Here is a 144,179-nt window from a genome sequence, read left to right as displayed (position 1 = left end):
TAGTTGTAGTGTGCATACATAATAGCTTTTAAATCAACGTCCGCTTCTACTCATAAATACTTTTTAAGCAGTTCCCATGGTGAAAAATATTGAACAATATTCATTAGAGTACAAATGGTCATTATGTTAATGATTTCGCAGACTTTTTAAAACAGCAATTATGTAATTTAAAAAAAGTGCCCTTTTTCTATCATGAATGCCCATATCAGGTTGTCTATAAAAATAACATCATAAGTAACGTTCGAATCAAAGAAAATAAAAAGGCCAAATAAACTTGCGATGTTTAAGAACATTGACGACACCAAATTCCTACAGGTTAGAACACCCACATGCAAGGTTATCAATTCTTGGGTTAAGAATCCTTATTATTTCGATATTTTTGTAGGCTTCAGTGAATTCATATTTAATATTTAAAACAAAGGTATTTCTTGTCAACTCAAAAGTGCTGACAACTTCTATATTTTCCGATACGTTTGTTGTTTAAGTTTGTGTTATTTCACATTGTTACTTCCAAAACATATATTCTTTTTAGAGATTAACTTAATTATTATATGGCCACCTGCTGTTATTGCGAAGGTATAACGATAGTTTCTATATTACCGTTTCTTTCTTTGTACTTCTTAAATCGATCGGTTTACATTAAAATATCACTTTGTTATGTCACATTTGTCAACTTATAAGCTTTGAGCAAAATAAGAGCAGACACGTGTCTTCCGTCGATTTCTTCTTTGAGATGTTTTAATTAGTACCTGTTGTTTTATGATTCTATCGTTTGAAAACATATCTTGGATATTTTTGTTTTGAGGACAAAAGAAAGTAATAAATGTCCACTAAATGCTTTGAGCAAGTATTGGAAATAAGATAATAACCTTCCTTCTAACCATCAAATCTCCATAAAACAGAAAATTGTTAGACTATTATATAAATTTATGTTCATATGAAGTATATTGATATGTTTTATATACCATTTATATTAAGATAGCAGCACTATGAGAGGGTATAGGAATTTAAAACGTTTCTGACAATGGTTGAAGGACTTCATTTGATTTTGCCTTTTTTTAATTCTTTTTTTCTTTGTCTTCAAGGTCAAATAACGTATCTCTTACAAACAAAAGTCGTTTTATAACAAGCTAATGCTTCTTTTTTCTAGTTTTATTTGGATATGAAATCTTTTACCAAACCATGTTTTTGTTTTGGATGCGCTTATTGAAACTGAATATGTGTATGTGCACCATAACACTTTAACAAAATTTAAATCTACAAACAAAACACAATCTTTATGTATAATTACATTTTAATGGGTTTTTTTCATTGTTAAATCTTCGTTATATATTGTTGTAACTTTGTCATGGAGAGAGTGTGCATTCATGGATGTTGGTTCTTATTGGGAAATAAAACATACTTTTAAAACACAACATGATTGTTCTTTTATTACATCAAAATGACGAAGTTCTTATAAAACAACTATGAAAAGTAATTATCAATCTACAAAGAAACATCGTGCTTTTCTGTGCAGTAAAATGTGTCTGAGGTTTGCATTTCGATTGTTTATTTTATAGATGTTTACAATTAAACATTTCAGATATCGCCACAATTAATTGTAAGCTGTTTAAAAATCCAAACTAAAATACTGGTAGTTCTCTTTAGAATACTTGCCATTGTTCTTTATCAGAATGTTTGTCATGACGGCAACGAATGCAAATTTCATACTGGAATAAATGGGTTTGACAACATCTCGTGTTTTGAAGACCATGGTTTCATCTTCCCTGGTAATATGTTAATAACAGATGTAAACTCTGTTGAGATACATGGTCTAACTCGTCTGGAGTTCATTAGATTTTGACTGTTCTCAGTTCCATATTTGTTTTTCTTTGCACCTGAACGTATGGTATTAAACTGATTTTGATGTACTAATTTTAAACTTTAAAAGTATAGTTAAATAGAACAACTTCAGCCACGAAAGAACCAAAAATGATCAACTCCGTTCTTCTTCATTGGTCAACCTAAAGGTTCTCTGGGATTGAGTACTCAGATAACGACCTTAACTAGAGGTGTGTTTGGTCGGTTTTTCTTTCGCATCTGAGTTTTGATTGTTCTTTGGTATCCTCCACCTCATTTGAATATATACGCAGCTTTTTTGAGTGAACTAGTTTGATCAGTTGCTGTCTAAAATACGTTTGCGATTAATATCCTTTTTTGTTTTGCTGTTTTCGGTGAAAAAAATATATAGATTTAGACACAACCTGAACGAAAAAATACGGCACGTCATATGATTTTGATTATACTCATATATTTTACACACCTTCTTTTATTGATTAAGTTCTGTTTTTCATTTATTTATAGATTTTTTTATTTTCATACTTATTCGATCGTCGTACTATCAAAAAACAAACATTAAACAGAAACATATTACGATACCTTCGGAGGTTTAACTGAACAAGTGTAAACAAGGCCAAATCAGAACTAAATGTCTTTTGTTTTTAGCATATAGATGTATTTCATGTACAAGCAAATATAAATCGATATCATGACGATGGCAATATTTTTTATATTGTATGAGCAGAAAGATTTGTGTATGATAGAGCGGTAAGTAATTGACAAGGAACATCCGTTGTTTACACTGAAGTAACAATATAAGACCCTTTAGCAAACATTACAGCATATGTTAAACCATTCTTCCGTTCAACATCAAACGGAAGGATGATACTATATTTCCAAGGCTAAATTATCTTATTTTATAGAAATTTCTACTTCATTTATTCAATTTTATGCTCATTTGGTCTCTAATTACACAATCATGTTTGACATTTACTTTTTTGATAATCTGCTCATAAGACTTTTATTTCCTAAATGAAATAAGCCTTTTCAAAAAGGATTTCTACACTTCAATGTTCTTTAATTGCAATTGCATAGTCATATAAAAAGCTTTCTTTCAAAATCACAAAAAGCCATTCGCAATCGGAAATATCCATGTGAGGAAAGTATGAAAGCCCAGGTATTTTCCTTGTCAGGCATAGCTTAAAGTATTCATGATAACATTCATCATATATACCAGACCTGAAATTTTGAACACTATACTAGCGTTGTAACTTATCCTCTTTTTTTTTAAATGTAAACTGAAAAAAATGTTGTCAATTGAGTCGTTACTTTTTTAGTATGAGGTGTAAAACCATCAAACAATATTACGCCACATCCAGTTGCATACGAAAAAGGGTCGAAAAAAATAATTCCTTGAATTTGACAGTTTATTTGGTGTTTCTTAAGAATATTTTGGAAACTTGAGCCTTCAGTGTTACTAAAGCTTATACACAGGGAAAAAAGGGTGAACATTTGATTTGTTTACTCTAGTAATGGTTATTATCCGATATGCAAATTTCGTATATCAAATAACGTATAATTTTCTTTCCAAGTTTTCCGTCTGTGTTGGTTCAAAAGACATCATTAACTCGTATATTTTTTTCAAATGCTAATTTTGTGTTCTTTTTATGACATTGATGATGAATTTTAAGCACTTCAGTATGATTATCTGCAATTTTATTTTCGTTATAGGAATATCTGTCAAGAAAAAAGCGCGTTTCGTCTATTATCTATTTGTTTGTCTGTTTATCAAATAATTTGTAAAAATTTAGCGTTTTATCACATATGTTTTCTAAATGTCATGTAGCGCAAAAAGTAATTACATAATCCAATAAGATATTTTCTAAAATCAAATTTATTTAAGTAAAAAGAAATCTTTCATTTTCCCTTTAAGTGATAATCTCCAAATGTGCAAGTCTGTCTAAACCCTACAAAGCAGCAAAAATGCATCACATAACAGTGACATTACTTAAATAATTATAGATATTATTCAAATCAAAACACTACAATGACAATACCTCAACACATCCGATTGTCCAAAAAACTCATAAAAAGTTCCAGGATTATGATTCTGTACTTCAGATGCCCTTTTCTACTACAAAAAAGTCATCAATCACGCTCGAATCCAATAAGTCAAAAGCCCAAATAAAGTACTAAGTAAAGAAGGAGGGTGTAAAATGTGATGCTCTGTAAGTGAACATATACATCCTGTCATAGTGATGCAGACATATTATGCCAATCACGGCGTAGAGATTAAATGAACTAAGTAACCAACGTAAGTTTGCTTCTTCAATTCTCTTCAACTTCGTACCTTATTTGACTTCTTTAACACTTTTGATTCGAGCGTTACTGGGTTATTTTATATGGATATGAAACTCTTGTCAGAGTTATACAAGATTAATCCTGCTATATGAGATGAGTTTATTTACTTTCAAATAGGTGAATAAGCTTCAATTTACGTTTTTAAAGCTAACCATGTGTTGTGATAAACAGAACAGTTGAAGACGTTGGTAAGTATTCCAATGAAGACAATATTAAAGTTGTTGCAGACCAGTGTCATTACACTCATCTTAAAACGTAGCAAAAATCTTAATAAACGATTTCATTTCGTTTAAACTATCAGATTGATTTAATCATTTGTCAAGTATTTGCCAATACCTCTTGTCCGTTTCTGTAAACACAATTTGATGAAATGAATCAGACTTCATTGTCTAAATGGTATAAAACAGTCCCTTAGAGAGACAATTCCGACTAAACAATATTCCAAATTGTCAATTTACCAGCATGTTACCACAAACACATACATGATTTGTTAGTATTTGGTCCTCAACGCTCTTCAACGTCGTATTTTATTTGGCCTTTTCGGTGTCCTGTTGCAATGAAAATATTTTGTCTTTTTTCAATGGACTGTTATTTTCATTTTGCAGCCTTAATTGAGGTTTCAACCAGGTCGATACGGGCTGCAGAATAAAAAGAAGGTACAAAAGCCAAAACCTATCAATGCATGTGGTAAGATCTAAGTTGTAGTAATTATTGAAATAATTTTTTACACATTTTGCCTCCATTGACACAGTCAATGGTAGTGGAAGAAGTTAAAAATTTCTTAAAAAGTCTTATTTCAAATTGTTATTGCCCTTTAACGTGAAGGGGTAACACCACTATTGACTTTCCCCTAAAAGTTTTCAAAAAATAGAAAGATGCACAAAATTGTTCTTTGTTTAAGATAAAGAAACACATGGCAGGAGTGAAGTTTTATCATGTCCAGTATTATATACATAATAACAAATAGCATTTCACTGCATATAAGAAAATAACATAACTGGAAGTTAACCAATCAAATGTTATCCCCTTCTTTTTTATGTGTAAAAGCTTGAGTAACCTCAAATGTTTAAAATGTTCTATATAAACACCAAATGAAAATAATGATGCTTTAAACAACCAAGATATATGTTTATGACTTAGATTTTGTTAACTACGATGAAATGTAGGATTAATTTCCTTCAACTGTCAAATTCAAGGGAATACATTTTTTTCGACGCTTTTTCGTAAGCAACCGGATGTGACGCACTATGATTTTGTGGTATTACACCTGAAGGCACTTTCATTATGACGCCTCATCTATAGACATTTAATTTTATATCAACCTCTTAACTATCAATTTGTAATTATTCTTCAGTATAAAACCAATTTCGTTATTTGGTCATCATATCTTTTTATAGATTTCATAATGTTTAAATTGAACGACTATTTTTATTTTTAATTTCAGTTTGTATCTTCATTAGTTTGCCTGTTAATATTGTGTGCCGTCAATTGATTGGTGCTCCAATGGGGACTTGTTATTCAAAACTTGCCCACATATTGTCTTCTTTATTATGAATTTCAGTCGTCTATGGTTATCGTCATAATGAAAAAATAAAATGAAACTTGGATTTTGGAATATCTGCAGATTTTACATATCATGTTGTTGAAATAATCAATATCAAAATAAAGACAATACAAAAATACTACTAATGTTCTTCCCTTGAATTCCTCCCTATAGATCCAACATTCAAAAAGCAGATGTCTTTTTCGACCTTGGTTTAATAATCTTCATACCAAAGTTCACGACAAACCAGACTACTTTTAATATCGTTTTTATAGTTTTCATTTAAAATGTATAAATTGGAATATTTCATTTGATTGTTACGGAGCATTTTTTCATCAGTTCAAACGACCTGATTCTTTGAATGGATATCTAAAATATAAGATTGATCTGTCATCTTAGTCTGTGAAAGTGGGATGACGGTTGCTATTCTTTGATAACATCCAACTCAATGTGTTTATATATATATATATATATATATATATATATATATGTCTATGTTCTTCAATGATTATTCATTTGGATATGTTTATTTTTGTAAAAGCGTGAACATCTTAATTAATATCTTATGGCGTCTGCGTGTTTACCGCTAATTTCTACCATTATCCGTTCTTTCCCTCAAATGTCCATCCTTATTCATACCACGCATCTGTTGCGCAAAATATTTCATATGAATAATTACACGTAGTACCATAGAAGCATTTGCGAACTGTCTTCTGGGAAGCCTTGTAAACACCTGCAGCGAAATCTTCAGTTGTCAGAGCCACATATGGTGTTGACATTTTAATTGTAATTTTGGCGGATATCGTTTAAGGAAAATGAAATTATTTTTATCTAAAATACACATGCTACAATCTGCTATAACAGTCGCTACAGTGTACTCTTATTTAAAAACAAATTGCTTTAGTGACCAAATTTGGCTGTTTGTCTTTCAACATTTGCCTATTTCTATATCAATTAATAAATTACGATCATGCATGTTCAATAACATAACCTGCACAAATTTTGGTGCAACAGATTCCCATTTCGTCAATCAACGTCTCGTCAGTGATGTTCGATGGAAAGTATTTGAATATCCAAAGCTTATCAAAAACAAAATGACTATAAACCAAAGAGGTAAAACAGTATATCCAAAGTCGGGAAAGGAATCAAGTAATTTTCAAAAGAAAGATATATTTTTTAATTTCCAAACCACGTGTTGATTTCACTGGCGAATGATGCATGATAACAGAGACGCTTGCCATATCTCTGCATCCTGTCTCACTACTATTTGAGTTCATGACATTAATTTATCCCTTCTAAATCAAACAAAAATGTATAAGAAAATAGGTAAATTACTGTCGCTCTCTATCAATTCTTTTACCACTACGAATTCACATCGTAGTCCTTGCATGTAACTGGTAAAAAGTATTGCTGTAAAATTTTATCACTTTGACTTTGTCTGTTGTTGAGATAGATAAATAGACATATTTCGTTTAAGACCCCTAGAAAAACCAGAATCTAGTTTGGAATGTTTACCAATGTATTCAAAATACCGCTTACTATCCTGTTTCGTCGTTGATTGTTAAAAAAGGCTAATTCTAAGTTGCAGTTCATGTAATATTAAGTTGATATACGTTACCAGGTTACATCCTGGTGCAAAAGATAGTTACAAAGTGCACATGACTTTTGTTTTCCTGCTTTTGATGTGTTTTTTTTTAAACATTGGTATTATTCAAAGCATTTCAACCATGAATAAGTGACAAAATATCTGATAAATCGTCATTATTATGGACATAATGGTAATGAATTTCCGAATAACATTGCTTTCAAGAACACAAAAATCCAAGGTAATGATTTACATAACTTTAAAAAAAAAATTGAAAAAAACGTTCAGATAATAACAAATCTGTAACAAACATAAAGATACTTAAATTTATATTTCTCTATCCTTAAATACTTAAGTGAGAGCAGATAATTAGGAAAATCAAAAGATGGTTCAATATATTTACAAAAAGAAACTTTCATAGTGTAACATAAATAGAAAAAATCAACAAATAGATATTGTTTGTATAAATTATAAATGTCAACATCTTATGAAATTTCGGTTGTATCTGTGCATCCTTAGCAGGAACAGTCCATTATTTTACTTGTTAAAGTGTGTATGTACTGTAATATCTCCGCTACAGAGATCAATCTTTGGTGCAAATATACATGTCTTCGTGTTCTGAAGGTATTTGACGAGTAATTTGATTTTCTATCATATTATGCGATAGTGTTTGTAGTAAATTGATGTTTGCCATAACAGATTTCCGTAACATTAACAAAATATCGACAGAATCTTAATCATTTGTTATTATAGATGGTTCAATACTTCAGTAGCAACGTTATCGTTATTGGGTTTACTATGCATAATCATCCCATTTGAAATCATCACATAAACTTTCTTTACAAACTTTCACACCAAAACATCAAAGCAAACATTCTTATTTAGAACATAAAAAGTTGATATATTTTTCTTTTGTCCTGTCGCTAACAATGAGCAAAAGCTAATACAGATGTCCGGCAATAATCTATAATTCTCAAATATGAAAAACATTAGCTCTTCTCTGACTATTGTACACATTCAGCGTGTCTGACTTTGCCCGAAATAGGTATACCATGAATCATTTTAAGAGCTGTAAAACATATCGCTAGTACTTGCAGAATACGTTCTTGTTGATACCATTTATAATTCAACCTAAAAGTTCTCTGAAACTGGCATATTGATGCATCATTTCTCGATTGGCAACATTTTTGTTTATAAAATAAGGCATTGCTGGAGAAGTATAAGAAATTGAAATGAATTAGTGGTGATGACTATAACATGTACGTACTGTCAAATCGAGCGTTCTTTCTCATAAGGCTGTAGGCAAATAATGTGTGTTGAAACCACACACGCCTAGCGTTTCAATTGAGGTACAATTGGGAAAAGGTCATGTAAAGTTACGAATATTTTTCGACTTTTATCAAAAAGTACAAAAATATGCAGCATTTCATTTATACTCAATGTAGTTTAGATGACTGGCAATACTTATGCGTTAATTCGGAGAAATATAAAGTTCACACGTGCACAACTTAAATCATTACGTTATTCTTAGATCTTTGAAGTCGTCAATCTGTGTCCAATCCATTTCAAAATTGACTGGCTTATTTTTGATTCATTGATTTACTGTATTCAAATTATAAGTATTTACATTTTTAAAGTAAAATAACAAAAATACCAAACTCCTTGGGAAATTCAAAATGGAATGCCCGTAGTTCATTAGTGTTCATGACTTAGTATACAAAGAATTACAAGATTCCTAAAAACATATTGAACAGCACATGGTACAGGCACTGAATGTTGTGTTAGTAAACCATAAGTGTAAAAAAAACCTCCTCTTTGTCTATCTGGCTGCATTTTAATTACTCGGATGGTTAAATACCGCTATGAAGTTTTAGAAGGCGTAAATGCTTTATCAGCAGATTTAATATCTAAGATGTTGATACATTTTCTTGACGGTTTTGCTTATCCTTTTTTCTGTTTACATTCTGTTGTTCAGCTGATCGTTTGAGGTAAATAAAAAGGAGAGTTGAATACCAAAACGAAATCAATCCATTTTTTTTTTAGACTGTTGAAATTCAATGACATCTTCTGTCTCGTTTTATCCTCTTTTATTAGCTAGAGTAAAGTAAAGTAGTAGAGACTCTAGGATTTGAAACCTCAATAAATGTAGTCTCATTATATTATTAAACCTGGTTTAAGCTAGTTAAATCTTTTACTAGTGCGACAGTCGTATAAAATTCCTTTATATTGATAACGATGTGTAAACAAACAGTCATATTAGTTAAAGATGTCAAACAATAGAGACACAGTACTCAACATTGTGATATTATCCTTATCACAAAGAAATTAAACAATAGCAATCAAAATGCAAATGCTATTTGTGATAATTAGCTTAGTAAACTTGACCCTTCTTGTCTTCCTAGTCATGTTTTAATATTTCCTTATTTGACATTTAAGGATATTTGAAAAATCTATTCAATGTATAAACGCATTTTCCATTGAAATATTTATTACAATAAGAAAACTATATAAACCTTTTAAAGTTTAAACTGACTATAAATTGATATTTAGGATATACAGTAGTCGTTTCATACAAAACTTTGATGAAAAGATCAAAAGAATAAAAAAAACTTAACCTATCGAAACCTTTTAAAACAAAGATAGTTAGATATTAAACACAAATCAGAATTAATACACAACATCTGTTCTATACTGACTTTTTGTAGGCTTTGAAATTAATTTAAAATTTGATTTACAACATCAAATATTACAAGTTTTCGTTATATGAATGAAGTGTCAAACTGTTTTTTGGGAACCACTGATACAATGTTCTAAAGTGAGATACCAATATTTTTTTACAACAGTTTATTTCAAATAGATGTGTTCTTAGATCCCCCAATTAACATATGAGATCAAGGATGTTCTTTTTCCTACCTATTATTCTGTCATGACTCATGAGTGAACACCAGAGTTTCAAAACGGCAATATTGTGTTTCGACATTTAATTAAAGGAATTGAATGTACATTTAATTTCAGCTATTGCTGTTCCAAACTTCTCCTCTCCTAATGCAAAAATCCATTCAAATTTATTTGTGTTCGTCTTTCGTTAATTCGCCAAAACAACACTTAACGGTGACTGTTGGCTATCTGTTAGATATGTATGCGCCTGTTGAATTTTTTTAATGTTGTACTACTGTATATTTTCATTTTTGTTTGTAATAAACCGATAAATCGTTGTATTTTGATACTAACAAGCATTTTCTTCTGCCAAAGTTATCTTTGAAGACATTTGATTACTACCCTATTGTGTAATGCCTTTCAAGTATTAGAAATATTATTAGGAAATAAAGTATAGTGCTTGTCTTTGTTCTTTTGGTTTCTTAGTTGTTTTTTAAATCTCAAAAGTCACACCGCATATAAACAAAATCTTAAATATCTTCTATGACGTCAACTAATTTTTTTTAAATGATATACTGAGATTCAATGTGGTGAGGTTAGTACGGGAAACACATAAATACATGCAACATCTGGTTATGGTGTTCGATTATTTTAAATTAACGTTATTAATTGAAAAACATGTACTATTGGATTTTACAGGACAATTTATTATCAATTATACAAGAACGAACAAACCCATGACCGGCGTATCTGCATATAAATACATGGTACGTGTCGAACAGTCAAACTTCCATACTGTTGTAAGGAAGAAGTATTGGTTACCATATAAATAATGGATAACCTTTTAGAGCACAATGTAAATTTCAATGCGTAATTAACATTGCCTACCATTTAAAATTAAATCACTTAATAAAGAACAAGTTTAACTTTTTTTCAAAGATATGACTGTGAGCTCTTTGTCTAAATCAGTTGTAAATTGTAAATACATCTATATTATTACATAAAAAGACCTCATCTTGTGTGTCTGTTGTTTTCATAAAAAAAACAATCATCACTCCTCTGTATTCTGTAGTACCATGCACAATCGGATTTGTCATCCTCGCTTATGATTATCCTTGTAGGGTTATTATGGGAGGAAAACGCCTTTTAAGTAAAATATGTTTTTTAGAGTACAAATCGCATTGTGACGTCGTGGACTTTAAGTGGTTGTAGTTTATGGAGTATTTTATCATGGATCTATTCATATGACGTAATAATGGAATTCGTTCTGAGTTAATGAAATTGAAAATGTTTACAAATCAAGTATTTTGTGTTCTGAACAACGAATTAAGATGCATGGTGGCAAAGGAACTCGCCTTCTAAAACGTGTGCGTTTATGTATTACTACAAATAGTTGACCTTTGAGTTTACATTCTTTAGATTTACATCCAATATTTTGAACTGGTGAAAAATTCAAATTGTTGTATTGGCATCCGTTCATGTTTATAAAGACAATTTTGATACCTTTCCTGAAACTCTCAATTCATAAGATCTTTTATAAAAATTCATCCTACAACAGTTTATACATACTTTCAACCACGCTCTAAATGCCCGCGGGTGTGTTCTAATTATTTTTTATATAGAATTGAACGTTGACAAGGAATAACGTAAATACATTCATGTTCGACAGTTGTATCTCATCTAGATGTTACAGCACAATATAAGAATAAAATATAAAAATCTGCTAGAAAATAATACTCATTCGATCAGCACAAAACACACAAAAAAACTAGAAACATACGAACAAGAAACTTCGAATGAGATGACATTTCGATATCATTAGTAAAAGAAGAATGATCTATTTCTTATACCCTTTTCGACAAATATGATATTTATTAGAATTAATTAGTGCTGTGAATCTATAAATCTACACCAACTATTTCGAAGAAAGTCTTTTCCATTTATTAACATTTAATCTAATAGCAGACACAGTTGATCTTCATTTTAACTTTGACAAAGTATTTGTTTAACTAACACAAATGATGAGCCTGTGGAGAATTCTTGTAAGATCCTCTCAACTATTTATCTTAACTTAGCTAATCCAAACTATTCGACAGAATGAGATATATGTAAAGTTATATTTTCATTTACTAGCACTTTGGAGATACCTTTGCTACAGGACTGTTAGTTTTCTCAAGTGTATAACTAGCCACTTATACCAGCTTTCCTTAATTTTCCATTGACACATTAAGAGAGATACGGTTTATAGCAAAGGGATATTAAATCTCACAAGTCACACCACGGTATGACAACACTTGACAAACAAGAATGTGTCCAAAGTACACGGATGCCCCACTCGCACTATCATTTTCCATGTTCAATGGACCATGAAGTTGGATAAAAAATAAAATTAGGCATTAAAATTAGAAAGATGATATCATAGGGAACATGTGTACTAAGTTTCAAGTTGATTGGACTTCAACTTCATCAAAAACTACCTTGACCAAAAACTTTAACCTGAAACATGGACTTTTATTTTCTATGTTCAGTGGACCGTGAAATTGGGGTCAAAAGTTTAATTTGGCTTTAAAATTGGAAAGATCATATCATAAGGAACATGTGTACTAAGTTTCAAGTTGATTGGACTTCAACTTCATCAAAAACTACCTTGACCAAAAACTGTAACCTGAAGCGGGACAGACAGACAGACGGACGGATGGACGAACGAACAGACAGACGAACGGACGCACAGACCAGAAAACATAATGCCCCTCTACTATCGTAGGTGGGGCATAAAACAAGATTATAAAACAAACAATAGTATATACAGTAAAACGTAGAAAACAATAGACCGAGTAAAACAAAACCAAACAAAACATGGAATAGTAAGCAGGTCCTCCTCCACATATACCACCAAGCTTGTCATATTTGTGGTAATAAGTCTACTTGGTGAAGTGGCATTCAAGGACAAGGGGACGAGATTGTGGTAATCACAACTCTTATATTTTTATTTACCTTTTTCTTTATGGTACAGATAACATAACCGCTATAACGGTCAAACAACTCGTAATGACGTCCGAAAATTTTCGCCACTTGTCATCCTTGATTTTCAAAAAATTTCCTGAAAAGACAAACCCTCTATCAATTAAATTCTGGGAAAACTCAAGCTCTGGAATATCGCATCAATTTGGAGATATATCTGCATACCAAAATATCGAGGTCAAATTTGTCAGCCGTCATGGGGTACAAACGACAAATCAAAGAATTCACCTTTATATATAGCTAATATAGGACAATGGTGTTCATTAAAAATTACACCACTCCAGACCCTTGTGTTTTCCACATAGTTAATATTGCCAATATTATCAAGTTTCGGGTCGAATCCCAATACCAAAAGTATATTCACCTGTTACCTTTTACCTTATCTGTACGTTCCGCATGTGACAGGCGCACCGCCAAACGATGTATTTAAGATTTTGATATATACACGTGTCATAATCACAGGGTTGACACTACTAAATTCCAACATTGTCACATTGTTCCCTAATGCAGTAATTCAATCAGTATGACTTTCTAAGATGACAATACGAATACTAAAAATCTAGACTTAAAATAAGGCGTATAGGTACAGTTTTCAATTTGCAAGCCAGCATGACGTAAAACAGCGAATCAAAGAATTCAACTTTATCTATAACTAATACAGGATAATGCCGCTGATTAAAAAATACCCATTCCAGGCCCTTTTGTATTCCAATAGTTAACATTAACAAGAATTGATAAGTTAAAGGTCGACGGGTTCTAACATAATGATTTTGAAAGCAGAGAAAACTATGCATCTTATAATCCGCATGACTTCATCAGATGACAATACCATTATCAAAAAAGGCTTACGTATAGTTATATACGTGATATCACGGGTGTGTTCTAGTATTATATAAATAGGCGCTGTTGGATCGTTGCTACATATAGTAATACAAAGTTCACAATCATTTTTTTGTTGAAAAGTGAATCCAATGTTATTTTCTAGCTGTAAGTCAAGATATTATGCAGACTAAACGCTATATATTGTATCCTTTATTTCAATTTTGATGGTAATAAACTCGTAACTGATGGAAAAGAATCATTCAACAAAGTCATTAAGTTTTCGATTATTTAAAGAGGACATACATTTCTATTGACAAACGAAAAAATAATGATAATGCCAACTTCTATCTATTTCTCTATTTTTCAATAGACACTGTTGTATGACGTCTTCCTCCATCATGTGAATAAAGGAATAGGTCGGCTTTGATCGATGATAAAATTCATATTTATAGCTTAAAAATAGGTTCTGTGTAGCACTTGGCACATCCAACATTTGAAACGTTGTACGAAATGGTACTCATGTAATTCAACCATCCAATGAAGTGAAGAAAATTTTTTTCTCGTCTTCGGCTAAAGTTTATGAGGACCATAAATTATTCATGATTTACTCTTTTCTTAGTGTTGTGGGTATATCTTGAGTTTGTAAAGGAATTTTTAATACCTAATTCCTTCATCGAACATTTCTCATTTATATTCGCAATTTTATAAGGATATGCAATGTGATGTACATGGTGTTCTTTAGAGCTGCTTCATCTTCGGGGACAAAATATTTTTGCCGTCAAGCAATTGGATGAAATACATTTTTGTTTCATTATTTCACTATTATTTCATACAATTCTTATACAAAATTTGAAACTGTTGTATATGGACAGTTTAAAACGATATTCATATCATCTTATTTGTAACAATTGGGTTTTCTCCTAATACATTGTATCATTTTATATTGTCTTTCTAACGTTAAAAAATAAACGTACGTGGTATAATGGACACAGAAACGGGTCCTGTGGGCAGTAAATGGTTTTGTGCGGTTTTTTTATTTGAATGAAAAACTTAGCATTTTCAAGAACTTGTAATAAATAATGTGTCAAGGCTTGGAGAAAGGGAATATCGTAAGACTAAACTTGTCAAAAATCTTAAGCTTACACTTTTTTAAGCCTAGAAATGACCCATCAATGGCAATTGAGTCAGAAAAATTAAAACACCGAAAATATACACCTGGAAAAAAGTATTGCAACACCAAATCAAAATTCAAATTAAGAAAATACTTTTTATTTTTTTGTTAAATAATTTGTTGAAATAGAACTAGTTAAACATTATTTAAATATCACCTGAGTTTAATCAATAAATATCGACTCTATTAATTCTTATCTGCACATGCAGCTACTGTACTCGTAAAAACTAAAACAGATGTTTTAATCCTCATTGTTTTCAACACTTAAAATAACCAAGTTTATAAATTTATGTTATTGACACCTTGTAATTGGTCATCCACAACTCATAACTGCAGCAAGATGGCAGATATCCAGCACGAGGGACGCAGGTATGTCGCTGTGATAATTGCACGTATTGTTGGTCATCTCCATTCCACTATAAGTCGTTTTGAGAATAAATATCAGGCAAGAAACGATTTTAAAGACAATCCGAGGTCAAGAAGATCCCCTATAACATCTGCTAGGGAAAATTAAGCATAATGAAGGTTGGTCAGAAGGAAACCCACTGATAAAACCTTTTTTTTCATACCTTTTTTGTTCGTTTTAAAGCCAATGTTATCATTAACTACGTTTCAATATTATTTTACAAATACTTTATCATATTCCATCCAAAATAAGAGACTGATTTTTCAAGTTTTAAAAAATCAAGGTGTTGTAATACTTTTTTCCATGTGTATATGTTCGAACTAGGAGAGGATTAAGGACCCAATACTCAAATCGTTTTTTTTACAAATACACCAGAGGCAATTTTTCCTACGATAAAAAAATCTTAGTATTTCGAACAATTCAAAGTTTTGTAAACAGCTAATTTTGAATATTACCTTATCAAAAATAATTCATCTCTAGACAGAATTACTAAATGTATATTCACAGCTACACAAAAAATAATTATAAAACTATAACAAAAATACCGAGCTCCAAGGTAAATTGGAAAAGGGAAAGTCCATTATTGAAAAATTCTAACGTGATCAACCAATGGAATGAACGAAAAATAACCGTTATATTCTTAATTTGTATAGGCATCCTGCAACGAAAATTGAAGGCTTATAGCTCCTTATCCAACCAAACATCTTCATATGACATTAAGCCTACACATTATCATTTCATGTATGTATAGGTGCAAAAAGGACAGCTGGTTTTATAACCTTTTAGAGGCTATGAATAAATTGTATTAGCTAAACCATAAGTAACATTACGAGATGGTTTAACTAACTTACCGTCCGTTATTCAGCAGATATATGTTCTAAAAGAACATAAGCAGCAGTTTTGATCGCGGAATTGGATAGTTTGTTATCAAAAATAAATTCGGAGTCTCGGCTAATATATAAAGAACATTTTGTCAACATTTTGCACGTAATAAATGCAAAACGTTTGTATAAAGATGATATTTGGACCAAGAATTGAAAAAAATAGTTATATGCATTTTACGGCTTTCGACAATGTTCAAAATAAGGTGGGTGTTTTTGTAGATTGTAGTTTTTATTGTGCTATAATTGTCTTATGTTGTTTATCTTGATTGTTATTTTCTAAAAATATTTTTCGTTTATGTAACCTCTTTCATCTGATACATTATTCCCGGGCTTGTGTTTCTTGTCATGATTTTCTTGATTTGATAAAAAACTGCTATTAAACCAAGTGTTCCAAATGGTGAAGTTGAAATCATCCCTTCGCAAATTTTATGGACGCCATCACGAGTTGGTTAACCGTTATTGAACAACCGTTTCACAGATGATATCGGATATGTTCCTTATGTCGTAACTACAATACCCTTCCCGTAACACGAATGTGACCTACCGAATTAGACAATTAAGGCTATTTACCGGATTTGAAATAACATAAGCAACACAACGGGTGTCACATATGGAGCACGATCTGCTCACCCTTCCGGAACACCTGCGATCCCTCAAGTTTTTGGTGGGGTTCGTGTTGCTTAGTTTTTAGTTTTCTGTGTTATGTCTTCTGTATTATTTGTCTGGTTTTTTTTTAATTTTTAGCCATAGAGTTGTCAGTTTATTTTCAATATATGAGTTTGACTGTCCCTCTTGGTATCTTTCGTCACTCCTTTGGACATATCTCAGAATACTATCGTAAACTAGGCCCCAGTGCCGTTTCCCCTGATATCATTTTGCCTTATAATCATGTATTAGAAATAAACAGACGTGAGAAAATGCTAACAGAAACAGGTGCCAAGGGCATGAATTATTTTGTGAATCCTAACTAAGCATTTGTAAGGAAATGTTGCTAAAAGGCATTTTTAATGAATGGTATTCGTGGCTAATATGTTGTGTTATTTAACTGGTTTGTTTGAATGCTACAACACAAGAAAACCAAGCTCTTTTGATGTGCAGTTTACCAAAAACTTCTTCAAAACTTTATTTCGGGTTCGTGAAGTACGTGACTATAATGTCACTCGTTGCACGCTCAATTTCCGATATAGTGATATTATTAAGGTCACAATTAATGTCCATGTTTCCTTTTTTTTTATTAAAGGAATTCGTGCAATTAAATTCTTTTACTTCTACTTTAAATTTAATTTTAAGTGCATCTATTCTTTCAAATCTGGCATTTAAGATTTTCAATGACATTAATGTTTTTCATTTCGCTTGATAACCTTCATGTTTTGATAATTATTTCATGTAATTTTTTGAAACTAATTTAAAAAGAATTATTTGAGATGGAGGTAATGGGATGTTATATAATACCTTAAAATCTACTTACCAGCTTCTAACATAGCTTTGATTTCATTATTCGAATCATTTGCCTAATATGATAAATTCTTCACAAAGTATCATTATTTACATGGTCGATAGCCCGATAGGTGTGGTGTTACTCTCTGAGAGTATTATAAAGCCTGAAAATATTTCGTTGGATTTTAATGCATTATTCGTATCATTTGCTTAATGAAAATTCTTCACAAAGTATCATTAATTGGTCGATTGACTGATAGGTGTGATGTTACTCTCTGAGAGTATCTCAAAGCCTTAAAATATGGATAGTTTGTTACAATTGTAAAGTATGCAACGGGGATATTTATTTCGAAAATAATATTTCGCTTTGATTTCAATGCATTATTCGTATCATTTACTTAATATAATCAATTGAGTTGATGTTTTCATCACAAACTATTATTCGTGTTTCAATCCCTTTATAGGTGTGGTGTTGCTTTCTCGTGGTAACCAAATCCAAAAAATACGGAATTTATTTAATTTTAAAAGATTTATTTCGAAAGTTATAATTCAGTTTGATTCTAATGCATTATGCGAATTATTTGCTTAATCTAATTTATTGAGTTTTCTTCAAATAGTATCAATATTTGGTCTATAGACGTATAGATGTGTTGTTACTTTCTAATAGTAACTCAAAGCCTGAAATAATATTGTATTACAATTTTAAAGTACATGTATGATATGGAGATATTTATTTCGAAAATAAAATCATCTTCTTCATTAATGGCTTTGATTCCTGTATATGAGACAACAGTATTTCAAAACGAAACTTTCAACTTGTTTGGCTCTATAAATATTTTGATATGAGCGTCACTGATGAGTCTTATGTAGACGAAACGAGCTAAAAGCTCATAAATTCATTTGGAATAGCCAAACCTCAAGCCAAACAAAAAATTGACTCTTAGCATTGCGATCCTGGATGCGTTTACAGAGTAACAGAGGTGCAAAAAGTAAAATCACAAAAATACTAAACTTAGAGTGTTTTTTTTTAAACTAAGGATTTTCTCATCCAAGGCATAGATTACCTTGGACGTATTTGGTACAACTTGTTGGAATATTTGGAAACTTTCAACTTGTTTGGCTCTATAAATATTTTGATATGAGCGTCACTGATGAGTCTTATGTAGACGAAACGCGCGTCTGGCGTACTAAATTATAATCCTGGTACCTTTGATAACTATTTAACACTACTGGGTCGATGCCACTGCTGGTGGACATTTCGTCCCCGAGGGTATCACCAGCCAAGTAGTCAACATTTCGGTGTTGACATGAATATCAATAATGTGTTCATTTTTTACAAATTTCACGTTTAAAAAAAATTGAACAATTAAAAAAACTAAGGATTTTCTTCTCCAAGGCATAGATAACCTTAGCCGTATTTGGCACAACATTTTAGAAATGTTGGACCCTCAATGCTCTTCAACTTTTAACTTGTTTGGCTTTCTACATATTTTGATCTGAGCGTCACTGATGAGTCTTATGTAGACGAAACGCGCGACTGGCGTACTAAATTATAATCCAGATACCTTTGATAACTATTAGAGGAAAATCAATTCGGAAAGTCCGTAATCACATGGCAGAATCAAATAACAAAAGACCTCCAAAAGATATCAGAGGGATATTCAAACGCATGTGTCGAAAATTTAAAGACTACGCCATGGCTAAAAAAAAGAAAAAAAGTCCAATTGACAAACAATAGTAGACAAAACACAACTTAGAAAATTAAAGACTTTAAAACAACACGAACCCCACCAAAACAGTCGGGATTTTTTTACTTTTAATATATTTTTTTCAGCTCTTTCATGTTAATTTCAATTTTCTAATTCCAAATTATCAATAGATTTATTATCTTGTAATTGGGCTAAAAAGTGTGTAAGCTTTACTAGTACTAAAACTAAAGTTTAGCGATCGTAACATCATTATCGTGTTGTGTAACTATTTTAAAGACATTTATTCACAACATCAATACAAATTGATCAGTTAGCAGGTGTTAATAACTCATAAAAAGTGAACTGGTTGTAAGAAAGTGTTTCATAAACTAGAATTAGGGCAATGTATCCTAGATATCTAATATATAATACATCTGACTTATAAGTTAAAGTAAAGAAACCTTAACAGAATGACAAGCATATTAAGATCAATGAAGATATAATTTACTTTGAAATGCATTAGTAGTTTCATAACCATCGAACAGTTTGACATGTATGCAATATATAGTTACTTAAATCATATAACTTATTATATTTAAAATTTTATTGAAATATGATGATCTTCAATTTGAATTTGAGCTATCATGTGTATAACATATTAGTTATTGAGTTGTTCGCTATAGATCTAAACTGTATCTGGCTCTAATTGCGACCAAATACTTTCAAGTTAAGTTTTTTAATCTTTATTGTTCCATTTTTGACTACAATTTGTACAGAATGCTAGTTCGTGAAGATCAAAGATATCCTGATTATATTAATTTTGTCTCATATCAAAAATCGAAAGAAAAGATTAATGTATTAGTTTAAATATCGTATAATGTGGATAAGATCTTCAAACGATTAGCTATTTTTTCAAAAGTTTGTGACATTTAATTCGATAGGAGAATAAACGAGCTTTTAACTGCAGCTGTAATCTTTCGTGCATTTGCAAGAAACGTCAGTTTATAACGTTTTGATTTTATCTTTCTTCGAGTAAATCTGAAAGTTTCTGAAACGATTGAAGTTTTTTAAATGACATTTACGGCTTTTTGTTGCTAAAAAGAGCGGATTTGATGCATAATTCTTATCTTTAATCTTCCTCATTTCCTCATGCATGACTCAAACTAACAAGTTTATATTTGAATTCATCATCAGCCACATAATGAGTAATTCTGATGGACCAGCAAACTATTACTCTCTCGTAGTTCATCACTCTGGTTTTGGTAGTGTCAGCGTTGGACCAGGAAACTATATATAACTCTCCCATGGTTCATCACTCTGGTTTTGGTAGTGTCAGTGTTGGACCAGGAAACTATAACTCTCCCATAGTTCATCACTCTGGTTTTTGTAGTGTCAGTGTTGGACCAGGAAACTATTACTCTCCCATAGTTCATCACTCTGGTTTTTGAAGTGTCAGTGTTGGACCAGGAAACTGTAACTCTCCCATAGTTCATCACTCTGGTTTTTGTAGTGTCAGTGTTGGACCAGGAAACTATAACTCTCCCATAGTTCATCACTCTGTTTTTTGTAGTGTCAGTGTTGGACCAGGAAACTGTAACTCTCCCATAGTTCATCACTCTGGTTTTTGTAGTGTCAGTGTTGGACCAGGAAACTATTACTCTCCCATAGTTCATCACTCTGGTTTTTGAAGTGTCAGTGTTGGACCAGGAAACTATAACTCTCCCATGGTTCATCACTCTGGTTTTGGAAGTGTCAGTGTTGGACCAGGAAACTGTAACTCTCCCATGGTTCATCACTCTGGTTTTTGTAGTGTCAGTGTTGGACCAGGAAACTATTACTCTCCCATAGTTCATCACTCTGGTTTTTGAAGTGTCAGTGTAGGACCAGGAAACTGTAACTCTCCCATAGTTCATAACTCTGGTTTTTGTAGTGTCAGTGTTGGACCAGGAAACTATAACTCTCCCATAGTTCATCACTCTGGTTTTTGTAGTGTCAGTGTTGGACCAGGAAACTATAACTCTCCCATGGTTCATCACTCTGGTTTTGGAAGTGTCAGTGTTGGACCAGGAAACTATAACTCTCCCATGGTTCATTACTCTGGTTTTGGTAGTGTCAGTGTTGGACCAGGAAACTATAACTCTTCCATGGTTCATCACTCTGGTTTTGGTAGTGTCAGTGTTGGACCAGGAAACTATAACTCTCCCATAGTTCATCACTCTGGTTTTGGTAGTGTCAGTGTTGGACCAGGAAACTATTACTCTCCTATAGTTCATCACTCTGTTTTTGTAGTGTCAGTGTTGGACCAGGAAACTATAAGTCTCCTATAGTTCATCACTCTGTTTTTGTAGTGTCAGTGTTGGACCAGGAAACTATAACTCTCCCATAGTTCATCACTCTGTTTTTGTAGTGTCAGTGTTGGACCAGGAAACTATTACTCCCCCATAGTGCATCACTCTGGTTTTTGAAGTGTCAGTGTTGGACGAGGAAACTATTACTCTCCCATAGTTCATCACTCTGGTTTTTGTAGTGTCAGTGTAGGACCAGGAAACTATAACTCTCCCATAATTCATCACTCTGTTTTTGTAGTGTCAGTGTTGGACCAGGAAACTATTACTCCCCCATAGTGCATCACTCTGGTTTTTGAAGTGTCAGTGTTGGACGAGGAAACTATAACTCTCCCATAGTTCATCACTCTGTTTTTGTAGTGTCAGTGTTGGACCAGGAAACTATAACTCTCCCATAGTTCATCACTCTGGTTTTTGTAGTGTCAGTGTTGGACCAGGAAACTATAACTCTCCCATAATTCATCACTCTGTTTTTGTAGTGTCAGTGTTGGACCAGGAAACTATAACTCTTCCATAGTTCATCACTCTGTTTTTGTAGTGTCAGTGTTGGACCAGGAAACTATAACTCTCCCATAGTTCATCACTCTGTTTTTGTAGTTTCAGTGTTGGACCAGGAAACTATAACTCTTCCATAGTTCATCACTCTGTTTTTGTAGTGTCAGTGTTGCTCAATCTGATAATTTTCTTTGTATATTTCTTATTAATGTTTGGTTTTCTGTCCTTTAACTGAGATTTTTTGTTTGTGGTCTCTTGTCATCTTATCATTTTAAAATATCCACTCAAAGGAAGAAGCTGTCTCTTTTTATAGCAATACTAGCGTTCCATCGAAAGGCTGTCTGTTCGTATGTAGATTGCTTCTTTTAAAATATTTATGGTAATTTATTTATAGCACTTTTAAAATAAGGGATCATGGCATAAATTGGATAATAATTTAGTCACTGTAGAAGACAACTTGATCGACCTTGGCCGGCGTTATTGGGATTGACATATGACGTATGATCGGCTTTTATGATTTTAGACTGCATTTTGAACCCTACATTCTATGATTTGTTAATGGGCGGCTGTTTTATATTAGCTTTTGGTCACATATGTTTCATATATATGTTACAAATGTTGGTTCTACATTTTTGTTACAAATTCTGCAAATACAAATGCTAAAATACACATATATCAATGAAGGTATTATTTCTAAACACAACTTAATATACACAAAATAAAAATGCTGGTATTTATACGGGAAATTATAAACAAACAGGGTTTTTTATTAGGGGGGAATGAGGTCTGTTATTTAAAGTGTTGATACAAGAAATATTTAAGTTTTTTAAACGTTGGTATATGAATATCTTATAAAGAGATTGTTAGAAAAGACTGAAAATGTGCGTGTCTGTTGCTACAGCATCTTTCTAATCCTGTATGTTGACTTCATTTTTATTCTTCAATATTATTGAGCAATACTCTGACATTTTTTTTTATCTTTGAGATTATCACGTGACCACAAACTAATTAGTTATAACAGTATCAAAACGTTACACTCAATGGTAAAATTATAAACAATGTGACTAACTTGCTGGGAAGTCATGATGCCACGGAAGTCAGATCAGACATTTAAGTTAACTCAATCTACTATCTTTACACTAAAATGTGAAATTAAAATTTCCTGCTTTTAACGGATTTTGAGCTGTCTGTGTTACTGTCGTTTACGAAAAGATAAGGAAGCAGCCCACTGGGATTTCCGCGTCATTTCATTACTTTCTTGTGCCATAATAAAGCTTATACATTGAAAGTCTTCACAAGTAACAAATGAAATGAGTAGGAAAGGGTGACGAAAAGTATGTCATAAACGAAACATTGTTAATTGAGAGTAAAATTTTATAGAGCAGTTTCATAGACAAACAGTTTATGAAAATATGTCACGTACCATAAAGTTTCACAGAGTGTTTTAAAATCTTAAATATGGATTCTAAAACTCGTCGCCATAAATGGTTTAGGGTTTAATAACAAGAATAGCTAAGCCTTGTGTTAAAAAAAATCCTTTTTGTAAAAGATTTTAAAGACCACATTTGAACTAGTTTGCTTTGCAGGTAACATAAAGTGTAACCAATGCGGTTGAAGAATTTCTCAATACATTTCTACAACTGATGGATACTTCTACAACAAACTCTTTTAATTGACAAAAAAAGGATTTGACGATTTTATTGCGTTGAAATTCTTGTTTTAATAGCTTCCAATTATAAAATATTATGTCTATTAAAATAAAGATGATGTTAAACAGCGGTATACTACTGTTGCCTTTATTAGCAGCAAACACAGATTAAATATGAATCCCATACGAAGGAGAGATGTGATCATCTCAATGTGTCTTTGTCCTGAAGAAATATGTTGCTGATCGCGTGAAATAAAGTGAGGTTGATATCAGATTTTTTATATCCTCTGTCAAATTATTAACAGAATTGTATACTCTTATCTCGCAGGTTATGAGCTTCACATAATGAACAGACAACTGTCTATCGTTTAAATGCCTGTCTCGACCTCTTTATTGTTATATCCCATGTATGTTTTCTGGTCTGTGCGTCAGTCTGTTCGTTCGTCCGTCAGTCTGTCCCGCTTCAGGTTAAAGTTTTTTGTCGAGGTAGTTTTTGATGAAGTTAAATTCCAATCAACTTGAAACTAAGTATACATGTTCCCTATAACATGTTCTTTCTAGTTAAATACCAAATTAGAGCTTTCCCCTATTTTCACGGTCCACTGAACATAGAAAATGAAAGTGCGGATTAGGCATCCGTGTACTGGGGACACATTCTAGTTCTTTTTCTTTTTTTTTTGTTATTTTCATATTTTGGTCTCTGTTATTGCCGTTGAAAGCACATCCGTCTTTAACAGTGGATTAATCGAAAACATCATTAAACGAAATGTAATCTTCTAGAAATGTCACTAAAGATACATTAATTGTGAACTGCGCATCTGGTGCAGTAATTTATTACCATTAATTTTACATATATTATGTAATATATATACAACAGTTGATTAGAAATAAACATGATTAATGAAATAGATAAAAATCATTAATCTCATATTTTAATCTGTTTACAATATAATTGATGTTAGACTATATGACGCAAACGATTATCTACCTACAAAACTGTATAGTGGTCTTTAAAGTCTTGTTTCCTAATGGGGATGATGTTGTTATGTCGATGTCTCGTTTACCCTATTGTTCTTATTATCCGTATGAAACTTTACTCATGCCAAATATTTTTTTTATAATTGAAACAAAGACAAATTATACGCAATATTTTTTTAAAAGACCCAATTTAACAAAGACTAATAGGGGAAAAAATGATATTTCTCATAAAAAGTCAAACAACAGTCATGACGGTGCCTTTAGTTCTCTTTAGTGCAACAACCCTGTATCAAGGAAATTATTAAAGAAAAAACTCTGGAACATTGTATCAAAAGGGAGATATACGGCATTGTCCATTATACATGTGTACAGGCGCTGTTTAAATGTTGGTACATTGGAATTAACAAATGGAAAGCTGAAAGCATTCCTTTATCGTAAAGTTTTGTTCTCATCATAACCTCATTGTCATTTAATAACAACTGTCATATTTCTGTCTTTGTATTGGTGTTTTCTTATGTAGAAAAGGGTGGTTTTAACCTCATTTTATAGCTTGCTAATCTTCTCACTTGTACGACAGTCGCATAAAATTCTATTGTATTGACTACGATGTGTGAACAAATCAAACAGACAAAAAAGCTAAAAATGTCAAATATAGGGGTGCAGCAGTCAACATTTTGTTATAATCCCAGTTACTATAAAAAAAAAAAATAAAAAAAAAGTCCAACAAAGAAAAATAAAAAAGCCGAAATACTATCCCTTTATCGAGCTTTCTGGAACAAAATTTGCTGGCTCGACAAAAAACTATATATACAGCAAAATATTAAAACATACAAAAGTAAAGTAAAAGACGGTTCAAGCTCAATATAATCGTTGACAATCAATTAATCGTATTTGGAACAACTTTTTGGAATTTTGGATCCTCGATGCTCTTCAATTTTGTACTTGTTTGGCTTTATTTATTTTGATATTAGCGTCACTGATGAGTCTTATGTAGACGAAACACGCGTCTGGCGTACTAAATTATAATCCTGGTACCTTTGATAGCTATTTACACCACTGGGTCGATGCCACTGCTGGTGGACGTTTCGTCTCCGAGGGTATCACCAGCCCAGTAGTCAACACTTCGGTGTTGACATAAATATCAATAATTTGGTCATTTTAATAAATTTCCTGTTTACAAAACTTTGATTTTTTCGTAAAAAACTAAGGATTTTCTTATCCAAGGCATGGATAACCTTAGTCGTATTTAGCACACCTTTTTAAATTTTGGATCCTCAATGCTCTTCAACTTTTAATTTGTTTGGCTTTATAAATATTTTGATATGAGCGTCACTGAAGAGGCTTGTGTAGACGAAACACGCGTCTTGGCGTACTAAATTATAATCCTGGTACCTTAGATAACTATTTAGTTCTCTATGAAATATTTCCCTTTGCTTTTGTTTCACTTCGAAAGATGATGAAACCGTGAAAAAAAAGAATATCAAAATAGGTAAATAATGAATAAGACATTCAACGTGTCCATACATATTCATAAAAGAAAGTTGTAATCGCCGCGATGCATATCTGTTGACAACAAATTTAAAAAAAAAAACATTGATAAAAATTAAATAACATGTTTTCGTAAATAAATAATGAAATATTGCCAAAATCTTTACAACCGGATCAAGTCTGTTCTCTAAGTAAACATACATGTTGGGGTTTTTTTGTGTTTTAATTTCCCAAATTTTCCCTAAAGTAAACCAATTCACCTGCTTATTCGTGTATGTCTTTTAATTAAATCCTGCTTTATCTTCCTCTTCTGCGTTTTAAATTTTACAAATCTGATATACGTCTGGGTATTTAAAAAGTAATATTTATGATAAAAATCAAAATTTAATCATCTCAGGTTGAAAAAATAAAATCAGTACAAATTCTATGACATGCATGGTTCATTAAGATCTGACCATTTAAATTATTATCTTAACAACTTTTAAAGTGTGGGGTCATTTGTCCTATGTATATCCTCCAGTAAAGTAAATGTTATCGTTGTACATGACAAGAAACAGTTACTGATTCGTATTCTATCCGTGTTTATTATCCTGGATACATCATGAACTCATGAGGAGACATCAGGTAAGTCATTCTAAAATATTTTTTTACATTCTTATATTCTTATATGTATTTAGATAATGTCATACGGAGAGGAGAGCACATAGGTTACTTCATTTGGAACATAATCATATTCATACAAATTTTATTTTTATTTATGGTTCTTTTAACTTCATCTTGATTATGTGTGCCTCTCGTTTCTTATTGTTGGTTTCTACTCCCAGCCTACCTTCAAAGCCATCGTAATTCCTCAAATTGATGTGTTAAGAACTTGATCATCTCTTTCTTGTGTCATATTTTCAATAAATGTGATCCTCTGACAGACGTCTGACAGATGCTTTATTCAATTTATTCAAATCTTTTTTAATGGGAACTGAGTCATTGGAGTGTGTTGATTTTTTTTTTGGGGGGGGGGGGAACAAGTCGAAAACAATTTTTTTCTTTCAATTTTAGCATTACATATAGTGGCAGCTGAGGGTGAAACAAACAATTTTTTTTTCTCAGAATCAAAAACAAATTATTTTCATCTCCAAAAACTGGAAACAAACTTTTTTTTCCAAAAAAAACCATAGCCCCCCCCCCCCCCCCCCCCCCCCCCCAGAAAATCAAATGGTTGCTGCCTAAGTGAGTACTTTTGGCTTACTCTAAGTAAATGTGAGATTTCTCTATTTTATGGTTGATTTCGTTTGGCTTTAGATTTACTTGTATCTGTCTTTTATTATCTCTAATTTATAACAAATAAGGTATCATAGAGTTCATGGCTTTTTCTTAACAGTTCCTTTGCGGAACATATTGTTTATCTAGTTGTAGAGATTAAAATTAAAAGGGTTGAGTACTAGAAAATGTATCCAGCCATATGTAATGGTTTACTTTTATAAATTGTTATTTGGATGGACAGTTTGTCTAATTGGCACTCACACCAGATCATCCTGTATCTATATATGCGCGTTTTACTGTTCTTAATAATAAATCTCGTCATGAGTGACACTTGGTGTTGTTCTTTAGGGAATTATCTGTTCAAGTGAAGTCGGTTTTTGAATCTAAAATACAAAAAATAGAAAGGAACATTGTGCAGCTTATCTAGTACAAGAAAAATAGCAAACAGTCTAGCCTCAAAGTTCTAATGTTCTGTATATAAAATAGCGAACAGTCTAGCCTCAAAGTTCTAATGGTCTGTATTTATAAATTGCGAACAGTCTAGCCTCAAAGTTCTAATGTTCTGTATATAAAATAGCGAACAGTCTAGCCTCAAAGGTCTAATGTTCTGTATATAAAATAGAGAATATTCTACCCCCAAAGGTCTAATGTTCTGTATATAAAATAGCAAACAGTCTAGCCTCAAAGTTATAATGTTCTGTATATAAACAGTCTAGCCTCAAAGTTCTAATTTCTGTATATAAGTCACAAAATCATTGACGATTAGATTCAGTTGCAAATGAAATTCACTACTTTCTGGACTAGGAGAGGTTTGGACCTTGACCTGTTTAGAAAGATTGGAAGTAGGAATGTTCAATTTGTGATCGTTGGATATTGATGCATACCTCGCGTCTGCTTTTATTGAGTTGCTTTCAATTATGATAAAGAATTGGAAGTTATTTAACTTTTCTTCTTTCTTTCACCACAAATATGCGAAAACATGATCATGACTTTAAGTTTTACTTTACATATGTAGAAATAACAATTGTATACAAAACTCACATGATTATGTACAAATCTAGCTCTCGAATTATTATCGTAAAAAAGACAGTTTGGTGGAGGATTTTTTTAAGAAAAGAATATTTTAATATTGATTTGATTAGTTATTCATTGCGTCAAGATAAAATCGTTAAGTAACTGACACAAACTATCAAGTTTTATTTGAAAAACTGTTTTAGTTTATGTCAGGGCAATTCAGTTGCTTCCTTTAACCTTTCTATCTAATTTAAAGTTTGAAGATTTTAATTCCTATTAACCAAGTACTCTTAAAAATGCTCATTATTTTTATTCTGATTATGAATTTCAGAATTTTATTTTAAATTATAGGTTCTTCGATCATATAAAAATCAATGTATAGTAAATATTTTGGATCTAACAGTGCATACATTTGTGACATATAGAACATCCACACTTCAAGGCTAAACTGTTTTAATATTAGAGGGACTACCTACGGGGCGCCGAATGGGACTCTTGTGGTTTTGTACAAAATTCAATTCTGTCACAACAAAATCATTTTTGTCTTACAAAACTATGTGATACAGACTTCTTTTATGAGAACTTTAATTTTGTGATGACAAAATTCATTTTTGTAGACAAAATTCATTTTTGTAGACAAAATTTATTTTTGTCATGACAAAAGTCAACTTTGTCAAAAAGGTATGCAAATATAAACTTATTTGCATACAAAATTGACTTTTGATACCTGATATGGAAATAAAAACACAAAAGTCAATTCTGTGAGACAAAATTGACTGTTGTGAGACAAAATTGACTTTTGTGAGACAAAATTGACTTTTGTGAGACAAAATTGACTTTTGTGAGACAAAATTGACTTTTGTGAGACAAAATTGACTTTTGTGAGACAAATTTCAATTTTGTCAATTTTGTCTTTACAAAATCGACTTTTGTGAGACAAAATACATTTTTGTGAAACAAAATTCAATTTTGTCAATTTTGTCTCACAAAAGTCGATTTTGTAAAGACAAACTTAATTTTGTGAGACAAAATTCATTTTTGTGAAGAAAAAACACAAAATTGACTTTTGTAACACAAAATTGACTTTTGTAACACAAAATTGACTTTGTAACACAAAATTGACTTTGTAATACAAAATTGACTTTTGTAATACAAAATTGACAAAATTGAATTTTGTCTTAATTTTGTGAGACAAAACTGAATATTTGTCAATTTTGTCTCACAAAAGTCAATTTTGTCTCACAAAAGTCAATTTTGTCTCACAAAAGTCGATTTTATATGCATATCAGTGCACAGAATCCAAACTAAACTTATTTGCATACAAAAAAATCCAATTTTCAAATTAGGTTACAAAAGTCAAGTCTGTGTAACAAAAATGAATTTTGTCATGACGAAAGTGACTTTTGTCCACTGAAAGGTAATTTTGTATGACAACATTTTAAATTTTAGTATGCTACAAATTTTGTTAAACTGAACTCATTTTTGTTGAACAAAAGTCACTTTTGTCTGTACAAAATTGAATTTTGTGTACAAAACCACAAGAGTCCCATTCGGCGCCCCGTACTACCATTGTTTCTAACTAATTTACGGCATTTAACAGTGCAGTTTTTAAATCTCTATAAGCTTGAAATATATATTTTTTCTATTAGATTTTATAAATAACCGTTGGACTGAATTTGCCTGAGCTTTAAAGGTCAAGATATAGTCGAGTAAAATGAAAGCTTTTTAATAACAACAAAAAAATAACGTTAACTTAACTCACTGTTTTCCTGTTTAAATTGTTTCACACTAGTCATTTTGAGTCTGCTTATAGCTTGATGTTTGGTGTGAGTCAAGGCTCCGTGTTGAAGGCTGTAACTGTATTATTTTTATACGTTGTGACTTGGATGAAGACTTGTCTTATTTGCACTTATACCACACCTTCCTATTGATATATTTTGAAAAACCGTGTCTTCTTTATAACTGGAATAACAAAAAGATAACCAAAAGAAATTATAGAAATGTAGTATGGCAAGTGATTCTTTGCAGAAAAATACAATATAACCTACGGAGAATATATTATACATTGCATCACAATTACTTCATTTCTCAAGAGAACCTCGGGTTACCGTAACTTCCCTCAGATAGAAGTTTATGTCACATAAACAGCTCAGTCCAGGTATTATATAGCCAACTCTGACATCCGCTTTATATAAAGTTTGTTTCCACTAATTGGTTCAATGTCATCGATGAGATGCTTGGTGCTTTAAGTTCTTGTACATGGTTCAATTAAAATTTCTCATTGTTTGTATAGAACATTTTTGTTTGTTAAAACACATTGCATGTTCTTTGTAAGCTTCAAAACTCGTGTAGTGGCCTAAATGTTTTAATTCAACCCTCTAGTTCACTATTTTCGCTAGCCATGGACTTTTCGTAAGTCTTGGCTAGCGAAGATGGTATTTCAAACACACTTGTTTTATGTTGTCTTTCTGTTAAATTGGGGTATTCCCCACATATTAAGGCAAGTTTGTAGTACGTTAAAGGGACATTAAATCAATTTCTCACGTTCACTATACTCTGGAATCTTTTCACTTTAAAAACCTTATAAATATTTTTGTTCATAATTCGGAAAAATGACTTTTAATATCAAAATTGAATTTCTCAATCTCATTAAACAAACTAATAACCGATAGTAAAAAGACTTAATCATCTACATATTTAGTTTTGCTAAGTTCATAAATCAGTTTACATCACTGGGTAGAACTTATATGATCCATGACCCGTACTTCTATAACGAAATAAAGTAATCTGTAACATTTGAATTTAATATATATGATAGCCTCTTTGTTTGAAAGTGAAACTTAGTATCTGCAAATGTATTCAAAAACTACGAAGTTAATATAAAAGTCTTAAGAATTCAAAGTTATGTTGTGTTAAATAGGTATGATATTTGATTGTAAGCTACCCGTTGGCTTAATAATATTTGATTCACAGTAATTTGTCAGTCTTTGGTTGACATGATACAAATATAAATATTATTATTTCAATGAGAGGATTATTCTCAAACTTTTAATAGATTTTTTTTGTATGATATTACTTTAATTGTATACAATTTATATCTTGACATATTAAATTATATCCTATGTAATCGTCATGTATGTTATGTGTTCTGAAAGAAGTTGCCAGCTTTAGTCTATTGTTTATATTTATGTTCTGAACCTGTTGCTCTCAACTGTTCATTCTATTATAGATATATGTAATACATCTTACATGAACCGTGTATACATACCATATACATGTAGGCCATAGATCATGAAGATCAATCTATGACGTAACTATTGATGACATAAAGATAACTTAAAATTGAAAAAGGAAATGGGGAAGGTGTCAAAGCGACAACAACCCGACCATAGAGCAGATAACAGCCGAAGGCCACCAATTGTTCTTCAATGTAGCGAGAATTCCCGCACCCGTATGTGTCCTTCAGCTGGCCCCTAAAAATATGTATACTAGTACAGTGATAAAGGACGTCATACTAATCTTACCCCAGTTGAACGTAGTTTTTCTTTTCTTCCTTCATTGACAAGAATCTTTATCATTTTAATTCACACAATTTTATTTGACACTAGTTTTCCCATGGATTCCTATTTATGATAAATATTCTAGCAGAAAAGTTGATCAAGTCAGTATTGGAAGCAAAGAATTATCAGTTTCGCGTGGAACGATATGTTTGCTTTCCTTAAACTGGTGTCATTATATCTGAAAACTGCGCGGGTACAAATGTATTTTCTTATGAACAGCTTCTCGTGTGCGTTAAGGTATTAAAAGCAATGCCATAACTGCCTCCCCCTTTTAGCATAAAAAGGGAGCAGTTTTCACAATATTAATGCCTAATGAAATTATATGTATTGATCTGACGTTACTTATTTATCAATTTTTGATGAAGTTGAATTCTTTATCCACGTTGGCTTTCAAGATAACACCAGCAGGCCCAAGACCACAATTAATGATCCCGCTTTTCGTTGTTATAGTTCCCCTTAATTATAGTGTATTTTTTCTTTATCTTTTTTCTTTCCCTTTCTCATTCATTTCTTAGCTTTTCTGGGGTGGAAATGAAAGAAGAGAGCTGAAATAAACTTTTGGATGTTTTATTTTAACTGATTTTAACAAGGAAAGAGTGATTAGGCCAGGTGCAAAAAGGTTATATTTACACTTTTCGGAACATCTCTTGACTTGCCTATAGGGGTATGGATGTGTATTGGCTAAATTTGTATGTTGGGTGAAAGCAATCTTTCTGAATTTTGGATATATTTTTGGACTAGTACTATATATGACACACACAAAAAAATGGACAAAAAGAATCGGTGCAATTTTTTTAATGAGACAAAAAGTTATAAAGAACTAATAGAGGAATTAATTGTGGTCTGTGGCCAGCATCTGATAGTTCGTAACACTCATCATCTAAGGGAAATAACTTATATGAATTGACACGTAGGATTAATAGGTTCTGAGATTTGTTAGAATAATTTGCATATATGATCATTTTTCTTGCGACAAACAATGCCAAATAGCAAGGGGAGATAAAAAGGTTACATGGATCCGACAATCGTAACTACTCGGCCATTCTCGCTACGCAGTACAATAGCCTCGTATGCACTACGGAGAAATTCTTCTTAAATTGTTGGCCGGAATTGTAGTGATCTTCGACACAAAGAAGTTCTATCCTCCAGGTGGCGCTATAATTTGGTTACATATCACAGTAATCAAGAACTTTAACTCTGCCAAATATTTTGGCGCGAAAGAAGGAGCAAAGTAAATAAGTAATGGTAAAAAAATTGTACCATTCCAGTCGAAAAAATATAAAATTGAATCGGATCGGAAAATTTTCCGGACAGGAGCAAGTTAAATCAGTAGTGGTAAAAAAAATGTACCAGTCCAGTCGAAAAAATATAATTTTGAATCGAATCGGAAAATTTTCCGGACAATGATTCCTCCGCCTAATGCATACGAGGTTATTTCTTCGTGCAACCAGAAAGGCCGAGTTGTTCCGATTGATGGATCCGATTGCATAGAAAATACTTCCGGTCCACCTCTGAACTCTCTCAAGCAAAGTGCCTTTACCATTAAGTACACTTCTAAATAATATAATACTTTATTTGGACTTTTTGATTCGAGCGTCACTGATCAGTCTTTTCTAAAGGAATTGCACGTCTGTCGTACCACCAAGTTTTACGATTATTTCTAATGATTTATATATTCCGTAGCGTTCATTTTGAAGGTAGAGATGGACATCAGAAACACGATATTGTCACTTTGTTTCTTATTTAGCCATGGCGTTGTCAATTTATTTTTGACTTATGATTTTAAAAGTACATGTACCTCTGGTATCTTACGCATCACTTTTGATTTAAATTGCAGTGTTGTGTTGACTTCATAGTTGATAATTAATTATTGGTATCATTTAAGATATGTATCTTAACATATTAGATAGACTTATTGACGTATGGTGTAAATATTACACAGTAAACATTTACATAACGTGTAGATAACACACTGACGATCGTGCAATGTGTAAATGTTAAACTTTTTAGATGAAATAAAATGTGCATGCAGATGCATTTTAAAAAATAAATAAAACAAGGTTTTAAAATCTACATTCTACATCAATGCATCGTTAGGGTAATATCATGTCTTCTTCCTCTTTGACTTTTCTTCCATTTAAAACAACCGTTTCATGACTGATATGTTCTGTAAACATATCTTTAATCCTTTGAAGCAGACTTTAGCACTTATAGTATTTCAAGAAAAAGGTCTGCACGATTTCAGGAAAGGGAATATAACGATACCAGCTGCATTACGTAATCTTCTTAAGAGTATATATTTCAAAGAAAATGAGATTTTCTCGTTCATCTTTAAAAACAAATCACTTTGTATCATTTGCTTTATGGTTGTTTATTTCATTTAAAAAAAAGACTGTTGCCATTTTGTTTCTCTTAGATGCTGCAACTGATAGCCAATAGCATATATATATGAATCGTTTTGCATTCTGTTATGTCGGGGCTTTTATTGTGGTGTGGATCTTGTTCATTGTTGAAGTGACCTTTAGTTGATTACTTCTACTCCATTTGGTCTGTGGTGGATAGTGTTCCCATTTGTGATCATACTTAACCAATTTTCCTTATTCTATATAAATTATAAGCATCACACGTTAGTCGAAACTTTTTCATTACATAAATAAGGGATATTTTAGTGAAAGTAAAACGGTTTGTATAATTGATCTGGAATTTTTTTATATATATAATTCTAACAGAACAGAAACCCATTAATAACATTACTCGTTTTTCAAGTGTTAACATATTCCTATGGACATGTTTTTTTTATCTGACTGTTAAACTAAATCAATGTTGGATGTTTCCTAATTGATATTTTAGTCTGAGACATATAATTTTTAGGGGCCTCGTTTGCCGAGTGGTCCAAGTATTTTAATTCTGTAATCACTAACCAGTCTACACGAAGGTTGTGAGTTCGAACCAAATCGTTCGGTGGCACTCGAATCGAATCTTAATTGATTATGCCCACGTCACACTGTCTCGATTTTTATATACGATGGACACCCGAATGCGAAAATTGTAAGTTCGCACGAAGTTGGTCCCGATCTCTTTAAAATACCAAAGAGTGACCGAAGCAAGTACGATGAATAACTAAGTCTATACGATGGTGCCGAAATTATATACGATAGCGAATTATATACGATAGCAAAAGATGAACATACGAAGGTTAACCAAAGACTGGTATTTAAGCTTCCTATCTCAGCCGAAGCCTACACGATGGATCACGCAGGCTACACGATGGATTACGAAGGCTACACGATGGATTACGATGATGGCGCGATGGCCATACGATGTCTAAAAGACGTCATGTACAGCTTACGATGCATTTAAATTATATACAATAAAATACAAGTATACAAACGATCTAAAATGCGTTCTACCTGTTTTGAACTTTTTTATGATACGAACAGAATTTCGAGAACATATCGTTTCTGTACAAGTCTGACATGCATGGCGGGAAATCGATCTTTTCGTCTAATTCTTATAAAACTTAGTTTATTTTCCCCTAGCCTACTACATGCAAGTTGCGTGTAGATAAAATTGTTATGGACACTCTAGAACCAAAATGTTCAAAACTTGGTATGGTGTTACTTGTTAAGAATATCTTAAGCGCTATTGACTTTAAAGTTCAAAGTTCAAGATCACATGCAGTGGCAGTTGTAATACAAGGCAATATCACCGTTTTGGACACTCTGAAACCAATATGCTTCAATATGTTTTAACCACATTTGGTATATTGTTTTTCCTTGTAATTATCTTGTAATTACGTTCAAGGCCAAAGGTCAAGGTCACGCAGATGGACATGTTTTTTTCTCATTGAAATAGCATAATACTCAGGAATTTGGTTGCTCATTTTTTTACCTGCTGGTTATAAAGACAATATTAAAGGTATTTCCAGCTACTGAATATTTTGGTTGATTTCTAAAAAAAAAGTTTATGTATCGAATATGCATATTCAATTTATCATTTTCTGCATGTGTCATATACAAATATAGTGTCCATATTTGTCCCCAATGTGTTACATACGAGGGGATGCCACGCTCGGCATTGCCTTGTTTGAACTGTAAAATGGGTGCACTATAGTCTGAATAATCACCCATAATTATGCCCATGTTTACTGATCTATCTTAAAGGTTAGGTAATGGGTTCGTTGATCCCTTTTATTCAAAAAGAGCTCTTTCAAGGAGAATATCATAATAATATAGACAAAAGGAAGGATGTGGCGAAAGCAACAAATGCGGCAAAATATGACATATAGAAAACAAAATGGTTATGGAGTAAACATTCGTGAGACAACAACTCAGACGATACATAAAAAATCAGAATAATGAAAAAAAAGTTGGTTTCCCTATATGCGTGTACCTGCAGTGTTGGTGTACGAGGCGCGTTTATAATTTTCATTATGTTGATATGAAAAAATTGACAAAAATAATATTTTACTTGTAAAAGTAAATCCCGAGCCTGTAATAGCTGCTCTTCTTGTTCCATTTGAATCAATTGAAACAACGCTGTTGCCTTTCTTGTTCTCATAGAATCATATGATATGAGCTCCATGTTTTGTGAACGTCTTACTTTACTGTCGCATTAGACTGACCAGTGAATATCGCGCATTGCACTTTAAATACATTTTAGCGCGAAAACTTCCATTTAGCTGAATGTATTGCCGTCGTAGTTCCATCTTGTCGCCTTCGTACCTTTAATCGATGGCAACACGACGGGATTACGAGGTCTTCACGAAGTCGTGTTGCCATCTTAAGACCTTCGGGTAGCTTCGTGATTCATTCGTGTAGACATCGTAATGTCAAAACTGCCCGATGGAAACGATGGAAACACGAATGCAATACGATGTTCACAGATGCATTCCCGGTGACATTACGATGATGAGGATGGTGATACGAAATCAATACGAACCCTCAACATCGGACGCACCTTCGGTGATATTTTAACATGTTAAAAAATTTAGAACCATTCCCGAAGTTGTCTCCAAAGGCTAAAAAAAGTGGCAGATGGTTCTTCGATGGTTAACGATGGCACTACGAACAGCCCGATCTGGGTACGATCAGTCCCGATTTTGAAAATTTCCATAATCGTGTTGCAATCGGCGTAAAAATCGGGACAGTGTGACGCGGGCATTAGGATTGTCAGATTTTCTTACCAAAGGCCGGTCGTTTTTCCCCGGGTACTCCAGATGGCTCCACCAATAAAAAAAGGACTGACCACCACGGTTAGCACAATAGTGATGAATGTGGCGTAAAACACTAATCAATCAATTTATTAAGCACTTTTGTTATTAATTATTATTTGCTTTCAATGAGAAGGCAATAAATGTGAGTAATCTCAAATCTGTACCTTTTGCTGTTTTAATGAATGTATAAATACCCTGACACGTTCGGTTTGTGTTTTTGTGTAAAGTTTTCTTATTTGTATCAATCTGATAATAGAAATACAAAGGATATGGGTATCCACCCATGACACAAGACCAATACATGCACATCAACAACAACAAACATACAAGATATAAGTTCAACCTATTTGATCTGGTCTTTATTGTTATGTTGGTATGTTGTATTCCTACACCTCAGTCCAGGATTAGAGATTTGAATTTGTCATGCCTATAATTGCTTACATCCACTTCTTTTCAAAAGTGGTGGATAGTTGTGTCATTGGCAATCATATCACATCTTATTTCATTAAAAAAATATTTCTGTTCCCTCCTGATCCATATGATCTTATTGTTTACTTGGATTTGCGCTCTCCAATTGATAGCAAACATATTTTTGTTGTTTCTGCGAATGTGAACAGCAAGACGTCTTTATTTTCGTGCGTATGCACTTTTATTTATTTTGTGTGTGTAAGTTGGTGATCTTTTGGTGATTTTGTTTTGTTTTCTCTAGTTTTTTTGTTGTTGTTGTTTGTATTTGTGTGTATTTCTAATTTTACTTCTTTATTCTGTTCATTGTATAATGTTTATTACCTTTGTGTGTCTGTGCCCATGTTTATTCAAATTTGTTTTCATGTGAGAATATAACAAACAAAAATGGAAAATCCCCTTTGGATATTATGTATAGTTCGACGTCCTTTCCATAATGTTTTCTTCTGTGATCTTTTTATTGCAAATTTGTAATAGTTTGAAAAGCGTTATTTTAATATTACTCGGTTTAACTTTAATTTAAGCTTTTAATATGTTCCAAAGATATCATCGTTTCTACGTTTATACTTTATTAACGGAAATTTTGTTTGCAAGATTAAGTAGACTGTATATTGATGATACTGATAACATTAACTAGTTAAAACATCATTTCTTTTTTAATTTTTGACATTTATGAAGAGCAAATATTTTTCAATCAATTTGAAAAAAATGTTGTTTACTGATCAAAAACTCATTGCAAAATATAATTTAACCATGGGAAAAGACGCAAACATGTTTTGTATGTATTATCTGGAACAGTAAGGTTTAAAGAATATTCCATGCATTTAAATGCAAGAGCAACTTAGAAATCAATCTTAACGTAAGGTTGAATGCGATGATGGGCGGACTGTCACTGCAAAAATTGTGCGTTAATAGGGGAAGAATTTAAGTCATGCAATTTGAAAACCGCCAAAAAAAATGTATGTGCTCCTTTATGTACAGAAAAAAATCACCATAATACTTCACTAACTTACTCTTTTCGTTTATCGTTAGTTCTTTAGTTTCTGTGAAGTGTTGTTTTCATGTTTTGGCTATCTGTCAGGTATTATTGGCATGATTCTACATTATAAGTCTGCACGTTGCGTTTTTCTGGGTATGGATAATAACAGATAATGTTTCATCCCTAAGAGAGTCAGTGTCCCTTAAAGACGAAAAATGGGAAAAATTTGTGTGTTTATAATCTAGTTCATCTTCTCGTCAGATCAATCATTTCAAATGTATATAGATATACGTACCTTTTGAGCCTTGCAAAAAGAGACGCGTTATCTAAAATTATATCAAAAGTAATGTATATTATAATTAGATATAAGTTTTCATATACATACATAAGATGATTTACTTTTTTATGTTTTTATGAGTAATGTCTTGATTTTAAAAAAAATGTTGATATATATATGGTATAGCCATTTAATGGTTATTATTAACTCAACAAGGTTGTCTTCTTTTGAAGGAATGGCTTAATCACGACTGTAAAACAAAATCACGATTCATGTTTACAGAACATGTATATTGCTGATATAATAAAAGTTCAAAACATGATCGAAGTGACAGAATGTGAGCGGACCTGTTAGAGATTTATAATTAGGAAAATAAGTAACTAATGATCTTCTATCAACACATGCAAATATAAATATTATTTGTAAACAAACGTGTCGTTTCTATTGGAGATGAAAAACATGGTCGCACTTTCGCACAACCAACATTAACATAAACAGAACTAGAAAATGAAACATCGATATTTTCCATTGAGGAATTAGAGATAAAATAATACAATGGTAAAATGTAAGATACGATATACGAAAAAATAAGTTAACATGGGGCAGATAAATCTTGAAATTTTAAAAATATTGTTAGATTTAAAATCATGGTTTTTTTTTGCATTCTGTCGCCTTCCAAATGCAGGCTACATAATTGATGGTTTTAAGGGGATATTTTTGATAATAGAAATGAACCTGCGGATCATATATGATTGATTTCTATATTCCAAATACTTCACACAAACATTGTATTTAGGTCGCGAATAGGTTCAACGAAAACCAAGACTCCACAGCGTGTTACTTACCACTGGACGAGAACAGTGCGGCTGATCAAAATTTTTAATGTTTTTAATAATTTAAATGCACATGTATTTAGGGACAGATTTTATGAACCAGAAATAAGTATTGTAATACCGACACACACCAAACATAAGTGAGTTAGTGTCATCCCATGTATGAATTCCGCGCGGGGAAAAAGCCATTACGCTGCAAGTTGTTTTGTCTGAAGATGATACATGTATGTGTTTATACGTTCTGGAGCGCTCACAGCATACGGAAGTTGATTTAGTAAAACTTTACGATCTGCACCGAATGACATTCTTGTCCGTAACCACTATCAATATCTGGGTTGAATAAGGGTGAGCTACATGTAGCATATGTTATTCATTGATTATCCCCATATACTCAAATATCACTAATGTATACTGCCTTTATATATGAAATTATGCTGTAATATCGTTCCATAGATATATCTAAGTGTTTTATTATGATATTTAAAAAAAATGTTTTTCATTTTTGCTACATAAAGAACATCATGCATGCAACCATTTAAAATACATCGATTTAATATCTTACGCAGTATTTACGTTGAAATGTAATAGCTATACGGATATGATTACTGATTTTCATATATAACACATGATATGGGCAACACATCAAAACAGTTGTAAGTTTCCCAGTGGCAAACACATCGTGAGTAAATTAATTCAGAAAAAAATATAGAAGTTACATCTCTATATATTTTATTTCTAAGACTTATCTTAATTGATAGTAATTTGCTGAGAATATCTTTATATTAACAATATTTTATTAATTGGTATGTTTTGGCATTTTGTGGAAAGCGAGTAAGGACATATGATTTGGACTGAAACTTTTAACTAAGGTCGCGGGAAGAATGACAGAATTTTACCTTTATATCAGGTTATTTGCAGGTCGCTCTAAATACTTACTGTGAATGTGGGAGACACTATCGGACGTGGTACAGTATATATACGTCCGGGGGGAAAGGACACTTCTCTGATCGAAATTGTTGCTGCTCACTGTAATAAATTCAGATGGCAATCAATATATATTCCAGTCACTCTTGTGCCTCTTCAACTATGAATAAACTCATCATAGATTCCAGTATTAAAATTGTGTACGTCAGACGCATGCTTCGCCTACAGAAGTCTCTTCAGTGACGCTCGATTTAAAAACTTATAAAACCAACAAATATAATGGAGCTGTAACAGATAAGCTAATTTTAAATCGAAATTGATGAATCCTCAACTGTATTAAATCTCAATTATTAGATATGGAACATTTCTTGTATTTAATCGTAACTGTTAAGAATAATTAATTCTTTACATTTTAACTCTCTCTATTCATTCGATTTAAATGTCATTACGTATGTAAAAGATGCATGTCATTTAAGAATTGAATGCTTCTTTTTGTAAATTTATTGGGTGGTAAAAGCGTTGACCGAAGTACATTTTGTATGAAGCGCGGAAGCGCATCATTCTAAAAATGTACGCACGGTCAACGCTTTTACAACCCTATAAAGTTTCAAAAACAAGCATTCAATACTTATAATTACATTTTTCAGCTAGGATCATGAAAACACGAATTTTATTCAGTTTTATTTAAATTCACCTGTGCACTTTATTGTGGGACCTCGTGTCATCATGCATGATAAATGTTAATATTGTCTGATGCAATTGTTTACGGAATAACATGTGATGTGCAGTTAGCCAATCATAATAACGTATTATAATGAAACTTACATCCAATGTAATTATTTACTTATACTGTTTGATATACATTTAAATATTGTGAATTATAAAAGAGCTATAGTATCACAATAATTTGAAGGTTAGCAATAGGACTATATGAGACCATACATGTAAGTCAAATAATTACTGAATCTGATCATCATTGCTGTTTCCCCGGAATAATACAAATAATTTCAAACATCGCAACAATTCTAAACCTTTTTATTGCATGTATGAATCAAATTTAATTCATCATCGCTTCACCAATTGATAATATTCAAAGTAGGTCGGTACTATATATTATATATTTAATGAACGATAGACTTTTTTATTTATTGTTTTTTAGTGCAGGGAGTTCAATTACTCTCGGTATAATAACAGACGAAATAAGCGCAGACACATTATTATTTCTGTTTCAACACGAAAACAATTTTCTGTAGTTAGTTGATAATTAAGTTGACCGTCTAGCTACTAAACGACATGTATTTATCCATTTACGTTGAATAAACAGATTTTATACAGATATACTGATCGTGACAAGCTAAAAACTTAAAAGCTATTCAACTGTCTGTATGATGAAAGCTCGAACATATTAAAACGTTCCATATGAACGAAACATCTAAATACAATATCGCAAATGGTCTTAATTCGCATGTATGCATGCAGTTTAGTAAAATCGAAAAAAAAAATCTTTAAATGTACAGTACTGGTCAATTAATTTTAAAAAAATATTAGTTTTTATATGTTATTATATATTGTAACTCTGTCTTTTGTTACTGTATATCACAATTGTTTTTGTTTTGAATATTAATCAAAACCATTATATGTTTTTTCATCTGAATAAGATTTTTTTTATCATTTCTTGACCCTTTAAAGATTTATGTACGCGGTATGGGTTTTACTCTTTGTTGAAGGCTGTAGTGTGGCCTATAGAACAATACCGAAAAGAAAGGCTTAGGTCTGAGGTTTTTCAGATTATACATGTAGAAATAAATACCAACTGGTATTCCAAAGTTAAAATTTAATGTTAAAAAATAACATCTCAAATGGTGTTTTTATTTAAGTTGTAAAATTAGCCTTAAACTATTACATACTACATGCTGTATCAATGATTATGCAGATTTGTCGTATGATGAAGGGGTGTTACACTTTTTACATACCTTTTTCACCTTTGTGCTATTTTTGTAACTTGTTGGGTTAATTCTTGTATTCTATGGTGCAGTAATTTTTGAATATGACATAGTAATGAATAGATTCCATTCACTGATTAGTTTTTGTCGAATACCTGACTTGATCTCAATGATCTTGATAGACTGGTACATTTATATGATTGTATACATTCACTATATACTGCATGGTATATAAGCGATAGAAATAGTTTTGGGATAAGCTGTTGGCCTTTTTGTGCTTATTTATAAATATACTGACATTTAGTGTTCTTTGCCCTATTAATACTCAACAAGAATTCTTTATAAATAACTCTTTTTTTTAAACTGAATAGTTGAAAGCATTTCAGTTAACTCATAAAAGTTCAATAAAAGATACCAAAGGGACATTCAAACTTGTTGGTCGACAACAAACTGACAACGCCATGGCAAAACACTTATAACGACAAAAAGACAAACAACAGTGTACAAAACACCACACAGAAAACCAAAGACAGAGCAACAGGAACACACCCAAAACACTGGGGTGATCTCATGTGCTACGGGAGGATAGTTAGATCCTGCTTCACACGAGTTGCCCATTCAAGTACAAACCCAGCGAAGCGTATAATTTAGTTGGTCGCATAGTTTGGTTACAACCTATAATTTTTATTTCAATTTTAGTTTTTGAAGCGGGGTTGTGATTGTTCATAGTTGACTAAATTAGCTGATTCATGTTGCTATGATAGAGATAAGATATCAAGTGTAGTCAAATAAATCTGTTTACTTTTATCGTAATGATGTTTGTTCTCATCTGATTTGATTGTGGAAACAGTAAATTACTATTTTTGAAATTAATAATATGTGACGTTGTAAACATATTTTGCCACGTAATTTAGATAAACAACTGAAATCTATCTGACGACTACAATTTTTATTTACACATAAGGTATTTGTCAGTGAATTAATGAAGTGCGAGACATTTTAAATTACTAGTAATCTTTGTAATTTTTAGCTTGTCGGATTTATCAAATATGATAGATTTTGTTAGAAGCTTCGTTTATTTTGATATTTTGTATTTTGATACAGACGGAACACCCAAAAAAAAAATTGATAGGAAATTTGTGACGACTGTTAGAAAATTCAAAGCATTCAGGCATTTATGAGAATGAGGAATGACAAATTCACTATATGGTTTTCCAAGGTTAGATACATTTTGTACATGTACATGATGTATTGTAATGAAAGCGACTTCGAGGTACAAGTTGACATGTGTTTAAAAGGGGTTTGTCTTGATTTCCCTTTATAGTTTTCAGAGTTGTACTGATTTAATTTTGAATATGTCTATTTCGATAAGCATTGACTTTGTTTATTAGCCTTTGTTCAGCATGTAAACTTCTTTTTGCATTTCAAAGTTTAACATTTGGTCAAGTTTAGAGGTAAAGCATTTACAGTTATTCAATCAGTGTGTTTGGCAATTTTACAATATAGTATTACATAATATGGACTTATAAAACCAGGAGAACACTGACAGAAAAGGTTCAACTAGTGAAGCAGAAATTGTTGACAGCCCAGGTAACATGAGGAAACCTTTGATTTTTTTGCATGTCTTTTCCCTGTTGTTTCTCTAGTTTTTACTGTTTTTGATCGACTTATGTTATTTTGGTTGCCCTTTCAACCTCTTATTGCCGTTTTATATAATAACTTTCTGTAATTTTGGTCTAAATTTTTGTTTGATCGTTTTATTCTTTTCTTTTTATGATGGACGTGTAGTTTATCTTTGGTCAAATTAAATGTATGACGTTAAGTTTCATTTCGTCCTCTAGAACATGCACATCTACTTTTAAAATCATTACTTGTCATGGTTAACAACAACAACAACTGTTCAAAGTCATTACGTATAAGTTAAAAATAAAACGTGAAGGAAAATTATGTTCAAATTAATTCACAAAAACTGAATACAATAACAATATAAAGCCGATACCATAATTAAAGAAAAAAACTCGTCCATGCATACTTGTTTGGGGAATTTAAAACAGATTACAATACTAGAGCACAAACATAGAACTCTGATTAGCCTTATCGTATTAATGCAAATTCGTCTTGTTCTTTAGAGTGTTAACTCGAGTATTACGTGTTTCTATGTTTCTTGTTGGTTATTGGGAATCTATATTCTTACATTCTTTAAACCTGTACAAATCTTATCTAATTGTAAAATATTTATTAAGGTCATATTACAATAACAAAGCTACATTTTAAGTCACAAATGTTGCTTTAATTTAGCATACTACTTTGGCTCGTTGAATAAACATAAAATCGAAAAAAAATGCACACGTCGTAATAAATAAAAGTTTAACTACGATTGCAGCATAGATAATAGTATGTTTGAACTATGTTTGGTATTACACACCACTTTTTGTGTCCAGTACTTAGCTCACAGCATCAATGCTTGAATATCTTGTTCAATCATTCAATCAAATAATTAATTATTCCATTATTAGCTGTGTTTCCCTGTCCTTGTGATAAACTTGACGTATATGGCTGTTTAGGGTACGATGATACTTTCCAGTCCTATGTTGTTAATTTCATGCAATTAACTAGCAATGGTTTACTTTTATAAATGGGACTTGGATGGAGAGTTGTCTCTTTGGCACTCATATCACATCTTCTTATATCTATGATTGTTTTTTTCGTAAATTGTTTTGTTGTTATAAGATAAACCGTTAGTTTTTTCGTTTTATTTGTTTCACACCCTTTGTATCGGAGCCTTTTAATTATAACCGACTATATGTTAAGGTTTTACACATTGTTGAAGGCCGAACGTACAATTGGCTGTAGTTGCTTACTACCACCTTATTTACTCTGATGGCTAGTTGACTCATTAGCCATCGCACCACATCTTCTCATTTATACTTGAATATATATAAGATTTATAACGTTGTTCACCCTTTCATAGTTTAACCAGAAGCTGAATATTATTCCAATATAATAAAAGAAAAAATGTTGTTATGTTAACAATGGGAGTATTATATTTACTTCCATGGATTAACAGATAATTTAGGTGAGAAGCATACAAAGACGAGTGAAAAAAGCGTTGGGAGACTTGTTTTTACCCAAACCACAAATGCCATGTCATAAGTATCGTCGACCTTAACAATACTACAACATAACAATAATTATTTCTGAATGTCTGACTGTTGTGGTAACAATACCAATTTACAACATTAAACACTAATTTCGCATATTACTTACATGCATTGCTTTCTTTAACTTCGTACTTATTTGGATTTATAAATATTTTGATATGAGCGTTACTGGTATATTTTATGAAGACGAAACGCGCGTATGGTGTACTAAATTATAATCCTGGTACCTTTGATAACTATTTATCAATGAGTCGTGTGTCAAATGGTAGGCGGATGTCTATAATAGGAATGGCTAAGATTCGTATTATAATTCTGTAAGTTAGTGGAAAAGTTTAACTTAAAAGTTATGTTGAAAGAAAATATATTACATTAGTCACTTAATTATTTAATCAAAATATTATTTTTCAAAATGCTCAAATTGCTTTTCCTTGTCATGAAATTTCAATACCAGTTTTGTTGTTTTACTTGACAAATATTTCCATAAAGAAAAGAAAAATGCACGATACCTATCAGAAAGGTGATTTCGTAACTTAATGCACGATAAATATTTTATTTGTTTTCTCCTAAAGACTTCTCTCGAGATTTGCTTTTGTGTTCTTATCCAATGTCTGATATGCGCATACAATACGTAGATTTTTAAAGCTTGATTGCGTAATTATATCTCCGTGGTTTCTTTCGGTTTGCACTATCTTAAAGAAAGCTTGTATAATCTTTTGGAATAGTTGTACTTGGTATACAATGACAGAATGTTATCTATACTTTTATGGAAAGGTCGAATTATTTGCTTCAACTGGCATTTTTGAGTGATATTTTCTAGTTAATTATTGCTATATCGTATTTATTCAGGCATACTACTTTTTTCATAAGTGGAACATATCTCAAAGGTGCGTATATCAGTTTTTGTTTATTTTTCCATTCGCAATGGCGCCGCGATGCAACTGAAAAAAGCTGTTATGGTACATGCATCATTACATAGGCTTATCAAATTTGATTATTAATGGATTTCTTAAAAACCAGTGGTCAATTTGTCATTCATTTACATCATACATCGTTGACAATGTAATGGAATTTGATGCGACTGTCATACAAGTGAGAGGTTTAGCTAGCTATAAAACCAGGTTCAATCCACCATTTTCTACATTAGAAAATGCCTGTACCAAGTCAGGAATATGACAGTTGTTATCCATTCGTTTGATGTGTTTAGACTTTTGATTTTGCCTTTTGTTTTTGGATTTTCCTTTTTGAATTTTCCTCGGAGTTCGGTATTTTTGTGTTTTTACTTTTTACCAAAATAAGAACGGCAATCTAACATATATAAAATAGTCGGTTTAATGGGAATGAAAAGGGAAAATAGTGACTGTCACTCAAAATCACGCAAAACACGTGCAAGAGTGTTGCTCACTTCACAACTCGTACTGAGCAAGTCCCTGTTCTCGTCAGATGTTAATGCTTCATCATTCATCATAGTTTTTCACGTAATAAGATGTCTCTTGTCATTACAGTCATTCTTTAATAACTGTGACAATTAAGTCATGCTAGAAGTCGTATAGAAAGAGTATAGCCATAAGTACGGCTGTATTGTTAATTGACTATACGTTAGTTACTCTATTCTTCGCAAGTTCTTTAGAAATGCTTCATGTACAACAAGATTGCCTGTTTGGTTTTATTATAAGCAACTAACAAGAGCAAATTATAGGTAATTATCAGTCCAGTGGCTATGCAGGTATTTTTTATGACTACTACCAAAACTTGTAACACTAACTCATATCAATAAACACAAGTATAATATTTGATAAGACATATAAATTGTTTTGTCAGACTAGTCTTTTATGGGATAAATTAAGGCAACTATATTTTACAGTTCAAATCACATGAATCGATTCAGAAGATTAGAAAGTGGGATATAGGTATGACATATGAAAATTATGTTTTTTCTGATTAAGTATGATCTTTCATTTGCTTATACCCTCAAGTTATGAGTTATTCAATAATGTGTAAGTGTTTGTAAACGAGTCACAGTCACACGTGTTCTCCGTTTGGTGTTTAAAATGATACAGAAATACGAAAAACCAAGCCCTAATATCTTATTTCTCACAACTTTTGTCGTATTTTTTTCGTAAAAGTACTGTATAAAATATGTTATCATTAAACCTTGAATTCGTCCTTAAGACATGTTTTATCTGAATTTGACTATATTGTAATTCAAGATAGAAAAGATCTTGTAAAAGATAAAATGGTTTCAGATATTAGTCCTTTTAAAGTATTGCATTGAATGTGCTGATACCTTTAATGCTTTTTTTTTTTATGTTATATTACCTGTTAAGCATTTATTGTAATATTACCTGTTAAGCATTTACTGTAATATTATTATACCTGAACAATTATGTGATACTCATACCATTACCACTTCTGTCTATCGACTAACGATGGAATGATGAAGATGTACTTCTCTCAAATCTAGATGAGAACTCGTGTGTTAACTCAGATGACAGTTCGGATCACACGATTCGGTGAAGATCACGACAGCTAGGAACTACCTTTAAGTAGGAGTAATTATTGTATGTTTTCTTCTGTCGTATAACAAATGCCATATACCTCATATGACGAGGATAGAAAACAGAAAAGTTTTCACCAATCAATATGTTGATAGGCATTAATAGTTTCTCATTCATAAACTAGATAGCTTCTGTAAGGTAAGACATCATTTTACATGGGTAAAATATTTAATATTTGTTTTAATACTTTTTCTGGTTTGACATCGTATAAAATCGTTAATCTTGAGATATCAAATTTTTGACATCGTGTCATATGGGTAATCTTGAGACATCTGTCTATATTTTGTATATATAAAGCAAACGTAATGGTCTTTTTCCATAGATTTTGAAAATATTTTTTTTTACGGAAACTTCATATTGGGTATTGGCTGAATAACAAAGAACTATTCCGTCTTCGGGGTACATAGGGAAGTAAATATTCATTTATATACTGTGGATTCACTATTATTCGTTAGATACAAATTTTCGTGGGTTTCGTTGGTGAACAACGAATTCAACTGTTCAACGAATTTCAGATTTTATGTAGAGAGTGACAAAACCACGAAATCTAATACCCACGAAAATGCAAGTTTTCGTCAATCTACGAAAATTTATACCGACGAAATAAATGAATACACAGTCATATGCGGTTTTATTGCTGAGCTTCATCTTCGTGTGTTTTCACATAGAAAAGGTACCCAGCGTGGTATATATACATACATTTTCTGAAATGACATAACAGATTGAAATATTAAAGTCGGAAAAGATTAGAGTATTTTCTGAACATTTATAAAGTTGCACTCAATCTGTTCAATACTATTCTAAATGTTGTAAATTCTAACTTTAACGGTATGTTCCTGTAAGTTCAAAATAAACTACTCTGCTTGAAGATAAAAGTTCCTCAATAAATAGAAAATTAATAATAGCATTGAAATACTTGGAAACTTTGTGTAAAAGATGCCCTTTAATACATATAACATGATTGACATTTTTCTCTGTGTGATGACCACAGACCATTATTAATTCTGTAGCGTTGAGATGTAAACGTAGTATCTGTACTAATTGATGAAGGAAATCATCTCATTGTTAACTAAATCTGATGAAATTCTATAATCCAACGTAGTAATATTTAATGATACTCGACGGAACCATCAATGTCAACTCAAATCTGAAGCTTTCTCAAATTTTCAATTTATTGATGACTTTTAATCATGTTTACCATGATATTCCATGAGATAACATAGAATAGATTAATTCAATTTAATTATTGGTTTTAAATAGAATTCATTTGTTAATTTGTGTTTTGCTTTTCACATATTTACAGAAAATAAACGAGGCATAGTTAGGTATTGATATTCATGCTGGGTTTGTAATTCGCTTCTCATGGTTTATTATGGCTAGTCTGTAAGCCAGAAAATAGTTTAGCAACAAGTAATAGAGAAGTTATTTGATTACTGATCTAGAGCAAAACTCATCAAGCGCTGCTTAGGCTTACTTTTTGACAATGTTTTTTTATAATGTTTTCTCGATATCCTAGATAATTGATCATTACATTTTTATTGATAGCAAATACAAAGATTTAAATTCTGTTTTTCAGACTGATTCTCAAGAAGTTTAGAAATTTCTCGAATAAAAAAAGAATTTAAATAATTCAAACGGAAATAGTCATGTGATGGAATCAATGAAAGAAGTAAAGGAGTGGTTCCTACAAAAATGTCGTCTGCTACAAAATGGTAACAACAACGAAAACATGCCAAATCCAAGTGAAAGTGTATTCCCTGGAGGAATGACTCCTAAAACAATTCCGGATTTCGTAATTCCAGGCTCTGGAGAAAGCTCAAGGAGACCGAGTTCAGAGCTTGGTTTGTTTGAAGATGACATATCATGCAGGTCAAGCTCACAACGAAGTAGTATTGCCTCGTGCAGATCCAGCCCAAGAACCTCTATAAACGGTTCTATACCTGGACTTTCAGTGCCTAAAAATACTGATTTATGTCGGTCCGCCCCAGTTTCTCCAAAACATGAATCTAAACCTATTATAGCGTACAACGACAATTCACAATCAATGGGATATTTAGAAAATATATCTTCGGAAACAAATGCTGATCCATTATCAATAGCTGCCATGTCTCTACCACATTTTCGTGCGAAAACTTCATTTGGGTTTACTACATTATCACAGAGTCCACATACTCGTCGAAAGGAATCATTATTTCACACTGGAAGTGAAGGATTGCTATCTCAAGGTGACAGGAATAGATTATCAGTGTTGGAAGCATTAAAAGTACGATGCAAGTCAGAAGTTCTAAACGATTTTGAAAAACTGGATTTTGAAGCCTTTCAAAAATCAAAAATGTCGGGTACGCCTTCAGTAGTGGTCACACCTTCTTCAAACGTGAATCGACCGAAATATGAACGTTTATACGTCAGTCATCTTTCACCTTCACCAAGGTCAAATTGTCTGCAAGTACGTACTGGCCGAAAAGAGAAATATTTCAGACGTCGTTCGTCTTTAGTTGGATTAGAAGACTCGCCGGTGTCATCAGAAGAATCCATTCCAGAAAACGTTTCTTTTACCGACGACAATGGTCTACCGACGTCGTGCCTTCAGCCTGCAAAAGTATCGGGTTCCCCTTCTACAAAACGCCATTCTTCTCCTCAGCTACTGGAGGATGAACCACCTACAGATATGGAGCAAAAACCGAGATCTAGTTCATGTGGATCCTTGACAAAAAATCAAATTCCTAGAACTCAGTTTATTGCAGAATATGGGGAATTAAAGTTTGCATTTCATTTCTTAGCAGCTTCAAGGTTGTTCAAAGTTACAATAATCAAAGCTGAAAATCTGGGTGGTGTGGCGAAAACAGAGTATAATATAAATTCATACTGTAAGGTATACCTGATGCCTGGGAAGATTCAAAAGCAGACAACAGACATGATAAAACATACAAAAAATCCAATATTCAGCCATGAGTTGACCTTTCATTCACTTACACTTGAGCAATTACATTCCATGGTGTTAAGGATAAAAATATTACACAAAGCACATAACTTGAAACTCCCAGAATTTCTTGGTCATGTAGACGTAAGTTTGGATAACTTTGATTTGATGACAGAAAATAGGATGTGGAAAGATATTGATGGAAAAAAAGAGAGAGAGGTACTGTATATCATTAATTTCTTTTTCAGAGATAAAGGACATGTACGTTATCCTTCTTTGAAACAGTAGTCCAATTTCACAATAACAAAAAACATGCGATTAGTTCAATTTGTTGTTACAAAAAAATACTAGCATTATGAATGCTTAATTTAGATTGATCCTCTTAATCAACTTTGAAATACCTTCTCATTCGAGCTTCAACCACGATAGCAATAGTTCAATGTATTTAATTTGTTAATCCGGAAGTATAGTACCACCAATGCTGTCATTCCATTAATCGGTAATTCCGAAAATGACTATTTTTAATATACATGTTTCTATTTTAAAGCTAAGAGAAAAGTTTTGGTTTAAAGTGTCTCATTTGAGTTACATATCGACATTCGTTCCATTTTGAGTTATCGTTTTTAACGACATAACGACCTTTGTAGATTTCATAGAAATAACACTTAACATTAGCTTTATTTTTTTTTTTTCGTTTGATTTTTGATAATTGATTTTTGAATCATCAGTGTACTGGCGACTAACGGATAAAGTAACACTTCGTTTTATATCAACTCTTGTTCTTGAATGATGGAGTATTCTATCATTCTGAAAGTGGAGGTATTAGTGTCGGGACTACACATCAAGTTTCTGGGTGGTTTTTTTTTTTTTATATTTTCATGAATTTGGGATGCAGTGTGCTGTGTCCCTGTGTTTGTGCTGTACACCATTATATTTTCAATAATTTATATGAGTTTAAAAAATAAATAGGTTTTATAGCTAGTGTAACAGTATGCAGGTGTTCAAAGGTCATAAATCGATTGAAAGAAAACAAATACGTGATATAAAGTAAAACCAAGGGATACATGTCAACTTTGAGGAAACCAAAGGAACCACAGGAACACCGACGTGCAACAAAACAAACACCAACACACATAGAAACGACCTATTTGATAACAACTGCTACATTCCTGACTTTGCACAGGACATTTTAAGAAAACAATTGTGGATTGAACCTAGTTTAATGACTAGTCAAACCTCCCGCTTCATGACAATGTTAAAAAAAATATCGCTTAAATGACAACACTACGTGATAGTTAACGATGTGATAACTATATTTTGGGCCATATCTTTAAAACGAGTGCATTGATGTTTTTAATCAAGTTCTCATGGGTATTTGCAGCTGTTTAAAGATAAAATGTTACTTCACTTCAGAAATACAAAACAGCCTCAAATTAATTTTTTTTAATGTTTAAATACTTTTTTATGTATTTTTTTTTTCATCGATTTTATAAAAATTAGTGCATTCAAAAGTCATGTATGTCTTGTTGTTCACATTTGACTTGTTTCTGAGTTGGAATTTCGATTGTAATATTAATAATTTCTGCTGGTCTTTGAAGACATTCTTTTTATTATTTCTGGCAAAAGAAAGAACATTAATTTCAGGATTTAATCACGACTTTTGTCTGATTTGCCTGCTAATATTCTGATGTTACAATTGTACGCCATATGAAGTATGATTATCGATTTTATTTCGTTTAGAGAAAACATACAAAAATCTTATTTTATAAAGGTTTATCCCATTACCAACAAAAAATCTTCGTTGAAAAAACCAAATCAATATCTGTCCTTTTATGACAAAGATTGTAATATGGAATAATAGGTTACACTTGTAGATGTCGAATAACTGATGACTTCTTCGTTTATAGAAATAAATCATAAATTATTTAAATTGAAGTGTGATTACTTATAGTTTACTATTAAATATACCAAGCAAGGGGGTCTTCAAAGCCAAGCTTTATAAGAAAATTTCTGTAAATATCATTTAAACCTTTAAAGTTTTATATGCTTGAAATATGATTATATACGATAAAATTGCATTGATATATTTCATAGCTTATTGTAAAAGGAGTAAATGATTTATACTTGCACAAAATGCAATATGCTATAGATGTTTTTGTATGATAAAACATTAGTAAAAAACGTAACCTTTAAGTATTGGTGGCTTACTTGGATTTTATTAAGTTTTCTGTTGAATTAGTATTTGAACAAATGCATCAGCTTAAAAAAGATGAAAAAGATGAAAATAAAAAAAAGATGGTTGCAATAAATGCATTTACTACTGGGTTTTTTTAGTATTGAATGACATTCTTTTAAAATTCAAAAAAACTGAACACTGAACCTTGTAATTTTTTCCTTAAAAAAGTAGCTATACCAGTGTTCAAACAATGAAATACAATGCGTCACTAAAAAAAGAAAATACAAAAGATGGTGTTCAGCTTCAAGTAAAAACACACATCATGAACTTTAATGGTATTTTTTAATATTCATAGGGTTTGTATTTGTATTTATAGGATATTGGAAGTTTGGAAGTTTCACTGATTTTTTTGCCACGTGAAGGTAATTTAATAGTTGGAGTGAAGCAAGCTAAAGGTCTCCCTCATCACCAGATAACAGGACCACCAGGTAGGTACATTAATGTCATCTGGATCCCATACATGAATATCGCGCATGCCTGGATCACAATGAAGTTTCAGAAATAGTTTTGGTGGTGGAAGTTTCGTCTCCGTGGGTATCACCAGCCCAGTAGTCAGCACTTCGATGTTGACATGAATATCAATTATAGGGTTGTTTATATAATTTCCTGTTACCAAACTTATTTTTTTTTCGCAAAACTAAGGATTTTCTTATCCCATGAATAGATTTACCTGAGTCGTATTTGGCACAAGTTTTTGGAATTTTGGGTCCTCAATGCTCTTTAACTTTGTACTTGTTTGGCAAGTAAACTATTTTGATCTGAGCGTCGACGAAACGCGCGTTTGGCGTACTAAATTATAATCATGGTACCTTTGATAACTATAACTAAACTATTCGGGAAGTCGTTCTAAAACAAATGGAAAAAAGTATAATTGACCAATCCGGTTAAAGTATTTGTATACATGTCAATCAAATAAAAAGTATACATATCATAGTAGGCAATCAATGATGAATTCGATCATAAAGCTACAGTGCAGGTATTTTTATTCAATTTTATAGTCTTGTGAATCTATTGATGTGTGTTCTTTGAAGACAATATATTAAACTCGTTATAATTTTTATTGAATTTCAAACTGAATATAAAGAGTTGTCAAGCGTTTATTAGAAGCACCAATATTACACATCCATCAAATTACTAGAACCGTCATCACCCAGTAGTCTTTCATAGACGGGCTGTATTTCTAAACCACGTGATTCGCTCTTAAAAGGTTATTCTGAAAATTTTTAATACCTCTACTTAGTTATCCTGTCTTGTTAACAAAATATGCGTATGTTGATGATATTGATTGAAAAAGAGTGAGGAGTGGAGGAACATGATGAGAAACATTTGAAGTATTTGGATATACGAAATAAATCTATAGGTGTTCTTCACATTTTAATGATGTCTATGTTGTTGTTTTTATTAGTCGGATTATTACTTCCACCCTGTAGATTTGGAAGTAAGGGACACTACAGATATCGTCGTTTTTGTGAGTGGATAAAAGCATGCAAACGTTTTAGTGAGTTATACGCAATAGTAATTGAACTTATCTAACACAAATATATACTTTTGTTAACATGGGAATAGTATTTTTTTAGTACTTTCTATTACTAAAAACTTGTATGAATGGTGGAATTGGGTAAAAGCTTTGAAATATATTAACCCCTTCCTTATTTTAAAGCAATGGCATACCTTAAATTATAATACTTAAATTCATATCTTAAGTACATTACTAAAACTAATCCACTCCTAAAGGGTTAATGTACTACCTTTTCGTATTATATTCAATCTATTATATTTAACCATTAAGTTATAAAAGATATCACTTGAAAATATGAACTATGCACGTTATTCTTATGTTATTAATATAGTAGCAGGAAATTGACGCTTGGTCTGTAAAAACAGTTTATAGACTGAACATAAGTGGTTCATTTCTGATTTAATTAGTCCATCCTTATCAAAAGTTAATCAGGTGTTAGGTAATACAATCTTTTAGTAGGTTGAGTGAACTATGGCCATTCAGATAATAGACTGATGATAAACGACTCAACTGATTTTTTAAAATTTTTATGTAGCAATTTTCACTTTCGACACAGAAAATTACCGATTAACTTTTATACTGGTATAATTAGGAAATGTGATAGGCATTGTTTCACAAAATTGCATCTATGACGCAAACACTTATATTAATTACAGGTACAGTTAATAGCCAAACTAGCATCTGACGGGCAGAATCAATTTGCGCCAATTATATGTTTTGAAGAAGTTATCAATTGCACCGTTCTCTCTATTTTCTAATGGCATTAATTGCGCCAGTAAATGGAATCAAATTTCGAACATTTACCTGTATTTTTACGTATAACATACATGTAACATGTACCTAAATTAACCTATCCACCACATATAAAAGTGAACACTGTCTCGAAAAAAATTGAGAAAAGTCACCAATAAATAAAATGTTCAGTATAGAATAGTTTTACCCATGTAAAGATGTCTCTGGTCATATATCGTTTAAGAAAATAGAGTATGATAGAGGAAACCGGTCGTTGTTTTCGAAAAGCACATATTTCGTCAGAAAATTGTTAGATTAGTTTAAACATATTTATTTATAGTGGATTGGGAAACAAGTTTTGCAACTTATATTAATCCCTTTCCACTTTGCGGGTGCGAGTGCTGCCTTGTAGCGGCATTAGCCTACTCTTTTTCGAAATCTACAAGGGTGTCTTTAACGTGCAAGAGATATGGCTCTCTCTTAACACGGGTCAGCCATTTATCGACCCCTTCCGACGGACTATCATCGTTTCCTCAAGACCATACTCGCAAATGGTGTCAAGGGAGAGCCGAAAATTGAGTTCCTGAAATTTTCATCCCAGACGGGAATCGAACCAGGAACCTTTGTGCTAGTAGTCCGATGCACTAACCACTACACCACGGCTCTCAGTTGTTAGAGAACTAAGATGGAGATGTACAGATAATAGAGTTGTACTACGCTTTTAGATTTTCTTCACAGAAAATTAATACTCAGAAACAAGAAAGATTTTGATATCAACATTCAAACGTAATAGCAACTGATATGTTTAATTGAGCGACATTTGTCAATGAATAATTCAGATCTCTTAAAAATTGACGAAGAATATTTGGAAAAGAAAGTGAATAAAGATTTAGATATGTTCTTCTATACACGAACAGCTAAACAAGAAAACTTAATCCAACTCAATCAATAAAAATCGATTCCAATTTAACAAAATTCTTTATAATATACAGTGGAGATCACTTCTAACCTATCATCAAATATGTCAGAATATGTCAGGAGAACTTTTCTAGGACAATATGTAGAATTGTCATTCTAGAACAGTTATAAACAAGAACTGATTTGGTCAGTTCTTCCTAGAACTGATTTGGTCAGTTCTATCTAGAACTGATTTGGTCAGTTCTACCTAGAACTGATTTAGTCAGTTCTACCTAGAACTGATTTAGACAGTTCTACCTAGAACTGACCAAATCTGATACTAATTCTACGGTTAGAACTGATTTGGTGACAGTCAGTTCTGCTGACAGTTTTACGACTAGAAATGATTTGGACAGTTCTTGTACTAGTTTGGTTTTATAACTGTTTTAGTCTGAGCGTCACTGATGAGTCTTATGTAGACAAAACGCGCGTCTGGTGTATTAAATTATACCCCTGATACCTTTGATAACTATTTTCAACACTGGGTCGATGCCACTTCTGGTGGACGTTTCGTCCCCGAAGGTATAACCAACCAAGTAGTCAGCACATCGGTGTTGACATGAATATCAATGATATGGCCATTTTTATATATTTCCTGTTTACAAAACATTGAATTTTCGAAAAACTAAGTATTTTGTTATCACAGGAATAGATTACCGTAGCAGAATTTATAACAACTTTTTAGAATTGTGGGTCTACAATGCTGTTCAACCTTGTACTTGTTAGGCTTTATAACTTTTTTGATCTGAGCGTTACTGATAAGTCTTATATAGTCGAAACGCGCGTCTGGCGCATTAAATCATAATCCTGGGGTGGTGTTCTCGAAGCTATCTTAGGACTATGACGTGTTCTAAGACTATCTTATGACAAGTTTTTGTCCTCGGTCATGTTCTCGAAGCTCTCTTATATATAATATAACATTGTTCGTCCTAATTTTAGGACACTTAAATAGGTGTCTTAGGATCATCATATCTTCATCCTAACTTTGTGCATGTTTTTTTCTTAATTTTTTACGTGAAGTTGAAAATGAAATGAAAAAGAAAGTGTGCATGATTTTAAACTTTGAACTTCGTGTTTTACGATACGATGACACTACGAATTCAACAATTCTCCTTTAAAATAAATGTTATTAAATCACAATCCTTTTTGATATTATTTTATAATTACATTTGTAAACATACATTTTATGAAATACATGTAATTCTAAAATTTCGTAAACCATTTTATTAATTGGTTTCGTCTTTAATAAATGCTTTATCAAACAATTACTTTTACCTTTTAAATTTTTGCACATGGTCGGATACGTTTAGGGCGTCCTAACATAAGATAGCTTCGAGACACAACTTAAGAGTGTCCTAAGTTGATCCTAATTCCATCCTAAAATTTGTCTTATCTATGACTTAGGACAAATCTTAAAATACTTTAGAGAACACTACCCCTGGTACCTTTGATTACTATTTACACCACTGGGTCGATGCCACTGCTGTTGGACGTTTCGTCCCCGAAGTTATCACCAGCCCAGTAGTCAGCACTTAGGTGTTGACATAGATATCAATTATGTAGTCAGTTTTATAAATTTCCTGTTTTCAAAACTTTTTGGAATTTTGGGTCTTGCGTATTTAATTATAAGCCTTGTACCTTTGATAACTGTATTCAACCTTGAACAGTTTTTGACAGTTTTATCCTACAACTGATCCTGACAGTTCTACCTAGATCTGATTCTAACGGTTCTACTTAGAACAGTTTTATGACAGATTATTATGGCAGTTCTAATGAGAGGTTAGAAGTTCTCCCCACTGTTGGTGTTTTAACAAACAAGGATGATTCAGCGGTATACTACTATTGCCTTTATTATTATTTTTTAACATTGTCTGTAGAGCTTTACTCTGTCTGTTATTCAATTGCTGGTCCTTGGCATAGATGAAAAAGGAAGGAAGTCAATAATTTAGTGGATATACAATAATACATTTAAGTAAGAATACGGGAATTCATAAAATTGGCTCAATCATTAGAAGGAGACTTTTAAGGGTGCAAATTATATTTATAATTTTTTTAATTTGATTTTAATTTTGTGGCAAAAAAGAAGCATTGGCGCATATAAGTTGTTTCACAAATGAGGTTATTGTTGGCGCGAATAGATATAGCCAATATGAAATAGGTAACATTCACAACTTCACAGATATCAGCGCATCAATTCTCATAAGTTGTTCATTTGTGAATATTTATTTCTTATCAGTTAATTTCTTAGATCTTCTAATATCGCTTTTAATTTATCCTTTTAAGAAGCTTTGTTTTAGTGCACATATATATTGATCTATTTAATTTAAAGAACTCAATTTTTTTCAAACATGATTTGAACAGAACCAGGGAATTCATTGTAAGACAAATTTAAGCGACGTTGGTGCTCATGTAGTGATATCTGATTTGTTTAACATGATACCAAAAATTATCTTGCTCAGTTTGGAGATTGATTTTTTTTAACATTGACTTTAATGATACATTATCTAACCGGTTAAATGCTCTCAAAACGTTTAGTCTCAATTTTTCATATCATCATATGCTTTTATGTTACTGCCTCCAAATACTGAGGCCTTGGACAATTTCAACAAAATTAAAAAGAAATGTCAATCATTATGACGAATAAAAAATGAAACTACACGCGGTATCAGTAACAGTGTAGACTGTCTGTGTTATGCTTTCGGTATACCAGAACAACCATGTCAACTATAGCGTATGAAAATATTTTTGGAAATCTCAAGAGATGCTGTAATATAATGGTATTAACAATTATTTGTCTGTTATAGTCTAGAGGGTAATCTTTAATTGCGCCTTTGTCTTTCGTAGGATATTATTTCGGTTTCAAAATGACATTATGATATATCGTGGTATTTTAATAAGCGTAAATGTCGAGGTCACAATCCAATTAAATATCTGCTAGAATGGGAAGAATTAATTTGATACAAATGAAAGGTTTAGTGCAAATCCAATGATTAAATTGCACAAAACGTTCTCTTTAAAGTACATACATATATTTATCTTCATCTTTTATTCAATTGCATAACAGATATCTAAAACTATAACCAATAGATACAAGGAGATGTTGTGTGAGTGCCAATGAGACAAATCCCCATCCAAGTCATAGTTTGTAAAAGTAATTATAGGTCAAAGTATGGTCTTCAACGCGGAGCTTTGGCTGACACCGAACAGCAAGCTACAAAGGACCCAAAATATGACTACTGTAAAACCATTCAAACGGGAAAACCAACTGTCTAGTCTTTATATAAAAAACCAGAAACGGGAAACATTTAATTATGAACCTAATCAACAAACGACAACCACTGAACATCCCCTTATGTAGTCAATTTTACCTTAAGAAGCTTTCAACCCTTCTATTGGTATTATTCATCAGCTGTGTTTTTATGGAAATATGCGTAGTAAATCAATGGCGGATCCACTTGGTAGATAAGATTCAATTAACTGACAGTGTAGCACCAGTAATAATAAACCAGGCTGGTTAACTTTTGTTTCGTATAAGCACCCAGATCACGAATGTTCTAGAATATTATAGTTGTTATCAATTGATTTCATCTTTTTCGTAAATTGAAGTGGATCCATTAAATTTTGTCATTAATCTAAGGGTTTAGACATTAGGGGAGAGTACATCAGTATTCTATGCTTCGCAGTACATCATGATTTGTAACGTACATGTATATGTTGATTAATTACTTGCTTTAAAAATTGCAAAGGCCTATTTCCTTTGGGTTTTACACCCCAACGTATTTATATATTAGTTATCCCAAAACTTGAGCAAGTGGGTTCATTCAGATAGGTGCATAGCAAATTTGGTACATGTTGCCTAAATTTTGTATATGATTTATTTTTTTCTAAATACAAAAACCAGGCGCAAGACAAAAAGGAAGATAAGAGTTTATAAAAGTCGAGGTGAAACTGAGTCATTTCGGAGTACAGGACTAACAGACATCCTAAATATGTAATGATAAAATATTCAATACCTCAGACAAACCACTTAATCACTATCAAGACGTTCATGTCAATGCCTGGAATCCCGTCAGTTAAAACTAATTATTAGTCAATTCACTGGGATAGTACTTATAAGTACTTGAACGTCAGCGTGGTTCTATCTTGTACATTACAAGAAGGAAAGCTAATATTTCTTTGTCTAAAAGGGGTACTCAATTAAGGGTACAAGTGTATTTTGACGGGAATATCTATAGAATGTTTGCGTGATTGTAAATTAGTTTCTGCCATATACATAAACGTCAAAGTGATTTCAAAAGCATGTTTTCCGCTGTTAATGTACTTTCAAGTTCCATCCATTATCTGTTAAACTATATTCGGAACTACAATTAAACAAAACGTTTGATAAGAGACAGTGCGACTTTTGAAAATAAAAATTTGACTACCAATACTTTTAGAGGTTTATTAGCACGTGGTCTGGAAAGGTTTAAAGAATTACGCTTAATTGTATTTCAAAACAGTTTAAAATTAACCAGCATATATCAACAATAAAAACTGCGCATCAGATGTTGAACTACTTACTCTTCGGACAATGAAAATCAAAGGAAACGTAACTCCTCTAAAGTACTGTCCAAGTACAAAGTCAATGTAAGGTGTATAATCTACTCTGCTCGTGTAATAGTATAGAAGCTTCTAATGAGCTCACAACATCCTTAAACTTCAACTATATAGACTACGTCCTGTGTTTGGATAGATTATAATTTGGTGACTATGTTGAAATTCGAAATGTATCACATTGAACTGAAATAAGGAGCATACTTTGTGGGTTTATTTTCAGAGTACATGTACGTACAATGTACCAACCAGGAAAATGACAGTTGTTATCCATTTATTTGAGCTTTTGATTTTGCTATTTGATTAGGGACTTTCCTTTTTGAATTTTCATCTGAGTTCAGTATTTTTGTGATTTTACTTTTTGTTAAGTGTTATGTTTGCGCTTTTGTGACTCGTATCGTTTTATGTTCATTGTATATTAATTTATCTTAATTTGTGGTTATGTTTATATAATCTTCTAGTTATTCGGGGTGCAGAAAGACATTAAAAAATGACGCGTTTGAAAATACAAAATTACGAGACTAGTTAGCACTCCACTCACCCTAACAAACTGTATACATCGATGATACTTTTTATGGCCGCCCACCAGACGTAAGATATTACGTCACCGACTCTCCTACGAGTAATTTCGAACATCTTAATACCGTTATGTTTTACCATCACGATATCCAATGGAATTACAATAGGATTGTGAAAAATAAGCAGAAGTCGAATAAAAGAAGTGAGCAGTAATCAGCTTTCATGAGGAATGATACTAAAACATGTAAAAACTGTGTCAACTTACCGTAAGGATATTCAATGAACTTTTAAAAAACCGGGAATGCATCATTGCGTGTGACGTATTTGTTCAAGTCATGTGTCTAGTCTTGTTGATGGGGGTTCGTATTTGGCTGTTTAGATAACGTGCCTCGTCAAACAATGAGATTATATATTTACATGACTATCCAACAAGTGCACGGTTTGACGCAATGTAAAACTTGGTTCAAAGCGCCACTTTCATTCGATTGTAGCAAGTTGGAAAAAGGACTGAGAACCGATCTGACGATATTTCCCTAAAACTATTTTTCTTACTTTGAAGTTTGTTGCATTATAGTATTACTCTTTATCTTATTGTCTTATATAAATTTACGATTTTTAAAACGACATAATTCTTCGTCAATAATGTTGACTTTCCTTAGCATCCTAGAAAGTCAAATGGTGATCCTACGAAATTTTAATGGAAATATTACTATCGGAAAAACATCCCAATGTTATACATATAGCAACAAATATTTGAAATGCTCATAACTTCTGCAATTATGATAAACATTTAATATATTCATTTTATTTGTATTGATTGCAATTCTTAAATTTAAAAAAAAACACGTTTCATTATCTTGTATGTCATGGAAAAATCAGGGTTTATCTAGCTATAACTGGTTTTTACACCTTTGTAGTGCGTCTTCCGTCTTTTGTATGGCTTCGCATGTTGGATAAATGATTGGAAGTTTTTAATATTACGCATTTGTTTTGCATTGTATATAATATATATGAAGGTACCATATGTATATCATTTTGAATGCCATGCTTACAAGTTAGGTAAACATAGACTTACGAAGGTGAAACTGCATTTACTTCAAACGGACGGAACAAGGTATATTCCTATTACGTTGTTTTCAAAATAACCGTAATGTAATTATTAAAGAAGTTTTCAGTTAAAAAGACATTTTTAAATAAGATCTATTTCCACCAATATAGCATTCCTTATTTAAACACTCCTTCTGGTCCTGTTAAAGCTGCTGGTGAACTGTTTTATAAAAGTAAAAATCATTTTATTTTAAATTAACACATTGTCATCTACACCATGTATACATTTACAAGGTCTCGCTTTCACAAGTTCAAATAAAATAATTGTTGCATTCCTACTGCGTTTGTGTATGTTATGTTTTATCATAACCTTTTTATGCTTCAACCCTACTAGTTTCTCAAGCCAAGAATTTGTATTTCTTAACAGTAAAATATTCATGTAAACATACCATATGGATATTTTCTTAGTATGCGTAAAGTACCAGACGTAATCAGATAAATGGGAATTGTTCGTGACAACTATCGCAAAACAACCTGATTAGACTTCTAACACATAAACCTAGGTACCTAGACAAAGTATGAAATTACGAGAAAATTGATACTGAAGCCATATCAAAGGAAAACTCAACAGTTATTTCCGATTTATTTCATTAAAAGAAACGCCATTTATGAAAAACACACATCTAATTTTTTTATTTCTTTTTACATGATTACAACGACATTTGTAGTTATTAGATACAAGAACATTTTAGATCATTTTAATCAGTCAAATAACAAAAAATGTCAATAGCTCGAACACATCAAACGAATGGAAACCAACTTCCTTAAATCTTTTGCCTGTGGGCGCCATGATACTCTCCCTTTTTCTTCGACTTTTGACTTTCAAATGTCTCCTCCGTACCTTCTGCTTCCTTTCCTCTTATAAGTTTTATGTTGATGAAAAGATAGTCTGCAGCGCACAAATTCATACGCCTGGTTTATTTGACTGAACAACTTGCCAAAAATAATTCGTGAAATGATATTTTCCCATACTGAGAATAATAAAAATAAAAAAAACTAGTATCTCAATTGTTTGTAAAACAATTGAAAGGTCTTTCCTGTAAAAGTGACGTTTTTGTAATGTACTTTGTACGACCTTTCGTTTGATATACGACAAGCATACCTTCTCAAACTTTTCGCTTTTAACACTTAATGACCTCATCCGCCTACATTTTTGAGATTGGAAGTATGATATATGTAACATAGAGTAGATGAGCTTTCATTTGATATGCAACAACGCCGTGTTCTAGAAAGTTTGAGTTTTGCACTTAATAACTCTATCCAACTAATTTTTGGAGGTCAGGAATTTGATATTTCAAATGTACACATCATGACCTTTCATTTGATATACAACAACCCTACCTTAAAAGAAAATTTATTTTTGCACTCTATAACCCCATCCAACCCATTTTTTGGAAACGTCAATTTGAAATTTGAAATGTACGCTTTATGTTCATTCATTTGATATGCGACAACCTTACCATCTGAGAAATTTGAATGTTTGCACTTAATGACCCCACCCGTCCCCCTGGGATGACAGAGGGGTTTTAAATTTTCATTTTTAAGTAGAGTTTATAAAGACCTTCAATTTGATATATCAGATGACCCCATTTGACAAAGTACAAATAATGATGCAATATCAACTATATAAATAGAACTTATGAAACTTACAAAGTCAATGCAAAACTTGAAAATTTCAAATTGAATTTTTGGTGTTTTTTTACATGGAATGTTTTTAGTATTTGGTCAAACATATAACTAAGTTAATCTCTTCAATTTATAAAACATTTTAAGTGGTAAGCTCTTGTTAATTCAGAAATACATGCCTCCTCTCGCAAAATTTCAAACTGCATTATCTCTAAAACGAACAAAGATATCTCAAATCTGTTAAATGATAAATGATCTACAGTTGAAGGAAAACATTATAGGAAAAGAATTGGGACAATTTCACAGTTCACCAAGGTCACAATTATTCATCAAATATACGATGCAATACCAAACTTGAGAACCGGAAGTCGTGGAGACATGGGACTACCACCATTCAACTCAGCACCACTTGACCTTTCAAATATCTCAAGGTCAAGGTCATAGTATACTGTGAAGGTCAAGGTGAAATTTCATCATGACCTGACATTGACCTCAAATTGACGGTCTTGAATTACTGATCATCTTTGCAGTTTATAGTAGGTTGGTATCTGTTACCTTTAAAAAGATATACACACAATACTATACTTTTAAGAATCATCCCGTCGTAACTTTTGAACAGACAGTCGGACATTTTTGGACTTATCATATAAAATGTAGAGTTCGTCGAGAGGAACATTTTATACGCTGTATGTAGGCAGCAAAGTCTTATCGTTTTCCTAATATGTAAGCTTGAAATTGCAGCGTAATTTTTTTTTGCACTCTGTGACCTTTGACCTTTGATGCATATTATAGGTCACATAAATTAAAGATTATTGGTGAAAGTCCCAAGTCTCTACGACTTCCAGTTCTTGAAATAGATTTTTTCTAAAATTGTATACAATTTTTCAAGGGGAATAACTCCTTATAAGGGTTAATAACAAAATGATTGTATATGTTCATTAACATTGCCATCTGTTCCTGTACATGTTGCCGTTTTCAAATCGATTCTATCTCTAACATTTTTTGAGAAATGAGCAAAGGAAAGAAATTGTTTTAAGGGGAAATAACTCTCAAAGGGGATGATGAAATTCTATGCAGCCTCATATGGTAATACATCATGATGAGATGTACCTATTGTCCAAATAAGATCATGATATCTTTAAAAACAACGAGGGGGGGGCCATGTTGAAAAAATCAATAAAAGGGAGATAACTTCTAAAGGGGATGATGAAATCCTACACAGCCTCATCTGGTAATACTTCATAATGAGGTCTACTGATGGTCCATATTTGGTTTTGATAACTCCAATAGAAACGAGGGGAGGCCATGTCAAACAAATGCTGGATGAAAAAAAAAAAAAAAAAACATGCGAAAAACAATAAGGTCTTTCCTCGCGGAGAGGAAAGACCTTAATAACTGTTGATATATCTTGTCCATCTTTAATGCAATGTTCGATATTGAATTTGTAATCTGAAGTTATGTAATCAATCATGGTGTCAGTTAAAAATTTAATTACGCACCAGCAATTAATGTTTGTAAACTAATATTATAAAGATATGTGTAAAAAATACAACACACATAAAAAGTCGAACTAAAATCATTTTTGGATGTTTTAAAAGAGTAGGTTCAGTAAGACCCCTTTTTGGCCCCAAAATATATATGCAGTTTTACAAAATTGGGAAAATGTAATCGTTAAGCTATTTGTTGGAAAGTAGATTGATTTTGCTACATACATATGGGCTGTTTTTTACGATACAATGCACATATACCCAGTATTAGCATCATTAAGTCATGCTAATTTACTGAAATCTTCACAATTTTAGCATTCTAGTTAAATTTTAGACGCTTTCCGTCTGAAATGAAAGTGGCCGCATTCGTGTTCTTTCATAATATTTTGAAATGTAAGTTGTATTTGATGATAATACATGATATATGAAAGGTTGAGGATGAACACTTTCGTTTTTGACAAAAAACATCTGAAAAATTACGATTTTTGGCATATATAATAGATTTTTCATATTTAAGCTTGCATAGGAGCGTTTTTAATGACTTAATCAGTTAAAAATCTGTCACATACACTAATGGAATCAATTGAAATAGACACTGAAGTGTTTAAAAAGTGTCTAAAATATTTCGTTAGTTGAACTTGAAAATTGAGGCCAAAATCGGCCCTTACCGGACCTACTCCTTTCAATTTGGTTTTTAGGGAACAGTTTCAAATACAATTTTTGAAAAAAAAATGTATTTTGATTACTAGTATAACGTATAGACTAGTCTTGAATAAAAAAAACTACCCTGGGTGAACAGTATATGCATAGATTCTATAGGGTTATGAATTACAAACAGACTTTTAAATCAAGAAAACTTTCAGAAAAACAATTTACAAAATGAATCTTCCGAAAACTAATTGTTAGTTTTAAGAACATGATACAAGTGAAATTGTTTTTCTTAACACTGTAATGATTTCCTGTTTTATATAATTAGTCTATATTTCAATTCCAGATCCCTATGTTAAGGTGGAGCTTAGCCAACCAAACCGGTCAGTCTCAAGAAAACAGACGAAGACTAAGAAAAACACATCTGATCCGATTTATGATGAAACATTCAACTTTTCAATATCGCCAAAAATGGATGATCTTGCCTATACAACACTTACAATTGCCACTTACGATCATGAGAAGTTGAGAAGTGACGAATTGATAGGACAAATAAAATTTGGTGTTGGTGCTGTTCAAGAAGGCGAGATTGACATGTGGGAAAAATGTATAAACTCACCAGGGGTAGAAATTTCAGAATGGTTGTTTCTAATGGACAACGATGATATTAAATAAGGAGAAAGTTGTATATGTTTTCACCGAAGTGTCTGATTTTTTTTTAACAAATTGGTGCTATTTATTTTCTTCGATTATTTGACGCTACATATCATTATTCATTTTCCGTGTGCTTACGCTTGAGGAAACCTGTCCGTTTGTAGGAAAATTCTTGATCAAGTGAAAACTTGTTTGTTCACAAAAGCCACGCTCCCTAAATTATTTATTTTATTTTCAACAGCTATTAATGTTTTATAATTTGTGATAAAATTAAAGAAATACGAAGTTCACGTGTTGAAATTTTATTATGCACATGCACATGCACAAGAAAGATTGAGAAGTAAAAACAACACACCCTGAAATGTCAGACTATTTCTACTTCCTCTCTTAACCTCTATAACTGGACACTACATTGGATCCCCCAGATTAAAGGCAACCAAAGACCTCGCCTCTGCTTCACGTTCCCTTCCGAAGGCAAAATCCTGGATCCGCCCTTAGAGGGACCTGAGAAAAACTAACACCAGCGGCCTGTTTTCTTGTGTTGGTGGTTGAATCATGACCACATGTTAAGCTTAATTGTTGGTCTCTTCCCAAAACGAGACACGTTTGTAAATGTGGAGATGAATTAAACAATATATATAGATGGAAAAAACTCAGATAAGATCAGGCCTGAATGATTGAACATAAATAATAGAATTCAATTAAATATAACATAATATAATGACATATTTTTTTGGCATAAGATCTGAATTAAGAACTCTAAATTTTGAAATCCGAAAAACGCAAAACAGAAAACAAATGGTGAAATTACACTATATTAATATCACCGGCAGCACCATACTTATATCACGCACAAAAAAGTAAGAGAATAAGGATAAAAAATTCTAGGATATAAAATAACACAGTTCAAATACACTGACCGATTGAACTAAAAGAATTATAACTCAAACATGTCAACTCTGAGTTAAATGAAAAGGTACACAGATAAGAAATGATTGAGTCCAGAAAAACAGTAAAATAAAAACACGGAATGATTGAGTAAAAAAAACCCGTTGAGATTGGACCAAACCAAGCATTACACAAACACATATCAGATTTAAAGATTTCACAACAGCAGAGTGAATATAAAAATATCAACACGAGATATGATTGCCAATGAGACAACTCTCCACAAGAGCCAAAATGACACAGAAATTAACAACTAAAGGTCGCCTTCAACAATTAATGATTAAAACCCATACTGCATAGTCGGCCAGTAAAGGCGTAGAATTTAATAAACAAATGTAAACAATTTAAACGAGAAAACTAACGACCTAAATTATGTGAAATAATAATGAACAAAAACAAATATCGTTATTGCCACAACAATAAACGACACCAACTGAAATACAGACTCCTGACTTTGGGCAGGGACATTCAAAGTTTAGAAGGTTAAAACTAGTATATTGGCGCCAAACCCTTCTCCTAATCTGGAACAGTCGTGTAACGTTATAACATAAGAGAAACGAATATAAAACAAGAAACAAAAAACATTTATGCGAAACGACCGAAAAAAAACCGACCACCACTCTCCAGTACAAACTCTTGACTTGTGACATGTACATAAAGAATTTGGTTAAACTCGTTCGAAGGCCTAACCCGGGACTGTGGTGTAGCAGTACAACAACAGAACAAATTATAAAAATCAGTTGAAAAAGGTCTTACTTATCAGTAATATATATGCGAAAGCAAATTTACAGATCTAACATTGTTGGGTTGATGTTAAGACGAGTTGTATATACATTATGTACACAGCCATGTATCACCATCATTGATGGCGATCCGATGGATACATCTGTTGTAGGGTTGTCACTGACTCAGACGTACTTATGAATATAATTATTTTCTGTGACTGTATCTTACATTAATTTGTAGGATCCTTTACTATAGATAATTTAGCTGATCTGTAACAATAACATCTTCATGCCTTATATATCATGTACTGTAGTACGCCGCTAGATTAAAACTGACGTGGAAAAGTAACATATGGCCACCGAAAGCTCTTTTTTTGAGAGCCCAGGTGGTCGTGTGGTCTAGCGGGACGGCTGCAGTGCAGGCGATTTGGTGTCACGATATCACAGTAGCATGGGTTCGAATCCCGGCGAGGGAAGAACCAAAAAAATTTGCGAAAGCAAATTTACAGATCTAACATTGTTGGGTTGATGTTAAGACGAGTTGTATATACATTATGTACACAGCCATGTATCACCATCATTGATGGCGATCCGATGGATACATCTGTTGTAGGGTTGTCACTGACTCAGACGTACTTATGAATATAATTATTTTCTGTGACTGTATCTTACATTAATTTGTAGGATCCTTTACTATAGATAATTTAGCTGATCTGTAACAATAACATCTTCATGCCTTATATATCATGTACTGTAGTACGCCGCTAGATTAAAACTGACGTGGAAAAGTAACATATGGCCACCGAAAGCTCTTTTTTTGAGAGCCCAGGTGGTCGTGTGGTCTAGCGGGACGGCTGCAGTGCAGGCGATTTGGTGTCACGATATCACAGTAGCATGGGTTCGAATCCCGGCGAGGGAAGAACCAAAAAAATTTGCGAAAGCAAATTTACAGATCTAACATTGTTGGGTTGATGTTAAGACGAGTTGTATATATATATATATATATATATAGAATCATATTCAAAACAGTGTGGTCCTGGCAATTGATTGACGACCTAAATTATCCCATTGACTGGGACAGATTAGGTGAACGTTTGTCGGTAACGACCATTTCTCACTTCTTACTTATTGTAGAATTTAAACTGTGGGGTCACCAAAAGGTTCTTAACGCCTTTAATAATAAAATGATTCGAAAAATTATTCAGGAATAACCTTGTGTTTTGATTGATATTATTGATATAAATCAACACATCGTATTATTCCGGATTAGTTTTTCGAATTGCTTTGTTTAGGTGTTGAGAACCTTTGGTGACCCCACAGATTCAGTGTCTTTAACAAGTACATAGTGAGCAGTGATTATTACCGACAAACGATCACCTAATCAGTCCCAGTCAATGGGATAATTTAGTTCGTCAATCAATGGCCAGGACCATGAATATCATTCTATATATATAGAAATACATCTTACAAAAACAGAGTGGACATGTACGGGTACTTATATATCCACACAACAGAAAGGCATTAAAGGGAAATTCCGCGATTTTTTACTTATCATCTAATTATGTTCATCTTAACATAAAAAACACATTTGCAAAGTTTTAAATTTATATTCCTTCTAATAACGGAGAAAATCAAGTATTTGTAACTTTTTTGGTTGAATTCTCGAGTGGGTCGTGACGTATTAGCCCGATTTATTGAATTCTGGGAAAAAATAAAATCTGTTTAACTCTTATATCTGATCGACAATATACGTAATTAAAAGCGCACAGCTGACGAATGGTCGTAGTCATTAACCACAATATAAGAATGAACGAAAATGAATATGCATATACCGTTTTGTAATGATGAATTAAATTCCTATTAAATTATCTCTAGTAAATGTTTTCGAATAAATTTCATTAATTATTGTTGAGATTTTTTTCATAAAATATTTATTGAACATTTTTACTGATATTGAACTGAAAATATTTCAGTTCTATTTACCGTTATTGTTTTGATAATCATTTCAATGCAACTAAAGTGTGAGCAGAGTGTGTATATTATTTTGTAAATGTCACTGTATATTTCTCGGCTTGAGGTCAATTTGTTTACCGTGTAGCTATTTAGCCGCAGGTGTGAGTTCAAGCGAACACAGGTATACATGTTGTTATTTGGAAAGGATAAACAGAAAGGAATAGAAAGAGTATGCTGTCACGATTTTAATACACTAAGATTTAATACACGATGAGAATAAAGATACAATAATTAAATTGTGTAAATTAATTGAAAATAAAATTCAGATTCGTAATTCCGAAAGTGCATACAAATAAAAGGAAACAATTTTTGATTACTTTCTTAGCGGCAATAGGCGTAAATAAAGTAAAAAATAGTAGTTTTAATCTTTAATAAAAACTAAATGCAATATTACCCAATTTGATATACCATTGCAAATCTGTTTGATATCATTGACTTTACCGGATTTTTTTTAACTTGTATTCAAATCTTGCTGTGTTTAAATGCTAATAAAACTATAGCAATTTTTTAATTGAAAAAAAATACAACATACAAAATGCATGATTTTTTTTTAGTTTCTTTTTAACATTTTATTCTTACATAATTAAATTCATTTGACAATCATTTACACAAACTTTTTATGAAAAGAATACCAATTATCTAAGCTAAGGCATTATTTTTTTTGAGGATTTTTTTTAAAAATTTAATGATAATATTTGTGCAATGTTGAACATGATAGCCGTCATTAATCCAAATAAGTAATACAGTAACTTATAACTTATATCTTAGTCATGCATAACTGATATCGACGAATTCAGAATAGTTCGTCCATACATCGTTGTTCTTGAAACAATCATTATTAGTATACATACATGTAAGTTTCCTGACGTATAAGCGCCTTTGAGGATGAGCTCCAGAGAAAGCAGACTAGTCAGTAGCGTTTCGTTCGTTTGTTTGTTGGGAAAGGAGAGGAAATGCAACCACTTGTACAGATAAACGACAGAATTACCATATAAGCATTTATAGTCAATACAATCAGAAAGAGTTCCCATCGTTGGATAGGGAAGGTGAAGGCTTCCAAGAATGAACAAGTGACATGTCGAACTCTGAACAGTTAGAAAACGGACTATCGACATCGACCGCTTGTTCTTGATATTTGAAACTGCATGCATATATACGTATACGTTTATGATAGTGATGAGTTCTTGCGACTGACAAAAACTAAATTCCTTCATGGTTATATCTTGCCATACTTTTATATTGGTTTGTAAGGTGATTACTCAAAATCGTAATTTGGAAATCCTGTTTGTAAGATGTAGATTCATTTCAATACAGAAATTTCGTCTATATATTAAGTTCCACAAGTGTATAACACGGGGAAGCTCTGAGGGTCCATTACTCCCATTTTGTTTGGGTGTGAACCATCGATGTTTACAGTAATATCAAAGAATAAGAGGATGATGGTAGAAAGAACTATGGGCGTTATGTGGCAAATATTACATGCATATCGAACCATGAGTTGTCAATCTGTATGAAAAGATTTCCAATACAACCATATTATTGAGAAGCAAGGTTTACATGCTATACTCTCGTACTAGTATTACAGGGTTCTTGTGGCGTTCACCTTAGACACACATCTTTTTAACGATGTTTAAAAAAAACGACAGAAACAATTTAATGTCATAATTCCATTTTTTTTTAAATATAACTAAAAGTCTTTTATCTGACAAGAATACCCCTATTTAGCGGACAAGTAATTTATTCTTTTGTCTGTTATTGAATACCAAGAAAGAAAATAAATCCCGAAATTAATTTGAAACTTTGATACTATATATATCTTTATGCTGTCAAACCTTTGCAGTTACAATGGTATACAGGCACTACATGACATCAATAATACAGACATAAATACATGAATACACAAAGCAAAATATGTACACTATTTACAATTATACTGATAGTATTTAGCCAGGAGGGCACACATGTGAATTTATATATCTAATGAAAGTACACAGCTTTCTCAATTTAGATTTTATATTTAGATTAATATTTTTTTTAAACATAATTATATTTGGACGATTTAAATATTTTTTATCAATACATTCTTTTCTTTTTATTGACATCTCTGTGCACATCATAATATAATGATACTCAAGTTACAATTTCGCCCCAGTCTATCTCTCTGAATATTTGTCCATCTCCCTATCTCAATGGGTAATTTATGGTTTCCCAGCAAAATATTCACATCCCTTGGGGATAATTAGTGTTCGTCCAGTGGCATATATAACAATTGTGATGACGAATTCCTTCCTTTGTTCGAGAACAATCTTATTGAAATATAAATCTGTGATTTTACTATTTCCCGTGATAACTTCAATGAATTAAAGCAAAAGTTATACATCGACCTGTATTTAAATCAAATTGGTTCTCTTCTTCTTCTGGTATACCATAGTCTATCGACATTCAATGATTACATACTGTTGGCATACGTGGACTAGTCTTTTTACAAAACTTTAACCCCAATTTATTCAAAATATATGGTTTTTTTTCTTATGTTTAATGTATACATGTATATATTTTAAATTGCGCTTTAGTTCCATAACTTTCTACCCAGTCGTACATGTATAAACGAATCGTCGGCAAGTGCGTCCATTTTTTTAAATCAATATTTCTGGTATGTTCCAATCTGTCCTTCACCATTGACAATGAGTATATATTACATTTTCCTAAATTCACCCTTGGAAAAAATATTTAAATAGATTTTAATTTCATCAAATCTTATTTTTGGGGTATTATTTATATTTTTATGAATAATATTCTTTACACCAGAAATGTTATTTATAAACAAGCGTATGAGTTTAGTAATGACAAGTAATTAAGACAGAGTTGTATATTATACATCTGATAGTTCAAAATGGAAAGTATAAGTTATCAGCCGTGTACACTGATCAATACATACAGAAGTGAAACGATGCATGAACTTGCAAGCCCGACAGGAAATCGCTTGAATACCTGGACGTGTCACCTCACACCCCTCACAATACCTTTGGAAGTAATACCTTTAGCCATGCTGGTGATTAGATGAGGGAAGATCAAAATATATTTGAAAAAAGTTTATTACTTTAAAGAATTATGAACAAATTAGATTTTCGAAAACAATTTTCACGGAACACTTATTTATGATTTCAACTTTGACTTTTTACCTAATTCCAATATCAACAGTTTAAAAACAACAGACCATGATAATTTAAAAAAAATAAGAATATTTTCCGTATCAAGTTAGTAAGTCGGATAAAACAACCGTACGATTATCGACACGCAATTACGACTACATCGGTTACTGTAGTTTTGTTCCTTTTGGGTTTATAGACATATCGATTTTATTAACCGGGAAAAAAGACAAAATGGCTGAACGTAGAGAAATGATACTCTAAATTTAAAATCGATGGTGATCGCTTATCTAGCGGAATAAAACTTTAATATCTATGAATTTGAGCATTTTTTAACCGAATGAACATAATATCAATTTTTGTTTTTTTTGCGAAGTTTCCCTTTAAGTACAAATCTGAGAGCACTCACAGTTGCTGACAGCATAGATTTAATGTCTATGCTGACAGCTAGATCAAGACAAACAACAACTTATAAAATAAAATCATATGTCTAAGATTAAAATACAATTTATTCACCGAAATCTTGGTTTTTTGCTTTGATGCTTGTACGACCTTATCTTTATATATATTGGTATTGTAAATTACACTTTTGGTAATAATAACCTTCAAAACATAGCCCTTATATTTGTGGTTTACTTCAATGAAGGCGTGTCACAGTTTGCAGGAATAACTTTTCGTTGCGATATACCGGTATAATATTTGTAAATGTTTCGCCCTTCATATAATAAAAAAAATTCTTGAATATGAATTAAAAAAATAGAGATTTGGATGGATTTTGACCAAAAAAAACGTCCAGTTGCAAGTATTACATATATATCAGAATAAGAATAAATATAACCCGTTTTATGCGCTAGAAAAACACGCTTGTTTACGTGCTAAATATATAGTTCAGGAAAACAGGTCGCACATAATACTGACTCCGAAATGTACCAGTCGTATTCCTCTTATACCGCATGCTTCTCAGAGAAACATCAAATACCAATTTTCATGTCCTTATTTAAACCCCTACCTGGCGAGCTCACTTTTACGAGAATACTGAAGCGTTATTGATTAAAAGACGATGTGGAATATATATTAATAAGACAGAGAATGCCCTAAGGACGTCACATTGCCGATGAAGAGTTTGAAATATCTTGATGAGAAATTATTGTCAACCGTAAGATAACAGACTGACCTAAAGTAACATAGCTTATTCCTTATTAAATGCTTCCACAGAACTTTATAGATAATGAATACCTTTTTTGAATTACAGAAAGAGTTAACGAACAATTTATAAAATACAACAGTAAATACTGCATTCAATTATTATAACATTAAATGTGACATGTGTGTCTGGGAATCCTATCTTTGTTCTATATTTATCGACAATGTTCATTTCGAGACTTAATATGGACACAATTATAGACATACAAATGGTAGTAAGCATTGAGATCTTCTTAGATCATTAGTTATCAAAGGTATCAGGATTGTAATTTAGAACGACAGACGCGCGTTTCGTCTACATTAGACCCATCAGTGACGCTCATATCAAAATTGTAAAGCCAAAATTCAAATCTATAACAACCAGCACGCTCAGACATATGGGCATAACGAAATCAGAGGTCTATAATTTAGTTAGAGTGTTCAGTCCCTTTGATAGTTGAAAAATGCTCATTTCTTCTTTTGATTCTTTAAGTAACAAAACTGCTGAATTGCAACATAAATGTATTGTAATGATATATCCAGATGTCATTCGGCAATCTTCGGTAGAATCCGGTACTCTCCGCCTATCCAAATGATGTTAAATGAGGGTACGGAATCGGCCGAGTTCAGACGAATGATCCAGATGTATCTTTGAAGCCTGTTTGTAATGTTCTTGTATTCTCAACATATATTTACCATCGTTAGCGTTAGCAGCTGTCCTCTTAGTTTTACTCAATGCTTAGATGGTTCTTTACTAAAAGAAATAAGACTTTAATGTGAATATAGGGATAACTAGCTGTATGAAAGAGTTGCGTCTATGTTACAAGACGGGGAGATGCACGACCAATGAGATAACTGTCTACTTCAACAAGTACTAGAGACTTAATGACTTATGTATGAGCAACTACATATCACCTTACTACTTTCAACAACGAGTTAAATTCATACCACATAGTCAATAAACTCATCATAGATACCAGGTCTAAATTTTGTATATACACCAGACGCGCGTTTCGTCTATAAAAGATTCATCAGTGACGCTCGAATCCAAAAAAGCTCAAAAAGCCAAATAAAGTACGAAGTTGAAGAGCATTGAGGACCAAAATAATATATATACACAGTATATGACATATTAGGCATGGAGATGGAATTGATTGCAGATTAGCTAAATTATCTATCGTAAGATATATAGAAGATGATGATGGTGGATTGATGATAAACTTCCGATGGTGATGTGGTAAACTTTAAATGTATATGAAAGATTAAAACATTTGAAGGATATATAAATACGAACCCTGCTTTGTACTAGATATGGTTACAGAACATTAAGAAGACTTGTCAGCGAGGCATACATTGTGCCAAAAAATAACGTATACACACATGTACAAGAAAAATACCATAAGAAGAGGATGTAAATAAACTCATCATAGATTCCAGGACTAAATTTTGCATATATATACGCCACACGCGCGTTTCGTCTACAAAAGACTCATCAGTTTCGTCTACAAAAGACTCATCAGTGACGCTGTAGGTCAAATAAAGGCAACAGTAGTATACCGCTGTTCAAAACTCATAAATCCATGGACAAAAAACAAAATCGGGGTAACAAACTAAAACTGAGGGAAACGCATTAAATATAAGAGGAGAACAACGACACAACACTTCAATGTAACACACACAGAAACGGACCAAGCATCAGACAAAATCCCACGAGAATAACAAAAATAACATCAAAACCAAATACATGAATTTGGGTTAGACAAGTACCGTGACACGTCTTATCGCAATGTGAATTTACATTAAAATAAATAAGAGAAAACAAACGACGCAACGTTAAAATGTAACACACACAGTACGTCTTTCAACCGATCTAAAAACGGCGGTGAAAACAAACTTTTTTTGAACATTGCATAGTTAGAAAAAATTAGAGGAAGGCTTAATTTATTTCCTAACTGCTTCGGGTTTTGTTTTTGTTTGTATGAATATGTATGCATTACTTGAATTCATACATAGCCCATTCGATTGTATGGATATTAACGCATTGTCAAGTACATGTATATGAAGGAAAGAGAAATAACTCTTGGTGACCACAATGTATTTTTTCAGTTTAAAGATGGCATTATTTTCTTACTTTTTACAAATATTTGTAATGAAATCTCGACTTAATCAATAATTACTGCTAAAGAATTTAAATGTGTATAAATTTGTAAATAAAGCACTTAGTGTTATTGAAGCATTTTTTTTGTAGAATGAATATTGATGTAATAAGTAATTTTCTAAACAAACGCCTCAGGGTGCGGGAATTTCTCGGTGCATTGAAGACCTTCTGCTGTTGTCTGTTCTATGGTCGGGTTGTTGTCTTTTGACACATTCCCCATTTCCATTCTCAATGTTATGACTATTTACAGTATGACTCTTTCTGTCACTCTTTATTAAACTATATCTAACTTTCGTTAATCACATTTATACTTATGCTTCTGTTATTAGGAATTTAAATGCATAATTGAAAAATAATCAGCTAAAGTGACAATATTAATACAAGTACAAAAGGTAAAATTGTTTATACATGGGCCGGTAGATTAATATCCTTATGGTATTTTAGCGTGATACAGCTAACTCGTAAATACATGTATAAGTTGAATGAAAATTAATCATTTACATTATTAATTTAAGTAATTTATAGGATTATTTACGAATATCTTGGTATTAACAACTATAGAATGATAACAAAAATGTCAAATGTAATACATTAAGATAGATTGTTTGAATAAATTTAACGGTACCAATTTTCTTGCACCAGATTTGAAATTATTATACTTTTAGGTACGTTGTCATTTGTAAAGTTCTAAAAAAAAAATAGATTCCACCGACGTATTTTGACCATATTCAGAATTGGTTCATTACATCTTGTCGATATTTTAGGCCACAATAAGATCCGGTTTTTTTTACCTGCGTCGCCAACGGCGTCAACAGCGTCTAGTAAATGCATTACTTCGGTTGTAACTCCGACACAATTTGGGTAATTAACTTTCGTCCAGCTATTCTAAGCTTTTATTGAAGGGAATGATTTTGTATTTGGTCTGGAGCTTGATAATTTTGTGCTGTATTGTTTACGCATTTATTTTTGCATTAGCCGTGCAGCCACTTTCAGTTTACCGATACTTCTTTGCGATAACATTAAGGGTACCATTTTTCCTGCACCAGATGCGCATTTCGACAATACATGTCTCTTCAGTGATGCTCGTGGCCAAAATAATTGAAATCCAAAGCTTATATAAAAGAAGAAGAGCTATAATCCAAAAGGCCCAAAAAGTATAGCCAAATCCGTTCAAGGAATCAGAGCTTTGCATAAGGGAGATACATTCCTTAATTTACAACACTAATTGCACAAGGAATATTTTCGTCAAGGTTTTTTCCGAATTTATGAGAGACAATGATTATATATTTGGTCTTCAGCTTCATAATTGCTGAGCTGTACCATACATCCACTTTTTGTTTGCCGATAGTTTGAAATTTTTGACCTTCGTCGAACAGGGAAAACATTTGTCAAGCTTTTCTTGGCTTCTAACGAATGGAATGTTCAGTCAGTATACATGTCGTCATACAGCAATACATTAACATACCCACTATTATTGTTGTTTGTGATAGTGGCTCAACCGAAAATTAAAAGCACTTTCTTTTTCATTACGTTTTTTTACTCTGATAACAGATATGACTTATATTCAACTCCTGTCTTTTAAATGTGAATTGTGACTTCATCAAAAGAAACTTAGGAATTTCTGTATAATTCAATGGTTAAATAATAAATGATATTTTAATTTCGAGGGAAAACTCATTTATATTAATCACTCATACCACATCTTCTTACATCTATATTTTATGTAGAATTTATGATTGAATAATGGAGAGACTTTTGTTGTTGTTGTTGTTGTTTAGGAATGCAGATTAATCAATTTGTTACAATTTTAGTGTTAAAAACTACTGAATATACAGACGAATGATCCAGATGTCATTCGGCAATCCTCGGTAGAATCCGCTACTCTCCGCCTATCCAAATGATGTTAAATGAGGGTACGGAACGGCCGAGTTCAGACGAATGATCCAGATGTCATTCGGCAATCTTCGGTAGAATCCGCTACTCTCCGCCTATCCAAATGATGTTAAATGAGGGTACGGAATCGGCCGAGTTGAGACGAATGATCCAGATGTCATTCGGCAATCCTCGGTAGAATCCGCTACTCTCCGCCTATCCAAATGATGTTAAATGAGGGTACGGAATCGGCCGAGTTCAGACGAATGATCCAGATGTATCTTTGAAGCCTGTTTGTAATGTTCTTGTATTCTAAACATATATTTACCATCGTTAGCGTTAGCAGCTGTCCTCTTAGTTTTACTCAATGCTTAGATGGTTCTTTACTAAAACAAATTAAGACTTTAATGTGAATATAGGGATAACTAGCTGTATGAAAGAGTTACCTTTATGTTACAAGACGGGGAGATGCATGACCAACTGTCTACTTCAAGTAGTATTAGAGACTTAATGACGTATGTATGAGCAACTACATGTCACCGTACGGCATTCAACAACGAGTTAAATTCATACCGCATAGTCAATAAACTCATCATAGATACCAGGACTAAATATTGTATATACGCCAGACGCGCGTTTCGTCTACAAAAGATTCATCAGTGACGCCCGAATCCAAAAAAGTTCAAAAGGCCAAATAAAGTACGAAGTTGAAGAGCATTGAGGACCAAAATAATATATATACACAGTATATGACATATTAGGCATGGAGATGGAATTGATTGCAGATTAGCTAAATCATCTATCGTAAGATATATAGAAGATGATGATGGTGGATTGATAATAAACTTCCGATGGTGAAGTGGTAAACTTTAAATGTATATGAAAACATTTGAAGGAGATATAAATACGAATCCTGCTTTGTACTAGATATGGTTACAGAACATTAAGAAGACTTGTCATCAAGACAAACATTGTGCAAATTTAAAGATAACGTATATACACATGTACAAGAAATATACCAAAAGAAGAGGATATTCACAACTGTAGGTCAAAGTACGATTTTCAATCGATCTCGGAATGGCGGTTAAAAAAAAAAAATAAACATTGCATACAGTTAGAAAATCTTAGAGGAAGGCTCAATTTATTTCCAAATTGCTTCGGTTTATTTGGTATGGATATGTTTGCATTACTTGAATTTATACATAGACCATTCGATTGTATGGATATTAACGCATTGTAAAGTATATGAAGGAAGGAGAAATAACTCTTGGTGACCACAATCTTAGTCATACATTATATGGCTGAAGCAAACTTGTAGATTTTTTTTTAAAAAGTTGTTATTTTGTTTCATAAAATGTGCAAAATTCTATTTTAAAGGTCAAATCATTGTGGTATTTCCAACATACGTACATGTATTACGTCACAGTATTTTTATATCTGCCATGTCTGTTCTCTAAATAGTCCTAACTATATTACTATAATTTAATTTTTGGATGTAACGCGTCTTCTGATTGGCTGACGTTATTTTGTAATGAGCCCATAGACATAATTCAGTCATGTGACCGTGACGCCATCAACGTTTATTCATGGTTTTCTACGGTTAACAAAGGAATTTAGAATTGAATTATAAGAAATGACTGTAATATTTTTTCTGTCTATTCGAAATAACATAAAAAAATTGGTGCACATTGTTAAATAACCCGCTACGCACGTTATTCAGTGTACACCAAATCGTTTATGTTATTTCTTCATAGACAGAAAAAATATTACAGTCATTCCTAAACTAAAACACATAAAATCTAATCTCAAAACGTTCGTGGTGATATTTCATGAATTCTAAGGTCCAGAAAAGGTTTTTGTCTTTCTTCTTACTTTCTTTCATTTATATGAAATCTATTATTGAAATTATTTTTTCAGTTTAAAGGTGGCATTATTTTCCTACTTTTTACAAATATCTTGGTGTAATTTGTAATGAATTCTCGAATTAATCAATAATCACTGCTTAAGAGTTCAAATGTGTATAAATTTGAAAATAAAGCACTTAGTGATATTGAAGCAAATTTTTGTAGAATGAATATTGATGTATTCAGTTAATTTCTATACAAACGCCTCAGGGTGCAGGAATTTCTCGGTGCATTGAAGACCTTCTGCTGTTGTATGTTCTAAGGTCGGGGTGTTGTCTCTTTGACACATTCCCCATTTCCATTCTCAAATTTATGATTATTTACTGTATGACTCTTTCTGTCACTCTTTATTAAACTATATCTAACTTTCGTTAATCACATTTATACTTTTGCTTCTGTTATTAAAGAATTGATTGCTTCTTTTTGTATATTTTTTGGTGGTAAAAGCGTTGACCGAAGTACATTTAGTATGAAGCGCGGAAGCGCTTCATTCTAAAAATGTACGCACGGTCAACGCTTTTACAACCCTATAAACTTTCAAAAAGAAGTATTCAATACGTATAATTACATCTTTTTAGCTAAAATCATGAAAACACGATTTTTATCCAGTTTTATTTAATTCACCTGACTGTGCACTTTTTTGTGGGACCTCGTGTCATCATGCATGATAAATGTTATTGTCTGATGCAACTGTTTACGGAATAACATTTTAGCCAATCAGAATAACGTATTATAATGAAACTTACATCTTACATCTAATGTAATTATTAGAAATTTAAATGCATAATTGAAAAATAGTCAGCAAAAGTGACAATACAAGTACAAAAAGTAAAATGGTTTATACACGGGCCGGTAGATTAATATCCTTATGGTATTTTAGCGTGTTACAGCTAACTCGTAAATACATGTATAAGTTGAATGAAAATTAATAATACATTATTAATTTAAGTAATTTATAGGATTATTTACGAATATCTTGGTATTAACAACTATAGAATGATAACAAAAATGTCAAATGTAATAAATTAAGATAGATTGTTTGAATAAATTTAACGGTACCAATTTTCTTGCACCAGATTTGAAATTATTATACTTTTAGGTACGTTGTCATTTGTAAAGTTCTAAAAAAAAAAAATAGATTCCACCGACGTATTTTGACCATATTCAGAAATGGTTCATTACATCTTGTCGATATTTTAGGCCACAATAAGATCCGGTTTTTTTTACCTGCGTCGCCAACGGCGTCAACAGCGTCTAGTAAATGCATTACTTCACTTCGGTTGTAACTCCGACACAATTTGGGTAATTAACTGTCGTCTAGCTATTCTAAGCTTTTATTGAAGGGAATGATTTTGTATTTGGTCTGGAGCTTGATAATTTTGTGCTGTATTGTTTACGCATTAATTTTTGCATTAGCCGTGCAGCCACTTTCAGTTTACCGATACTTCTTTGCAATAACATTAAGGGTACCATTTTTCCTGCACCAGATGCGCATTTCGACAATACATGTCTCTTCAGTGATGCTTGTGGCCAAAATAATTGAAATTCAAAGCTTATATAAAAGATGAAGAGCTATAATCCAAAAGGTCCAAAAAGTATAGCCAAATCCGTTCAAAGAATCAGAGCTTTGCATAAGGGAGATACATTCCTTAATTTACAACACTAATTGCACAAGGAATATTTTCGTCAAGGTTTTTTTTCGAATTTATGAGAGACAATGATTATATATTTGGTCTTCAGCTTCATAATTGCTGAGCTGTACCATACATCCACTTTTTGTTTGCCGATAGTTTGAAATTTTGACCTTCGTCGAACAGGGAAAAGTTGTCAAGCTTTTCTTGGCTTCTAACGAATGGAATGTTCAGTCAGTATACATGTCGTCATACAGCAATACATTAACATACCCACTATTATTGTTGTTTGTGATAGTGGCTCAACCGAAAATTAAAAGCACTTTCTTTTTCATTACGTTTTTTTACTCTGATAACAGATATGACTTATATTCAACTCCTGTCTTTTAAATGTGAATTGTGACTTCATCAAAAGAAACTTAGGAATTTCTGTATAATTCAATGGTTAAATAATAAATGATATTTTAATTTCGAGGGAAAACTCATTTATATTAATCACTCATACCACATCTTCTTACATCTATATTTTATGTAGAATTTATGATTGAATAATGGAGAGATTTTTGTTGTTGTTGTTGTTTAGGAATGCAGATTAATCAATTTGTTACAATTTTAGTGTTAAAAACTACTGAATATACAATTTAATTAACTTCTTAGCATGAATAGTAAAATTGGGTATTTTCTCTTGAAACTAGGTGAGACATGCGCAGATGTGATAGATATGTATCACAAATATAGAAAATTGAATATTTTAATCAACAACCAAAAAATTAAAAAAATTATCTGTATCATATACCCAAGCGCCTGTGATTTAATAGTTAACTACAGCTTCAGCATAAAATAAAAACAGTATTGACTATGACTAGTTATTATTTTACTCGATAAGAATTCAGTTTTTATTAAATATTTTCAAGTACCAACAATCTTATTGTCAAAAATCAAAATTATCTTTATCTATTATGTACGAAATACTTATTACAAACACGTCTTTAATCCGTTGTCCATTATCTTCTTACTTGTTATAAAACTTTAAGTGCTAGATGTGTTTTTGTTCAGTGGTCATTTTATAATCCAGTTTCTTTTATGAGATTGTCACCTTACAGGTGTTTTCTTAAGTTTTTACTTCAGTGATAGTCCGGCAGTTGAATTAACAACATCCGCCAATTTGTAAAAGTACATTTATAACATCCTTGGATCATTTAATTGTTTACTACTGCATATGACTTGTGTCTACTTCTACTGACCATTGGAGTTTGGCTGAGTATTCACAGGCAAGTGATTAGGTCTTCGTCGACTAGAAGAGTTTGACTGAGTATTCACAGGCAAGTGACTAGGTCTCCGTCGACCATAAGACTTTGGCTGAGTATTCACAGGCAAGTGACTAGGTCTCCGTCGACCATTAGAGTTTGACTGAGTATTCACATGCAAGTGACTAGGTCTCCGTCGACCATTAGAGTTTGACTGAGCATACACAGGCAAGTGACTAGGTCTCCGTCGACCATAAGAGTTTGACTGAGTATTCACAGGCAAGTGACTAGGTCTCCGTCGACCATTGGAGTTTGGTTGCCGTATTCACAGGCAAGTGACTAGGTCTCCGTCGACCATAAGAGTTTGACTGAGTATTCACAGGCAAGTGACTAGGTCTCCGTCGACCATTGGAGTTTGGTTGCCGTATTCACAGGCAAGTGACTAGGTCTCCGTCGACCATTAGAGTTTGGCTGAGTATTCACAGGCAAGTGACTAGGTCTCCGTCGACTATAAGAGTTTGACTGAGTATTCACAGGCAAGTGACTAGGTCTCCGTCGACCATAAGAGTTTGACTGAGTATTCACAGGCAAGTGACTAGGTCTCCGTCGACCATTAGAGTTTAAATGAGCATTCACAGGCAAGTGACTAGATCTCAGTCATTGACTATCATTAGCATCACCAACCTCTGCAACCTCTCGTTATCTTCGTCATTCCAGTAGCCAGTCTCCCGGTTACACTTTTTCGAAATCCAGGATCCGAACCAGTACTTAGTCACGTATTATTTATTTCAATATTTAATTTTTGTTAACATATACATTCTGAATGCAAGCATCTGACACTTGTCTCATTATAATGCATCGAATATTTGCTTCTTTTTCAAATGAACAATCACACATTCACTAGTTGTATTTGAAGAAATGGGGAATTGCCGCCCATAACTCAATGCAATAATGAACGATCTATAAATTATCAGAAATAATTCATATTCCCTTCAGATTATTCAATTCATCCGTTTTGTATGGGAAAGGATTTATATATATATATCCTTTACCTTTTGCCCAATTCACTTGTGTAAATGTACGTTTTTGTATATTTATAGAATAGAAGTCCATTACTTGTCCGAGACAACAGTTATTTCGTAGTGCATTTCTCTTAGATAAACAATGAAAATTTTAAAAATCCCACCTGCGCTTTCAGAATAATATTTTTACATTGTGTTGTACTACTTTTGGAACAAATTATATCAAAATTATAGAATACTTCATCGGCTCTAACTCAAAATATTGACTATTTATGTAAAGGAAGAATTGAAATCTTTTGAAAGTTTCCGAAATGCTAATTTTCAACCTTTTGTAGTTGGACTAAATCACTACTCGACTTTCAAATTCATTTTACAGTGTAATTTCCCCCTCCCCTTTCCTTGCTATTTGAGACATAAAACACTAAAACATGAAGAAATAAATTTGGAAGGGGTATAAAAAAAATGTTTAGTACATTTTGTAACACGCTGTCCACACTAGGGACTATTTTCGATAACTGTGTACTCGGAGCTGCTACAGTATACATAGAAAAGACGGTGCTGGAAAAGTAAAAAAAAATCCTCCAGAATAAACAAATAATAAGGAGTAAACTTTGATACGATAAAAAAATCTTAAGCCATCATTGAATACCGACTACAATCTCATGATCGTTTAGAGATCCTGTATTTTTTAGATGTAGGGTAGAACTGTTACAGAAAAGTTATATGACAGATTTAATAATCTTACACTAGTAAGGAACTTTTTGGAATCTTGGATCCTCAATGCTCTTTAACAATTACTTCGTACTGGTTTGGCTTTATAACTATTTTGATATGAGCGTCACTGATGAGTCTTATGTATTTTCGAAACGCGCGTCTGGCGAACGTAATTTTAATCCTAGTACCATGGGGACCTTTGATAACTATTTACCGAAAAGATGATCGACGTAATCCAAACTACAGTAGCTTTATTTAATCGGTTTTAAGTTTTGCATTTCCGCTAAGTTTTCATATTCCCAATAATGCGTTTCCACAAATCTGAGGTATACGTTTCCGCAATTTGTATTTATTACTTTTCAATGCAGCAAAAAATGACGTATTTTCCTCATTTCATGAACATTTTGATAAATATGAGTAATTTCTGTATAAAAAAAAATGCATATTTGTTTAGAATACTTATAAAAAACAGAAATTACCGATTATTTAACAAAAAACAATTTGTGTTTATCTTTTATAACAAAAAAGTTATGTCTTTCTTTCGAAAAAGAAAATACGGCCACAAATCTGAATTTTGAGCAAATATACAAAATTTCAAAAAGTAGCACATGAAGGTATATTTCTTTTATTACATATTAGATTTAATCAGGTGAAAAATAGCCTATATGCAAATTTTCACGAACTTGTAAATACAGGATCAAAACTGTATCGTATGCCCTTAAACTTGGCTTACTTGCCAACTGACTTTTTATGTTTGAAAAATGCTTTATTGAATTTATAGCCGATGCTCCATCTGACGATAATTGCACGAAGTTTGCCGCGATTATGTATTGGAATTTTATATAGATGGCAATTTGATATATCCACCAACCATTTGGGCATCACCTCCTGACCCCGAGCTGGAAAAGTGAACAAGGAATGGTGCCGAGTCTTTTCATGTCCACCTGAACGAGCAGTTTTACGCTAGCCAATCTAACATTTTTATTTTTGTCGATGTGTTATTGAAAATGCAAACAAAATCTTGCATAAAGATGATAAATCTAACTTTAAAAGCACCTGTACAGAAATATGAAAAGGAAAAGATGGACTTCCTTCTTGAACACAATACAAAACTTGTAAACGGTGAATGTACATGTACTACTGTAGACTTTGTTATGATGACCTTTAACTTAATAAATATTATTTTTTTTCACTCAACCGGTAAACCTCAATTCATTTTTTTCAGGAATAGTTACTTTTTTCCGGAAAAGTATAATATTTATTTGCGGAAACATAAACTTTTTTTCGCGGAAACGTCATCTTTTTTTCAAGAAAAGTAATACCAATTTGCGGTAACGTAAAACGCCGGAATAAAATAACCGACTAATTTGTCCGCAATAGGAAGACATGCTTCATTGGCTATATCAATTTGAACTTGAAACTTAATTGTACATATATGTATGTCTACTTATTTAGACTATAGGTTACGTAATTGTCAATAGCTTACATAACGTTAAAATCGCCTTCACACAAATGACCTGTTGAGATAATAAATTCATGTAACGACAATAGGTAAATCAACTTTATAGCTATATTATTTATATATATTTTTTTTTTTTTTGTAATTGAAATGAACATATATTCATTTATTTGAAAAAGATAACAGTTAACGTGTTACGTTAACCAATTTCTAAATTCTTTATAGCAATTTTTATTTCTCGATGAGATTAATACGTTTTTAACAAATTGTACATTTTTGTATACATGTATGTTCTTATTGCTTTTATCAATTTTTTTGAAAAAGAGGTTAGAGGTACACCAACACTGTGTAGCAACACCACCCGATATAGGTACATCATAAGCAGTGGACAAACACAGATGAGAAGTCAGGTAAGGTCAAATCCTTCTTATTTTCATTATAATCTTCTTTCTGGTGATAAGTAAAGATTTGTGAAATTCATGTAAATAAAGCGGATAACATGTTCGACGAATTGTTGTTTACTGTACGAGAATTAGAATAGGTTCTTTTTGCTATAATTATGTCTTTGCTTGATTATTCGGGTGTATTCAGTGGTTGTGTTTTACAGTGACCAACTCTACGTCGCAAACAGAAGACATTTATTTACCTTTTTTACTTTTGAATCTTTTTAATATGTATGTTCTTTATTATTTAAAAGTGATAACTATGTGAACTTAGAAACGCTATCTCATATCAGTATTTAGGTTACGATTACATTGTGTATGAATGACCAGTTTAGTGGTACACCTATTTAATTATTTAAAAATAACACAGACATATAATACAGTATATTATATGTCTCTGATAGTCGGATAAAAAAAGTTTTATATAGGGGTAATTATATACCTCCTTTTGTCAGTTGGAAAGTTTTTTTATAATTGAATACTTTAGTATACGAGCGTGACCACGGTGATTGTATTTACAGGTTGATGTCCACCCAGGGATATATAACTCCGGTTGTTATTTGTGGACTATGTTTGCTAGCACAGTTCGCTACAGCATGGCAGGAATATCGTAAGTCTTTTAATAAACAATAAATAATTGATTGTCAATTTTTTAAGTCCTATATTTTTTACGATATTGCAATCAAAGTATTTTTAACAGTGGCGACTGAGTGGTAATTGAAGGGCTCTCATATACTTGACCGAATAGACAAAAAATGATAAAATGTATGGCTACAGACATTTGCTGACCATATCTCCAAAGTAAAGCATAGTCTAATGAATTGCGATAGCTTTCGGATTATAAAATTTACTGCGTATATAATATATTGAAAACTTGTTGTATCCTTATGATATACTAAGCACGCGACAAGGAACAAGATTTCCTTGTTCCTACATGAACAATATAGAAAAGTAATACGATAAAAAAATATTGAGTTTCTGGTGATTACATGTTTAAGGAAATTATTAAACTAACGCATGCACTTATATGACCTTACGCTGTTGTTTTTTCTATGGTCGGGTTGTTGTCTCTTTGATACATTCCCCATTTCCATTCTCAATTTTAAACTAAGTCATCTGTGCAAGTGACTTACTTTGACTTAATCCTTTCGCTCCTTGTGGAACATAGGGCTGCTACAGTCGCTTTCCATCTTACTCTATTTTGGGCTATCCTTTTTGCTGCGGTCCAGGTATATCCAATTTCCTCCAGCTCTTTGTGCCTTGATCTTCTCCAGCTGTGATATGGTCTTCCCGGTCTCCGATGTCCTTGGGGATTCCATTCTAATGCCTGACTAGTGATGGTACCTACAGGTTTCCTCAAAGTATGCCCAATCCATTGCCAAGTTCTCCTCTTTAGCTGTTTAGTTGCTGGTTCCTGGTTGGTTCTTTCCCATAAGCATTTGTTACTAATGGTTTCTGGCCACCAAAATTTACAAATTTGGCGCAGACATTTGTTGATAAAAACCTGGATTTGAATTTGTACCCCTGCTGTAAGTCTCCAGGTCTCTGCGCTATAAAAAAAGGACTGATTTAACATGTGTGTTAAAAATACGAATTTTGGTGTTTTCTGTAAATGCTGTTGATTTCCAAACTGGCTTCAGCATAGCAAATGCTTGTCGAGCTTTACTTATTCTCGTCCTGATGTCTGCATCTGTCCAACCAGTTCTATCCATGATGCTTCCTAAATAAGTAAACTGATCTACTTCTTCAATATCTTCTCCTTCAATTGACACTGTTCCTCCTTTTCTGGTCTTTACTTTCATAATTTTTGTCTTCTTGATGTTGATTTTTAGCCCTAGTTGTTTTCCTGTTTCATCTGTGCAAGTATTCTACATTTATTACTAATCTACAACGTAAATTCGACAAATGATTTTTTCATTCAGTCACAGTTTATCGCAAGCTAATTATTAACTTTCGAGGTGTTTTTCTTACAGAAGTTTAATGGATCGTGATATTGAAAAACAATTAACGCATATTATAATGGCGGACGAGAACAAATTAAGTAACTGATCGATGAAGCTATGTTCATTTTTGCAAGTAACCGTTGCAACGAACGGTTGTAACTTTAGAATTATTTCCCCTGAAAGTGCGTCAGCAAAAAGAAGCTAAACAAAAAGTACATTCATACAATATTTTTTTATATGAATAGGTAACATATCTATATAAATGTTATACCAAGTTGTAGCTAAAAAATCATCTAAATACGTTTAATAATGATTCATGAAACATACATCGACATAAAGGCATATATATGAATTAATTTCAAAACTTCAATGACGGCTCCCAGTTCGTACTACGGTTGGTACCGTAGCAAATCGGGAAACCTCTAATGAGAGTGTTTTAGGTAAGGTGAATGCGTACGAATAGATATAGAACTGGAAGACAAATATTCAATGACAGTACATCTCTGCAGATTTATATAAGATAAAGGATTTTCTTTTACAAGAAAGTTCACGTACACTTGTTGTATAGTCTAACTTTATAGATGTTCAACTATATAAAACATATTCATTTTTTTTAATTTAAAGCGCCACATGGATTTAATTGTCTATATCATTTATCTATTTATTAAACTGTGTAATAATACTATTTTCAGTGACGTTTGACAACTGCTACAATATATACAGGGTAACTGAAAGACATTCGTACGTATTGTCCTGGACAGGATACAGTCATGATCCCGGATGTCGGGTGTCCTTCCACGGTTACGATTCGTTTTACCCGGGCGATAAATATAAACTATGTATAACAGTGACAAATTGGACTATTGAGAACTCAGAACTCAGTTTAAAATATTACTCGGGTAGAGGGATGTACCAAGAAGTTCTTAAGAAGGTATTTCAATTTCTTATTCTGCAGAGTCTACAGAGACTGATCTCTTATATGTAAATAATTCAATCACTTATGATTATTTTTATAAAGCCAATTATCTTGAAATATTCGACTTGCTTTTTCAGCAAATATTTCTTTTTTTCCAAAGTAATTTTAACATGCATGTTTTTAAAATGGCTGACAACTACTTCATAGAAATACGAAGATGTGTTTTGAGTGTCAGACAGACAACCCTGCGTCCAAGACGTAAACAATTATAGGTCTAAGTACGGTTTTTTTTTAATACGGAGACTTGACTCACATCGAACAGCAAGCTCGTTCTAAATGTCCAAAAATGACTAGCATAACACAACTCAATCAGGAAAACCAACAATCTAATCGATTTATAAAATCATGAGACACGCGAAACACTTATGACCAACATTAACAAACGACACCTACTGCACTGGCTCCTGAATTATGACAAGTCTAACAAATGAAGCGCCAATCTGTACCCTAATCTGAAACTGTAGTGATACATAAAATGATATGTAGTTATGATTTTTATAATCTTAATCACTATAAATAAACAAATATGTGACAAAGAAGCACGTAAACGCATGTATATATGCAAAGCCCATTCGCAAAAATGAATGACAAGAATACAAAAACTTACAATAGCATAATAACATAATGGCAGGATGTATAAGTACAAAGCCACGCCATGTGTATCAAGGAAACATAAAATGGCACATAGACAAAGCAAATTGGTAAAAATTAAGGACAAGCATACACAAATTATTATAGAACAATAACACAATGACTGGATGTATAATTACAGTGCCACGTCGTATCCAAAAACACGCAAAGTCGTTTAGACAAAGCACATTCGCAAAAATGAAAGACAAGAATACAAAAATTATTAGAACACTAACGGAATGAGGGTAATTAAGTAAAGAATCACGTCTAATGGATAATATCTATTTATAGGAATATACTCAGAGTGACACTCTAGGTCAACAGTGGTGCTCAGAACAAGATGAATTTGTCGATATTTTACTGAAGACGACTAGACCAAGTCCAATGAAAAGTTATATAAATGTACAGGTTACTGCTACGAGGACATTCAAAAGTAAGTCTTAGCATCCTTTTTGGTACTGAAGTTTATTACAGAATATCATATCTTGTTTTATCATTCTTGATTTCGTAATACAACAACTAATTATATACATGTATATATGTATATATATATGCATGTCAGTAAAATAAGATCACGGTATTTCTATATTCATAAACAGCAGCGTCTTTAATGTTCTAACTTGTAATAAACATTCAAGATAAACATTATTAGATGTTGTAAGCTCCTTGTTGTTGTTAGCTCTTTTGTGTGACTTTGATTTTTGCCTTTACATGTTTGAGTCTGATGTTTTTTATTACAGATATAAACGTCAGAGAAACAACTAGTGCCGTTGTAGGAGGAATCATAGGAATTGTCGTTCTTTGTTCGATAGCTGTCTTCTGTATGAGATGGGGGCACTATTGCAAAAAAACGGCTACAAATTCTAGGTCAAATAATACAGCAATATACACAGTACAATCAAGACACCAACGACAAGAAGGTATTTTTTTTAGGAATATAATATTAAAAGGCAATGGTCTATTTTCATATTACCGACTTTTCATCACGAGTACATGTTTATTTGATCGACTGGTTACCTGCGTGAACTCTTTGGTACATTATGGTACACTGCCATGTAAGACACGTAATAGCGATGAAGAAGGTATAATCAAGCTTTCAATCGATAACTTTTTGTGGCAAATAACTACCTCATATAAAAAAAAAAAGAAGATGTTGTATGAATGCCAATGAGACAACTCTCAACAAGAGACCAAAATTACACAGAAATTAACAACTATAGGTCACCGTACAGTGTTCAACAATGAGCAAAGCCCATATCGCATAGTAAAGCCGCGATATGAAAATGTAAAATAATTCAAACGAGAAAACTAACGGCTTTATCTATTTACGAAAAACGAATATGTAACACAAACAAACGACAACAACTGAATTACAGGCTCCTGACTTGGGAAAGGCACTTGCATACATAATATGGCGGGTAAAACATGTTAGCGAGATCCCAACCCTCACCCTAACAAGTGGTTTAACAGTACAACATAAGAACGAGCTATTAGTCTATAAAAATCATTTGAACAAAAATACAAGTGGACGTGGCCGGGTACTTGTGTCATGTTTCTTTATACGAAAAAACAGCTTTTTCATCCGATTGTAAGCTTGATTATATACTTCTATAAATTGCCCTTACTTGACAGGACAAGGAAGTCCTTCCATAGAGAAGGTAACTGTCGAAAAAATATATAGAGTAAACAGTCGATAATAGAAAAAAATCATTTTGGTTAAGACTTTACATAATTTTTAATGCATCCTTTACCCATTTCTAAAAACGATTCGTTTATAGTCTATGTAACCAAATGCAGTCATCAAAATGCTTTATTTAACACAAACAAACATTCGTACATTTGTTTGGGTTTTTAACTGTTATGATCTGAGCGTCACTGAGGAGTCTTATGTAGACGAAACGCGCGTCTGGCGTATTAAATTATAATCCTGGTACCTTTGATAACTATTTATTAGGCCTTTTTATCTTTTTTGGATTTGAACGTCACTGTATGAGGAGTCTTTTGTAGACGAAACGCGCGTCTGGCAGAAATACAAAATTTAATTCTGGTATCTTAATGAGTTTATTTTAAGTTCTACTGATGCGATAACTTGTGTACAGCAGAAGGTGGCTTGTCACAAAAAGAGTAAATATTATTAACAGATCATCAAAAAGAGTCTTGACCATGTATGTTAGCCTCTTGCCATGTAACTAATGTTGCTACAAGGGCCTTTTAACTGGAGATAAATGATTGTTCACATAATATTTTTTATCGATTTATATTTAAACGCCACAGCTGGCTGTTCGATCCCCAGATTTATGAAAATATAAGATAAGATAAGATATAATATTTTTATTTTCCAAATTAGGTTCCTGGGGGGATAAACACATATAACAAAATTATAAACTTTACAGTATACAGTATTTTAAATGAAATTCATATAAGACACCTTACACATTTATAGAGTGCTACAGAGAAAAATAGAAATAACGTTTTATTTTCAGGTTTAAGTAATCCAGGACATTCTACAGAACCAACAGACCCACCTTCTTATGATAGTGTCTTACAGAATTATGATAATCCACCAGCGTACTCTGAAATATATATTAAAGAGGAACCACAATCTCCATCACCGAGGATATAATATGAGTTTACACTCTCTCGGGGATATCATAGCAATTTACTCCATGCAATTGACATAGTTCTGGTAACAGATTACACTCTATGACGACTCTATCCTATTGACATAGTTCTGGTAACAGATTACACTCTATGACGAAGAAATAAAATGAGTTTACTCTGTTACAAAATATACAATATCAGTATATTCTAGACCAAGGATATGATATCAGTATACTCTATGCCGAGGAAACAATATCAGTATATTTTTTTACCAAGGGTATGATATCAGTTTGTTGCCATCTATATAATACCAGTCTACTGTATGCCGAGGATATGATATAAGTTTACTTTTTGCCGAGGAGACGATATCAGTATAGTTTTTACCATGGATATACTATAAGTTTAATGTATGAAAAGATACAATATCAGTTTATACTAACCAAAGATACAGTATCAGTTTACTCTATGCCAAAGACAAAATATCATGTTACCGATGCTAATTACACAATATCCGCTTAAACTATGCCAATGACACAATATGAGTTTACTGTATGTCATAGATATATTTCAGTTTACTCTATGCCAATGACACACTATCAGTTTAATCTATGTCAAAGACACAGTATCAGTTCACTCTATGCTAATTACACAATATCAGTTTACTCTATGCCAAAGACACAATATCAGTTTACTCTATGCCAAAGACACAATATCAGTTTACTCTATGCCAAAGACACAATATCAGTTTACTCTATGCCAAAGACACAATATCAGTTTACTCTATGCCAAGGACACAATATCAGTTTACTCTATGCCAAGGACACATTATCAGTTTACTCTATGCCAAAGACACAATATCAGTTTACTCTATGCCAAAGACACAATATCAGTTTACTCTATGCCAAAGACACAATATCAGTTTACTTTATGCCAAAGACACAATATCAGTTTACTTTATGCCAAAGACACAATATCAGTTTACTCTATGCCAAAGACACAATATCAGTTTACTCTATGCCAAAGACACAATATCAGTTTACTCTATGCCAAAGACACAATATCAGTTTACTCTATGCCAAAGACACAATATCAGTTTACTCTATGTCAAAGACACAATATCAGTTTACTCTATGTCAAAGACACAATATCAGTTTACTCTATGCCAAAGACACAATATCAGTTTATTCTATGCCAAAGACACAATATCAGTTTACTTTATGCCAAAGACACAATATCAGTTTACTCTATGTCAAAGACACAATATCAGTTTACTTTATGCCAAAGACACAATATCAGTTTACTCTATGTCAAAGACACAATATCAGTTTACTCTATGCCAAAGACACAATATCAGTTTACTCTATGCCAAAGACACAATATCAGTTTACTCTATGCCAAAGACACAATATCAGTTTACTTTATGCCAAAGACACAATATCAGTTTACTCTATGTCAAAGACACAATATCAGTTTACTCTATGTCAAAGACACAATATCAGTTTACTCTATGCCAAAGACACAATATCAGTTTATTCTATGCCAAAGACACAATATCAGTTTACTTTATGCCAAAGACACAATATCAGTTTACTCTATGCCAAAGACACAATATCAGTTTACTCTATGCCAAAGACACAATATCAGTTTACTTTATGCCAAAGACACAATATCAGTTTACTCTATGCCAAAGACACAATATCAGTTTACTCTATGCCAAAGACACAATATCAGTTTACTCTATGCCAAAGACACAATATCAGTTTACTCTATGTCAAAGACACAATATCAGTTTACTCTATGTCAAAGACACAATATCAGTTTACTTTATGCCAAAGACACAATATCAGTTTACTCTATGTCAAAGACACAATATCAGTTTACTCTATGTCAAAGACACAATATCAGTTTACTCTATGCCAAAGACACAATATCAGTTTACTCTATGCCAAAGACACAATATCAGTTTACTCTATGCCAAAGACACAATATCAGTTTACTCTATGTCAAAGACACAATATCAGTTTACTCTATGCCAAAGACACAATATCAGTTTACTCTATGCCAAAGACACAATATCAGTTTACTCTATGCCAAAGACACAATATCAGTTTACTCTATGCCAAAGACACAATATCAGTTTACTCTATGCCAATGACACAATATCAGTTTACTCTATGCCAAAGACACAATATCAGTTTACTCTATGCCAAAGACACAATATCAGTTTACTCTATGCCAAAGACACAAATTTACTCTATGCCAAAGACACAATATCAGTTTACTCTATGCCAAAGACACAATATCAGTTTACTCTATGCAAAAGACACAATATCAGTTTACTCTATGCCAAAGACACAATATCAGTTTACTCTATGCCAAAGACACAATATCAGTTTACTTTATGACGACGATATACTATATATATATATCAGTTATACACAAAGCCGCGCTTATGTTATGAGTTGAAATCAACGACAATAATATAGTATCAGTTATATAGCAGATTATCAGAGTGTAAACTAAAAGTTGAAAAACACTATTATACGAGTTGTTGTCGTTGTAAATTTTACACCATGTATAAGTATTCATTCAAATTGTAATATTGAACTGGACGAAACTAGAATTGTGTACACATTATTAATAATTTACTGCATTTAGTTGTACAGTATATTCCGTTTCATCCTTTTAAATGCAGTGTTAAATACTTTTAGTTGTTTCCAGACCCTGATATTAATTTCCTCCTATGCTTAACTTCTCCCTCCCCGAAAATTGAAATGTTCGTTCAATGATGGTATGATAATCACGTGACAATTGTCCTCTGGAATTCAGAAAATATTTATCGGCTTGTTACTTTACAAAGCATTTTGTTATGTGAGCACTTCAACACAGTTTAAATTACTGCACTGATTCCAGCACTAGCTTCTGTGTATCTGTGAAAATATCATTTATTTTCGGCAAACAAAAAAGTCCCTAGCAATATTTTCTAATTATCTTATAAAATGTATTATTATTTCGGGGATTTAAAAAAAATCCGGAACTGTTGGTTATTTAATCACTTATTTTTCTTAAACTGACATCATCAAAATACTTTATATTTATATTGACAATATATTTGTTATGTTAACTTTACATGTTTTACAAAAAAGCATTCGGAATTCCAAAAATAACCAACTGTGCTGATCTTCTCGAATTATTCCTATATTTGTCTGTGAGGTTTATTTCTATGGTCATCGCATCGATTGAATAGGTTTTCGTGTTGCCAAGTTTATTGTCATTCATAATGTCTTCCTTATAATGTTGTTTGGTAGTTTTTCGGTATATTTTTGCCATGCTTTTGCCAGCTTGTGTTCGACTTTAATATGAGTTTTATTATCTCTTTGGTATCTTCTCCCCTCTCATTAGCACCATATAATAAGATATAGACATTAAAAATGAGGACCAGTTCACAACTAAGATTAACGACAAAAGGGATGACTTGAATTTTCTCATTTCTCTACTTCCAGTACTAGTTCTTTGAAGCAACAATATAGAATCTCTTGCATTTAAAGTAAATATCTAAAAGATATTTTGACCTTGTATTCCATATCATGATATTTTTAAAAGGCATTGCTGCAGACGCGGAAGCTACTGATGCAACGGTTATCAAATGAATTTCAAATTCAAAGAAGTGCTGCAACCACGGTTATTTTGGCTAGTCGTTTAAGGAAAACCCAATTCGTAATAATAACCTGTATAATCGAAAAGTTTATCAGAAGTTATCTGTGAGGTTTAACATCTCGTGGTACATAGAATCACACAAAGATAAAGTCCAGGTTGTGAAACAATATCAGTTAATTACACAATTATCAACATCTAAAGTGTTAAATATTTCCCATTCGCTAATATGAAGTAGGCTATCTGTGTTTCGATATCTTTTCATATATATCTATAGTGGTAAGTCAATGTTAATTTTCCTTTTAAAATTTCCCTTTTTTTCACCAGTAGAGATTGCCCTATTGATATTGAAGAAAAAGACTCGAATTATATGTGTATATTATAATTATAATCCTGGTACCTTTGATAACTATATATATCAGAGGAATTTCAGATTACCGCCTGTTTGTACTAAAAATTTTGCTTTTTGTACCCTGGTATATGGGAGGATCAATAACGAATTTGTGTTTACTAATAATATATAAATTTAGACTAAAATCGTCCAAAGTTTGAATTAGCTTGTGGGAGTTGCAACTTTAGTTTAAGAACAGTTATAAAATTGAGGATTGAAAGTTACAATAAAAAAAAGTATCATGTTATACAAAGGAAGACTTAGTGTTTATCACATGACAATATAAAAGTGAAAACAATCAGAATGAGACCAGTGCGCATGACACATGCTTTAGAATAACCTTTATCTATTTATAATGAACACTTGACAATCGCCCAATAAACAAAACAAAACAGGACTAAGCAGAATAGTAAACAAAATCGTCAAAACATAGATTTGCCCAAAATAATTTTATTGTTAAACAGTCACGGATCCAGCTATCATTGTTCTTAAAATGGCCTGTTCTTGGTCAGATATATGGCAGTTGTTATCAAATGCTCCGTTTCTTTGAATGCTGGCGTTTGTTTTGTTGCACTACAGAGTTTCTGATGTTCCGTTGTCTTCCTCCTATTATAATTGATGTTTTTTACTCGTTTTTTAGTGTTTTTTCTCAATCGATAAATGACTTTAGATCAGCGGTATATACTACTGTTGTCTTTATATAAAGTAAATTTTTGAAAAAAAGGTTTTAATAGAAATAATAAAGTGTGATTTGAGTGCCAATGAGACAATAATCGATCCAAGTTACACATATCTTAAAGGTGAACAGTACGGCCGTCGACACTGAGCATTGGCTTAAACCGAACAGCAAGCTATAACGGTATTCAAAATGACAAGCGTATACAAATTTAATCAGGAAAATCAACGTCTTATCGTATGGCCATGTGTGTGCCAATTCGAGGCCAAGGAGAAATAATAACGTGTGGTTTGAGTGCCAATGAGACAATGCTCGATTAAAGTTACAAATATCTTAAAGGTGAACAGTACGACCGTCGACACGGAGAATTGGCGTACACCGAACAGCAAGCTATAACGGTATCCAAAATGACAAGCGTAAACAAATTTAAACAGGAAAATCAACGTCTAATCTAATGGCCATGTGTGTGCCAATTCGAGGCCAAGAAGAAAAGATGATATAAAAGTAAATATATGTACAATCAATAACACTAGGGAAGCCTAAAGTTGTTCAGTGTTTGCAATATCGAGGGAAATATACTAGAGAGGAAAATTGGAAAGCAATAGCAGAAGAAAATGCAGTCAAAACCATAGCAAAAAGAAATCTTCAGAAAACAAAGATAAGTCCACAATACACTACATATAAAACTAAAGATTAAATCAACTCCAACAAAAACCGGCGATTTTTTGTAGACGAAACGCGCGTCTGGTGTATATATAAAATTTAGTATTGGTATCTATGATGAGTTTATTTACAACCACTGGGTCGATGCCAATGCTGGTAAAGATTTATTTTCCCAATGGTATCACTAGCCCAGTAGTCAGCCATTTTTGTGCTGACATGAATTATCATTGATATTGTTATATTTACAAATTATTGACTGTTTACAAAATTTGGATTTTTTTCTAAGTACTAAGGCTTTTCTACCTCAGGCATATTTTACCGTAGCTGTATTTGGCAACACTTTAAGGAATTTTGGATCTCAATACTCTTCAACTTCGTACTTTATTTAGCTTTCTTTTTTTTTTTTTTTTTTTTTTTTTTTACTTTTTGGGATTCGAGCGTCACTGATGAGTATTTTGTAGACAAAACGCGCGTCTAGTGTAAAATTTAGTCCTGGTATCTATGATGAGTTTATTTATAGCAAGTTAGTCGCATTGTTTATGTAACAATCGATGAATAGGGGACAGGATTGTTACTTTTAAGTGGAAAATTCATTAGTCATCAGTAATGCATACACAAAGTAATTGTTAAACTTTGGACGGGATGTCGTTCAGTTTACATTCAGAATCATTGCTTTATTATATGTTGTTTCTTGATAGAAGCAATCATCTATCAAGGGAAATAAAAAAAACACACAAGCCTTTGAATATTGCATCAACTGGGATAATTCATATGCAGGAGCAACTACTGGAATGTCCAGTTGCATGCAAATGGAAGGTTCACAATCTGAAAAATGAATAATCTCTTTAGCTGTAATAGGCTTCATTTATAACTCTTTGTCGATTTCTTAATATCTATATGAAGCAGATCATTCGTAAATAATCTATCTTCTTTATAATTTCATTTAGACCAAACTGAATTTGTCCAATAGCATAGAGGTCCACTGACAACATATTTTAAGTTACATATTAAACATAGCAAGTATGATCATCAAAACTAAAAGGAACTACTCCTAACAGGGTTTGAATCTTGTAAGAAAGATTTTTCCGGCCAAATTTGTTTCGGACATTACAAACTGACTGAATATCAGTGTTTGGTAAAAGGCTGTAGAGCCACGTGTAAGTTAGTTGAGCAAATAGTTTAGAATAACTAAATGCGTGAGAAACTATTTGGTCCCTTTATTCCTTAAATCGCCAAATGTATCTTACTCATCCGACAAACTTGGTTCTTTTTTCTACCGTTTGAGGGCGGATGGCACAGTCGTATATTATTCTGCTCTTTGTATCAATTGCCAGAATATTATACATATCAAATAAATTGAATTGAGTTAACACGATAATAAAAAAAACTAATGTTCTATTTTCTGTCATTTTTGTAGAAATCAACTTTGACGATGAAAGTAGTTTTAATCCTGTTAGCTGTTTTCAACAGTGCAGACTATGTAATGGCGTGGTATGATTCTGGTAAGGGACTACGCATAATGTTTGTATAAGTTTTCCCTTAGATGAAAATCTTCATTTTGAAGTGATAACAAATACATTATCCTTTTAAAAGTTGAATGCGATTGCGTTCGAAAAACAAAGTAAATTACAAATAACGGTATATGGATAAGCCCCTTCAAGTATCACAATTCTAAGCCATATGACTAAGAGGAAATAGTCTGCTAAAGAACAGTAATACGTCAATAGATTTGAATTTTGTTTAAAATCAAAATCACAAAAAAACTAAAAAGGAAAGTCCCTAATCAAATGTCAATACTAAAAGCTCAAACACATCATAATGGATAACAACAGACTGGCTTGGAACATTTTCTGAATTTGGTAGATTTAACCTGGCTTTTTAGCTAGCCAAACCTCTCACTTGCATAACAGTCGCATCATAATCCATAATACTGACAATGTGTGAACAAAAAAAACTAACATTATTGTTAAAAATGTCAAAAATAGCGGTACACTAGTCAACACTTTGTTTTAATCTTTATCACTGTAAAACATACAAATATGAAACAAAGAAGCACAAAAAGGCATATAGACAACGAACAATTAGCCAATTACAATGTGTTTTACAATAGTACAATTACACAATGAGAGGGTGTATAAGAATAGAGCTACGATATATGTATAAAAGAAGCACATAAGCAAAAATTAGACAAAATACAATATTTATCATCGAACAATAACACAATGACGGAATTTATAAATACAGAGTCACGTCATATATATCAACCAGACTAAATAGTAAAAGTAATATTAAAAAGTAAAAATAAAAAGAATATTATAACACGTTTTTTTTAACTGATAACAATATCAGTACCCATAATCTATACTTTTAAACCATCGTGTATCATTTTTGAAGTGGATTCGGGATATTTATCAACAAAGCCTTTTGATACATCGTCCTAAACAAAGAAGAATGACATTTGATATCTAGTGGATAGCTACATGTGTCATAAGCAATCACATCTTTTTTTTATTTTTACCATCACTATTTTGTGTATCATATTTGAATTTTAGAGAAATTAGTTTACATTTTCATAATCCTTTAACAACAAATGATTATGATTACAAATTCCAGTGGGTTTTGGAGCATGTTCGTCGATCTATGATGTAACTGAAGATCATTCGTACCAAATGTCATGGAATGGATACAGTCACTTCAGTGGATGTAGAGTATCATTTCACGGTTATAGTGACGATCTTGATAAATATAAAATATGTATAAGAGCAACAATATGGAATGTTAAGGATGCTGGTGTTACTCTGAAATATTACAGTGGAAGTAGCATTCTTTCTACATACATTCAAAAGGTATATACATATAATACAGTGGAAGTACTCTTTTTTTACACTCATTCAAAAGATATATACATATATATTACGGATTACAAATGTGTCGAGGTTTGTGATTTGATAACACCACAGAGATATCAGTATATATTCAGGAAACTGCCTGGGTATATACGACGTTTTTATCCCCAATTGGAACCTCAAAAACGTCATCATAACACCGGTTACTATGTGACGTAGTCAAAAGCTATCAGACTATCAGAGGCTCACAGAGGGAAAATAATGACGTGCTTCAGTCAATAATACATTTTTGATACAAAATCACGCAATTTACACTTTTAATTCTTAAATTTAATGTTAAAAGTGTTATTATAAATTATAACATACACGATAAAATTATGTTCACAGCAAATTAGAAAATCCTTCACGTATGCTGAACATATCAGGTTGGGTTTTTCAATATATGTGTTGTCAACAAATACCTGCACTGGAAAATAACATTAAGTCAGGGGTAATCCTAGCCTGGATTCCTGGCTAATCCTGTCAGTATAGCCAGGCGTGTATCAATGTACTGCCTGTCAATGATTGGTTAATACTAATTTTGTCCTCAATGTTTGTTTTACATCTGTATCCAATAAATTCTTGTTTAACATCAATTAGTAAAAATTAGACTGTAATTATTTTTCTTTATGAATTGATGTATAGTGTTATCATATCTAATTAGTAGTATGATGATAATTAGTAAGTAGAAAAGGGTTAATTCTTATCAGCAATCGCCTGGTGAGAAAGTTAAAAGTTTAAGATTTCACATGTCGAAGGTGTCAATTGGAATCCAATAGACCACTTTCGAGTTCATCCGTCACCGGCAAAAACTCGTCAATTATGCACGCCTTTATGACGTCATTTACCAGATAGAGGGGCTCGCCTGTATCCCTGCACTATTTACGTTCATCAAGCGTCTTAGTGATCGTTTTTGTGCAGGATAAACTAGAAATAATGGTTGCTCTGTAGGTACTTGCTGACAATTCCCTAATGACAGCAGTGTTGATTGTCTATTTTTAGAATTCAATTTGCCGAATAATTCGTACAATATAGAATTATAATTTTCCAACCACTCGCTCAACCTTGTAAGGAAGTGACGCCGCCCCTAAACGCACAGATGACTGCGATAAAGGCGCGTATAATTGACGAGATTTTTCCGGTGACGGATGAACTCGAAAGTTGTCTATTGTGCTGGTTTACATCAAACATTAAAATTTATGCAAATATTTATTCAGCCTCACTTTATATTCAGAGTCAACTGGCACTGAATCGATCACATGGTATTTGTTCCCCACCTGGCCCTTACGACGCGCAGCTAGATTGGGCCGGATCCCAGGCTAGGGGTAATCCGTAATATATGTGTAATTCAGGTCTCAGAAAGGGTATATACTTATATCCCCTAAGCCGGGAATGGCACAGTATATATATATACCCTGTCTGAGACTTGAATAACATAATATTACAGTTGAAATATCATTCTTCCTACATTCATTCAAAAGGTATATACATATATATATATATTACAGTGAAAGTACCATTCTTTCTACATTAATTCAAAAGGTATAAAAATATATCGTTAGTGGTGGTTTTTTTAATTGGGATAAATATGTGTCCAAATCAAAAGTTAGTATACTATAAGCATATAAAGCCTTTCAAAAAAACATTTATCACATTTATTCTTTTGAAAGGTAAATGTTTATCTTATTTTTAACCCTACAATTTTAACAAATACATGTAAAATGTAAAACCTAAATACCACTTAAAACCATCATGCACACGAAAATGCAAAACTGTAAATTTTTGATTTTTTTATTTACTTTCTAAATTCAAGCGTCAAGTGTCATATATTTAGTCATTTTCTCCATATACGTATATATATATATAACCAGATTTGAAGTTATGTCAATAAGACAATTAAAATACCTTTAAAACAATCGAAAAGACAAAGACATCCAAGAACAAGCAATACATTGCTTTATACTCTAATATGTCAACTTCAACTTTTAGTTAACACATGAATGAATAAGAGTATACCAAAGATTTGCTGCACACAATATTATTTGAAAACAATATACGCTGAGATGCCAAAAAAGCCTACATAACCTACGAGATTTCTGACTTGTGTGATTCAACATTAACAAGTGACAAGCATATTTTCTTTTTGACTGTTGACCGATTTTGTCATTTGCATAAAAGATATATTTTAAAACTATCATTGCTTTATCTTATAACTTGTTTTGTATTTTGTAACTTCATGTTTTCATCAACAATTATTACAGACGTATACAGAGTATGATGGTGATCCAACATTTCAATGGTGTTCAGACCAAGACGATTATGTTGACATTGAGCTCATTACAGGATCTCTTACCAATTCGATCCAAGACCAGATAATATTAGATGTCACAGCTGTGAAGACATATACCTGTAATTATAAAGCTTATTTACATTTCTAATAAGTTGTATATTAAGGTGGTACCCAACACTTTCACTGAAATTAGTTTGGCTCGTTTAATTTTCATAAAAAGTTTGTCAAAGTATTTACTTTGACCCTTTAACAAAAATATAAAAAAATCAAAAATTTTGAACCAACCGTTTGGTCAGAAAAATTACACTGGTTATATAGCAGTTTGACAAACACCAATTTTGATCATTGAGAAGCTTCATATTTCTTTAACAACACAACGTAATTAAACGTTAAGCTGACTTTACAGAGTTATCTCCCTGTAGTGTTAGGTACCACCTTAAAAAGTGATCTAGATATCCAGTAGAACAAGCGTTTCAGTTAGCTTGAAGACACTGGTCTTTTAAAAAATATTTTGCTTTATTTATCATTATTATTATTATTATCTTTTAACGACTTTTAAGGAGTTAACGAGTTCTAAAAAAACATATGATATATTAAATCAAATTTTATTAAACATCGAAGCACCATCTATCAAAGGACTAATGAAAAATCAGGCTTGGACGTTTCGTCCCCGAGGGTATCACCAGCCCAGTAGTCAGCACTTCGGTGTTGACATGAATATCAATTATATGGTCATTTTTATAAATTTTCTGTTTACAAAACTTTGAATTATTCGAAAAACTAAGGATTTTCTTACCCCAGGAGTAGATTACCTTAGCCGTATTTGGCACAACTTTTTGGAATTTTGGGTCTTCAATGCTCTTCAACTTTGTATTTGTTTGGCTTTTTAACTATTTTGATCTGAGCGTCACTGATGAGTCTTATGTAGACGAAACGCGCGTCTGGCGTATAAAATTATAATCCTGGTACTTTTGATAACTATTTCGTCTCATATTTATAGTTATCAAAGGTAACAGGGTCTCGTCTACATAAGACTCATCAGTGACGCTCATTTTAACATAGTAATAAAGCCAAACAAGTACAAATTGATGTGCATTGCGGATCAAACATTCAAAAATTTGTGCCAAATACGGCTAAGGTAACCTATGCCTGGGATAAGAAAAACCTTAGTTTGACGAAAAATTAAAAGGTTTGTAAACAGAAATTTATAAAAATGACCACGTCGTTGATATTTATGTCAACGCCAAAGTGCTGACTACTGGGCTGATGAAACGTCCGCCACCAGTGGCTTCGACCTAGTCGTATAAATATTTATCAAAGATACCAGGCTTATAATTTAGTACGCCAGACGCGCATTTCGTCTACATAAGACTCATCAATGACGCTCAGATAAAATAACGTACATTTTCTTTACTTAAAATGCGCTTCATTAAGAACATTCAAAGTAAATATTGAGCAACCAGAGGAATGAATACAAATAAAATCAGTCACACAACCAAACGGAAGCCTAACAATATTTAGTACACCATGGAAAGATAATCTCGTATTGGCATGTTTTAAATTTAGTAAAACTCTACATTTTGAAAACAAATCTACCAATTCCAATTACCTGTGTGTCAATATAATGAAATAAACATTGAAAATGTAAGTATAGTATGTACTGCTGGCGATAACGATTGCAATCAGCAACCAACTGGGATACCTTCTTCTTGTTGGTGTTAAACAAAGACGATTTGTAACAATACACCAGTTACCTACTTGCAATTTAAGTAAACAAACTCTGGTTAAACCTTTTTAAATTAAGCGTAAGTATTTTTGTCTATGTCAACAGATTATAGTTATACTGGAACAATCGGCGGCACAGTGGCAGGAGCTATTTTCTTTGTTGTTTTAATTGTTATCTTTGGGGTGGTCTGCAGACGACGTGTGTATGCAAGGTCAATAACAACATATGGCTCTCCAACTCAGGCTACCTCTGTCATAACCCAGTCTGGTTCACAACAAATGGGAGGTAAGAGAATGTTTATTGACTTTTTTGTTATGGTACATAGGAACTGAAACTGTTTTTGGATTACCCTATTTAAATAATTGAAAGAGATAAAGGAATTGAAACAGTTGTTGTGAAAACCCTATCAATAACATTGAAAGATTTGAATGCGAATACATCATAATTATCACTTGAACTTTTAATGGAGGTCTTGCTGTATATTAATTGCTGTATATGAAAATGCCTGTACCAAGTCAGGAATATGACAGTACACAAAAATCACAAAAATACTAAACTTAGGGGAAAATCAATTCGGAAAGTACATAATTACAGGGCAAAAACTAAATAACAAAACGCATCAAAAACTGTCATATTCCAGACTTGGTACATGCATTTTTAAATGTAGAAAATGGTGGATTAAACCGGGTTTAATAGCGCTTACCCTCTCATTTTAATTACATTTTCATCAAATTGGTGTAATCAATTACAAAGACAAATACAAATGCAAGAACACTATAACATTTAATTTAGATGATAGGCAATATCATATCCTAGATTCTATACTTCAAGACTATCATGTATTATTTGTGAAGTTAATACGGAATATGTATCAGAAGGTATTGGTATCTTCTTATGAACCTTTTTAGTATTGTTTTAGAAGAAAAGAAAACAACTATAATAATTGATTACATATTTTAGAAGATAAAATTTCTACTAGCCGTCGTCACGTTAATATTACGAATGTCACAAAAACGCCCTCTTATTTTTATATGTTTAGCAAGTTAAAACAAATGAAACATTCTTTATTCATATCAATTTTGTTACTGAAATAAGTTACATTATTTAGCTATAATGGATAAAAGTATAATGAAGATGTGTCATATATTTCAGGATTCGCCAATCCTGGATATCCAACTGGTCCGGCATCTCCTCCTCCGTATGCCCCTCCTCCAAATACTGGTTATCCTGCTCCACAACAAGGATACTCCAACCAACAACAGTATCCACCACCTCCATATCCACAAGCTAATGTAGGCCAGCAACATTATCCAGCAGGAGGACCAACAAAATACTGATAAATTTGTCATCTTACTTTTTTTCAACATCTATATGTAATCGCCGTACGGTGACGTATAGTTGTTAATTGTGGCGAGTTTTCTCATTAGCAATAATACCACATCTTCTTTTTATATATATATTGAAAAGAATGACAATAGATTGCACTTTGTTTTGAACAAAATGATCGCATTGATGGAAAAAATCTTGTTATAAAATAATTTGAAATATATATCCTGAGTTATCTTTAACTTTTTTAATCTATTATGATTTGATTTGTGTTCATAAAACTTTTTTATTAAAGTGCCTTTATTGCTAATCATTGTACTGATTTGCCCATAATTGGTACTGTTATAACATATTTCATCTATGTTTAATTTATGTAGATTTTTTAATTTATAATGACAAGTATATAATTATTTTATCTGGTTGATTACAAATCCCGACATAGCTTGAAATGGAAACAGGAGAGTGTTAGGACATTGTCAATTCTGCGTATAACTCATTAGCGTCAATTATTTATCATTCATGTTTTCAAGGCCGGCATTGCATGAAAATAAAAGTTTGATCTACCTAATATCTTGTCTCACATATATTATCAATACATTTCTGCCAGAACATTATTCGATCATTAATCATTATTTCTTCTTTAACCCGTGTTTGCTTAATTCAGCTGTAACAAATTCTTTTTTTGTACAAAGAATCATTGCAATTATACAAAACACAACACGATTTCTTGATTACTTTATTCTTTTAAAAAGTATGATGCGCTGAAATGGACTAGTTGATATCGTTGTTTAAAGCTTCATCAATAACTAAAATTGGTCATATTTTCTACCCTCTTTAATAATAACTGCTTCAATAAAATTAATCAGTATCCCATGATTATCACTGGTCCTTTAAGAGCACAACCTTTAAAGTTCACCTTTCAATTACCTATGTATACAGAGTTTATTACATTGGTTGCAATGAATTACATTGATTTCCCAGTTAGATAAAAACCGATAATTTCACATGTGAAATAAACGTGGTTATTTCACTCTCTGACGTCATACAACAATATCCGTTGTCAAGACGTCGATAACGTCGAAACAAAACATGCGTAGGAAAAACATATAGTTCCTTACATTTTCTACATTTATTTCATAAAAAAAAGCAATTTGACAATGTAATAAAAAGTATAACTAATCGCCGTATTTGAATATCAAACATAAGACAACTTGTGACCGAACGCCGCTATGGATTAAACTCTTTTTTTTTTGTTTTTGTTTTTTTAAACGTAATAAATATCTTTATTTCAAATTTGCTGTTACAATTTACCAAGTTTACAGCTTGTAACTTAGTATCCCTCTTGTTAGTTTACCTAATAGTTTAGGGAAACACTATTTGGTAAGATATAACTTATTCATAATATTAGTATCTATAGTTATAATTGATTTCACAAATATATTAAATAAATATTGTGAATACACATACAGATCTTTGTTAAAAAATTTCTTGTCTTTTTTTTTTTATATCTTAAATTTTCCGGAACTATTTCCGTTATCGATTTTATCGAATGATCCGTGTTCCATTGAAAGAAATTGGGCTTAGAAAAAGTTCGGCAAGCATGTGCGTTATCGCATTACCGAGTGTGTCTAATATTCTTTTATAAACAGGATTTAACTTATAAAATTTGGTAAGTATACCATTTTTGTTTAAATTTCTACTAATCTATTGTATGTCGTCGTGTATATGTATTACACAAGTTATAAATCATTCATTTTAGCGTGCACAATTCACAATTTGTCTACACTATGAATAAATTATTAAATAATCGTGATTACACATGTTTTTTCTTTTATGTTTATGAATAAAACAATAATATGTACCATTGCGTTGCTTATGCATGGTTGAACATTATTACAAACATATTTGTAACACATGCCGACATGCATGATTTAACCTGTGAATAAACATGACCATATATGGCATGTAAACAATTTTAAAACAATTGTGTTTACGTTTTGTACTTTTATAATGAAATATTCAGACATTTAAAACTGATTTAATTCTGATTTTTTTGATAATCTTCAATAAATTTATTTGTAGTTAATCTCAAAGTATGCTGAGTCTTCAATTTTGTACCCTATTACTAGATTTTCAAGACTTAAAATGTTTTTGTCTATACCTAGGGAGTTCATTAATTTCATTGCTATTTTTAGGAAGTCTGTATTAAATAAGCAGTTGACAAAAAAGTGTTCATAGTTGTCTTTTTCTTTACAATGCTTACATAAGTTGTCTTCAGTAATTTTCCACTTTTTTAATAGTTCATTACATGGCAGAATATAGTGAATAAGTTTCCATCTAAATATTTTCAATCTGTTGTCAGTGAGATATTGAAAAATAAAAACAAAGTTATTTTTGAACTTGTTATTTAAATTTTTGTCAAGTAATTTTTCCCATAAAAGAAAACCGTTTGGTTTTTCATGATTTTCTTTTAGTTTGAATATTTTATAGAGTTCTCTAGTGCTTGTTAATGGAGTTATTGTTGTATACCTAATTTTTAAGTCGTTAACAACTTTAACTTTAGTTTTGATGGATTCTTCAGTACAAAGAATTAATTTCCACTTCTTTGGTATAGCTTGTTTTAACATATATATTTGGTTTATCCAATTTTGTTTATATTTAAGCTTAGATAAGATTGTAGTTTCAGAGATTTTACCTTGTTCATCAATGATATCATTTATATTAATTATATCGCTTATTATCCAATCGTCAAAGTTTAGACATTTTCTGTTAAACCTAATATTATCATTACCCCACAAAACTTGTTTTCTGATTTCAAAAAATCTTTTGGGATCTTTTGTGTTCCCTCCTTTTTCACTAATCCAATCTTTAATTAGTTGCTTGTAGAAGTCTGGTATATTTTGTAACTTATTTTTATCAATGTCTTTAATACTCTTTAAATTCATTTTGAATACAAGAAGATTTTTTCCTAATTTGTTGAAATAAAATTTTGGAATGATTGTCCAATTATCATTTTTATCTTCGTTTAATTTTAGAATCCAATTGATATGCAATGATTTTATGTAAACATCAATGTCTGTCATTTTAAGCCCACCTTCCAAAAAATCTTTTGTAAGTGTGGATCTTTTTATTTTGTCTTTTTTGCCTTTCCATATAAAATTATATATCAAAGTTTTAAAATTTTGCAACATTTCTTTAGGAATTAAAGTGTTTGATGCAATATATGTTAGGTTTGGCAAAACAAGTGATTTGATGATTACTATCTTTCCTATAATAGTAAGATTTCTTTTACTCCAATCCGCTATTATTTTTTTACATTTTAAAAGCTGTTTTTCAAAATTTAATTTTTGACATTCTTGTTTATTATGCCCAAAATAAATTCCAAGACTTTTAATAGGTGTAGTACACCAATTTATATCTTCACATTTATCACGACAGTGTTTCAATTGGCCTAGCCATATCCCTTCAGTTTTTGTTTTATTTAATTTTAAACCTGAGAAAGTACCAAATATTTCTATTAAGTTAATTGCAAGAGTAACATCTTTTTTTGATTGAAGAAATAAAGTGGTATCATCTGCTAGTTGACAAATTTTCAGAGTATTACTTTTACCATCTAGTTTTATTTCTAGCCCTTTTAAGTTTTTATTTTCCCTTATCTTAATTGCCATTACTTCTACTGCTAGAACAAAAAGTAACGATGATAGCGGACATCCTTGTCGGATTCCACGAGAAGCACTGAATCGAGTAGAAACCCACCCGTTATTAATAATGCATCCTTTCATATCTGAGTACATTGTCTGAACCCACCTAATAAAATTATTTTTAAAGCCAAATTTCTTTAAAGTCTCAAACATGAAGTTCCATTCTAATGAATCAAATGCTTTTGTAAAGTCAAGGAATAAGATTGCTCCATCTATTTTAAAAGTTTCAGAGTAATCTATAACATCTTGTATTATCTTTGTGCTAATGCATAAGCGAGTAATTTTGCATCATAATTTAAAAGAGTTATAGGTCTATAATTATCTAATGAAAGAGGGTTATTTTTTTTATAAATTAAGGATATTAAACCTACTTTCTGAGTGTTTGATAACTTTCCCTTTTCATAACAATAATTAAAAGTGGCGACTATAAATGTTTTTAATTCTTCCCAAAATGCTCTGTAGAATTCAACATTTAATCCATCAAGCCCAGGAGCTTTATTAAGTTTCATTTTAAAAATTGCATCAGTACATTCATCAACAGTTATTTCCCCTTCACAAGTATTACTTTCAGAGTCATTTAATTTTTTATATTCTTTTAGAGATTCTAAATATTTTTTTGTTTCTTCAAGCTCAGGATTTTTTGTAGAGTACAAATTTTTATAATAATTTGCTTCTAATTCTAATATTTTGTCTTGATCTCTTGTAACTTGACCCTTGTCATCATATAATTGGGTTATTGTTTTTCTACTCTGTCTAGATTTTTCCATCCCTAGAAAATATGCTGAATTTTTTTCTCCCTCTTCAACCCATTTTACCCTTGCCCTTATTCGATTACCTTTTATTTTCTCATTATAGAGTTTTCCTATTTCATTTTCTATATTTTCTACTTTCTGTACTAAATTGCTTTTGTTTTTATCATTGCATGATGATTTGTCTATAATTATATTTAATTCCGTTAACATTTTTTCCAACTTGCTGATTTGGTCTTTTTTATTCTTAGCTTTTATTTTACAATAGTTGATTGTCTGGTCTCTAACTTCAATTTTGAAATTGTCCCATAGAATGTCAAGTTCAGTTTTAGTTTTTGCCTTGTTTTTATAATTTTTTATTATCTTATTAATTATTTCAATGTAGTCTGCATTTTGAAGTACACTACTGTTAAGTTTCCAGTATCCCCTTCCTTTTTGACCTCTACTTAAATTTATTTTTAAAGAAACACAGTTGTGATCTGTGTATTGTAGTACTATTGGTCTTATATCACACGAAACACAGTTTTTGAATACCTCAGGAGCAATTAAAAAATAGTCTATTCTTGTCGACTCAGATCTATCTTTTCTACTCCATGTATATTGAACTTTGTTTGGATTTCTATTTCTCAACACATCACTTAGTTTAAGGGACTTTATAAGTTTATTTAAGTTGTGAGCATTTTTTTTAATTTTTTTGGTGCTTAGATTTGCTTTTTGAATCAATATGGGATAATATTTCATTATAATCTCCTCCTAGGATAAGTTGACCCAAACTTTTTTCTTCTATTACAGCATGAACAGTTTTAAAAAAAATATTTCTGCTTTTTGGATTATTTGGCGCATAAATGTTAGCTATTGTTATAATAGTGTCATCTATTTCAATATTAATAAGCAATAGCCTTCCCTCATTATCTTTATAGTCATCTATAATTTTAAAGTTTAGTTTTTTTTTCAGCCATATGGCAATTCCCCTTGAATTGCTTGAACCATTACTTAGTAAGAGTTTACCTTCAAATTCAGTATTTAAATGGTTTGTCAAGTTATCTGTAAAGTGTGTTTCTTGCATAAGAAGAATGTCACATTTTTGGGTTTTTGACCATTCAATCAATCTTTTTCTTTTATCAGGTTGCTGTAATCCTTTACAATTTACTGTACAGATATGAAGATGTTTGTTTAATACCATAGTTGGTGAGTATTTTTAATATTTATTTGTAACATCCATTATGCTTCAGTAAACTTAGGTAAATCCCCTTTGTATTGTTAATAATTAGGTTACATTTTAGTTGACCTTCACTGAGACTATAAATAGACATTTTTCCAGGTGTTTTATTTTTAACACTATTCCTGTTTTTAAAGGGACTTTTATTTATTAATCGACTTGTTCTTTGTATTATAAATAGGATCAAGATACTTATAATTATTTTACATTTGTAACTGAAGGTGTTAATTGTGTTATCATTACAAGTTTTACACTTATCAACTTTGTAAATAATTTTTATTGAAGACATACAAGTTGCATTCAAAAATGAGAAAAATGTGTTGTTTTCTATAACCTCAAAGGTCATTATTTGGGTCATCCTTGTGACTTCAAAAACAGTCAATGACATGTACATCATAACTTGAGAACACTCAGTGTCTGCTGGAATCAAATAAATATAAACACATATGCACTTCAACTCGAAATACATATTCAATACATATTTAAAAAGAAACATTTGTATATACTCATGCTTGCATATACACATACATGTATAACAAATAAAAACAATTTTGTTATATAAAGTAGTAAGATTGAGAATCAGTTTTGTTAAATTTTTTGTATTTATAGTACTGGTATGTTGGTTTAAATCTTTCATTATAACCACATTTGCATTTACAAAATTTAACTTTTGGGTTTTGAATATTTCTAGGTTTGAATAATTGACAAATAAAATTTATTGTAAAATTGTTTTCTTGAAGATTTTAATTTTTTGCTTTATTGCCAAAATGTGTTTGATTAAACAATTCTTATCTTTATTTTTAGGATAAGAAGATGGTGACCGATTTTGACTGGTCTTCACTGAACATTGGCTTCCAAAAAGTTGAAACTTCATAAGAAATGGATAAAATATGAACAGCTCAATATGTACAGACAGAACAAATATAATTATGTACAACTGCATTTTTTTTTAATTTTTTTTTTATAATATATAATAAAAATGGATTTAATACGATATAACAGTTTTCACTAGTATTTACTGCTGATTACACTTAGATTACATTTTTTTTTTCGAGGTTCTTGATCGTTTTGTTCTGTTATTTGTTGCACCATCATGCAGTTTTTCTGTAGGAGTAACTGGTGACTTTTCAAGTCCACTGGTAGTTGTTGGTTTCACTGGGGTACCATGATTTTGGCGTTGAGACGAAGATAGAGTTGTGAATTTGGTGATTTGTTGTTGATCGGAGTTTTTGTTTGGAATCCCATTAGCTTTGTTCGCTGTGTTTGCAGGTTTGATATTTTCTCTGCGAGCAGGTATGACTTTTGGTCTAGCTGCTTTGGGAATATCATTGTGCAGTTCACTATTGTTAGTGACAATTCCTGTTAGAATTGATTGAGATTGCTGCAGCTCTGCTTCAATAGATGTTGTTGCTATTGCTTCAACTATGTCGACTGGTGATTGTGTAGCCTCCGGATCTTCATTTTCCTCTATCTGAGGTTGTGCATAAGCTTCACAATGATCATTTTGATGTTCGTCATGTGCGCTAGAGTTTTGTTGTTCATGATCATGATTCGAAGATAAATCACTCGTACATTCGTTCTGTCTGTGGCCTGATTCTCCACAGCTTCTACATTTCCAATCATTTTGGCAGTCTCTGGTTTTGTGACCAGTTTCCATGCATTTATTACACTTGATATTGTCATTCTGTTGACCTTTATAAAGTACTGTGGCTCTGTATTTCCCTATGGGTATAGATTTGGGAATTGCCTTATCCAATGGGCCTTCACAGATGACAATTCGATCTCCTGTCAGGCAGTCGGTGATTTGATATTCAAATCTAAATCTTTCCCTGAAGTGTTTAATAATTGTGCAGTTGTACCCCTCTAGCGCTCTCAAAATTTGTCCATCATCCGCTGAGAGTGGTACATCTTTCACACGTATTTTAACATCTGTTGAATTTTCTTCAAACCGAACACGGGGATTTCTAGAATATATGAATATAGATTTCCCCCGAAGCTCAAGCCCGTCAGAAAGTAAACATTCTGTTTCTTTTTCTGTATCCAGGTATATCCGCCATAGACCTCTAATCCTTTGCAGACCCTTGATTGATCTTCTAGGTATTACTGCACCTATGGCTTTGTACATTTCATCAATTGTCAGATACAAACTTTTTAAATGTGGTTTTGGTATGTCTCCAAATACATCAGATTCTTCAATGAATACTGGCTTAACTGAGGGTATAGAATCATCAGATTGGTCAAATTTAGGTCCGTTTTTGAAAGCGTCGGCATACGACGCCATATTGGTTTTTTCTTGAATGTCAGATTTGGTCATAATTTACTCACCAATAGTGATATTTCAAGATAAATTCTCGAAAAGTTGGTGATAAATCACTAAGGGAGTGTTTTTGTTCCTATTTGAATACTTATTGTAACCAGTAAGAATGTCTAAATAAACTAAATACACAATTTCTCTTGAGCTATCTGCAGACCCGTTACCTTGGTTAGGGGCCGTAACTCTTTTAATCCATGCGTCGTTCGGTCACGCGTTGTCTTATTTTTTGATATTCAAATACGGCGATTAGTTATACTATAATTAACATAATTTCCTATTATATCATATCAACAGTAGATATGTTAATTACTCAAGTTCTATTCTAAGCATCTATTTTATATCAACAATAAATATGGACTTCAAAATAAGTATAAAATTACTTATTCTTTGGCCGGCCTATACTAACCATGGTATGATATAAGTTAGACAATCAATCTTTCTTTCTTCGAGCAACAATACAAATCGTCAATATTCGCTTTATAGTGTTCGTTATAATAGTCTTTGTAGCCAAATACAGACATCAACATGCCCTTATTGATACAGACAATCATACTACTGATGCGATAACTTGTGTACACCAGACGTTTGCTCGACACAAAAGAAAATTTATGGCAGACATATTTATAATATCAAATTTGATCTTGACCATATGCGTAATTTAAAAAAAGAAATTTTTAACTGAACAACTATGAAAATATTGTTCTCAACTTGCAGATTTTAAACAAGACCCATTGGTGGCATTCGGCTGTTGTCTGCTCTATGGTCGGGTTGTTGTCGCTTTGATACATTCCCAATTTCCTTTCTTAATTTTATTATACTCAGTACAATTTAGAGCTTGACCAATTATATAACGAAACCTGTCTGTTGTTGAAAACTATGTGTTGCACTATATATATTACTTCTTTAGTTGTGTAGTTATGATGCTGTTTTGGTGAAGTTTATCCACATCACATTTTAATCACATCACAAATTTCTATAATTTTACATGATAACAAAGACATATCTAAGTTTTAGTTTCATTGACTTATATATCAAACTTTTGTAAATAATGTTGCTACAATGGAATTTAAACTGGGGATACATGCAGTATTTATTATCGATTCACTGTATAATAAAATGTCTCAAATGTCTCTTCGATTCGCAGATTTATGAAAATACAAGATTAGACAATATATTTTTTATTTTCCGATTTAGGTCATCCAGGATATATCTATTACATAGGTATTTAATAAAAGTTACTGTTTTTAAAAGTATGAATTATTCCAAAAAATAAGGATGTTCTTATCCCAGGCAGAAAACCGTACCGTAATAGTCACAACCTTATTGGAACTTTTGGTCTTCAGTGCTTTTCAACTTTACTTGTTTTGGCTTTCAAACTTTTTTTTATCTGAGCGTCACCGGTTAGACTTGTGAGGACGAAACGCACGTCTAGCGTATTACATTTTAAATCTGATACCTTTTGTTAGCTATTATTCGTGTGTTTCTCTGTCCTATATTTTCTCCCATGTATTTGTATTGTAATCCTGTCATGTAATATTGTCATTTTAATGTTATATTCAACATTGCCATTTAAGCGGGAGTTTTGGCATGCCACAAACTCAGGTTCAACCGACCATTTTTTTTTCTTAAAACATCCTGTACCAAGTCAGAAAATTGGCATTGTTATATTATAGTTCTTTTCTGTGTGTGTAACATTTTAATGTTGTGTTTCTGTTGTGTCGTAGTTTTTCTCTAACATTTGATGCGTTTCCTTCAGTTTAAGTTTCTAACCCGGATTTTTTTCATCTCAATCGATTTATATATTTCGAACACCGGTATACTACTGTTGCCTTTATTTATATGCACATAAAAAAATTAACATGAAGAATCTACAGTATTTTACATGAAGTTCATATAGTACATCTAGTAAATAGTAAATGTAAATATCATATATTAAATTATGATAAAGAGTGATACAGTGAAAAATATTACAATCTTTACTTTTTAGGTTTAAGTAATCAAGAACCAACAGACCCACCTCCCATAATAGAGTTTAACACAATTATGATAATCCACCACCTTATTCTGAAATATATATTAAAGAGGAATCGAAATCTCCATCATCGAGGATATAATATGAGTTTACGCTATGTCGGGGTATTATATCAGTTTACTTTATATCTGGGATATCATGGCAGTTGACTACATGCATTTGACATAGTACAAGTATTAGATCACACTATTTGACGAAGATATACATCAGTTTACTCAGGGACGTATATATGTCCTTGGTCTACTTTATGCCACTGATACAAGATCAGTATATTCTATATCAATGATATGATATAAGTTACTCTATGCTACTGATAAAATATCAGTTTATTCTATACCAAGGATATGATATAAGTGACTCAATGCCACTGATACAATATCAGTAAATTATATACCAATCATATGTTATAAGTTACTCTGTTGCCATTGATCAAATATCAATATATTCTATACCAAGGATATGATATTAGTAACTCTATGCCATTGATATAATATCAGCACATTCTATACCAAGGATAGGATATAAGTTACTCTATGCTACTGAGAAAATATCAGTATATTTTATACCAATGATATGATATAAGTGACTCAATGCCACTGCTACAATATCAGTAAATTCTATGCCAAGGATATGATATAAGTTACTCAATGCCAAAGATACAATATCAGTATATTCTATATCAAGGATATGATATAAGTTACTCAATGCCAAAGATACAATATCAGTATATTCTATACCAAGGATAGGATATAAGTTTCTCTATGCTACTGGTACAATATCAGTATATTCTATACCAATGATATGATATAAGGGACTCAATGCCAAAGATACAATATCAGTATATTCTATACCAATGATATGATATAAGTTACTCAATGCCAAAGATACAATATCAGTATATTCTATACCAAGGATATGATATAAGTTACTCAATGCCAAAGATACAATATCAGTATATTCTATACCAAGGATAGGATATAAGTTTCTCTATGCTACTGGTACAATATCAGTATATTCTATACCAATTATATGATATAAGTGACTAAATGCCAAAGATACAATATCAGTATATTCTATACCAATTATATGATATAAGTGACTAAATGCCAAAGATACAATATTAGTATATTCTATACCAATTATATGATATTATACAAATACAGCCTTTGTATGAGGTCGATACAAGGATATATTGACCTGAAAGAAGTATATTGACTGAGGACGAAGTCCGAGGTCGATATACTTCTTTGGGTCGATATATCCTGTATTGACCTCATACAAAGGCTATATTTGTTATATTATTAATTTCCGTATATTTGTATCAAAATTGTCATTTAGGATTATTGGAATTTTATAGATATTACATTGTCCAGTATCTCCTTGACAGTAACAACATATAAGTTGTTATTTCATTTACTTTTTTTTTTTTTTTTTTTTTTACATCTTATGTATTTAAAGATTTTAAAAAAGGTCAAATAATCGATGACAAGATATCATGTGTTATATAACGTTAAACAATATCTTGAAATTCATTACATTACGTCACAAAGTATATCGGTTTTTGGATATTCTAAAAAATAACCGTGCGATATGCTTTTTGCCGGTCAATATGCTTTTTGCTATCCGCCGTTTTCTCTCTACCTTCGAAAATATAGTTTAACATGTGACTATCTCTAAACGAATCAAATTTGTTAATATATACGAATTAATAATATAAGTGATTAAATGCCAAAGATACAATATCAGTATATTCTATACCAAGGATATGATATAAGTTACTCTTTTGCCACTGTTACAATATCAGTATATTCTTTACCAATGATATGATATAAGTAACTGTATCCCACTGATACAATATCAGTATATTCTATGCCAAGGATATGATATAAGTTACTCTGCTGCCACTGATACAAACAGTACATTCTATACCAAGGATATAAAATAAGTTACTCTATGCCACTGAATAATACAAAAATTGAGAAAAAAAACACGGTTGATAATTTCCTGAGTGAAAGAACTCGTCAGCTTATGTTTCTTTAACAGAAAAGGGCGTTAGACTACTTTAAATACATAGTTTTGGGCAGGAATTCAGCTAAAAAAAAGTCATACCCTGCTTACCCTTCCGGAGCACCTGAGATCACCACTAGTTTTTGGTAGGGTTTGTGTTGTTTATTCTTTAGTTTTCTATGTTGTGTCATGTGTACTATTGTTTTTCTGTTTGTCTTTTTCATTTTTAGCCATGACGTTGTCAGTTTGTTTTAGATTTACGAGTTTGACTGTCCCTTTGGTATCTTTCGTCCCTCTTTCATATGTAGATTCCAGCAATAAATACACCGAAGAGGATATTACTGGCATGATGGACTTTTTAATTGACAACATATTGTAGAATTTGGAGGTTTGGACTTCTAACAGATTATTGGAATCCTAATGGGTACCAATTACGCTGCTGTACTTGCAGATTTGTTTTCGTATTCCTATGAAGCAAAATTTATCCAAGGGCTTGTACAAAAAGGAGAAAAGAAATTAGCCCAATCTTTTAATTTCACCTTTTAGTATACTAGTGATGTACTGTCACTTAATTATAATAAATTCAGTGATCACTTACATTTAATATAATTGAATTTGAAATTATATTAAATTAAGTTATCATGAATTTTTACGGTCGCCATTATGAGCTGATTGGTCATTATCACAAAAGTGTATCAGAAATCATATCTGATATTCTTCCTCAGTCATAAGAACCTACCATCATTACCGAACTGAACAAAGAAATAACACGACGGGTACCGTATATGGTGCAGGAAATGCTCACCCTTGTGGAGAACCTGATTTCACTCCCGGTTTTTAGTGGAGTCGTGTTAATTCTTATTTACTATTTAAAACTATTGATGTAAATTTCTTTTGGTTTTATGAGTCTTTTTTACTACTTGATCTTGATTGTTATTGTCTTCTTGGGTTCGAAACGTTTTTCTGGATTTTCCTTCATCAGGCACGCTCAAGCCAGTACCGAAACCGTTGAATTGAAACAATTCAATGTTTGGTGGCTCCGTTGATGACATTTTCTCACTGAAACAATTCAATGTTTGCTGACTACGTTGATGACGTTCTCTCACTGAACAATTCAATGTTTGGTAGCTATGTTGATGATGTTCTATCACTGAGCAATTCAATGTTTGAACAGGTTGCCAAGTGTTTCGTTTTCTATGTTGTGTTTTGTATACTGTTGTTATCTTTTGCCTGATTTTTTTTTGTCTTGGTATTTTCAGTTTGTTTTCGACGCATGAGTATTATCATTTGCATGTTATTTTTCTACCCTTTCGTCTGCATAATATTTTTCAATATAGAAATTTAAAAAGAGTCCAGTTGAGATCTAAGATTAACGACAAAAAAGATGATTTTATCTCGTTTCGTAACTACCAGTTATTTGAAGCAACAATATAAAATCAAGTTTTATTTAAACTGTATTCCTTATCATGATATTATTGATAAGGATTGCTACTGGCTTGGACGCTACTTAAGCAGTGGTAATCAATCATGGTAAAATTTAAAGAGTTACTGCCACCAAATGATTTGGTTAAATCAAATTTTTGTGGGTTTCGTGTTGCTTAGTCTTTAGTTTTCTATGTTTTGTCTTGTACTATCTTTTGTCTTTTTTTTTAATTTTAGCCATGGTGATATTTTCAGTCTATGAGTTTGACTCTGCTTCTGGTATTTTTCGTCCCTCTTTTATGGAAAACCCGATTCGTAACAATAACCTGTTTAATCGGAAAATCGGATTTATCAGAAGTTATCTGTGAGGATTGACGTCCTATGATACACGGACTACACAAAGATAAAATCCGGGTTGGGAAAGAATATCAGTTAAGTACACAATAATTAACATCTAAAGTGTTAAATAGATCAATTCGACGGTGTGGTGTTTGTTATCTTGATAGCTTAAAAATAAATATTACATACTTATATCTGTGTTTCAATATTTATTCATATATGGTTATGGGGGTAAGTCGCTATTTATTTTCCTTTTTAAATTTTCTGTTCCTTTACCTTCAGAGAAAGTCCCTATTAATAACGAAGAAAAAGCCTCAAGCTATATGTGTATATACTAGTATAGGAGGAAGTTCAAATCACCGTGTGTTTGTACATTTTGCTTTTTGTACCAGCGGTATATGAGAGGATCAATAATGAATTTATGTATTTCGTTATAAATAAATTTGGACTTCAATTCGTTCAATTTAAAATTAGCTTGTGCATGGCAGTTGCAACTTTAATTAAGAACATTTATATAAATAAACTCATCAAAGACACCAGGATAAAATTTTGTATATACGCAAGACGCGCGTTTCGTCTTCAAAAGACTCATCAGTGACACTCGAATACAAAAAAGTTAAAAGGCCAACAAAAGTAGGAAGTTGAAGAGCATTGAGGACCAAATTCCTAAACGTTATGCCAAATACAGCTAAGGTAATCTATGCCTGAGGTAGAAAAACCTTAGTATTTCAAAAATTTCAAAAAATTTTAACAGTAAATTTATTAATTTAATCATATCAATGATAATACATATTAGCAAAAAAAGTGCTGACTACCGGGCTTGTGATACCCTCGGGAAAATAAATCTCCACCAGCATTGGCATCGACCCAGTGATTGTCAATAAACTAATTATAGATACCCGGACTAAATTAAGTATATTTCGTCCAAAAAAACCTCATCAGTGACGCTCGAATCCAAAAAAGTTTTAAAAAAGGCCAAATAAAGTACGCAGTTGAAGAGCATAGAAATTTATTGTATCTTTAGTTTTATATACAACAGGATCACATCCGGGAAATCGCGGGAAATTAAATTTAAGTAAGATTGCCTAAGATAGAATGAATAAAATAAATGTCATATAATAACATAGATAAAATCAAACATTGGGGTTTTTTTATGGCCCCGCAACGAAGTGTTAGGTCCCATACAGTTTTACCATTGTATGTCATTCCGTCATTGCGCAACAAACCATTATGAGGACTTTTTTCTGAACGCCTTCAGATATTTTGATAATATTTGGTATGTGAGTTAACCATGATGAGTTACAGATTAAGTTTAATTTATATAAATTGTTGAAAAACACAGTTATAAAGACTTTTGGTAGGTTGAAAAATACTGTCCTCATATCTTTTTTATTTGTTATGTCTGTCCTGGCTTTTAATTTTTGACTATTCGGTCCGGCCTGGTTTATTTTTTATTATTTTAGCCTGACTTTCTCGTGTCTTTTTTTGGCCAAGTTGCTAATCATCCCCTTTTTACTAAAAATTCCTTTTCTGCCTATTGTTTCTACAAATTTCATCATCTATCCCCACCACATACATCTCCACCCCTTTCCACCTAAAATTCATCCGATAGTTCCCTATAATTTCCAAAAATATATAAAAAAAAAAAAGTTCGTCCGATGACGGAAACAATATCTAGACGACTTTATTATCGTTTTTTCACTCAAAATAATCCAAACAGAATTGGAGCGTTTTTAATGACCTAATCAGTTTAAATCTTTCACATACACTAATTGAATCAACTGAAATAGACAATTAAGTTTCTAAAATGTGTCCAAAATCTTTAGTCAGATAAACCTGAAATTTGAGGCCAAAATCGGTCCTTACCGAACCTACTCCGTTGTCGGTAAGTTTTAAGTTAACATGGACGTCAAAAGAACTATTTTGTGTTAGAGTAGGGCTACTTATCATACGTTCTGCATTGGAGGGAGTAATTGGCTGTCTGACACCTGTATTTTCGTTTTTCTCCAATACTTACCCAATCGAATAATAATAGCAATGGATGACAAATGCATTGTCCTTATAGAACACAAATTGATGATTTATTTACTGTGGAAGAAAGAGAAGCGACACACAAAATAAAGTCTTCACGTTTAATAGTATAGATATATTGTTGATTAAGATTTTGTTCGTATGAAGATTTCTTTTTGCTACATTGCTGACAGCATTTTCCTCTGCTACTAGTTTTCAGTTTTCTCCCCAAGTATATTTCGAACGTTATTGCAAACACAAAACAAATTTAAATCCTTCAAGTGTGCCTATGGTCAATGATTGTACACAAAAAAATCGTCTTTTCTTCTGAGCCTCCAATTGGCACACGAAGGGCCGTTAGATTAGACCGTTAGTTTTCCTGTTTAAATTGTTTTACGCTAGTAATTTTTTGAGCCTCTATATCTTGTTTTTTGGTGTGAGTCAAGGCTCAATGTCGAAGGCCTAACTGTTTACCTTTGGATCGTGCATTGTCTCATTGGCACTCAAACCATGGCACTCAAATCACACTTTCTTATACCTGTCAAAACCTGTTTCAAAATTTGTTATTATATAAAGCCAACAGGAGTATACTACTGTTCTTATCATACTAAATTTAGTCCTGGTATCTATGATGAGATTTTTTCACAAAGAGCCGGTGGTGTTTTAAAGAAAGGTAGTTGTATTGTTTATGTTACTATCGCGCAACAGAGGATAACGGCTTAAAGTTTGAAATGCCATAGTCATCTGCAATACAAATACTTAGTTATGGTGAAACTTTCGAATTGATGGCGTCCATTTTATCATTCAAAATCTATGGTTTATTACATGTAGTATCTTGCTAAAAGCAATCATCTATCAAGGGAAATGGCAAAAATCACAAGCCTTTGAATATTGCATCAACCAGGATAATTCACATGAAGGAGCTACTACTGAAATGTTATTGCATAAAAAAAGATTTTTATCTAAATAAAAGAATCACCTCATAAGTCTCATTGATATCTCTTTGTTTCTTAATATTACCATATGTATGGAGCAGATTATACGTAAATATTCAATCTCATTTGTAATTTCATAGAGCCCAAACGGATTGCTTTCGACAACATTCATCAAGTCCACTCGCCAACATAAAATTAAGTTGTATTGAACATTGCCAAATGACCTTTATCAGTATTTGGTAAAAAGCTGTAGAAACCATGTATAAGTCAGTTTTGCTAATAGTTGAGAATCATTAAATGCGTGAGAAACTATATAAACTTAAAAGACCCTAAATCGGCTAATGTATCACACTCAACTTTGCATGAGTGAATTGGAGCCTTAGTTTCTTAAATTTTGTACATATGAACAATACTTTTATATAGAGAGTGAATCGGATTGGACAGTTCAATGCATCATTTTCACGATTATGGTACTTATACATCTTCGGATTTCAAAGGGTATGGCTTTGAGCGTTCCTAATGAAGATTAATCCAGAAAAGCGCTTCGGACGCAATAAATTGATAAACGTGTTGTTTTCATTTTGTACATCACTGGATCGATACCTCTGCTGGTAAACTATAAGTCCCGGATGATTTCATCAGCTCAGTTGTCAGTACTTTGGTACTGACATGATTTAACAAACTTTACTATAATTGCTTGTTTTTTAATTTTTAAATTATTCAGAAACTAAGGTTTCAACTTCCTCAGGCAAAGTTGGCTTTATATGAATTTGGCTTTTTATTTTAGGTATTTTTGACATATAGCTCTTCAGTGGTCTCGGTACTTATACGTCTTCGGATATAAAATATTTGGCTTTGATCGTTTCTGATGAAGGTACATCCAAAAAAGCAGTTAGGGCGCAAGAAATAAATAAACGCATTGTTTTCAATTTTTTACACATCCGACAAACTTGTTGTTTTATTTCTACTGTTTGAAGGTGCGCTCGAAGTATCAATTGCTAGATTATTTTACATATGAAATGAATTGAATTGAGTTTACACGATTATAATAAACTAATGTTTTATTTTTGTAATTTTTGTAGACCCCAACTTTGACGATGAAAGTAGTTTTATTCTTGTTAGCAGTTTTCAATAGTGCAGACTATGTGACGGCATGGTATGATTCTGGTAAGGAACTACACATTAGTTTTGTATAGGTTTTCCGTTGGATAAAAATATCTTCATTCCGAAATGATAACAACAACATCAGCCTTTTTAAAGATAAATGCGATTGCGTTCGAAAAACAAAGTAAATTATACATGACGGTACATTATTAAATTCTTCACGCATTTTTTTTTCGTATCTAAACTGTTTTGTAGTGATTGAATTTATTAGATGCATAACTGTCTTTTTGTATCAGTTTGGTGGATTTTCTATCAGCAGTATTCTTTTACATTGTCGAGTTGTTTTCGAGTTATGAGTTTCAATATCCCTTTGTTAGCGTTTCAACTATTTTGCTGTTGTATATACAGATCATCATTTAGAAAAAAAAAGATATGGCGATGTATTATTTAAAGAAGCAGTTGTTATCTTATAAAATTTAGGATTTAGTTTGTGCGTATTTAAATTTTGTAATGTTCGTTAATAAACGCTATGTTTGTGAAATCTTACCGGTAATTATGACATGTCAATGACGCCACAGACTATTTCGCAAAGTTGTATTTTCAATTTGATAAATATAATAACTAAAACGGATCTTAATAAATACAATGTTATGAATCCAGCTTTGGATTTTCATTACCTCATCCTTAAAGAGAACAATGATGTTTGATCTCTGGTGGATAGCTAGATGTCTTATAATCAATAACATCTTAATCTATTTTATCATCATCATTTTGTGTATAAAATTCAATTTTTTAAGGTATACATGTACATAATCCTTTAACAACACATGATTATGATTATTTATTCCAGTGGGTTTTGGTGCTTGTTCGGTATCCCATGATGTTACTGAAGATCATTCGTACAAAATGTCATGGAATGGAGACAATCACTTGAGTGGATGTCAAGTATCATTTAACGGGCCTAGTGACTTTTCTGATGATGAATATAAGATCTGTATAAAAGCAGTAATCTGGAATGTAAAGGATGCTGGTGTTACTCTGAAATATTACACTTGAAGTAGCATTTTCGCTCAAAGGGTGGGTAATTTTCATATTTAATCAATTCCATCTTTATATTTATCATGTACTTTGCTACATCTCAAAATTCTTCTAATGAGGAAAAGTTACAGTAGGCCACCGTAAGCTTATTTGTTAGTTCAGTCTACATGATCGAGCTGTCCAGTGCGCTGGACACAGTACAGGTGGTGTTGTCACGATATGACAATAATAGCATGATTTGAGCTGATATTAAGAGTTTAGAATTAATATGCATTCGTGTCTTGCTCTTTAAATTTAGAAAGATATATGTCCATATGAATAGTTTATATGTAGGCTATAAGCGTTTGAGCCACTCAAAAACAAATTATCACATATTTTATTCTTTTTTAAAGGGAAATGTTTATCTTATTTTTAACCATACAATTTTAACAAATATCTGTAGCACTTAGGTATCACTACAAACCATCATGCACAAGAAAATGCATGTGCAAAACTGTAAATTTCAATTTTTTGATTGACTATCTAAAATCGAACGTCAAGTGTCATATATTTAGTCATTTTGTCATTTAAAATTATAATTGCTTTATCTTATAACTTGTTTTGTAACTTCATGTTTTCATCAACAATTATTACAGACGTATACAAAATATGATGGTGATCCAACATTTCAATGGTGTTCAGACCAAGACGATTATGTTTACGTTGAGCTCAGTACAGGATCGCTTACCAGTTCCAACCAAGGGCAGATATCATTAAATGTCACAGCTGTGAAGACATATACCTGTAATTATAAAGCTTATTTACATATCTAACAAGTTGTATATACAATGTGAGAATTCAAAAAGGGATTTAAATATCTAGTAGTTTGAGCATTTAGGTCCATTTGAATAGCATATTTACCTTACGATATCGGTATATCGGCATTTAATCGAATCATAACATGTGCCTGTGATTTGTTACAAACTTATATCTTTAAAAATAAAATATCTGTATTTGGGTAAGATGATGCAAGCATACGATTTTTATTGCGACTTACACTTTGAGAAGCAAATAATATTTTACCACTTTATTAAAATAGTGTGTAAAAACGTTAATTATAAGTTATGAAAGTCAAGTGGCTAGAGCATTTTTCTGAGGAAGTTTTAAAAAATTTGTTTACAGTGGGTTAGCTTTCATTAGTCTTCACTATCCTATAGATTAACACCTTTTTGTTATATTTAAAATTTAGAATCTTCATTGAAGGTGGAGCACGAACGCACAATTAATATAAATATTGAAGTGCCATTTGTATGCAAGAGTGACATTCCTTTGTTTTATGTTCCGATTCGAAAAAAATATTTAAGTAGGGTCAACCTTTAACAGGTTAATTATTTTATAGTTAAGTATAGGTTTCTGATATAATTTTGAATAATTACAAAATGTATCAATTCAATATATTTCAGTTTTTGTTATTGTTGTATCAAAAACAATGATGTACGAATATAATTTCATGAATTTGAAACGTTTAAAATTATTACATACCAATATAAAGAACCGTTCATTATTTTTGAGAAAGACTATAATGAAAGTCGAATTATACATCTCCCCTTCAGGAAAGATTTATTGGAAAATTAACCAGAGTTATCTAATATTAATCACAGAGAGGGACTATATGGCAATTTTTAATTGTAGCATATTTAACTATAAAACAATTTTCCACTATAAACGAATGTTACTCTATACAAATATAAAGACTCTGTTAGCTAAATCTACAAACTTGTATTAAAATAGATTAATATGCATCAAAATTTGAAGACATTGACATTTAAAGAAAAATACATATTGTTCTTAACTTATTATTAATTTCTATTAACGACTGCCATACCTTGAGGTACAGTGAACGAAAGTAATTACTTTTGCTTACAGGTTCATAAGAAATGTATGATCTGTTAAGTCAAACTTAACGTAAGATAGAACCATAATCAAAGACCTATTGTAGAATCAGGCTTTCGTCAATTTTATTTTAATTACTGCTTCTGACTTTCTTGTCTGCATAGTGCTAAAATTTGGATTTATGGCAGTTGCAATGACATTGGTTTTATTTTCCTATTGTCGACATCCCTATTCGTAAGTAATAAAATGCACAGTCCTCTCAGGTTATGAGGCTGACTTCATACAAGAACTTCTTAGGAAGAAAGATAAGAAGTTAGCAATATCCTTTAACTCTACTTTCCGCTATATAGATGATGTTTTTTTTTACTTAATAATTCAAAATTTGGTGACTATGTCGAACGCATCTATCCCATTAAACTACAGAAAAAGGATACAGCAAATACAGTTAAGTCGGCCTCATATCTTGAGTAGAAATGATCATGGGCATGACCATACGCGTATGGTTATAATACTCATAAAATACTCATATGGTCCGGAACATATATATTCATTCACCATTTTACAGTGAGGACAAAAATAAAAAGTCTGATAAATGAAAACAATGACCATCAACAACTATACACCATTCTTCAAAATAAAATAACATTCCTAAATAACGACAAAGTAAATATCTATTAGCTATATATTGTCAATATATTGGTATATAATATCCAAAACATCTCTGAAAACTGTTTCGACAATTTACAAATGCTTTTCAAGTAAAGCTGTAACTGTTTTAAGGTAAAATTATGGACACATTGATCTTTCTGTGTAGGGATATCTCTCTTTTTTTTACTTGCATACACGCTATTACTGTATCTGCCGATCGATATATCTTGTCAGAAGTACATTTGTTTTACTTTAAATGACACACAAAACAAAAGTGCAGCCTTACAATATAAGTTAATTTTGGCCACGAGCATCACTGAAGAGACATGTATTGTCGAAATGCGCATCTTGTGCAAGAAAATTAGTACCGTTAATTTTATTTTAACCTGTGTTATGATAAACTCTTTTATGGAGTGCTGTAAATTTTGTAAAACATACAATTTCGAAGTCAAGAAAACGTATTTCACTAATTTGTCTGTAGATACAAGTAAATGAACATTTGAAAGTTAGTATGGTATTATTGGAGATAGCAGTTATCAACAAACTTTGGATCCTTCTGATTGGTATCAAACAATGAGGACTTGAAACAATACACCTTTGAAAATGCCTGTACCAAGTCAGGAATATGACAGTTCTTGTCTATTCGTTTTTGATGCGATTTGTTATTTGATTTTGCCATGAGATTATGGACTTTCCGAATTGATTTTCCTCTTAGTTCCGTATTTTTGGGATTTTACTTTCCACTTATCTACTTCTTTGATTTAGTAAACAGACTCTGGTTAAAGTACTTTAATGATGCTAAATAATGTTTGTTTCTAGCAACAGATAATAGTTATACCGGTTTTGGAACGATCAGCGGTTCAGTGACAGGAGGAGTTATGTTTCTAGTAATTGTATGTGTTATCGTTGTGGTGGTTTGCAGACGACGTGCTTATGCCAGATCAATAAGAGCATTTGGCGCTGGAACTTCGGTTACCACTGTCGTGTCCATGTCTGTTTCACGACAAATAGGAGGTAAGATTTTGGAACATCCTCTCTAAAACATTAAAAGAGATAAAGAAATTGAAGCAGTTTTTTTTAAAACCCCTTTCTAAAACATTGAAAGAGATAAAGAAATTGAAGCAGTTTTTTGGAAACCCCTTTCAAAACATTGAAAGAGATAAAGAAATTGAAACAGTTTTTTTAACCCCTTTCTAAAACATTGAAAGAGATAAAGGAATTAAAACAGTTTTTTTTGGAACCCCTTTCTAAAACATTGAAAGAGATAAAGGAATTGAAACAGTTTTTTTTAAACATCCTATCTAAAACATTGAAAGAGATAAAGGAATTGAAACAGTTTTTTGGAACATCCTATGAAAAACATTGAAAGAGACTAAGGAATTAAAATAGATTTTTGAACATCTTATCTCAAACATTGAAAAAGATAAAAGAATTGAAACAGTTTTTTGAATACCATATGAATAACAGTGAAAGAGATGACTACGAATGCATCATAGGAATGGTATTAATTTTTAATGGAGAATTTTGAAACAAATAAAACAAATTCATTAAATTCCATATAACTATTATAATCGAGTACATATTTTGGTAGACAGAATTTCAACTAACCGTAGCCAATCTTTTCACGTTAAATAGAATTCTGCAAAAACATCCTCTTATTTTCATATGTTGAGCAAGTAAAAACAAATATAACATTCTTTAATCCTTACCCTTTCCTTGCTGAAATAAGTGACATATATTTATCATTATGGGTAACAGTTTAAGGTGATACCAAACACCTTGACTAAAATTAGTTTTGCTCGTTTAATTTTCATAAAATGTTGACGAAATATTTACCTTAACCTTTAAAGAAAAATATAAAAATTTCCAAAAATTTGAACCAACCACTTTATCAGAAAAATTTTGTTTGTTATATAGCAGTTAGACAAACACCAATTTTGATCATTGAGAAGCTTCATATTTCCTTAACAAAACAACGTGATTAAAACGTTTAGCTGATTTTTACAGAGATATCTCTCTGTAGTGTTAGGTACTACCTTAATTGAAGATGAGTGTTATATTTCAGGATTCGACAATCCTGGATATCCAACTTGTCCAGCGTCGCCTCCTCCGTATAGCCCTCCCTCAAATACTGGTAATCCTGCTCCACAACAAGGCTACTCCAACCATCAACAGTATCCACAACAACCGCCTCCATATCCACAAGATACCGTAGGCAAGCCTCAGTTTCCAGCAGGAGGACCAACAAAATACTGATACATTTGTCATTTTAAATTATTTTTGAGTCAATAAACTCATCATAGATACCAAGATTAAATTTTATATTTACGCCAGATGCGCGTTTCGTCTACAAAAAACTCATCAGTGACGCTCAAAAGAATGACAATAAGTTGCCCACTTTTTGAAAAGATTGGTTGTATTGATGGTACAAACCTGGTTATTACAGAATTGAAATATCCATCCTGAACTATTTGTTATACTGATTTGTATTTTGTTAATAAACCTTTATTATACCTAACCTTGGTAAATTCTGTTTTTGCATTCACTGTTCTTGTTCGTGTGCATTATCCACGAGTAGAAATCTTATTAATACAAATGTTTTATGAATATTGTTAATTGCTTTTATTGCTGATCATGTACTGATTTTGGCCATAACGGGTACTCTATTGAAAATAAAACATATTTCAAATATTTTTAATTGGGGCTTTTTTTTATTTGTTATGACAAATGTATAGTTACTTTACCTGAAACCACTTGTAATGCAAACGGAAAGGTGCTAGGAAATAGACAATGCAACGCGTTAACCGTATCTTATGAAACTAATTTGCGTCAATTATGTATATTTTCAAGGCCTGCATTTTATGAAAGAAAAGAAAAGTTTGATCTACCTCATATTTTGTCTTCATACCATATAATCAATACGTATCTGCCAAAACATATGTCGATCATATATTGTTATTTTGTGTTAAATCCATGTTTGCTTAATTCAGCTGTTACAAATTATTTTTTGTTACAAGTAATCATGGCAATAATACTTTAAAAAGAAGATGTGGTATGATTGCCAATAAGACAACTATCCACAAAAGACCAAAATTACACAGACATTAACAATTTAGGTCACCATACAACCTTCAACAATGAGCAAAGCCCATACCGCATAGTCAGCTATAAAAGGCTCCAAAAGGCAATGTAAAACAATTCAAACGAATAAACTAACGGCCTTATTTATGTAAAAATATGAACAATTACACAACCATATTTCTTATTTAAATTATTCTTTTAAAAAGTATGAGGCGCTGAAATGAATTATTTGATAACATTGTTTCAAGCTTCACCAATAACTAAAGTTGGTCGTATTTTCTACCCTCTATTATCATTACTGCTTCACTGAAATTAATCAGAATCCCATGAGTATCACTTGTCCTTCAAGAGAAAAAACATTTAAAAGATCCCCTTTCAATATTTCTTATGTTAAATATTTTTAACATTATTTCATAATTGCTCATATCAGCAGTATATCTCTCAAATACTCCACGAAATCTTCTTCCTAGAGTTCTATTCTAAACATTTTTTATACCAAGAATAAATTGGGGAGTTTAAATTACTGTGAGATTACATATTATCAGGCAGGCGTAAACTAACCATGGTTTAATAGAAGTGAAAACAATAAATCTTCCTATCCTCGTGCATAGATAATACGAATCGTCAAATTTCTCCTTGCTTTACGCGAGTGTTCCTCTCTTTAAACGAAAGGCAAGTTGAAAGAATTTGTCAATATTTGTATCCCAATGCAGAATGACAAACATATACAATGAATATAGAACAGCCATCTCCCCAATAAATCATTAACATTAAAATTGACCATCCTTACTTATCATATAAAAAAACGTGTTTTTAACATCCTCAGTTCTAACACAGACTCAGAACAATCTACGTCTGTGACATCGAGAAGCTTCGCATGGAAACCGTATAAGCAACGTCATCGTCTACCACCCATGAAATAAAACAATTACAGAAACCAAAGTATTGCCACTAATGATAAAAAATAACTGCTTCAAATATGGTCGTAATTAAGCTTGACAACCCAAAAAACTCTGTTTAATGTAGTGTTTACCACATTATAAAAGACTGGCACAATTTCAAATGAACTATCATATTAGTGACCAGTCAGCTAGGAATAATAAAGCTGGAAGTTGCCAAGGGGTCATTCAAAATTCACAAAAATTCACACTAAAACTAATGACATTGCAAAAAAACAGTCACAAAACATTATGTAGATAATTGGTTACAGTTTTATAACTTTTTTCAATTATCCACCAACCCCATCATTCACCAAAAAAACAGAGAACAATAATTATAAAACTGGTTGCTATGATAAACATAGATTTCCCATTGAAATAAACAAAACAAAAAACAACGAAATTTCCGCGTGATAATTTCACTCCATTGACATCATACAACCATAGACGTTTTTAAGACGTCGATAACGTCGGATCAAAACGAATTATGAATGCGTAGGAAATGAAACATTTTGACGCGAGTTTTGTCTAAATAATATTAAGCAGTGGACTCGGATGAATAAAGTCGGAAGGCCAAATTTAAAACAAAATAGAATAGCATTAAAACCAAAAATTCTAAAAAGTTTAAACTACGGCTAAGGCAATCTAATGTCCGAGAACAAAACAAAACTTTGTATTTTGAGTAATTCAATATTGTATAAACAGTTATTAACATCAGTGATATGTCATGTCTTTACACAAAAGTCCAGACTACTTGGCTAATGATACCCTAGGGAACAAACCATTAGCAGTGACACCGACCCATGAATTGTAACGTAAAAGTCAGATTCTGTCTGCATAAAATAAATGACAGTCATAAAATCTCATTTTTATATCGGATTTGTTTTATAGAAAACCCATGTGTTACGCTTGGAAGACACGTTTTCTTATGGGAATGCAATTCCCACAGAACTTACGATCTTGATCTTTTAAGCCTAAAGACTCTAGAGATTCTCAACCAACAAAGAAAGAAGCTGGTAACAAGCTTAATATCACGGTCCGTTAAGTAGATGAATTACCTTCACGTCATAATTCAAAGTTTGTTAATTGCATATGTTCAAGTGAAATTGAAATATATAATTCCAAAAATTCAGGTAAGTCTGATTCGTATCTTATCTAGTTTTGGTGGGGTTCGTGTTGTTTATTCTTTGGTTTTCTATGTTGTGTCATGTATACTATTGTTTGTATGTTTGTCTTTTTCATTTTTAGCCATGGCGTTGTCAGTTTGTTTTAGGTTTATGAGTTTGACTGTCCCTTTGGTATCTTTCGTCCCTCTTTTTTAACTTACATCTTGAAATTAACAATGAGGGATGGTTAAGAACTAAACTGTTAACAAAAAAGAGAATATGTCAATTTCCACCCTTGTGAACTTTCCTTTTGTTTAGCAAGATGCCCGCATGACCAGCATATAGGATATATATCCCCAAGTTGAGATGATATTTCGTGTTTTGTTGTGTTTCTTATAATGATTCCATTTATAGAGGATTGCAGGAAGGAAGTTATTACATCGAGTTTCCAAATGATAAATCGAAGTCATTCGAACACCGTCATAGCTTACTAGTAATTGATAGTTATGGGATGAATTTATTTCAAACTACCAATGATATGTTACAGTTGTTGTTCCTATAAATCCATCTAGTTTTCTTCGATTGAGATATTACCGAATTCTACTTATTATATTATTTTCTATTTGCAACCAGAAACGTGACGAAGCAGAAAGTGCTTAAATATCCTTCATGATGAACTAAAATGAACACCCAGTTTTAGTTGAATTTGTATTACAATAATTAGTACTGTCATTTTATTGTTGTTTAGTGGTTTGTTCTTTTCGCCATGTGGTTATTTATTTTACGTAACAGGTGCTAAATAATTTCCACTTGATAAAATCTCTCTTTTTGTCTGTCTATCAGTTCAATAACCTTTAAATAACATGTTACATGCGAAATTAGAAAACACAAGTGGGTTATTTTATCTGTTACAAAATGATAGAATATCGTATTGAAGAAACATGGCCATTTCTATGATCATAACTATGACTTGGTGAAATCAGCAAACTAGGACATCATGAAATAACAACTAAAAACCTATGACGAACACCTTTGTATACTTTTCAGACATCATAAGATATTGAGACATAACCATATGATCATGATCGAGATAATGTTGATAGTGTTATCAAAAACAAATATGACATGAACCTATGTCAAACGCTTGATACATTCTGATATATTTTTGTATGCTGGTATGTTTAATTCTTTGTAAATGTTTATGAATTTGAAACATATTTACATGTTAATTTATAATAAATTTTCTTGATATCATGTGAAAACTATGTGCATAAATGTATTTCAATTTGAAATTTTGATTTCTTAATACGACCACGGTATTTGTTTCTTGTTATATTTTCTCCATAACATATTATAATAACTTTACAATTTATTTCTTATCATTGCAAATGAAATGTACAATTACTGTGTATCGTCCTGAATATGAATGAAAAATTTGCCACTGGACGTTAAGCAACCAACAATCACTCAATAGCAGTGTATATTAAAAAAGTTTGGTTTTGGAATCACTCTATTCTTTTAAATAAACCTTGTACGTATTGTTATGACAAGATCACCTACAAAACATCAGAATTACTTTAATTGCTTTACGCCTATGTAATTCATTACATTTTTGTTTAGAGTAAATCAAATTACATTTCATCCACTCATATATTTATCACGAAAGTCATGTTAAATGTTTTCGAATGTAATACGTAATTTGAAAACATTGAAACGATTGACGGCTTCATGGGTTCCAGAATAATCTCTTTATTTTCCTTTTTTTTTTTAATAGAATCCATTTTTGAATAATGAAAGTAGTTTTGACTTTAGTAGCCATGTTTGCTCTATGTGAGTTTGTCGCAGCATGGTTCGACTATAGTGGTAAGTTGATTAAGAAGTTTATTCATACTTAAGACATGTTCTCTCTAGGGCATTTTAAGGTTGACAACAGATTAAGACATGACTTTCTCTTGTTTTGTTTTGCCATTTATAGTTTTTCGGATTGAAGTTTATTCTACTTAGTCCCTTTTTATTTATATTGTATAGTATTTTAGATCTATCTCACATACTTAGTATACATAATCCACAAATACAACGAATGACTAAAATTTGTCTCCGTATTGAAGAAAGTTTCTGTATTTACTTAGAATTGTAATTCATCTATACAAATAACCCAGAAAACATATTACAATTTATCAGTTGAATTCAAGAATAATGCAGTGTTTTTATTTTAATATTATTATTATTATCGTTATAATAATAACAATTATTATAATTATTATTATTATTATTATTATTATTATTACTATCATTATTATTATTATTATTATTATTATTATTATTATTATTATTATTATTATTATTATTATTATTATTATTATTATTATTATTATTATTATTATTATAAATATCAAAGTAAATTTTTCGAAAAACTAAGGATTTTCTTATCCCAGGCATAGATTACCTTAGCCGTATTTGGCATAACTTTTTGGAATTTTGGATCCTCAATGCTCTTCAACTTTTTACTCGTTTGGCTTTATAAATATTTTGATATGAGCGTCACTGATGAGTCTTATGTAGACGAAACGCGCGTCTGGTGTACTAAATAACAATCCTGGTACCTTTGATAACTATAAGCATGACTTAATGGTGCTACTAACCGATATATGTGCATTGTATTGTCAAAAACAGCCCATATTTATGTAGCAGAAGCATTTTTCTGTCCAATAAATAACTATAAGTTTACATTTTAACAATGTTGTAAAACTGCTATATTTTGGGGCCAAAAGAAGTCTTTCTTGACCTTCTCCTTTCCTGTTTACAAAACTTTGAATATTTCGAAATCTAAGCATTTTCTTATCTCAGGCATAGATTACTTTAGCCATATTAGGCACATCGTTTTTGGAATTTTGGATCGTCAATGCTCTTCAACTTCGTATATATCAAATTAAGTCCTGTAATCCATGATGAGTTTATTTGTACTTGTTTGGCATTATATATATTTTGATATGAGCGTCACTAATGAGTCCTATGTAGACGAAACGCGCGCCTGGCGTACTAAATTATAATCCTGGTACCCATGATAACTAATTAAAGCCATAAGAAACCTCAAATTAAAAAAAAATATGCATAATTTATGTTTTTCATATCTAAATGGATAGTTTTCATTATACAACTTATGTACATATACTTTTTCTGAGGAAAATTCTTTAATTTTTCCACATTTAGAAGAAGTTAACTTATTTTTAATTGCTTGCTTCCAGGAAGCAATTCGTCGACATATTTTCCGTATGCATATTGACCCGAGCGTAAGCCTCCTCGTAAATAACCGGTGATCGCAATTCGCATGGATCTGTCATTGAAATAAACAAATATCTGATTATACATGTTAAACACGTACTCAGTACCCATGCTTTTTGTATTGTTTACTAAAAGGTGACAATCGGTAACACTCGGCTTTAATACAAGGCATTTACTGAGCAGCCATATTTGTTAAATCATAACAAACAGAGACCAAAAAAAATATGATTATATGATATATTTGCGAAAATAATGATAAAATCGTGCACAGAGGGTTAAGTTTATGATATATACCTGCATTGGTTCAAGAATTGGATAAACATTATTTTTCACCACTCTCTCGTTTCATATGACTTTAAATATTATCATCTTATATTTCATAAATCATTTTGCATAAAGAGATTTTTTTTATATTAAAAACTTGTTTTCACCCTCAAACGCACTCACATTTACAGTGAACCTTATAACTTTATTGAAGTATCTCCAAAATATCTACATCAACAATATTTCGAATGTAAAAAAAAGCAGAGATGGTAATTTCTTATCTGCATTTTTTTTCTTTACAAATAAATACGTTTGAAAACGTCCAAACAAAATCGTCCAGAAAGAGAGCCAATAGATAACAAAAAAAAGGACATGCAACTCATCAGTAAAACTTTTGCAAAATGCTAATAGTTTCAAGACACTAACCCGCTGTCAATTTAAGGTAGATCACAAGTATATATTTTTTGCGACAGAATTCAGATTTTTTTTATAATTTGCCAAAATGAAGATTTAACTATGCTCTTTTCAAAAATTTAATAAAAAGTATGGGCCACCGTGCTATTTTTCAAGCTATGAGTCGGTGAAAATTGCCAAAAATTGGTTAGTTTGTTCATGAAAATACACATTAGTGTGCATGAAAACAATTCTATGAGATAGAATTTTAGAATAACTTGTGAGAAGAAAGGTTTTATAATATGTTTTAATGTAATGATTGGTCTGTTTCTGTGTGTGTTGCGTTTCGGTGTTGTGTCGTTGTTCTCCTCTTATATTTAATGTGTTTTGCTCGGTTTTGGTTTGTTACCCCGATTTTGTTTTTTGTCCATGGATTTATGAGTTTTGAACAGCGGTATACTACTGTTGCCTTTATTTAAAAAAAAGAAAAAGAAAACATGGTGTCACCGAACTTGTTTTCTTGCTACAATTAAAAATAAATCCCTATAAGCCCAGTATTAATGTTGTACTAAAAGAGTTATCTCCCCTTAAATGGGACATTTGAAAAAAATGATTGTAAAACAAAAACAAAATGATATTTGTTAGAATATTTGGTATAATACGATTAATTAAAAAAAATTCTTTAAATGGAAAAACAGTCTAACCATTGAATTGCAAATCTGTCTCCAAATTTGCAGATTTAGACGCAAATAACTAGACCGATTATGTACTGTGAATCCAAGATGGCGGTATACCATGAATCTACCTTAAACAAGAATAATAAAAACGAGTTTTAGACAAAGAGAAATTTTGAAGCTTATTCTTTTTTATGTCTAAAATTCTGTAATTAAATTATATATAAAAATTATTATTATATGTTATATTTTAGTTCACTTTGGTGATTGTTTTACCATTAATGATGTGACTGATGACCACTCATACCAATTATCTTGGAGCGGTTATGATCACTTTAGAGGTTGTAAAGTTTCTTTCCATGGTTTTGATTCGGAAAACCCTTTAGACAGTTATAAAATATGCATAAAGGCAACAAACTGGAATATAGTTAATTCCGGAGTTAGTTTAAAGTATTACAGCGGAGGGTTTTCCACCTCTACATTTATCGAAAAGGTATGTTTAGAATTTTAGAATAAAGACATTCGGTATGAATGACAATCAGACAAATCTACTTCAAAATAGTCAAATGACATTGGTTTAAGCAACGATAGGATACTACACGATGCTTATATTGAATGCTAGAATTCATTTTGTTTTCTCAGTTAAAACAGCAAAATTATATGAAATACTAAAAAATGAAATATTTTAAGTTAAAACTTTCAATTATCATTTTGCAAAAGAAGACTGTGAAACAAATACATTTATCCATCTCGAAAATCTATAAAATATGTTTATCTAAAATAAAGTTTTCAAATTTTTATCGTGATACTTGCTTTGGTTATATAGATTTATATATGATACTTTGAAATAGGCTGGTAGGAGATTTGAAAAAATATCCAAACTTAATCTGTTTCAGACATACTCCAGAAATTATGGTGATCCAACATACAAATGGTGTGCAGACCCAGACGACTATGTAGATATAATGCTAACGACTTCTTCGTCTAGTTCATTTCAAGGGCAGATAACCTTGGAAGTTACAGCTGTAAAGACGTACTCTTGTAAGTTTTTTATTGACAAAAGATTGGATGCAACAGTAGTTAATCGATGTTAAAGTGTCATAATATATGTAGAAGGTAAAAAAACATGTTACAATAGAGGAAATGAAGGTTATTTGGAATGAAACATCAAATAAAAGTTCAATGTTTTCGTATGACTTGTCTGATGGCGAGTCATACTATTGATTATCATTTTCATGCTACATGAAACACCCAGATCAGTTGATAACTATCTTTTCTACTCTAGTTTCAGGTAGCACAATGCAAAGATTTTTTTACTTCCAATCACTAACCTTTGAAATGCTGTAACTTTCTTATGAATGCATAGAAAATAATAAAAGAGGTATATATAGATAGATAAAAGATTAATCTTTTAAATGAATGCAATATTTTTATTATGCAATCATTATGTAATCAATTATCATGTAATAAGCGGCAAAATCTGGGTAAGTTCACTCGAATGAATTTAGCTCTATCATCTCTTTAACTATACAGAAAATTTTAACGAAATCTTAATCAAGACATCATGGGCTTCAAAAGGGTGTCTCAGATTGTCTCTATGGTGTTCCATTCTCTCATAAATCTCTAATTAGTGTAAACATCCTAACCACATAAAAGAGGATAATGTTTAATTAGGTGTAAAAATAGTTCTGTACATTCTATCTGAAATCTGAGACACCTTTTTGTAGATAATGGTCATAGGAACAACATATAATAAAATCAACCCTCTAGGGATACGTATGCAGAAGCTAATTCCATTTGAAAGTGGAAATTTGGTGAAAAAATATTTTAGACACCGTTAACATTATAATTGGTTATATAAATGTTGAAAAATACTAATATTGCATTAATTTGAAAGAGTAATCTGTTAGCTATCCAAAAACTACCACTTTTATAAAGTTACAGCATTTTAAAACTTGGGAGTTGGAGTTATAAAATCTTTGTATTGTGCTACCTCAAATTCAGTTACTTCCATCTTTAAGTTATTGATTACTTGATAAGGTGGTTGATTGATTGATGTTAAACAGCAGAAAAAGGCGCATTACACATAAATCATTGTTTGCGTTTTAATCATACACGTGCCAATGCAGATAAATAGACTAAACGTCTTCTTCTCACAAAAAAAAAAACAAATGCAGATCACATCAAACTATGAGGCACGGTATGATGAGAAAGACACAAATATAAAAAGTCCAAAATGAACCGGATCTAACCAACTTTAATTTATCACAAGACCACCAAAATTAAGAAATAAAGACTATTCAGAAGGCAACGACGACAAACTGAATGAAATACAACGGTCTGATTGGTTACAATATTTTAAATGAAAAACAAATATATAGTTTTTTTTGTTTCATTGATTTTTTTTCATTTCATCAAAGTGCGTCCTTAGATTTATTTTAAAAGAAACTACGATTTTGTATTCATCAGGTAAATTTCATCAATGATTGGATTTTATCATCCATTGAAGATCTATTTTGTTCACATATTGAAGAAATTAAACACAGTTAGCTTCCACATTTCCTGGCTTTATGCGTTATCTGAAGGTACCAAACTTATCAAATGTTCTTTTTAACATTTTTAAGCAAAAATGGTAAAAATAAAAATAACTTAATAAAGAGTTCCATTGTTATTATCTCTCCCAATAGATTACAACTATGGAGGAACAGTTGGTGGCGCTGTCGGAGGAGTTTTTGTCCTTGTTGCTGTATGTATTATCATTGGAATTGCCTGTAGAAGGCGTTCATATGTGAGAAAAACAACATCATATGGAGCTCCTGCTACCTCTGTTATTGCACAATCTGGTTCTCAATACCAGGGAGGTATGCAACTTTATTGTTAACTTTATTGTAGGGAACTTATACCACTGTCCCAGGTTAGGGGGAGATATTTGATTTCACTGGCATGTTTAACCCCGCCATATTATTTATGTATGTGCCTGTCCCAAAGCAGGAGCTTGTGATTCAGTTGTTGTCGTTTGTTTATGTGTTACATATTTCTTTTTCTTTTTTTTTCTTTTTATATAAATAAGGCCGTTAGTTTTCTCGTTTGAGTTGTTTTACATTTTCATTTCGGGGCCTTTTATAGCTGACTATGCAGTATGGGCTTTTCTCATTGTTGAAAACCGTACGGTGACCTATAGTTGTTTATTTCTTGGTCATTTTGGTCTCTTGTAGAGGTTGGTCTCATTGGCAATCATACCACATCTTCTTTTTTTATATTGATGATAATAAGGTTTGCACAGCATTTTTTTTCATTCAATATTTTTCAGGTTTTTTAAAATTGCCAAATGAAAGTGTTTTTTCTTATTGTCATAGCATGACGAGAAACCTCTCGAGATATCAAAACAAAAAATATAAATTTTAAAATTCGTTCTCTAAACAATATATTTTCAATTCCATCGTTATTTACTGTCGGCGGTTTATGCATACTCGTTAATCGATTGCCCAATTTCAAATCAATTTAAAAAAAATTTGAATGGGAGTTTTTATTCACCATATTTTATTATTTATAAGCGCATACTCGTGTTAAACATAAAACAACAATATCATACCACATGCCATTCATATCATTTTCAAACGAAAGTTATAGTTCCTACAGCTTGTGTAATACGTATATATCTAAATAAAACATATGTACCTCTTCATTAATAATAATCAGTCGCTATGATATTCTAGGATACAGTAATCCGGGATACCCACCAGGTCATGCAGCCCATCCTGCCTATTACCCTTCTTCTAATACTGGTTACACGGATCCAAAACAGAGCTACCAGAATTCGACGCACTATCCAACAAGTGGACAACAACCACCTCCGTATGCGGTAGCGGGACAACCAGATACATAATACATGACTTGATTATTTTGGATGACATACTATTGTGAATTCAAAGTTTTTCTATATAAATATTCGAATATATCAAATTGAATTTGATTTGATTCTAATAAAAATTCAAGTAACTTTACATCTCATAAGGATATATACAAATCTAATACTTGTATTGATACTGAAAAAATATGTCTATGATATTGTTCTGAAATGGTACAAATAAACTCATAATAGACACCAGGACTAAAACAAGATACTCGAATAAGAGAACTTTAATTATGGATTGACATTACCTGATGATATTATGGGATTACAGATACAATATTTTATATCAATAGTTTAACCTTTAAAATGCATATGTAGTTGCGCTTTGTTCTCATACTTATACACCAATGTTCAGGATCATCAAATATATTGCCATTATAAATATACTGAATGTCACATTCGGATTTTTTTCTGTATAAAAACTCATCAAAGGTATTTTTACATAGTTCTAGCAAAAATCCAACGTCTAATTAACTTTTCTCCAGTATTAAATGCGTATGTCTTATATCATCCATGATCAATACAAGATTTTTTATTTGGACAATGTAAATTTCAGAAAACGCATGGTTGTGCAATATTATTATCTGATTTTAGCAGATAACACAAAGACAATATCGTCAGCCGTATTCTGCACAGCTATTCGTCTGGCTTTTTGGGTTTTGGAGTGGGTTTTTTCTTTAGTTTTTTTTTCAATGCTCTTCAACTTTGTTTTTTTTGTTGGCATTGCAATTGTGTTGTAAGAAGTATGTTAAGGAAACACGTGTCTGTTGTATCAAATCATTAGTCATGTATCTTTGACGATATTTTACAACTTGATCGAATCCCTTTTAACGGAATTCTCTTTTTTGTAAATTTACTGAAAAGGTGTGTTATTTTACGACACATTACGGTGTAACTTTCCTCAGGCTTAACCAGCCTTGGGCGTATTTGGTTTGCTTTATTCTCTGACTTTGTGTTTTATTTTCCCTTTCAGATATTTTGATTCGAGTGCCACTGTGTGCGTAATTTATTTATGGAATAACTGTTTCACAAATGATATCGGATATGTTCCTTACGTCGTACTACAATCCCCTTCCCTTTCATGAATGTGACCTACCGAATTAGACTATTTACCTGATTTGTAATCACATAAGCAACACGACGGGTGCCACATGTGGAGCAG

At 31.9% G+C, this 144,179-nt stretch overlaps 4 protein-coding genes across 11 annotated transcripts; all 4 read left to right on the top strand.

Moving 5' to 3' along the window:
* The first annotated feature begins 26,879 nt into the window (after positions 1 to 26,879).
* On the top strand, positions 26,880 to 68,038 carry LOC134715158 (synaptotagmin-9-like). 6 transcript variants are annotated; one of them, XM_063577126.1, is made up of 5 exons: positions 26,880 to 27,191; positions 50,327 to 51,889; positions 54,223 to 54,334; positions 55,312 to 55,374; positions 67,441 to 68,038. In XM_063577126.1, the coding sequence occupies exons 2-5, from the start codon at positions 50,402 to 50,404 to the stop codon at positions 67,767 to 67,769; spliced, it is 1,992 nt and encodes a 663-aa protein (XP_063433196.1). In that variant the 5' UTR covers positions 26,880 to 27,191; positions 50,327 to 50,401; the 3' UTR covers positions 67,770 to 68,038. The 6 variants fall into 6 exon arrangements, with proteins under 6 accessions (XP_063433196.1, XP_063433192.1, XP_063433197.1 ...); XM_063577122.1 differs by having other exon boundaries at positions 26,881 to 27,191; positions 55,312 to 55,404; XM_063577124.1 differs by lacking the exon at positions 26,880 to 27,191 and adding an exon at positions 40,751 to 40,846 and having other exon boundaries at positions 55,312 to 55,404.
* Positions 68,039 to 87,815: 19,777 nt separating this feature from the next.
* Positions 87,816 to 95,035, top strand: LOC134715157 (uncharacterized). Of its 2 annotated transcripts, XM_063577120.1 has the most exons (7): positions 87,816 to 87,865; positions 88,097 to 88,182; positions 88,737 to 88,825; positions 90,851 to 91,089; positions 92,056 to 92,197; positions 92,505 to 92,684; positions 94,248 to 95,032. In XM_063577120.1, the coding sequence occupies exons 3-7, from the start codon at positions 88,741 to 88,743 to the stop codon at positions 94,385 to 94,387; spliced, it is 786 nt and encodes a 261-aa protein (XP_063433190.1). In that variant the 5' UTR covers positions 87,816 to 87,865; positions 88,097 to 88,182; positions 88,737 to 88,740; the 3' UTR covers positions 94,388 to 95,032. The 2 variants fall into 2 exon arrangements, with proteins under 2 accessions (XP_063433190.1, XP_063433191.1); XM_063577121.1 differs by lacking the exons at positions 87,816 to 87,865; positions 88,097 to 88,182 and adding an exon at positions 88,624 to 88,645 and having other exon boundaries at positions 94,248 to 95,035.
* A 1,612-nt stretch (positions 95,036 to 96,647) lies between these two features.
* On the top strand, positions 96,648 to 131,733 carry LOC134715156 (uncharacterized). Of its 2 annotated transcripts, none has more exons than XM_063577118.1 (6): positions 96,648 to 98,298; positions 101,167 to 101,251; positions 102,363 to 102,595; positions 127,482 to 127,629; positions 130,186 to 130,380; positions 131,432 to 131,733. In XM_063577118.1, exons 2-6 carry the CDS (start codon positions 101,182 to 101,184, stop codon positions 131,620 to 131,622), a joined length of 837 nt encoding a protein of 278 aa, XP_063433188.1. In that variant the 5' UTR covers positions 96,648 to 98,298; positions 101,167 to 101,181; the 3' UTR covers positions 131,623 to 131,733. The 2 variants fall into 2 exon arrangements, with proteins under 2 accessions (XP_063433188.1, XP_063433189.1); XM_063577119.1 differs by lacking the exons at positions 127,482 to 127,629; positions 130,186 to 130,380; positions 131,432 to 131,733 and adding exons at positions 104,896 to 105,043; positions 106,756 to 106,935; positions 107,803 to 108,186 and having other exon boundaries at positions 96,664 to 98,298.
* Positions 131,734 to 136,281: 4,548 nt separating this feature from the next.
* Positions 136,282 to 143,338, top strand: LOC134716563 (uncharacterized). The gene is made up of 5 exons (XM_063579574.1): positions 136,282 to 136,354; positions 139,359 to 139,597; positions 140,001 to 140,145; positions 141,792 to 141,965; positions 142,821 to 143,338. Exons 1-5 carry the CDS (start codon positions 136,282 to 136,284, stop codon positions 142,988 to 142,990), a joined length of 801 nt encoding a protein of 266 aa, XP_063435644.1. The 3' UTR covers positions 142,991 to 143,338.
* The last annotated feature ends 841 nt before the right edge of the window (positions 143,339 to 144,179 follow it).

The sequence above is a fragment of the Mytilus trossulus genome, chromosome 4 (genome assembly GCF_036588685.1).
Source record: "Mytilus trossulus isolate FHL-02 chromosome 4, PNRI_Mtr1.1.1.hap1, whole genome shotgun sequence".
Lineage (NCBI taxonomy): Eukaryota > Metazoa > Mollusca > Bivalvia > Mytilida > Mytilidae > Mytilus > Mytilus trossulus.
This window is presented reverse-complemented; position numbering and strand designations above follow the sequence as displayed.

Excerpts from the sequence above, each read along its gene's own strand:
- LOC134715158 (XM_063577122.1), top strand. The coding sequence starts at position 50,402 with ATGGAATCAATGAAAGAAGTAAAGGAGTGGTTCCTACAAAAATGTCGT. Across the intron at positions 51,890-54,222 it reads ATGGAAAAAAAGAGAGAGAG|GATATTGGAAGTTTGGAAGT; the intron begins GTACTGTATATC and ends TTGTATTTATAG. Across the intron at positions 55,405-67,440 it reads AAAAGCATGCAAACGTTTTA|ATCCCTATGTTAAGGTGGAG; the intron begins GTGAGTTATACG and ends TTTCAATTCCAG.
- LOC134715157 (XM_063577121.1), top strand. The coding sequence starts at position 88,741 with ATGTCCACCCAGGGATATATAACTCCGGTTGTTATTTGTGGACTATGT. Across the intron at positions 88,826-90,850 it reads TACAGCATGGCAGGAATATC|TGACGTTTGACAACTGCTAC; the intron begins GTAAGTCTTTTA and ends TACTATTTTCAG. Across the intron at positions 92,198-92,504 it reads TGCTACGAGGACATTCAAAA|ATATAAACGTCAGAGAAACA; the intron begins GTAAGTCTTAGC and ends TTTTTATTACAG.
- LOC134715156 (XM_063577118.1), top strand. The coding sequence starts at position 101,182 with ATGAAAGTAGTTTTAATCCTGTTAGCTGTTTTCAACAGTGCAGACTAT. Across the intron at positions 101,252-102,362 it reads AATGGCGTGGTATGATTCTG|TGGGTTTTGGAGCATGTTCG; the intron begins GTAAGGGACTAC and ends TACAAATTCCAG. Across the intron at positions 127,630-130,185 it reads AGCTGTGAAGACATATACCT|CAACAGATAATAGTTATACC; the intron begins GTAATTATAAAG and ends GTTTGTTTCTAG.
- LOC134716563 (XM_063579574.1), top strand. The coding sequence starts at position 136,282 with ATGAAAGTAGTTTTGACTTTAGTAGCCATGTTTGCTCTATGTGAGTTT. Across the intron at positions 136,355-139,358 it reads AGCATGGTTCGACTATAGTG|TTCACTTTGGTGATTGTTTT; the intron begins GTAAGTTGATTA and ends GTTATATTTTAG. Across the intron at positions 141,966-142,820 it reads TGGTTCTCAATACCAGGGAG|GATACAGTAATCCGGGATAC; the intron begins GTATGCAACTTT and ends ATGATATTCTAG.